The 144,179-nt window shown below is 38.3% G+C and overlaps 1 pseudogene across 1 annotated transcript; it reads left to right on the top strand.

Moving 5' to 3' along the window:
• Window positions 1-110,867: 110,867 nt before the first annotated feature.
• LOC143635852 (ankyrin repeat domain-containing protein 2B-like) lies at window positions 110,868-114,479 on the top strand (annotated as a pseudogene). Its single transcript, XR_013154135.1, has 8 exons — window positions 110,868-110,910; window positions 111,327-111,445; window positions 111,536-111,742; window positions 111,842-111,990; window positions 112,076-112,241; window positions 112,404-112,496; window positions 112,636-112,776; window positions 114,242-114,479. The product of XR_013154135.1 is annotated as an ankyrin repeat domain-containing protein 2B-like (transcript).
• The last annotated feature ends 29,700 nt before the right edge of the window (window positions 114,480-144,179 follow it).

Here is a 144,179-nt window from a genome sequence, read left to right as displayed (position 1 = left end):
ATTTTTAGCCTATGCTGCTTCCAAGAACATCAGAGTATTTCAACTAGATGTAAAATCCACTTTCTTATATGGAGAAATAGAAGAGGAGGTGTATGTCACTCAACCCCCTGGTTTTGCGGACCCTGAGTATCTTAATAAAGTATACAAACTGAACAAGGCTCTATATGGACTACTTCAAGCTCCAAGAGCTTAGTATGATGAGTTGTCAACCCACCTACTTGTAAATGGATTTCATAGGGGAGCCATTGATAAGACCATTTTCTACAAGAAAAGAGGAAGATATTTACTTCTGCTTCAAGTTTATGTTGATAATATCATCTTTGGGTCTACTAATGAACATATGTGTTTGAAGTTTGAGGAAGTGATGAAGTTTAAGTACTGCATGAGCTTAATGGGAGAAATGAATTTCTTATGATATTGCAAGTTCAACAAAAGAAGATGAACAAGTTCAAATTTCAAAGACTTGAAGACTGCTTCTACTCCAATGGACACCCATGAGAAGATGATAGCTGATGAAAAGGGGGAGCCTGTTGATGAACATGAATATAGAGCTAAGATTGGATCTTTATGTACCTGACTGATTCAAGGCCTGTGATGTGTGTCTAATGAGTACTTCTTTTTACGGGACTCACAACTAAGATTTAAATTTAAAACGGATATTCCTAATAACACCACACACAACCGACAAGTGTACGATCGCAAGTAGCATAGACCTAAGAAGTCCGAGTATCGAACACAAGGACACGTGAAAATGCCTATGATCACTAAACCCTAGACAAGACCCTCCTAAGAATAACGTTTTTTTAATTGATTGGTAATAATTAAACTACTTGACCTAAATTACTTTGACTAAATTAATCAACACGTCTACGTCTCGATGTGTAGGTCAAGGTACAATACCTCGACTGTCTGATCAGCTACTGGCTCGCCTATGTACTGCTTCAACCTGTGACCGTTCACCTTAAATTTCACATTCTTATCTTGTTCCTCAATAGTGCCATACGGGAATACCTTAGTGACTGTGAACGGTCCCGATCATTGGGATTTCAACTTTCCCAGGAATAACCTCAACCAGATCCTCACACTTGAACTGCTTATTACCCTTCAACTTTTTATCGTGCAGTTCCTTGTTCGCTCCTTATATCTAAACGGCTGTGCATACACGTGATCCTGCAAGTTCTCTAACTCATGCAGCTGGTGGAAACGAGTACGTTTCATGGCAGACAAATGAAGATTAACCATATGGAGGGCCCATGAAGCACGGTGTTCCAACTCGACAGGTAGATGACATGTCTTCCCATAAATCATCTGAAACGGTGTGGAATCGGTCAGAGTCTTGTAGGCTGTATGGAAGGCCCACAAAGCATCATCCAATTTATCGAACAAATCCCGACGATTAGAACAAACTATTTTCTCAAGAATACGTTTGATTCCCCGATTACTCACTTCCACCTGCGTACTAGTCAGTGGGTGCTAGGCGGTCGCAAGCCAATGTGTGACCCCATAGCGCTGCAACGCCTTCTCCATCTGCGCAATACGGAAGTGAATACCTCAATCACTGATCAAGGATTTCGGGACACCAAAACAAGAAAAAAGACTCTTAAGAAACCAGGCTACAACTCGGTCATAAGTCGTGGGTAAAGCCTTGGCCTCAACCCACATTGAAACATAATCAACGGCCACGAGTATGTATTTGTTCCCACACGAAGATGGAAACGGTCCCATGAAATCAATGCCCCACATATCGAAAACTTCACAAACCTGAATAGCATTTTGGGGCATTTCGTTTCGCGATGAGATCGACACGCTGGAAACGATCACAACTCCTCACAAATGCATGCGCGTCCTTAAAAATCGAAGGTCAATAAACACCAGAATTAAACACTTACTTCGCAATCAAACTCGCACCGTGGTTACCTCCTATCGTTCCTACATGGCAATGGCTCAGAATATGCCATCCCTCCTTAGCATCTACACACCTCCTAATCAACTAATCAACACCAATACAGAAAAGATACGGGTCATCCCATAGGTAGAACTTAACATCAGCAAAGAAGTTCTTCTTTTGCTGGTAAGGCATCTTCTAGAGATACCCATCCGCAGATAGTTCGCGAGGTCATCGAACCATGGAAAACCCTCCTCCTGCGTTGTAACAAACATTAGGCTCTCTTTCGGAAAACGGTAATCGATCCTGACCCCTAAATCACCAAACTTCAGTCCCACTAGACACGAAGATGATCGGCCGCTACATACTCGGCCTCTTTTTTTCACGGATCTCAATATTAAACTCTTGAAGCAAAAGGATCCTTCAAATAAGACGAGCATATCATCCTGCTTGCTGAAGAGATATCGAATAGCAGCATGATCGGTGTACACAATCGTTTGGACAGAACTAGATAGGACCTAAATTTATTGAAAGTAAACACCATAGCTAAAAGCTCTTTCTCAGTGGTGGTATATCTCTCTTGTGCACCATTTAAGGTCCGGCTAGCCTAGTAAATCGGATGGAAGTGTTTTTCATTCCGCTGTCTAATACCTGCTCCGACTACGAAGTCGCTCGTGTCACACATCAACTCGAATGGTAACGAGCATTCGGGAGCAATCATGATCGGGGTGTTAACGAGTTTGTCTTTCAAAATATCAAACGCCTCGATACACTGCTCAGAAAAAAACGAATGGAACATCCTTCTCCAGATGTTTGGTTATGGGTCTCGCGATCTTCGAAAAATCTTTAATGAAGAAGCGGTAGAGCCCGGCACAACCTAGAAAACTTCGGATGGATCTCACAGAAGTGGGCGGTGGAAGACTAGAAATTTTCTCGACCTTTGCTCGGTCAACCTCTATCCCCGCACTCGAAATTCGATGCCCCAGAACAATGCCCTCGCGTACAATGAAATGACACTTCTCCCGGTTAAGGACTAGGTTGGTGTCAACACAGCGGGACATCATCCACTCAAGATTAGAAATTCAATGACCAAAGATACTCCTAAATAAAGAAAAATCATCCATGGACACCTCCATGGAGTCCTCGATCATGTCGTGGAAAATAGCCACCATACATCTGAAATGTGGCTGGATCGTTACAAAAACCGAACGGAATACGTTTATAGGCAAACGTTCCGTAAGGACAGGTAAAAGTGGTCTTATCCTGGTCATCAGGATCTATTGGAACTTGGAAATACCTGGAGAAACCATTTAAGAGGCAGTAGTATTGTTGACCTGCCAAACACTCCAACATCTTATCAATGAATGGTAAAGGAAAATGTTCTTTCCTGGTGGCATCATTTAGTCTGCGGTAGTCGATGCAGACTCTCTATCCAGTCACAGTCCTAGTGGAAATGAGCTCGTTCTTCTCATTGGTGACGACAGTCATGCCACCCTTTTTAGGAACCACTTGAACTGGACTCACCCAAGCACTATCAGAAATGGAGAAAATGATCACCGCATCAAGGAGTTTAATGATCTCCTTCTTCACAACCTCCTGCATCTTCGAATTAAGCCGCCTTTGCGGCTGAACGACAGTTTTGAAATTATCCTCCATGAGGATTTATGTGTGCAAACGAAGGGTTGATACACTTAATATCGATAATCTTCCATGCAATCACCTCTTTGTGCTCTCGTAGCACCTTCAACAACTTCTCCTTCTCAACCTCCATCAAAGCAGATGCACTAATAACCAGCAGCTTCCTCTCTTCATTTAAAAACGCACACTCCATATGGGCAGGCAAATCCTTAAGCTCTAAGGAAGAAGAAGGACTCCCGACGGAAGGTCGGTCCATCGGATCGTCTCGCACGATCTCAGCAGACACGCCAAACTCAGGGCCACGTGACATAGTGTCGTCATCCAAGGACTGATCGGTCATGGCAACCATCTCAATCTCTGGGATCTCCCTATCGAGAATCTGGGTGTCAGAGGCAAATCCTTCACAGATCTCGCTGAAAAACTCCCCAACATGTTCCATGATGGTCTCGATGAAGTATAAGGAGTCTTCAGCAGACTTGGGATGTTTCAGTGTTTGTCGAATGTCAAAGGTGGCGTTCTCATCCCCGACTCTCAAAATCAACTTACCCTCGAAAACGTCGATCAACGCTTGTGAAGTGGCAAGGAATGGTAAGCCTAGAATAAGCGGGACACTATCATCATCGTTCATATCCAAGATGACAAAGTCCACCTGGAAGATGAACTTTTCGACACGAACGAGCATGTTTTTGACCATCCCTCGGGGGTATTTTACAGAACGATCAGCAAGCTGGATACTCATCCGGGTAGGCCTCGGATCACCTAAACCCAACTTGCGATACACGGAATATGACATGAGATTGATACTGGCACCAAGATCCGCCAGTGCATAAAATACCCTATCATCACTCAAGATGCAGGGAAACGTGAAACTCCCAGGATTGGACATCTTTTCTGGTAACTTTCTCTGCAAGATTGAATAGCAACTAGCACTCAATAGGATGGAAGAGACCTCAGCTAACTTCTCTTTTTCGAAAGAATATCCTTAAGGAACTTCGCATATTTTGGCATTTGAGTCAGTTCCTCAAAGAATTGAATGTTCAGGTGAAGCTTCTTTAAAAGAACAATAAATTTGGAGTTCTGCTCCTCTTTTTTATCCCTGCGGAGTCTCCCGGGGTATGGAACTCTAGGTTTATAGACTCTCTCTGTTGTGCTGGGTAACTGCTGGTTTTCGGCTTGTGCGGTCCTAGGCTGCACCTCTAGTGCTCCTTAGCCGGCGGAGACTCCATCTAAATCTCCTCATCCACCTGCTCCTCTCCATTAACCGCAGACTCCTCAATGACTCCTCTAGTCACCTCCTGAATAACGGTCTCGTTGTGTGCCCCTGCACCGCTTGCGAATCCCTTTAGGTTCTGCTCGGTATTGATCGGAAGTGTTCCTGGCGACCTCTCTTTTAGACAACTTTCTATTTGGCGTGAGGTATAAGAATCACTCAAAAATAAACCGAATACAACTAATTAGATAGTAGTAAGTGGGTGTCGAACATATAGAGTTTGTGGAAAATGTGTTACTATGTAGCTTTGTAATGTGACTAAATTAAATTAAACTAAATTGCATAAAGGTAAATTCAAAGATTTGGTTGGTTGATTTGATTAACAAAAAGATCTGAAAATGAATAACAAGTTTTAACTGATTCAATAAAAAGAATGCTCTCTCCCGATTTCAGGTTTCCAATATTGATAATGTTAACTTTTACTTTTCGGATGAAGTACATAGACATAGTTCGTGATTATGTGTTTGATTGTGATAAAAGAGGACAAAGTACTTGGATTGTAAAAATGCAATATTGTCACTCGATAATCAGTTTAATATAGCCAACCCTAATACCCTTCCAATATATTCCGATTGCCTACGACACCAAGAACTGATAGTCAAGAACACGAATTACACTATAATAACAATTAATAATCAAACTCACAATCACCATAGCAATATAATAAAAAGATCAAACTCCTATTCCATAAATAACATAAACAATTAAGAATCATTCAATGGAAAACCTTACAATTCGGGTGACAAAAAACGAATTTAGACACACATAATTCGGTTCATCATCACATCAATTAGAATATGCATATGAATCCCAAACACCAAATCAATGATTGCATTCACAAAACTATTGTTGTTGGACTCCAAATTCGCCTCTAGGTCATTCTCCAATGTTGGATATTTGAAAGGACTTGGAAAAACAACAAATTAAACACAAAGTTCGGCAGTTACATTTTCCTGACCGTGGCCCACGGTGCCCACCATGGGCCACGGTGGTCGACAAGGTGGACCAAAACCCCACTGTATGGTGGGTTCTTGTTTGCTATGATTAGTTGGACCGTGGGCCACGGTCCAGACCGTGGGCCACCGTCCAGACCGTGGGCCACAATGGTCTTCAGCCACAAACTTAATTTTTTTCATATATTTTAGCTTTCTTGACTTGCTGGTTCCTTCGGTTTTCTCTTTTTGCTCCATAGATGCTTCGGAACCTCCTTTATACCTGCAAATAACCACACAAAAGTAGTTATCTAGTTCCATGAAATTAACACTTATTACATAGATTTTTATATCGTAAAACTCACTTACGAGTCATACTCCGATGCACCCGCGACATTCCCACACTTAACCATTGCTTGCCCCCAAGAAACACCTCAACAACATTTTATTCATTTTTAACTTATAACCACCAAACATAACAACAATTTCGGTTCAGTCAAGGTCCCAAGTCATACCCTATTCCCTCTCTTCTATCGGTTTGAACTAGTATACTTGATGTTCTATTTAAACCATAGAATTCTTACCAAACCTAACATGCTTTCGGTTTTTACCCATACGTAATAGACCTTTACACATTAAACCTCTTCATGGTGATCATTCACACATTTTCACATATAACTAATTCTCCTAGCATACGCTTGTACAATCATCAAATCTCCACCTATATAGATGCTTTGACACAAATGCAAATCAAGAGGACTTAAAACGGGTTATAACGGGGCTAGGTGTAAGGGTATGGAATGAAATATTTAAAGTAGCTCAAATGACCTGATCCGTCTTATTACAAACAAAATAAGTAAACAATGAAATAAGAAACTATATACATAACCAACTTCTCTTTTTTTTATTATTTTCATTTTTTTAACTACATAATACTTTGAACTTAGCATCTCTAACACAACTTTATTTATATTTTTTTAAAGAATAATAAGAATAATGCTTATACATCCTATTGATGAATACTAAAACAAATACAAATACAAAGAAACCTACTAAGCCGGATCGTCTTGCAATTTTACATCAGGGTTGATTGAATAAAAAGAATAAGTCAAAAATTGTTTTCTAAGGGAACCAAACCCCCCCCCCCCCCGGCCCTCTCGTTATCCACGCTTATATATGTAATGTATGAGGCCCAACCACCAAAACCCACACTTGCACTCATCCAAACGAGGCTTTAACCTAATTGCCTCTATCACTTTTGCACTCATACCAAGCTAAGGTCTTGAAATGCACTAATTACACAAGTTCTATCGGAGAATATCAACTTTCTCACCAATCTTTACTTTCTCAATGCGCAAGTGTAAACGAACATGTTATGCAGGTTATTGCACCAAGAGCATGCTAACCTTGATTAGAATACTACATAGCTTACTTTTTAAAAAAACTAGGCAAACATGTCATCTAGGGAACTGTGACCATGAAAAGGGACCAAAACCTTACCCCGACATCTTACCACTTTCCGGTGTCTTTTAAATTTTAAATATTTTTCTAATTTTTCATCTTTTTCATCTTTTTTTTTTTTAACAAAAATTCCCTCATCCCCACACTTGGGATACATTGTCCCCAATGTATGGTTTTGAGAAAATGAAAACAAACAAACTACTACTTAAAAACACCCTTCTTTCTTCACAACCCACAACACTTGATCATAAGTGCTTCATCCTCCTCCCATCCACCCAAAAATAATTAAAACAAAAGATAAAAAACTATAAAAAAATATACAAAACAATTTTCACCTGACATGATGAGACTCAATCAGTTGTAAGGCGGTCGGGGCAGCCTGAAGATGGACGTCATGAAATCCGAAAATTCACCAAAATTAAACGCCCTGTCACCGCCGCTACTAAATTCACCTAATGGTGGTGGTGGTGCCATTGGCATTATTGGAAAAACCTACATTGAGTGATGAAGAGGTGGTTCAACATAGCTTACAGAACTGTCATACGGTGGTAGGGTCGTGTAATCCACAATTGGTGGATCCGGTACAACTGGTTCACCCGCATGCCATTGATCATGCATTCTTCTGTTCCTGTCATCCATATACCGCATGTTCATTTTGTGCTCCCGCCTGTAAGCTTGAGCATGGTTCCATATCTCCAATCTATCATGTCTCTCCTTCTCAGCTCGCTCAGCATAAACCCCCATGAATGTTTGATGGTCGAATAAGGCACGAGACACTTCTGACCAATTTCCGTATGATGAAGGTCTATGCCTTTGTACCACCTCATTCATTGACCCCCCCCCCCCCCGTGTTGGGAACTACCACCACCTACCTCCATGTACTCTGGTTCACCCATATCCTCCACTTCTTCCACTTGTTCATCCACATCTGCTTCTACATTTTCTCTCAACACCCTCCAACTCATATTATCACGCACTAGCTGATGATGTCTATCACTTTGAGTATATATCTATCCCGGAAGATCCTTCAACTTGAATTATTTAAACACTTTAGTCATCCCCACAGATCCTCATTAATCACACCATGAGACTTCAATAGCGAGGTGATTTGTCGACAATGTGGTAATAACTTCCGCTTGTTGCTCTTGCGACTGATCCAAATATTGTGCATGACTAAATAGCGGAAAGAGATGAGTGGTTTCCCGCACATTAACGCATACAAAACGTGAATATCACTATTCCTCACAATTGAAATGTCCCACCGACGGGGCACCACATTAGACAAACAAATCGTCATCAACAACTTTGCTTCAATCTTCACGTCATTTCTCTTAATCAGTGGGTTCAAACCCCGAACCCCTTTTAGAACCTTTTCCAACATGTTGTGCCATTGTGGATGTTTGTCGGGGCATTCAAAAAAATCTTTTACCGCTGAGTACACATACAAGTTAGTCGGCTTGCTATCAAATAGGGCAATCTGATTAAGTGTGTCAAAAGACATCATAACTTCACGTCCACCCACCATTCCGATCAGTTTCATGTCGTAACCTTTCATATACGTGGGATATCTCAACATTGACATCCATTCCTCAATCTCCCTATCATACAACTTATTAATTTCTCCATCAGAACACTTAAGAGCTGCTTACCAACCTAACGCTTCAAATTTATCAAATAACCCAAACGCCTGAAAACCGGAATCAGTTATCTCTTTTTCATATATATCCCTCAATCCTATTCTACAAAGTGCTCATTTTTTCTTTGAACAATTCCAGTTGCCAATCTAACGCGTATGTTGACAACACCTCACCCCTCCAACTGGGGTTTTTCAGTTGGTACATGCAATCTTGCTTGTTCTTCATGCATTCTCTGTCTTTTTGCTTGGGCTGATCGGCCACTAGAAGATGAGGCCTTCCCTTTTCCTTTGTCCGAAGTTCTACCCATCTACACACTAATTTACCCCAAACATACCATGTTAATTCAACATACACATCTCCACACTTGGTTGTTAATATGGTTGTGGATATTCAACCATTTGTCAATTTACCAAAATCTCGATATTCGCTTCATCACATGATTTTTAATTTTCAATGTACAAACCATAAGTTTAAGCACTTATCCATTATCCACAACCACAATGTATAACCATTATACAACTTAACCAAACAAGCAAGTGGGTATAGTTCAAATCAATACTACCTTAACAATTGTTTTCAATGTATACAAGTAAATTGAAAAAGAACACACCTTGGATGTTTAGTGAGATGAAAACTAATTCTTTCTTCACAAAACGGTAAAAACCCCCAAATTTTCTTAAGAAATTTGTCACCCCAGTGCTCAAAAATTGGATTAATACTTAAAAATTAGTGGAATTAGACTTGATATTTTAATGTCACACCCTCAAAATCCACTATCGTAGTTTTACCGTCAGAGGGTGTGAACTAACAGGATCATAGTCATTAGTTATATCAAACACCATTATTAAAGTCCTTTAAAAGCAACCAAAGACATACAAGTCTGAAGTAAACGCGGAAGCGTAAATAGTAAAAGTGATTTTTTGCGTCACACAGGACGACTTAAAGCAACAATTATCATGATAAATTTAAAAGTAATTTAAATCATAAGAGTATAGTGCATGCATGTCCTAACCCACTCGCCCACCTCGGCTACCTGAGATAAACAAACTAAAAGTGTCAACACATGGTTGGCGAGTTCACAGGTTTAAGTAAATTAAGCGTTCCGTTTTAGCGTTACCAGATAGAGTTATGTCAATATATATCAATACGTAGCTAACCTATCAAATAAGTATAACTAAGTGTTCGACACCGAAGCTGACTGATTATACGTTTGCCTTGCCATCATGTCAACCAGGACCACGGTAATGTGTTGGCCAAAATTACACCCACTCGACCTATAGTCGAGTTTAGAGTTGGGTGGGGTTTGTCAAACTCTGTAGTACTACTCAACACTGACTCGCTATTAACCAATATTAACTGGTTAGATTGTTCAGAAGGAAGTAGTTGGTTTGTTGCCACTTAGCCATACAAGTGATATATATAGAATAAACAAAATCTAAAGCGTTTGGATATGTTATCTCCCCCTAATAAAAATGTTAAGTAGTAGCCTTTTTAACATGCTTTTATGATTCTGTTCAGCATCAGTTTTCACAAACTTCAACAAACTACTAACCTATGAACAATCACGTATACAACCCTCTAGACCCATAATCCATCAACCATGCATCTCGATTACACTTTTCATGTAGATTTAGGGTTTACTCAAAAATTCAATTTCAAAGAAACACGTGATTAACAATCAATAACAATACAACTAGTCAACAATTCACTAGTGTTCATCAACAACACAACAATAAACCCTAACTCATCAATTATCAATAACTTTAACATTTAGAGTTTATAATTAATATGCTAAATGATGCAAATAATCGATAGAATGGACTAGATAGAGTGTTTAAATTACCTAGTTAGCACCTTGGATCTTCAAACAACTTGTAAAAATATCTTCTGGTATGCTATCACAAGAATCAAAACAACACAGTAGGTACACAGCAGTCATTATCATGCGCAACAAAAAGTTCTTGACTAGTCCCATTACATAGCAAATACAATTAATGCAAGGACAATTGAGTTAGATTCCACACTCAACTTATTAACTTCCAGAAGTGGAATCAACGTAATTGGTCTTTTCGTTTGTGAGATATACTATCAGCAAAACAGCCTATAAGAAAGATTCCCGAATCAGAACTGTACAACCAATTTATAAATTAATGAAAAGTGACTTCCACAAGTCCAAAAATTACAAACTTTGATTCTTTAGAAAATATACTCGACCTACTACATCATAGAATCAATAATCTCTTCTAAACATATATTAACATCAAGTTACAGCCTTTTTAACATGCATTTATGATTCTGTCCAGCATCAGTTTTCCCCAAACTTCAACAAACTACTAACCTATGAACAATCATGCATACAACCCTCTAGACCCATAATCCATCAACCATGCATCTCAATTACACTTTTCATGTAGATTTAGGGTTTACTCAAAAATTCAATTTCAAAGAAACACGTGATTAACAATCAATAACAATACAACTAGTCAACAATTCACTAGTTTTCATCAACAACACAACAATAAACCCTAACTCATAAATTATCAATAACTTTAACATTTAGAGTTTATAATTAATATGCTAAATGATGCAAATAATCGATAGATTGGACTAGATAGAGTGTTTAATTTACCTAGTTAGCACCTTGGATCTTCAAACAACTTGTAAAAATATCTTCTATGTATGTGTGTATTTTTTTTTGCCGATCACAAAAAGGGGGGGGGGCTGCCGTCGCAAGGGGAGGGGGGGGGGAAGGGGAATAGGGTTGGGTTATTAGTTTGTTTAAATAATTAACCATGTTACTCTTTGCACCCTAAACTTCTAGTTAATGTAATTTTAAGGCAAATTCGTTTAGTTCTATGATATAATGTTACACACCAATCATGTATTCACCTATAACATAACACGTATTTATTTCAAGTACTTGTTTATATTATTTATTGTTTGCTCACCAACGGTTTGAGTCGACTCATGTGTGGTTCGGTGAAACTCCGAAAGACTACTTGTGTAATTATTGTCACGTATCGTTTAAACTCTAATTAAATGCAATGACGAATGCGTTAACTGGAATGACATAGTTCATGTGATCTTGAGTTCGAATTAACAGAGTTCGGGTTAAAGTAGTTAACCTGAAGTTGACGAGTGTCACATCATTCCCTTGTTGAAAGAATTTTCTTCCAGAAAATTTGTGTCATGTCGCGATGGCTGCCTGAAAAAGGAAAAAATTTAAAGTTTGTCACAATTAATCCTCGTGAAAATCCAATCCAAATAGGGTTAAGAATCTTGGAAATTGATGGATATATGAGAAAGTTATCGTGAAGAGAGTTAGGGTTTGTAGAGAGGGTTGATAGAGAAGATGAATATGAGTTGGTGAAATTGAAAGTAAATAACGAAAGTAGGTGTAATTTGTGGTGTAGAATGGTATTAAAATATAATTTTTTCTCTTTTATTTTTCCTAAAACTGCCCCCCTTGACCCATGCCGACCGCACCGTGGGCACGGTGCACACCATGGTCCACGGTGCCTGTTATTCTTCCCGACTGCCTGCTTTAGACCATGGCCCACGGTTCACACCGTGTGCCACGGTCAAATTGTCTCAAAAAAAACAGACCACACCATACCGTGGTGTGGTCTGCCACCGAAAAGCACGGTTCATTTATCGTGGGCCACGGTCTCCACCGTGGTCCACGGATTTCCAATACGTACATACATATATATATATATATATATATATATATATATATATATATATATATATATATATATATATTATCATAAGAGGGAACCAAAACAAGACCAAAAACTTACTTTAACATAAAACATAAAATTGTTATAAAAATTAACCTACCCCCCCCCCTCGCATGAAAAACCCGAGTTTTCCTCAAGACGTTAAGGAAATTAATAAAACTTTCCCACACTCTAAGGAGATAAATGTAATTTTTAAAACCAAATTTCAGTAAAAAACTAAAATAAATTATACAACATACGTGGACCTTTACGAAGTGGAAACATCATGTGAGCTTAGGAAGAAACTCACCTTGTCATCTTCAAGCATATTAACATCTTTACCTTCTAATTATGGTTTGAAGCGATGTCAATTAACAACTTGTCTAACTTGATTTTGCATATCTTCAATCTCAACATCACCAAACCACTCTACTCTTGTGATGACATAAGGACCCATCCACTTGCATTTTAGCTTCCCGGTAAACAATTTGAGTCTCGAATTGCACAACCATACATTTTGCCCAATTTCAAATGTTATCTTCCTTATCTTAGTATCATGTACCCTTTTTAGTTTTTCTTTATAAGCCGCGGCACATTCATACGCTTCATCCCTAATTTCCTCCAATTCACTCAATTTCCACTTCCTCAACTCACCGGCTTCATGATAATCCATATTAACACTCTTAATTGCCCATAATGCCCGGTGAGACAGCTCCGTTGTCAAATGACAACTCTTTCCATACAACAGCCGATAAGGGGTGGAACCAATCGGTGTCTTCTATGCGGTTAGATTTGCCCATAACCGTTTTCATACACCAGCCTATCCACCCGAACCGGTTTCATCAAAATTTCCTTAATTTGGCAATTGGAAACTTCAACTTGGCCACTCGTTTGAGGGTCGTAAGGTGTTGCAATTCGATGATTAAAACCATAACATTTTAACAACTTACCAAACGATTCTTAAAGTGCGATCCACCATCACTTGTAATTACTCTTGGGATACCAAATCTTTAGAAAATGTTGGATTGTACAAATTTACACACCACGGACTGATAATTAGTTCTTGTTGCATCCGCTTCATCTCATTTCGATACGTAAACAACCGCAACAAGAATGTATAAATACCAACACGAGTTCAGAAATGTGCCCATGAAAGCTATGCCCCAAACATCAAAATGTCAGCTACCAAAATGGGTTGTAAGGGCATTGCATTACTTTTTGATATGCCCCCCATTCGTTGACAATTTAGGCAATGTCGGGAATATTCATTAGCATCTTAAAAAAGTGTTGGCCAATAAAACCCGCATGTAAGTACTTTATACCCTGTTTTATAGCCATTAAAATGGCCCCCATAAGTTGACGAATGAGAATGTGTCAAAATCTCTTGTACTTCATTCTCGGGTACACACCTTCTAAGAACTTGATCCGCTTCAACCTTAAAAAGGTCTAGTTCATCCCATATGTACTGCTTGACTTGGGCCATGAATTGTTGTCTACATTTATTTGACCAATGTTCCGGAATCGCTCCCGTGGCTAAATAATTAACATAGTGGGAATACCAAGGCGTGGTTGAATCGGCAAGCAACTGTTCATCCAAAAACTTTTAATTTATCTCCATCGGATCATCAACACCTTCAAGTGGAATCCGAGACAAGTGATCCGCCATTAAATTCTCACAACATTTCTTGTCCGGTATTTCAAGATCAAACTCTTGTAAAAATAACACCCATCAAATCAAACGTGGTTATGCGTCTTTCTTCAACATTCAATATCGAACCGCGCTATGATCCGAATACACCACAACTTTGGTTCGCAAAATATACGACCGAAATTTGTCGAAGGCATACACCACCGCAAGTACCTCTTTTTCCGTAATGGTGTAATTCAATTGCGCCTAGAATAAATTTTTGCTTGCATAATAAATCACCACTGGCTTTTTAACCACTCTTTGACCCAAGACTACTCCAATCGTGCTATCGCTTGCATCACACATGATTTCAAACAGATTTGACCAATCTGGTGATGGTAAAATGGGTGCTTGCACTAACTTGTCCTTTAAATTGTCAAAACCTTTCAAACATTCATCAGTAAACTCAAAGGGGACATCCTTCCATAACAGATTACATAATGGTTTTGAAATTACACTAAAACCCTTAATGAATCTCCTATAGAATCCGGAATGTGTCAAAATGATCTCACCCCTTTGACATTTTTTGGGGGGTGGCAAAGATAATTACTTTAATTTTTGCTTGATCAACCTCCATTCCCCTACTTGAAACCACATGACCTAACACAATGCCCTCTTGCACCATGAAGTGACTTTTCTCAGCACCACGTTTGTCTCAACACATCATTTTAAAACCCGATGATAAATCAGTTTTATATTTCTTACCACTTCTCAATACAATAACATGGATAATAGGAACATTATGAGAAGAGCTATGAGACGGATTTAACTTTGTGTTGTTTGGCAATTGACCCTTTTTTTCTTCAAGTCCGACACTTTAGTTTCAAGTTGACCATTTGAGTGGTCAATGATTGAATGGCTTTGTCGCGGACCTCATCCTTTTGCATGCGAATTTCATCAAGTTGATTTCTTCTTTGCATGTCTTGTTGCAACATTTTGAGCATCCCATAAATTCATTTCCACTTGATGAACTTTGACCCGCGGACCCACTTTGACCACCACCCCCTTGACCTTGAAACCCTTGATTATTCCGGCCATGAAAATAACTTTAATTGTTATATTTTGGTGAGGAACACAATTTCCTTGATTCCCTTGGAAATTCGGGTTGGATTGAGTGGCCGGATTTCCATATCGAAAATTTGGATGATTTCTCAACCCGAGGATGTAAGTGTTTGAGTTCATATTATAATTTCAACCACCTCCCCCCTTGAAGTGCATTCACCTCCTTCACTTTTACTTCTGCCACCGTACACACTTCCGATGCATGACCCAACTCATTACAATTAGTATAAACATCGAATACTTGATTAGTGGTGTGAACCCCTCCATCTTCGATAGCAAGTACTTGTGGTCTTCCTATTGTCGGCCTTGCTCTTCTTCCGGTTTGGGCATTTCTCTTTGATATGACAGCCATTTGCTCCAAATATGCCCAATCATCTTGTTCATAATTAGTACCAAATATACCATTTATGATTGACCTCAAATCTCATTCATCTTCCATACTCAACCCCTCATGAAACACATTCAACAATTCCCAAAGAGAAATACCATGGTGAGGACAATTCTTGATCATCATGTTAAACCTCTAAAATGCTTCATGAAACATTTCACTCGATTGTTGTTGGAAACTTCTGAAACTCCTTCTAGCATCATTGGAATTTTGGGCCGTGTAAAATTCTTCCAAAAATCTTTGTTGCATCTCGGCCCAAGTATAAATGGATGCTGAAGGAAAGTGTAAAACTATCTATTTGCCTTGTCTTCAAAAGAAAATTGAAATAAGACCAACTTAACCTCATCCGATGTAAAACCTTGACCCCCAATCGTGTTGCAAATAGAGTCATATGTCTCCAAGTGAAAGTAAGGTTCTTCCGTTGCTAAACCCTTATACTTTGGTAGAATTTGGAGGGAATTGGTTCTCACCTCAAATGTCCTTCCTTGTTGATTATCGGTCGAAAATGAGCTTCAATCCCCCTTACCATCTCTCTTGTATGCCTTATTGGTACCCTCATTGGTACTCTTGGTTGACCAATTTTCCTATAAACTAGCCTTAGAGGTGCAAATTGTTGAAATTGTGGTTAGGGCATTTGTTTTTTAGATTGTTGCCCTTGTGGTTGCACTTGTTTTGGAGCTTGTTGTTGTTGAATAACCATTGGCGGTTGAACTTGTTGTTGAACAACCGGTAGTGGTTATCTATTAATTTCTTGCACCAGTTCCGTTTGTTGCCCTTGAGCATAGGCAAAGTTTTCTTGATTCACCCTTTGACTCCATCACCCCCCGTGTAGTAGCATTCTACTTCATACCCCTCAAACTCCCCGTCAAACCCATCACCATAACCATCACCTTGTGTTCTTGAATATTGCTTGAGAGATGGTGGTAGATATTGGTAACTTGATTGTGGTTGTTTAAAGGTTGGTTGTTAGTTTTGTTGAGATGATGATGCACCAAAGGTAGAAAAAAGATTGAAATAGGTGGCAATGTTGATGATATTGAGTAAGTGAGTTGAGTGTTCATAGGCTTGGTTGTGTAGGTTTGTTTTAGTTCACTAGTTGAAGTAGGTATGGTAGTAGAAAATGGTGGCGGTGGAATTGGTGGAGGTGTAGCTGGCAGTGTTTGCCCCGAAGCAGGAATTGGTGAATCCATGGTGTTGCTTAATGTAGTTAGAGAACCAAGAAGCTTGTTCTCCCTAAGTAACACTCGGTTTCTTCTAATAGTCCATTCAATCTTGGGATCAAAGACTAGTGGTGATGACCTGTTAGAGCCTCTAGTATGCATACACCTGTAAGTACCTGCACACTAACACAACCAGCATAAACCCGAAAAGAACAAACAAATCTACAAAAGCTAACACACGTTGCGCACTACTCCCCGGCAACGGTGACAAAATTTAGCTTGAGGTCGAAGACTCACTCAAAAATAAAACAAATACAACTAATTAGATGACAGTAAGTGGGTGTTGAACACAAAGTGTTTGTGGAAAATGTGTTACTAAGTAGCTTTGTAATTTGACTATATTAAATTAAACTAAATTGCATTAAAATTAAATTCCAAGATTTGGTTGGTTGATTTGATTAACAAAAAGAACTGAAAACGAATAACAAGTTTTAATTGATTCAATAAAAAGAATGCTCTCTCCCGATTTCAGGTTTCCAAGATTGATAATGTTAACTTTTACTTTTGGGATGAACTACATAGACATAGCTCGTGATTATGCGTTTGATTGTGATAAAAAAGGACAAAGTACTTGGATTGTAAAAACGCAAGGTTGTCACTCGATAATCAGTTTTATATAGCCACCCTAATTCCCTTCCAATAAATCCTGATTGCCTACGGCACCAAGAACTGATAGTCAAGAACACGAATTACACTATACTAACAAATACTAATCAAACTCACAATCACCATAGCAATATAATCAAAAGAACAAACTACTATCCCACAAATAACTTAAACAATTAACAATCATTTAATGGAAAACCTTACAATTTGGGAGAGAACACAAAGGAATTTACCCACACATAATTCAGTTCTTCATCACATCAATTTGAATATGCATATTAATCAATGATTGCAATCACCAAACTGTTGTTCTTGGACTTCAAATTTACCACTAGGTCACTCTCCAGTGTTGGATATATGAAAGGACTTGGAAAAACGGCATAATGGACACAAAGTTCTGCAGCTACATTTTCCGGACCGTGGCCCACGATGGTCACCACAGTGGACCAGAACCCCACGGTACGATGGGTTCTGGTATGCTATGATCAGTTAGATCGTGGCCCACGATCCAGACCATGGGCCATGGTGGTCTTCAGCCACAAACTACATTTTTCACATATTTTTGCTTTCTTGACTTGCCGTTTCCTTAAGTTTTCTCCTTGTGCTCCATAGATGCTCCGGAACCTCCTTTTTACCTGCAAATAACCACACAATAGTAGTTATCTAGTTCCATGAAAGTAACACTTATTACATATATTTTTGTATCGCTTAAGCTAACTTACGGGTCATACTCCGATGCACCCGTCACTATTTGCAGGTTCCCAGCTGGATCTACACAGGAGTATCTCGTAACACGAGGGTGCGGAATCCCCTACGTATACGATACGAGTGTTTACATGAGTAATACGTAAATAACGCAAAACACGTAAACATGATGACTACTTGTTATTACGATGCAAAGAACCAAAAACACCAAAACAAGTGTCACATTTACCTGCAAAACCAAACTGTCAAGAAGTGTGTCAGAAAAAGGCCGAAGTTAGGTTTAAATATCATGGCAACTTCGCCTAACATCCTAGGCGAAGTTGTCCTTAAATTCGCCACATTACAAGTTCGCTAACCACATAACCAAACCTAACACATTCATCAAAACATAAGAACAATGTAACGATTACAAACACAATAGACACGAGATACATGAACTACTGGCATCATGCACCAACAGACTCCCCCTTGGTAGTAGCTTCATATCTCTAACACCTTTGTTGTGTCTTGTAATCCAAAATGCACGTATTCTCCGTCTTCAAGCATGAACACCCTGTCTCACACAAACTAAGACCACCCTTTGGTATTTCTTCGCTTTGTCTTTCCAAGAAGGGATGTAAAAGATCTTCTTATCATTGAGTACCTGCAAATCAGCTTGAGACAAGTTAGCCAAGTGCATCGGATCATACACTTTCAAGATCTCCTGGTCATCTTGATCTTCCATCATTGCTTCGGCAGTCTAACAGTCAATATACCACCACTTGAGATCCTTCAACACATCTTGAGGCATAATCTTCATTGGAACCTCTTTCAAACATCGAATCGGCTTGTACTTCATCACCATCCAGGGCTTGCCATCAGCCTGCATTCCCCGTTCCATATCTTCAATCAACTTCCCCTTTTGAGGCTTTAACAGTTCAAACTTTTTCTCCTTAACAACTTCCTTCCACACTATCTTTCCAACCCATCTAGCAAAATCGTCATCACTTCTATTAATCAACCTTAACCGAGCCAAATCCTTCACTTCAAACTTAGGCAAGGTATTGAGCGATTTCAACCTCTTAGCAAAGTACTGAATCCCATCATATCTTTTCACCACAAATAACTTTAACTGATCATCATATAACCAACAGATAATACCTTTCTTTGACTCAGAATATCCCTTGATATTATAACTTTTCTTGAACATTGTAGGTACCACTGTCTTCTTTGTTTTGAAAAACCACTGAGCACATCCTTCTTTCCACCTTGGCTGTTCCTCCCACTCAGAGTCACCCGAAACATTATCACATTGACCCAAACTTTCTTGACCAGCACTAGGAATGTCATGCTATCTCACCTTCCTCTAAACCACTATCGATCTCAATTTGTTCACCAATTTTCTCAATCTCAATCATAGACAGCACATCATCACGCATATCATCCTCATTATCGATCACCACGGTCTCACCACCTGCACTACCCGATTGAGCTATAGACTCCCCCTGAGATGTGGAAGCCCCAAGAGTTTGTTCAGTTTTTGGCAGCTCACCACCTACATCTTTCAATGCATTGGGATCATCATCTATGTTTATTTCTTTTTTGTTCTCAACTCGTCACCTTTGAAACTAGACTTCCCCTAAGATGCCAAGAACTTTTTCACGGCATCAAAAAGCTTCCCATGCTCGACAATAAGTGCGGTCTGAAGCTGATTCTCGGCCCCCAGACATTGGATAGCCTGAGTTTGAATAACATTCACTCTTGACTGCTCAGCAACCACCCTTTCAAGGGCCGCAATCCTCTCAGAATCCGACAAGGTAGTGTCAAAATCAAAAGAAATGTGAGAAGTATCCTGAGCATATGGCGGTGGAATGCCCAAGCTTACTGAAATATCGGATGTAGACGATGCAATAACTGTAGGTGAGACTGAGACAGATACCCAAGCGGTATCCACCAGTGTGGACTCAACAAACATAGCAACCACCTCTGATGGAGTAACATAAGGAGGTGGTAAAGAAACAATCGCTGGAGTAGACACCTGTACCGTAGAGGGTGCAATAGACGGTGCTGAAAAAGCCACCGAGGGAGCACTAGATATCACTAGTATTGGATCAGTTGTGGAAGAAGGCAGTATAGTCATACCAGATAACTGTGGAGGGGCAAAGTGAACAACACTCGAGCTTTCACCAGCTCTAGCCTTCTTTGATCTACGAACTAAGGCATACATCTCCTCCTCATAATCTGATTCACTGTCATCCGAGTCTTTCTTTCTTTTTCCTTGTATGCTTTCTTGAGCAGCTAGAACCCTCTGAGCTTCAATAGCATCATCAATGAAAGAATCAGATAACGTCTCCTCAGAATCCTCCACTGAGGCAATAGATGGACCCGCAGATCTATCAACCAGAGAAACATGTACACCATAAACATCGACTATAGAAGCTTGAAATTCAACAGGATCAACCGTAGCCATATCAAATAAACCTTGCCCTCCAAAGGCATCCTCAAGATCAACCTGTTCGGCGGGAGCTACATCTGGATTAACAATAGGAGCTTCTTGAACCACATGTGGTAGTTGAATCACATGGGGGTGGTTGAGGAATGTTGACTTGTAGCAGAGCAGGATCTTAAAAATCATCACCCGGTAGAGCAACATAAGCGAGGTTCACAAGATACCCCAAATAAATCTGTGTGCCTCGGACGAAATTCAGGCTTGCTTCGTGCACTAGATGACTTACATTGCGTAAAAATCCTCTTTCTTATACTTTCCACATAAGAGATAGGGAGACATTGTGGTAGATTGGGGGCGACATGATTGAGAATCATCTGTAAGAATCTGGGATACATTAAGAAACATTCACGTGCCACTGCTCGTATATGACGATCGATCTCATAGAACACCATCTGACTGAAACTATACGGCTTAATATAAGTCAATGCGATTATCGCAGACTGCATCGTCGCACCCATGCCATCGGATCCGGCCTTGCACCCAGACATGCACAAAATCAACACGTGCATTAAGAAACGCCACTGGTCTAAGAGAAATCCCTTTCTACGTTGTAAGTCATCCAAAGGACCCAAACATCCCATACGAAGAAAGGCTCCGTTTCTGAAAGTAGCAGAATACTCTATAGGATCCTGAGTGGTTTCAACCCTGAACTGTAGAGCTTCCCTGATCTGATTAGCTGAGAACTGTACCACTTGTCGATTGACTATTGCACGCATAACTGGAGGTTCAACACGACAGTTGTATTCAACTGTTCGCCAAAAGTCTTCAATATTTGGAAGAGATTTCGGCAGAGTAGTGGTGATAGCATGAAAGATACGCGAACGAATGAGAAACGAGATGATCTCATTAAAACCCTCAGTTCCACAACTATCCGGATCCAAAGTAACATACATGCTGTGACCCGGAAAGAACTGTCTCTTATCACCATCTCCTTCATCACCATATGTACCACCCGCACCTGCTACAGCAACCATATCTGCAAATCAAACGAGCTAAGTTAGACATATATTGAACATAGTTGGTAACTTCGCTTAACATGGAAGTAGCGAAGTTAGTGGTTTGGCGAAGTTGTGACCAAAGTTTTAAAGCCACGAAGTTAGTGAGAAAGCGAAGTTAGATATAACTTCGCTTGTTAGGCAACTTCGCTTTATGATAACTTCGCTGCGTACACAGAGCCGAACATCAGATCTTTTTCAGTGGAAAATACAAACGATCAGAGACCGAAAACAGGTAGGTGAATGTGCGATCAAGATTACGGATGTCCATATATCACCAAAACAAACACAAACCAATGAGTATTTGTGTTTTTATGGTTTTTCAAGAAAACTGATTAAAATCTGACATTGTGGAACTGATTAACAAATACAAAGTATAAATTATGAATCGAAATAGGCCAATGAACCTTATCAGAAGACGAAAATCAGATTACAAGAAGGAAGATTCAGAGCACAAGTTCGCCGAGGGTTTAAGAAAAAAATAGTTTGACCAATTTTGACCTAATTCTGCCTTTTATACTTTCTGAAAAAACCCAGAGGCGAAGTTATATTAACTTCGCCTGTTTGATAACTTCGCCACAGCGAACTTAGTGTTAAACCAATTTGAAAAGAAAAAAGATCAAAACGAGTAACCCAAGCTTTATTTTAAACACAAGAAAATAAAGTAATACAAAACAATATTAATATAAAAAGACGGGATCAAATTTCAGTCTTTCAGAATACCCTTCATGTTTACGAAAAGATCTGAATAGGAATCATACTGATTAAGAGGTTGTCACAAGGATTCATGTTCAGCGTTATTAGAACATAGAGTAACAGGTTGCAGGCAGGTATGAAACTTAGCATGGTTTTAATTGCTTCTGTGATACGGATTAGGTTCAATTAGGCTCAAAATTTAGATGGACATCACTTAAGGAATTGTGATGCCTCCTATCTATTCTCAAAGCGTATTTCGCTTTCCCAAGATCACCCCGACTTCACTTCGACCTGTAGTGTCTGATCGAACAATGTACATTTGAGTCATTTTACAATCCTTTTACATAGCTTTCACAAGACTTAGTTGGTGCCTTATCCTTGTTGTTTTTTGACTTGATGAATTACAAAGGCAATAGGACATATATATATATATAGATATATATATATATATATATATATATAGCCTGTGAGTGTTTTGATCCCGGTAAATATTGTGTTCTCTTATTGCAGTGATCCAGATTCGGGACTTGCAGGTTTTCGTTACGGTTCTACTTAATATATATATATATATATATATATTAAGTAGAACCGTAACGAAAACCTGCAAGTCCCGAATCTGGATCACTGCAATAAGAGAACACAATATTTACCGGGATCAAGACACTCACAGGCTCGTGTATGACTGGGTAATCACTTTTCTGCCTATCATTCTGAAAGATATATGTGGAGACATGCACGAATTAAAATGACTCTCCACAGTAAATCGAGCAGATTTAATTTGTATCACGTTAACTTTTACGCACCATGGTAAGCTACCGTACCAAACAATGACTGTCCTAAAGTCTTTTAAGACTAATAACTTCACCCGTTAGGCACACAAAATCAGTTTGTCTATCATATTCCAAATGTTGGACCAATTTTCAATTTAACACCAATTTAGGAGCTTCGTAGAAGCTTTTGACTGAAAAAGTATATCACTTCCCAAAAACATTTATATTCAGATGCCCCCATAATTTCTAAGTCTTCATGTAAATTGCTATCCTAAAAATCCAGTGGATTAGAAGGACCAACCACATATGAATATGTGTCCCTCCGACTAAGTATAATCGACATAATTTCAGCGAAGGAATAAAAACTCATCATAAACCACCCCAGTTGCTTTCAGTTATTAGGTTAATGGCTATCCTTTGAGTCTACAAGTAGATGCAAGGACCAAACATATTCAAGAATATGTCCTTCAAACTTCAACTCGGGATTGATCATCCCATTTTGCTCAATAAAGTTTTGAAAACGCCGGTCAAACGCTTTTGTAAAAAGATCAGCAAAGTTTTCCAGTGAATCAACCTTTTAAAGCAAGATTAATTTCTTCTCAGCACAATCCCGTATAAAATGATGAGGAATGTCAATATGTTTTGTTTTACCATGTTTAACGAGATTGTTAGTTACTGAAATAGCTGCAGTATTATCAATGCAAATAGGAGTTTGAGTGAAATTCAGACCATAATCTCGCATTTGTTGTTGTATCCATAAAACCTGGGAGCAGCAGTTTGATGCTGCCATGTATTCTCCTTCGCATGTGGATATGGCTACAGAGGTCTGCTTCTTGCACTGCCAAGACACCAATCTTCCTCCAAGAAACTGACAGCCACCAGTTGTTGACTTCCTGTTCTGACTGCATCCTCCATAATCAGAGTCAGTGTATGCTACCAGATCCAGTTCTCCTCCTTTTGGATACCAGAGACCCAACTTAGGCTTTACTTTAAGATACCGCAAAATCCTCTTCAATCCCTTCATGTGCGATTCCTTTGGGTTAGCCTGAAAACGAGCACAAAGACAAACTGCAAACATAATGTCAGGTCTAGAAGCAATTAAATACATCAAAGAACCTATAATAGCCTGATACTGAGTGTATCCACATCTTCATCACTTTCAAAGTCAGCACCTAGTTTGTGGTTAACACAGATTGGAAGTGTCAAACGGGGTGCTTACTTCCATCTTAAAATGCTAAAGCACATCGTCAACATATCTAGTTTGGTGAATGAACATTCCATCCTTCTTCTGATCTACCTGTAACCCAAAAAAGAAAGTTATTTTCACCCATGGCGCTCATCTCAAACCTTTTCTTCATAACCGCTTCAAACTCCTGACACATAGAAATTTTTGAGGCTGCAAAGATGATATCGTCCACATAAACCTGGACGAGAAGAAAATCATTCCCATTCAGTTTTACAAAAAGGGTATTGTCGATCTTTCCTCTCACAAAACCATTTTCCAGCAAATAGTCAGACAGAGTTGCATACCAAGCTCGTGGAGCCTAATGTAGACCATATAGAGCTTTACTGAGCTTGTACACATGATCCGGAAAGTCTGGGTCAAGAAAATCCAGAGGTTGCTCAACATATACCACTTCATCAACCTTGCCATTTAGGAACGCACTTTTCACATCAAGCTGAAACACCTTCATCTCTTTGTGTGTAGCAATGGCCAAGAAAAGACGAATTGCCTGTAGTGTTTCCACAAGAGCAAACAATTCATTGTAGTCGATTCCTTCTTGTTGGTTAAATCCTTTGACTACTAACCTTGCCTTGTTACGGACGATTACCCCTTTCTAATCTCTTTTGCATTTGAATACCCACTTCGTACCGATAACTTTCACAACTTGCGGCTTTTAAACTAACTGCCAAACATCCATCTTGTTAAACTGAGCCAGTTCTTCCTGCATGGCTTCTACCCATGTGTCACACCACAACCTACGGCGGAAATGCCGGGGCGTGAACTGATTGTCACAGCTCTCAAGGTTACTATCATGCACCATTATAAGTTTCAATATCTATTTAACAATTTCAAATAAAACAATTACAGATAAGTACATCAAGTATAACGAAATTACAACAATGATTAATTAAGTTTGTATCCTAAAAAGCATCTCTACGTGATCTTCACTTGCTAAACAACCAAGCTAATAACCTGCAAATGCGTATAAAATATATTTTTTCAACAACACATTTTGAGTGAGTAAAACACCAGTTTAAGACACAAAATTAATAGTATATATAATATATAAAGAAATATGCAAACTGTTCATGTGAGATAAACAGTTAAACCATAGCACATACACAAACAATCAATCATAAAGAAAGGGCTAAACCGTTGCCATGCGAATGGACATTGGTTACCAAAAATGAGGTGTCGGTGAAACCATTTTCAATGCGTCAGACGTCGGCCACTACGACGGTCGTATGATCATACTAGACTGAGAATATGTTGGACCTTTCTGAATGCGATTCAAGTAAAGCAAGTAAGCAAATAGTAAGTTAGGCATAAACTGATATACACACAAGGATTAAACAGTTTCGACTTTGAATACTAGATAATAGATAAATATGATACGATACGCATATGTCCCCAAAAAGGTTAAAAATAAGTAAAAAGGGGAGTGATTACTCACCTGATCGGGTTGTGACACTCGTCAATTTCAGGTTAACTCCGTTAATTCAAAAACAAGTCAACCAAGAGTTGCGCGTCACAGAAAATCCTCACTAGCGTTCTAAAACAAGAATGAGATTTTCTAAGTGTTGGAACTAATATTGAGTCTCTAGACTCGGCACATAATACTTATACATGAGATACGTTTCGTGTTTCGTTTGTGAATTGTGTGTGACTCAACAAACACATTGGTGATACGTTACATGTGTGAACAACTACTTACGTATCAAGTATTAATATTGTATATTACTAGAAATTATTCCCCACAAGGGCAATTTAGTCAAAATCATGGCAATTGTCTAACAAGTACGTTTCATGTATTTTCGCATAATTCAGCAGCTAGTTTTATCAAGACAGATTTCTACTTGAAAGATTACTCTATTCAACAAATCACAACATATCGATTAATTCACCAAAAATCGTAACAAAAGCACACATGAGTTAGGTTTCCAGAACTATTTTTATTGTATTTTTATTCCACATAGTTTACTCACAAAGACCAAAACATTACAGTAAACTCACAGCAGTCAAAATCATGCGCAACAGAATGATATTTGTTATTCCCGTTAAATGGTAATTCCAATTAATGCAAGACCAATTGGGTTAGGCTCTTAACTCAACATGTTATCCTCCAGAAGTGGAACCAACCCATTTGGTTTTGTAGTTTATGAGATATGATAATTACAAAACAGCCTAACAGCAGACCTCACAATTCAGACTTGCACTTCAGTTTTGTAAAATAATAAATGTTAACTTTTACATGTCCAAAAATTACAAACTTGGACTTTCTAGAAACTAGACTCAACCTAGTACACTCTAATGTTAATAATTTCGACCAATTACCAAATTAACATTCAGTTACAGTTGTCTAAACATAACATACAATCTGCCCAGTACCAGTTTTGACCTTTGATCACATTTAAATCGTTTGAGCAACCAAAACACCTCTAAATCAGGCGTGATTGGGTTTTCTGAAAACTAGACTCAGAGTACTACCTTTTAGACTCATAAATAGTCCAGTTTGGTTTTATATTTAACAAGTTACACCTCTTTCAAGTTTAACTATCCCTGCTGTCAAAAATCAGCAAGCACACACAACCGTCTAGCATGCATCCTAAGCATACGTCATATCCCCAAACATGCAATAAACATAATTATCCATAGAAATCAATAGTAAACCCTCTAGGTTTACGAACAATCAATGATCTAACAATCATTCACCATTCAACATCACACATGATCATTTAAATCAATAACCGAAGCATAATCAAGCATCATCTAATCAAAACAAAGCATATGAACACTTAACATATGATATTAGAAAATTAGGGTTTATGTTTATACCTTAAAAACGCAGAAGCAACCAAGAGGAAAGTGAGGGAAGACTAGAAACAAGTGCGGGATGCTTCGATTATGAAAAACAAGGCCAAAACGGAAGTGATATGGTGGTGGTGATGGCAGCCGTCGCAAGGGGGGGTGAGGGAGGGCCGATCGGGTTTGAGGAGGGAGGGAGGGGGTTTGGGTTTTTATTATTAATTAATAATAATTATATTACACAATGGCCCCTCAACTTTTAGTTATTACCTTTCTAGCAAAAAGTAGCTTTTTGCATCTTGAGTTAATGTTCTACACAATATTATCAAATAACACATAAGCCTAACACATAATTATCAAATAATTATTGTTTTGATGTTTGTCGTTTATTCACCAATGGTTTGCGTCAACTCGTTTGCGTTTCGGTGCAATCCCGAAAGACTACATGTGTAGTGATTGTCAAACGTCATTTAAAACCCTGGTTTAAATGTAATGAGATGTGCGTTATAGATCAAGTGATCTTAAGTTTGAATTGACGGAGTTTGAATTAACGGAGTTACCCTGAAATTGACGAGTGTCACATCATTCCCATGTTGAAAGAATTTTTGTCCCGAAAATTTGAGTCAAGTCGCGATGCGTGTCTGAAAAAGCAAGAAAAGTTTTCAGTTTGTCATATCATCCCCTAGTAGAAAGAAATTTCATCCCGAAATTTTATTCATATCTCTGGTGATTTCTGACGGTTTGACGGCTTTCGCGGTTTTCGGTGTTTGGTCAACCCTTCAAAAAGGTGAGGATACTTTTTCATCATTTGGTCCTCGCGTTCCCACGTGAACTCCGGTCCACGTCTCGAGTTCCAACGAACCTTAACGATTGGAATTTTGCTGTGCCTGAGTGTTTTGGTTTCCCAATCCAAAACTTCGACTGGTTCTTCTATGAAGCATAGCTATTCATCAACCTGCAACTCGTCCAAAGGAACTGCTTGGGTTTCATCGGAAAGGCATTTCTTCAAATTGGATACATGGAATACATTGTACGCTACTGAGTTCCGTTGGTAGATCCAGTCGTTACGCCACCGGACCAATGCGCTCAGTTATCCGGTAGGGGCCAACGTATCGTGGATTGAGTTTGTTTCGCTTTCCGAAGCGAACTACACCTTTCCAAGGTGACACTTTGAGTAATACTTGGTCGTTCATTTGAAATTCAAGAGGCTTTCGGCGCTTGTCGGCGTAACTCTTTTGGCGATCTCGTGCTGCTTCCATACGGTTGCGGATTTGAACAATCTTTTCAGTGGTTTCAAGTACTAATTCGGGACCGGTGATTTGGCTATCACCCACCTCTGCCCAGCAAAGAGGCGATCGACACTTCCGTCCGTACAACGCTTCAAACGGCGCTGCTTTAATACTTGCGTGATAACTATTATTATACGAAAACTCTACCAAAGGTAAGTGAGGTTCCCAACTTTTTCTGAAATCCAACACGCATTCACGCAACATGTCTTCCAAGGTCTGAATGGTGCGCTCACTTTGCCCATCCGTCTGAGGATGGTATGCTGTGCTCATATCAAGGCGGGTGCCTAGTGCACTCTGTAGTGACTTCCAAAAGTGCGAAGTGAAACGGGAATCTCGATCAGATATGATTGAGACAGGCACTCCATGTCTAGACACTACTTCTTTCATATAGATGCGAGTCAGTCTTTCCATTTTGTCCGATTCCTTGATTGCTAAGAAGTGTGCAGACTTAGTCAACCGGTCAACGATCATCCAGATGGTATCGCATCCCGTCGGTGTTTTGGGTAATCCCGTGATGAAATCCATGGAAATGTGTTCCCATTTCCACGTTGGAAGTTCCGGTTGCTGTAGCAGACCAGATGGTTTCTGATATTCTATTTTGACTCTTGCACAAGTCAAGCATTTGCTCACGTAGGTGGTAATGTCGGCTTTCATGTTTGGCCACCAGTAAAGTGCCTTTAGGTCATGGTACATTTTATCTGAGCCAGGGTGGATGGAATATCGAGACTTGTGTGCTTCGTCCATCACTAGAGTTCTCAACTCTCCGTATCGACGGACCCAAATCCAGTTTTCGAAATATTGGACCCCGTCCGATTTGGTTTCAAGTTGCTTGTTCATGCCCCGCATAAGTTCTGATGGGAGATTATCGTCGTTCAAGGCTTCGAGTTGCGCATCGCGAATCTGATCGGGTAAGTTGGCGTGAATCGTGAGTTGTAATGCTCCCACTCGTCTAGGTCTATCGGTTTCTTTTCTGCTGAGAGCATCGGCCACTACATTGGCCTTGCCAGGGTGGTACTTGATGGCACAGTCATAATCCTTAAGTAGCTCGACCCAACGATGCTGTCGCATGTTAAGCTCCTTCTGATCGTAGATATGCTGGAGGCTCTTGTGGTCGGTATAAATGGTAAACTTGGTACCGTACAAGTAATGCCTCCATATCTTAAGAGCAAACACCACAGCTCCGAGTTTCAGGTCATGGGTCGTGTAGTTCTTCTCGTGGATCCGTAGTTGTCGAGAGCCATCGGCTATAACTTTCTCGAGTTGCATCAACACGCAACCAAGACCCTGTATCGATGCATCACAGTGCACTTCAAAGTGTTCTGTTCCCTCGGGGAGGGCTATGATTGGGGCGCAACAGAGTTTGGTTTTCAACAGTTGGAAAGCAGATTCCTGCGCATCACCCCAATTGTACTTAGTACCCTTGTGTGTCAATGTGGTGAGGGGTTGAGCAATCTTTGAAAATCCCTCGATGAAACGTCGGTAGTAACTAGCCAGTCCTAGGAATTATCGCACCTCAGTCGGAGTCTTAGGTGCTTCCCAGTTTTTGATGGCCTCTACCTTGCCGGGATCGACATGGATACCATTCTCATTGATCACATGTCCTAGGAAGTGAATCTCGCGAAGCCAAAATTTGCATTTCGAGAGTTTAGCGTATAATTGTTCCTTCTTTAGCAATTCCAGGATTAACCTCAAGTGTTCTTCATGGTCGGTCTTGTTCTTGGAGTAAACGAGGATATCATCAATGAAAACAATCACAAAATTGTCGAGGTACGCTTTGCATACTCTGTTCATGAGATCCATAAATATAGCTGGTGCGTTGGTTAAGCCAAAAGGCATAACCGAAAACTCATAGTGACCGTACTGAGTTCTGATTGCCGTTTTTGAAATGTCTTCTTCGCGCACTCTTAATTGATGGTAACCAGATCTCAAATCTATCTTCGAGTAGTAACTTGATCATTGAAGCTGGTCGAACAGATCATCAATTCGGGGTAGGGGATAACGGTTCTTGACCGTATCCTTGTTCAGCTCCTGGTAATCGATGCACATGCGGAAAGTCCCATCTTTCTTTCGAACAAATAAGACAGGGGCTCCCCATGGTGATGAGCTGGGTCGGATAAAACCTTTATCCAACAAGTCTTATAGTTGAGTGGACAACTCCTGAAGCTCCGTCGGTGAGAGCCGATACGGGGCTCGTGCTATGGGTGCAGCACCAGGGGCTAATTCGATTTGGAAGTCAACTTGTCAAATAGGTGGGAGTCCAAGAAAATCCTCCGGGAAGACTTCCGGAAAATCTCGCACAATCAGTATGTCTTCGATTCGCTTCTCCTCTGCGGGTTTCTCGACAATATGAGCTAAAATCTCCAGATGACCCTTTCGTAAATATTTATGCGCCTTCATGAGGGTGATGACGCTTGTAGTCATGCCGTTCTTCTCGCCCTGTATCGAGATGATTTCGCCGGAAGAGGTAGTGATATGGACTACCTTGTCGTGATATATAATCTCAGCTCTATTCTCGGATAGCCAGTCCATGCCGACAACGACATCGAAATTACCAAGCGTAAAGGGTATAAGGTCGATATCGAAGGTATGACCTAACAGTTTCAACTTACATCCCGCTAGTACATGAGTTGTTTCTATAGACTTACCGTCAGCTAATTCAATAGGAAACTTAGCATCTAACGGGGTTGGAGTTGAGTCTAAGAGTTTACTAAATGCTTTCGATATGTTTTTGAATTCTTCGCAAACAGTGAGTTTCACGTTCCCCTTTTACTCTTTTAAACGCTTTTTTTAATTTTTGTTTCATGGAGTTTCTTCCTTATTCATATAGTCCCTTATTTCAAAATAAGAAAAAATGATTTAACCACAATAACTGCCTCAAGTACTATTTTTACCCAAGGCTTTGCTACTTCGGGTCTTTTAAATGAAATACACAAACCCACAATATTAGTACCTGCTTACTTGGGTGAGATAACATACTCCAAAACGCTTTAGATTTTGTTATTAGTTATATATCACTTGTAAAGGCTAAGTGGCAAGCGAACCAACTAAAGTCCTTCGTAACATCGAACCGTTTAATATTTGGATAATAGCGAGTCACTGTTGAGTAGTACTACTGGGTTTGACAAACCCCACCCAACGCTAAACTCGACTGGAGGTCGAGTGGGTGTAATCTTGGCTAACACATTTTCCATGGTCATGGTAGACATGGTGGCAAGGCAATTGATAAACAGTCAGCTTCGGTGTCGAACACTTAGTAATACTTGTTTTATAGGCTAGCTACCTATAGATATATAATTGATTTAACATTATCTGGTAACGCAAACGCAAACGCAAAACGCAAACGCAAACGCTTTATTTATATAAACTTGTGAACTCACCAACCCCGTGTTGACACTTTTAGTATGTTATTCTCAGGTAGTCGAGGCGGGCGCGCAGTATAGGAACATGCATTACATTGAACTCTATCGTTTTTGCAAATTTGTTTTTAAACTGTCATTAATTGGGTTTTAAGTCGTCATGCGTGACGCAACACTTGGTTTACGAATTTACGCTTCCGCACTTATTTACACTCAAATGTTTCGTGGTTTGAGAACTTTACTTATGGTTTGATTATAACTAATGATTCCGATCCTGTTAGTTCACACCCTCTGATGGTAAAACTCCGTTAGTGGATTTTGAGGGTGTGACACGGGTGAACGAAATATAAATGATGATGATGATGATGCGAGAGAGAGATAAGTCTTTTGGTATATACCGTCTAGGATTACTAGTTAAATATAATATAAATTAATTATAAGAGATATAATACGATTTAATGAATTAAGATTTCGATGTGATTCGAGTTAAGTATTGTGATTAGAATGTTTGTTAATTGATCGAGGGATTTCTTCAATAATTATTATTGTAAAGATTAATATTACTGTTTATCATACATTTAAAAGATGATTAATTATTATCATTTATAAAATACTATTGGTTATTCTTAATAAAATATAAAATTCATTTACTTAAATAAGCTTAAAGAATTAAGATATACGATATGCTTACAATAATAATATCTAAATATATATATAAATTAAATAAAATAATTAGATAAATATAACTTGAAACATACTTATAATTATCTAATCGAACAAATAATTAATTAATTATAAATAAATAATATAGTATGTATTAAGATCTAAAATAAATGTTTTGTTTAATTCTTTTAACGAAAATCTAACTTAATAGATATAATTAATACGTTTAAAATATGTCGAATATAATTTGTGTTTAAAGAATGATACATATATATAAGAATTTGGTAAAATCGATTAACGACGAGAAACATCAATAATGATGTTCGGGTTTTAATAAAGAAAGTTCGATTTCTTATTAATATATATACACTTATATATATACACACACACACACCAATAATCCATAACAAGGGTTATTTGTCGAGAACGTAAAACTCAAAGGTGTCGGTTTGATAAAAAAAAATGTTTAGTTTATATTTAATATAGATTATAATTATTATATAAATCATTTGACAAAAGAAAAACTAAATGCATAACCAAATTTGACCAAAACCGACCACTTCCGGATTCGAACCCGGACAGGTGGCCGGCACAGCCCTTCAATAAATGCGCACAACCAACAGGCCAAGCGGCCGTGATGTTTGGAACACGAAAACAAAAACTTTTATGTTATAGCATTTCAAACCCAAATCAATTGATAAAACCCTAGATGATTCAATTGATCAAATCGTTAATTGATTGTTTAATTGATGTTAGGGCTAATAATCAGTGACTGAAGACGAACCAGTTATATAAAAGAATTACCAGTAACGATGAGGTATGATGGAGAACGACGGGTTGGGACGACGGCTCAAGAACATGAACGAACAGGCAAGTTAGGATCATTCTTCACACAATTAATGTTAGGGCTTTGATTCGCGATGTCCATAAGGCAGCGCATACAAGATTAATTGCAGTTTCGTGAATGCTAAGTCGTATTTTGCTAAAAAGGTAATGACGGTGCCTAAAATAACGAAATCGAAATCGTTTTTGATTATAATCCATAATTAGGTTGTCGGTGTGAGCTGTTTATGTATTGTCAACGATTTAAAGCGATCAATTCTAGATATACAACGAGGATTACGGCACAAGGCATTAAAAGGGTCACGGGTTAAACATAATACGGTTTACGGGTATGATTTTGAGGTTGGGTTATATTATAATATATTGTTTAATTTAACTTGCAGATTGGTCCTTGTAATTTTAGTGTGGATGCATAAGAGGTTAGAACTATAGTTTAGGATGTAATTTGTATATAAACCAAAGTTAAAATAATAAATAAAGATGAAAAATATAAGGTAAATAGGTATTTATTTTATTTATTAAATTATCCGAAATGAAAACGGGTCAGATATCGATTAACTATTAATATATGGAAAAACCGAGTTGTTACAGTCTCCCCTACTTTAGGGAATTTCGTCCCGAAATTTAAAAACACTATAACAAAGCCATTAAAATTTTTAGGAAAGGAAAATTTTAAATATAATTTTTAAAATTAGTCATAATACAGAATTTTGAATAGTCAAAGCAACGCTCTAAATGCAAATCCGATAAGGGCACTTATATATAGGATGTACCAGCGGCGTATCCACCATGTCCTTATATTCTCTGCATTTGTACCGTTACTCCAACTACTTCTGATTCCATATTATGACACACAATTTCACGCATTATGATTTCCATGGGAGGAATTTGATAATTATGTAGGCCTCCATAATTACGAAGCATTTGAAGGACAAGATCTTTAGTGAAAACAAGAATTTTAATATATTTTGGTTATAAATAAGAAATACTCATAGTGTAATATATTGCTAAAAAAAGTGAGTTGAATCCTTGGGCTGGTTAAATAAAACATTAAAGTTTCTAAAACGTCTTTTGATATAAATTTTGAAAGTTTGAAAAGGAAAGGATTCCTTAGGGCTAAAAGTGAAACGAATTGGGATGAATGAGGCCAAGAGATAAATTAAGAGTACAATATTATAAGAAGTTGTCTTTTGTAATGATATATCTTATTGTATAAGCTTAAGCACTTAAAAGTATTAAATTATTAAAATTGAATTTGTTAAATTCCAAAAATCGATTAGAGATTTGAGATAATGTACGATCGAGAAAAAAATATATGTTTAGATAAAAAAAATGGCAAAAACATTTTATTTGATAAACTTAGTTATGATTGATTTGATTTATTTGATTTAAAATAACTTGATTAATTAAATCAATAAAAATTTGATTAATTGAAGTTGATTAAATTGAGATATTTTGATTAAGTTGCAAAGTAGGGTTTAATAAAATAAGTTTGGAAATTTTTGAGCTTGATGATTGAATTGAGAACACACAATGGCGTAGGTGATTAGGATTTCCATAATTGTAGCAAGTATAGGTAGGAGGATACAAAATTTGAGCAAACGTCGTAGCATGGGTTTTAGAAATTGAAGGCATATACCGTTGTGGAACGTCTCGTGGTACGAGGCAAGTGATTACATTGGGTACAAAGCGATATGAGGATTGAATTGAATAGTGATAGTGGAAAGTGAAGCATGACGAGTGAATTTTGAAGTAAGATTTCCTGTTTGAGACACTAAGATTTTGGTTGAGATTGATTGTTAATTTGATAAACAACATATAGTTGATGTTTTAAGCTTGCGCTTGTTATTGTTGTTGTTATGAGAATGAGTAGGGGTAAATGAGTTAAAGTTACCAACAATTAGTTTAATAAACAAGATTCAAATGATTTTATTTATGTTTTGGAAATTGAGTTTATATTTTTAGAGATCGCAGGAGCTATCTTCTTGACTAAACATGTGGTCATGAGGCGGTTATAGAAAATAAATAACTGATGTTTGATGTTGATAAAACATTCTATGATTAATAAGGATGTGATTTAATGAGAAGATTGGATAGTTGTGTAGATTTCATATAAGTTATTGTGTAAACCGAAACTTAAATATGTTAAGCTAGTGTTTATTCATAACTTAAGGATAAGTTATAATCTAAGTTGAAAATCGATGAGTTAATTTGATGAGTGAATGAGTTTTATCAAAGCTTGATATGTTTTAACAGATTAAAATTTGAGGTTAAGTACTTGAAATATGTTTAATAGTTTATGTATATGTTACCATGAGTATAAGAAAGCCATTTGATTATTAAATTGTGCAATAATATTATTTAAATTACTAGATTTTTGATAATATAATACCGTGATAAGGTGAAAATGTGAAACCCAATAGAGTGTAAATTGTTTTGATTGGCTCGTGATAACCGAGTCTCGATGAATGAAGAATTTGTATCCGATCATGAGAATAAAAAAATGTTTTGAGCATATGAATAGTTCGAATCAATAGATCTTGATTCCAAAAGTGATTTAATAAGTAAATAATTGAGTAACTGAATAATATAATAATTAAATAACAAAATCAAATCATAAATCGTTTCGTATAAAATCAAATAAACAAATAACGATTGTTCTTCGATGTGTTGGGTTTCCCATGAGCTTTCCATGGCATTTTGTTTCCCCAAGTTATTAGCATACCAAAACCAAAACAAATGGGTGAGTTGGCCTCCCATCAGCGTTACATGGCAATTTGAATGGCCCAACTTAATTAACGAATTTAATGTATCAATTAAGTTAGTCGGCCCATGAGCGTTACATGGCGATTTGACCGACCAAACTAAATAACGAGTAAACGAAATCAAGCATAAGTAGTTGAAACATCTCGTGTATCACCACAAATGATAATGTTCCAACAAAATATCGCAAATATAACAAATTGTGCAAATCTACAGTTGGCGTGTCCATGGCGTTCCATGGGTTTTACACCCGACTAGACATTTTAAAACAATAAAACACATTAAAGGGTGTAACCGTTTAGCCGATTACGTCAAACGATTAAAGTGTCGGTCGCATGACAATTTCCACAATGGCGGGGAACCTTGTCACTCTCCCTAGTTTTAAGTGAAAAAGAGCAAAAACAAAGCTAAGAAATTCTCAAGAAAATTTCCGACATAAAAGACAATCTAATAAAATTAAATAAAATGAGGTTGAGGCATAGCCTCGGAGTTATAAAATATTTAGAGAATGAGACATAGTCTCGGATTAATAAAATATTTTGAGAGTGAAGCATAGCTTCGGAGTTGTATGTGTGTGCATGACAATAAAATAAACAATTAACTAAGCAGTTAAATAATATCTCATCTAGCAAGCAATTACGTAAGCTGTAAACAATCAAATAGAACACATTAGGTAAACAAATAAGCACGTATGGGGTTCCTAAACATGTTACTAAGGCACCAATAATGACCTATCTTAAACCTTCGGCTCTGATACCAATCTGTCACACCCCAACCTACGGCGGAAATGCCGGGCGTGAACTGATTATCACAGATCTCAAGGTTACTATCATGCACCATTATAAGTTTCAATATCTATTTAATAATTTCAAATAAAACAATTACAGTTAAGTACATCAAGTATAACGAAATTACAACAATGATTAATTAAGTTTGTATCCTAAAAAGCATCTCTACGTGATCTTCACTTGCTAAACAACCAAGCTGATAACCTGCAAATGCGTATAAAATATATTTTTGTCAACAACACATGTTGAGTGAGTAAAACACCAGTTTAAGACACAACGGTAATAGTATATATAATATATAAAGAAATATGCAAACTGTTCCTGTGAGATAAACAGTTAAACCATAGAACATACACAAACAAAATTATAAAGAAATGGCTAAACCGTTGCCATGCGAATGGGCATTGGTTACAAAAAATGAGGTGTCGATGAAACCATTGTTAATGTGTCGGATGCCGGCCACTACGACGGTCATACGATCATACTAGACTGAGAATATGTTGGACCTCTCCGAATGCGATTCAAGTAAAGCAAGTAAGCAAATAGCAAGTTAGGCATAAACGGATATACACACAAGGATTAAACAGTTGCGATTTTGAATACTAGATAATAGATAAATATGATACAATACGCATATGTCCCCAAAAAGGTTAAAAATAAGTAAAAAAGGGAGTGATTACTCACCTGATCGGATGAACGAAATATAAATGATGATGATGATGATGATGCGAGAGAGAGATAAGTCTTTCGGGATATACCGTCTATGATTCCTAGTTAAATATTATATAAAATAATTGTTGGTACATGATGTCAGTAGTTCAGTGTCTAGTGTCTGTAATCGAGTTAGTTGGATTTGTATTTGGATGTAAGCGAAGTTCTCACAAGTTCGCTGATATAGGCGAACTTGTGGACCAAGCGAAGTTAGGGACAACTTCGCCTAAACATGCTAGGCGAAGTTGTCGTGTTATATAAACTGCTAGGTTACGGCTAGATCAAGAGACGAGTTAGAGTTTTAGTTAACGAGTTATTCAGTTTGTGTAATCGGTGATCAGTGAATCACGTGTTTCCAGTTACAATACAACGTGTCTTTGTTTATTGTAACGTGTGTTTGATCGTGTTAACGTGTATCGTCTTCTACGCTCGTAACGTCTTACGTAGGGATTCCGCACCTACGTAGAACGAGATATTCCGTGTAGATCCGGCTGGCAACCTACAATTGGTATCAGAGCTTTTGCTCGTGATTGTGTGGTTCGAGATTATCACGCGGGTGTAGAAATCATTCTGTTCGACTATTCGCGGGACGAGTTTACCGAGTTTTTGTGTCCTACTCACCTCCCACCATCAAAAACAACCCATTACACCTTCGCATACCTCGCAAAACGTCAAAATCAAACCTGCAAAATCATCGTGTTCATCAGGCGAAGTTGCCGCTACTGTTTGTAGGGTTTAGGCGAAGATATAAGGTTAAGCGAAGTTATCCACAACTTCGCCTACCTCACAAGTTCGCTTATCTCAAGCGAAGTTATCGACAACTTCGCCTACCTCACAACTTCGCCAAATCAGGCGAATTTAAAAAGGAGAGCGAAGTTAAGAATTCAAGCGAAGTTAAGACTTAAGCGAAGTTATCCACAACTTCGCCTACAGTACTGTTAAGGATAAAATTTTTATTATTTCGGGTTTCTTTGTGTTTTCGTTTCGTAAAAGATGACTTCGATAAATATTACGGAACTGGTAAAGATGGAAGTGGAAGCGGGTTCAGCTACTAAGGCACCGAAGATGCTAAAGGGTACCGATTTCGTGGCTTGGAAGGATCGGTTTGAGCAGTATGTTAAATACCAAGATGCTAAGATGTGGGTGTGCATTCAAGATGGATACATTCCACCAACTGCTTTGTATGAGGGTCCTGAACAGATTAAGAAATACAACAAGATGGAAGAGGAAGAAAAGAAGATGTATGAGGCTGAAAGCAAAGCTCATGCTGCGATTACAATGGCTCTTCCACAAGAGATTCTTCACACCTTCAGGAAGTATAAAACCGCTAGAGAGCTATGGGAAGCACTTGAAAACCGATTTGAAGGTAATGTGGGGATACGTGCATCCAAGATTAAACTACTCAAAACCCAATTCTCGGTGTTCAAGTATTTGAAGAATGAATCACTTGATGATATCATCACGAGATATTATCACCTGATGACCGAACTCAGCAATTATTCCATTGCTTACAAAGAAGAGGAGATCGTGGAAAAACTCCTTGATGCTCTCCCACCGAAATGGGAGATGTACACTGTCTTGATGAGAGAAGACAAAGAGTTTGCCGACTATGACTTGGAAACAGCAGTCAACAAACTACGAACTTTTGAACTTAACATGGTTCGAAAAGAGACACCAACTGATCAGGTTCAGGATCCGGGAATGTATGGTGCAAAAGTTAACTCAAGTTTAAGTTCGAAGTCTGAATCATCTGCTTACTACTCTAAGGGAGACTCGGGCGCTAACTCAACACATGAAGGTCATGTAACTCTCAACATGGATGGTGATGTGTGTTTTGTAGCTGGTTGTACAAATGCTTCTAAACCTCAAACAACCAAGGGTAGTTTCTCTTCAAGTGTTCCTAACAACAACTACTCAAAGATGCCCATGAGTGTTAAATCTGCTGAACAGCAGTTTGCTCTCTATGAATCTTTCATTGCTTCGTACGAAAATTACATTAAAGGCAAGATTGTTGATCCTGCAACTTTAGACGAAGACTATGATCAGATCGATGCTGATGATCTGGAAGAGATGGATCTGCAGTGGCAGATGGCGATGATTGTGAGAAGGGTTAAAAGGTTTATGAAGAAGACTGGTAGAAAGTTTGTTGGTGAAAGACCAGGTTTTGATAAGTCAAAGGTTCGCTGTTACAACTGTCAACAGAATGGCCACTTTGCTAAAGAATGCACAAATGACAGAGTTGAACATAGTCAGAACAGGTCTACACAACAGAGTGGTGGAAGTAGTGAGAATAGGGCGATGATATCCAGTCAGAACGGGGAATACAATTGGAATCTGCATGTTGAGGAAGTGTTCGAACAGGCCAATTTGGCGAACATCGAAACTGCAGAAAGTGAGAAACTAACTGGAGAAAATCAAGCTTACATGGCAGACGTGACAGATCAGCTCTCCGAGGTAAGTACCAAACTCCCTTGTACGAAATGTGAAAATCTGTCTGAACAATTGAAAACAATAACTGATCAGTTTGTTAGTTTAGATGCTCAATTTAAAACGTTAAAAGAAGATCATCATTATACTAAAGCTGGAGAAAATAGTTACAAGGTAAAAACAAAAGCCAGTGAGAAAGATATCAGAAGTCTTAAAGCCAGTCTAGCTGAAAAAAATACAAGTAGAAGTGTTAGAAGAGAAAACCAAACTAATAGCTGAAAGGGATAAACAGATAGCTGATCACCAGGTGAAAGTGGTGGAACTTAACAGAAAGTTTGAGCAATTTAGAAATTCCTCTGCTATACTTGATCACCTCGTAAGTGATCAACGTTCCCCAGTTAAAAGGGGAGGAATTGGATATAATGAAGTTCCACCACCTTATAATCATAACTACACTTATGATCCTAGTAATCAGAAATCCGTTGATGTTGAAATTGGCCAGACAGTTCCGGTTAAGGTTACGATTAAAGATCCAGAAGTTAGTAAAGGCGAAACGAGTAAGCCTGTTTCTAATGTTAAGATTTCTGTTCCTAGTCCTGTCTCATCAAATTCGGACAAGTCATCCGAGTCGAGTGAGACAAAAGAAGAGGCAGTGTTACCAAAACGTGGAGAGGAACATAAACCAACTGAAAAGAATTCTCCACTAAACCCGTATATCCCACCATATGTTAGACAAACGGGCAGTAATGCAGCCTCAACATCTAAAACAACTATTGATACAAAAGTTGAACACAGGAGTTGTTTCAGATGCAATCAATTAGGACACCTGATTGCTGATTGCCCTCTGAAGCAGAGATTCAGAGGTATGAGGCCTTCAAAAACTGAGAATAGAACTAACGGTAATTACTATAATTGTAAAAATGAAAATTCATCAAAGTTCAGATATTGGACTAATCCATGTTTTCAAAGAAATCGATCTCAGTTTTTCCCTGTTAACAACCAAACCATTAGTAATAATTCATTTAATTCACGAAGGTTTGGATGGCCTCGTAGTCAATCTACAAGAAGGTATCCTTTTAGGACTTACAGATATCATACTAATACTAACTTTGGACAGCCAAAGTACGGGATGTATCGACCCAAGGTCTTGGGTCCCCAGATTTTAATCCTCTGCTTTAATCGTGCAGGAACAGTTGAACAGGGCTGCAAACAATCTATGGGTTGTGGATAGCGGCTGTTCCCGACACATGACGGGTAACAAGAATTTGTTACACGAATGGAAACCTGTTCAGGGAGGAAGAGTGAGTTTTGCTGGAGAGAGTGGTGGAAGGATTACTGGAATTGGGACGGTGACTAATGGTAAAATGACGTTAGAGAAAGTGAATTTCGTTGAAGAACTGAAGCATAATCTGCTGAGTGTATCGCAGATCTGTGACAAAGATTACACTGTGCACTTTACCAAGAATGAAGCGATCGTACTGTATCCTGGTTTCAAGATACCAGAAGATTGGATAGTAAAGAAGGCTCCAAGGGAAAAGAATACATATATTATGGACATGAGGTCGACTGAGATGGCAACAGAAGAATCGTGTCTTCTGTCAAAAGCAACTGAATCGGAGTCCGAGTTATGGCATCGAAGAATGGGGCATATTCATCTTCGGAAAATGAACTACATTGTCAAGAATGGGCTGGTGCTGGGTGTTCCCTTGAAGAACTTCAACTTTGAAGACCAATGCTTATCGTGCAAAAATGGAAAGCAACACAAGAAATCCCATCACACCAAGAAGGTTAATTCAATAGTCAGTACCCTAGACCTACTTCACATGGATCTCTTCGGTCCCGTGAATGTAAAAAGCCTAGGTGGAACATCATACTGTTTGGTGATAACTAATGATTTCTCTCGATATTCTTGGGTGAAGTCAAAGGATGAAACGGTTCAGATGGTAATAAATTTGATTACCAAGGTTGAGAATATTATGGGGAAAAAGGTTAAATACATCAGGAGTGACAATGGGACAGAGTTCAAAAACTATCAGATGGAGATCTTCTGCTTACAGAAAGGGATAGACCACCAGTACAGCGCCCCGTATACTCCGCAACAAAATGAGGTGGCTGAGAGGAAGAACAGAACGTTAATTGAAGGAGCAAGAACCATGCTGGCTGATTCGAAACTTCCTGTGGTGTTCTGGGCTGAAGCTGTTGCAACAGCCTGTTATATCTTTAATAGAGTGTTAACTGTTAAAAGATTGAATAAAACATGTTATGAACTTATGCATGGGAGAAAGCCTAACTTGAGTGGTCTCGAACCATTCGGGTCCCCGTGTTCGATATTAAAGACGAACTCAAAATTTGGTGAAATAGCCGACGAAGGTATTTTAGTCGGATATGTTGTTGGGACTCCCAACAGACGAGTCTTTAATACATCGACCAGCAAGGTTGAGGTGGTGTGTAACACTGATATCACAAGTTACAAATCACCAAAACCAAGCACGGGACGCGCTGGGGCTTTCGACTATGATAGGCTTTTTAAATCTTTTAACATGCCTTACTTGGATTGTGCAGAAGTTGATGAGAGAATTGCTACGAAGATGCTTTATGATGAGGAAGACAATTATGTGCCACGACCGCAGTACGATGAATGTCAGCCTTCCTCGTCAAATGCTGTTCATACCCCTGCTGCCTCTACAGAAGAGGAATTCTTCAATCCGTTTCACTCTCAACAACAATCACCCATTGATGAGCTACCTTCGAACCTGGAAGACAATCTGCAAGTCAGTTCGGTTCCGACTACGAGAGTTCACAAAAATCACCCTTTGGAGAACGTGATAGGTGATCTGTCCGACGGTGTACAAGCAAGACAAAGCTTGAATGAGCACACCTGTGTTTACACAAGCATTAAAGATACAGGCATCATTAACGAATGCTTGTACACCTGCTTCATCAGCCAGATTGAACCAAAGAACTATCAAATGGCTCTCAAGGACAGCTCGTGGGTTGAAGCCATGCAAGAAGAGTTAGCCCAGTTCAAGAAGATGGAGGTATGGAATTTGGTTGCAAAACCGAAAAATGTGCATGCGATTGGCACAAAATGGGTTTTCAAATGCAAGAGAGATGAAAAAGGGATAATTATCAGGAACAAGGCGAGGCTGGTTGTAAAGGGTTTTAATCAGCAAGAGGGGATCGACTACAATGAAGTGTTTGCTCCTGTGGCGAGATTGGAAGCGATTCGTTTGTTTTTGGCATTTGCTGCTCACAAGGAGATGAAGGTGTTCCAGTTAGATGTGAAGAGTGCGTTTCTTAACGGTAAAGTCGATGAGGTTGTGTACGTTGAGCAACCTCCGGGTTTTCCTGACCCAGACTTTCCTGATCACGTGTACAAGCTAAGTAAAGCACTGTATGGGCTACATCAGGCCCCTCGTGCCTGGTACTCAACTCTATCCGATTACTTGCTTGAGAATGAATTTGAAAGGGGAAAGATCGATAGCACACTGTTCTTTAAGAGAAAAGGAAACGACTTTCTTCTGGTGCAAGTCTACGTGGACGACATCATCTTTGCTGCATCAAAAGTCGCCATGTGTCAGGAATTTGAAGCCGTCATGAAAAAGAGGTTTGAAATAAGTGCTATGGGTGAACTAACTTTCTTTTTAGGACTGCAGGTTGATCAGAAGAAAGATGGGATGTTCATTCATCAAACTAAATATGTCCATGACGTTCTCAAACGCTTCAAGATGGAGGACAGCACTCCATTTGATACTCCAGTTTGCGTCAACCATAAACTGGGTGCTGATTCAGATAGCGATGCAGACGTGGACCCCACCCAATATCGGGCAATCATAGGTTCTTTAATGTACTTAACTGCTTCAAGACCTGATATTATGTTTGAAGTTTGTCTTTGTGCTCGCTTTCAGGCAAACCCAAAGGAATCTCACTTGAAGGGTGTAAAGAGGATATTGCGATATCTCAAAGGCAAGCCTAAGCTAGGGTTGTGGTACACGAAAAGAGGAGACTTGGAGTTAGTCGCCTACACAGATTCTGATTATGGAGGATGCAATCAGAATCGGAAGTCAACAACAGGTGGATGTCAGTTTCTTGGAGGCAGATTAGTGTCATGGCAGTGCAAGAAGCAGACCTCAGTCGCCATTTCTACCTGTGAAGCAGAATACATGGCAGCATCGAACTGCTGCTCCCAGGTTCTTTGGATACAACAGCAATTGCGCGATTATGGTCTGAATTTCACTCATACTCCTATTTGCATAGATAACACTGCTGCTATCTCAGTAACTGTAACACCCCGTAACCGCAGCGGAAACGTACACGGGGTGCAACAGACACATCTGATATCAACAGCATTGCTTATAGAGAAAACACCACTACATTAATTTAAACGAATTACATTGTTCCGAGTTTCGTTACTATCTAGGTGTTATCACATAAGTTTTACCGATAGTACATTAACATATTTAATGCAAAATTTAGATCCTTAATCTTCCACAAATAGCACACATCATCAAGCACGTATCACTCATTCCAATTTGGGGGTACCTAGAAAGCATGGAAAGAAAAACGGGTCAACTACGAATAGTTGGTGAGTTTCACAGATTTAAATAAACATTGACAATTTATTATAATAAATCATATATTAGCGATGTAATTATGCTGAGCCCACAAGTGAAACCTCTGACTATCACACACAATCCCCGTGGCATATCCCCCGCCCACGGACCCGTGACATATCCCCCGTCCACGGAACTGCCCAAAACCACTATGTCTAACATTACATAGCAAAATATATATAACACCCAAAATAGACATGTGCAACTGGCTGGGAAACATCAGCAACTCCATGCCGAACCAGTTGGGTTTGTCAGACCAATAGTACTATTCACACTCTACCGGCTTTTAGCTAATCACTCGTGTTGCGGGGCCTTACAATGTTAGCAACTCAGATAATTACCATCTTAGTACATTTCCGTACGATTCCCTTACAATAGAACATATATAAATACATTCATTTCCATGCGATCAGCATGTACTTAAACATTTTGATATAAACATGCTTTCCGCCCCGGGAAAATATTTAAAACAGTTCAGTAAAAGGGGGCTCGTGAAACTCACCTTTTTGGTGAGCAGAGATGTAATACTGGCACGGCTACCTGTCCGGATCTGTAATACGATCCCTAAGTCGTTACTACACAATTTCTATTAATATAACTTAAATTCGTGTTAACCGGTACGTCCGGGGACACTGTTAACCCAGTACCGCACACGATCCGGGGACAATGTTAACCCCGATACACTTCTCAGGACTTAGATTGTGATATCACTTAGAGTTCTTTAGTCAAAACTACCATTAGTTTATTTTCTCGTTTTGCGTGCCTAGCACGGTTATTCGTCTTTATGTTTTCAAAAATGAGTTTGGCCACATACGACCCGAAAATAGTTGTTATTGATATTTTAATTAAAGTGGTGAAATTAGAGCTCGGTTTAGACACCCCGTTTGGCCGCGGGGCCCGTTTCCGTCTTTAATATACCGGAAAGGACTAAATCGGGTACAATTACCCAAATCATCCGAATTACTTTCGGATGATTTATTTTTACTTGATTTACTCAGTTTCATGAAAATAGTCCATTTTTAGGGTTTTTATACACCAGTCAGCTCGCTTAGGCGAACTTTGCCGGTTTACGCGTTTTAAGCTTTAAAAGTTTGTTTTTATGTTCAGTTTAGCACAAATAATTATCCGTTTAGTCTCGGATCTTGGAATTTTGCACAAATCAGTTTTTGACAGTAAGGAGTTTTATAAAAATATTTCCAGAATTAATTTTTATATTTAACATTTATTTATCTATTTTTAAACGTCATTTAAACACCAAATATGTCGAAAATACCAAACGACCTTAGAAAAATCCCGAATTTTTCTGGGATGACTCCTGCCATCCACATAGTTCCCAGTAATTTTTACAGAACCAAAAACTCATTTTTCATCCTATTTTTACCAAAACCGAGCTAGAAAACCCTAGATCTCGTTTTACCGAAAAGCCTACTTAGACTTCTCCAATGGACCTGAAATTTTGTGTGTGACTTTTATATGTTATAAAAAGCTAATCTGAATTTTTCCAGAATTTTTCAAGATGTTTAGCTATTTTTCACCATTTTTAGCCAAAACCAAGCATTAAATTCACCAAATATTCATCATTTATCCAAAAATTACCAAATTTTCACAGATCTCATATTTTCATGTGTAGATCATCTGTGTGAAATTTCATGACTCAACTCTAAGTCTACCACAATCTGTCCAAATCTTACAAATCATACGAAAAACCGAACTTCCTTGTGTTTCTAGCTTTAGATCGCAAAGATCTTGCTTTCTAGCCTTTGCTAGCAACTAGATACAACACCTACAAGCACAAAAACACCACACCAAGCAAGTTATACCCACAATCAAGCCATTTCTTTCATGGTTTCGGTTAAGACATCGAAACAAAGATTTTAACCATAAAATTCGTTTTTGACTCTTTTAACTCCTTTCTTGGACCAAGATCCCTTGTATAACTTGTATACATCACTTGATCATGCAAGAATCGGTTTCATCTCGGGTTTTCACCCATTTTTCACTTGAAACCTCATTTTCTCATGATTTGGAATTAAAAAGCAAGATCAAACCATAATAACATGTTTATACCTTGTGGATCTTCTTAAAAATCAAAGGTTTTTGGTTGAATGAGTGAAGGATGAAGAGAAATGTGGAGTTGTGATTTTAGAAAAAAGAAAATGAAGTGTGTGTGTGTGTGTGATCATGGACCGATCGGTCCTAGTAAAGTGTGGGGTGGGGCCCACATCTTCAACCTTGGCCACACATTCGGATTGTGTAATCCGGATAATGTTGTGGATAATCTGGTTCAGTTCGTTTTTCGGTTAAACGTTTAATTCCGCTCAAAACGAGGCCAAAACGGTCGTTTTTCGGCTTAAAATTTAAATTTATATAAAACCGATTTAAAAACCTTAAAAACTTAAACCATGACATTTATTGACTTAACACATCATATTGTCGGTAATTGTGCATCTTTTTCGGCTTGATCGATCGTCTCTTGCTTGGTTTGATGTTAAAGGTTTCGTTTATCGTACCGACGTACTAATAAATCGAAATCCTTTTTCTGTGCTATAATTCACTTATCCCGAAGCTTTAATACTTCGTACACATCACTAAACATTATATATTTCGTCTATAATGTAATCCCCGATTCGTTCGGGTTTCAATAATCGTTCATCGATTAATCGTAATTTCAATACGACTAGCTGTATATTCGAGTATAATTCGTACTGTGAATCTTATATACTCGTATAAACACATTATAATTCATATATTCAATATTGAATAACACGTAAATAGTATATTCCGGCTAGGGTATACCTGAATTTGCGGGAATCGTTACATTCTCCCCCCGTTACAAAAATTTCGTCCTCGAAATTTTACGCATCAACTACTTCCTTTTGCGGAAATAGGTGGGGATATTTCTTCCGAAATTCATCCTTTCGTTCCCATGTATATTCTGGGCCTCGTAGCGAGTTCCATCTAACTTTGACCAACGAGATCTTATTGTGTCTAAGTTGTTTGATTTTCCCGTCTACTATTTCTATGGGCTCCTCTACAATGTTGAGCTTATCATTTATTTGGACACCCTCTAAAGGTAACACCGATGTCTCATCCGACAGACACCTTTTCAAGTTCGACACGTGAAACACGTTGTGAACTGCACTCAGTTCATCAGGCAGTTCTAATCGGTATGCTACAGGACCGATTTTTGCAGTAATGTCGAATGGTCCAATGTATCTAGGGGCTAACTTCCCCGCCTTTCCAAATCTGACTACTCCTTTCCAAGGTGATACTTTCAAATACACTTTATCACCTTTCTCAAATGATAACGGTTTTCTACGAGTATCGGCATAACTCTTCTGCCAATCCCGTGAGGCCTTTAGATTGTTCTTAATTTCAAGGATTTTGCTGGTCGTTTCCTGGACCAGATCTGATCTAATAACCTGTGTGTCGCCCACCTCAGTCCAGCAGAGTGGTGATCGGCACTTCCGTCCATACAATGCTTCGTAAGGTGCTGCCTTTATACTGCTATGGTAACTGTTATTATAGGAAAATTCAACAAGTGGGAGATGTTGATCCCAATTTCCCTTAAAATCCAGTACGCATGCACGAAGAAAATCCTCCAGGGTTTGAATGGTTCTCTCAGACTGACCATCGGTCTGAGGGTGGTAAGCTGTGCTTAGATTAATACGCGTTCCCAGCGCTTCTTGTACAGCTTGCTAAAGATTGGAGGTGAAATGGCTATCTTGGTCGGAGATGATTGAGATGGGTATCCCATGACGAGACACAATTTCATTTATATAAATCTGCGCAAGTCTCTCGGTGTTATAATTATTTCTAATCGGAATAAAATGTGCCGATTTGGTTAATCGATCCACGACTACCCAAATTGCATCATGTCCTCGGGACGTCTTGGGGAGATGTGTCACAAAATCCATCGTGATATGCTCCCACTTCCATTCAGGAATTTCCGGTTGTTGTAACATTCCCGAAGGTTTCGGGTGCTCCGCCTTAACCCTCGCACACGTCGTACACTTGCTGACGTATGTGGCTATATCCTTTTTCATACCCGGCCACCAGTAGAACTCCTTCACATCCTTGTACATCTTATCCGATCCCGGATGTATAGAATATTTTGATTTATGCGCTTCGTCCATGATTAATTCACGAAGGTCATGGAGGGTCGGGATCCAAATCCGATTTTTGAAATAGAGAATTTCGTCCACGCGCTGTTCGAAATTCTTCTCGTTACCATAAAGTCCCTCTTTTACCAATTGTTCCTCTTTCAACGCCTCGCGTTGAGCGACTCGAACCTGGTCCGAAAGGTTCGACTGGACTATCATTTCCAGTGCTCGCACTCGCAATGGCTTAACCCGATCCCTCCTACTCAGGGCATCGGCTACGACGTTAGCCTTGCCGGGGTGATAACGGATGTCACAGTCATAGTCGCTTAACAACTCGACCCATCTTCGTTGTCTCATATTCAGTTCTTTCTGATCGAATATGTGTTGCAAACTTTTATGATCGGTGAAGATGGTGCACTTTGTACCATACAGATAATGTCTCCAGATTTTAAGTGCGAAGATAACTGCTCCCAGTTCTAAGTCATGAGTAGTGTAATTTTTCTCGTGTATTTTTAACTGTCGAGAAGCATAGGCTATGACCTTATTATTTTGCATCAACACGCATCCTAACCCTTTCCGGGGTGCGTCACAATACACGACAAAACCATCGTCTCCGTCGGGGAGACTTAAAATCGGCGCTTGGCACAATCTTTGTTTTAGCGTTTGAAACGCCGTTTCCTGCTCTTCACCCCATTCATACTTTCGATCTTTTTGGGTCAGAAGGGTTAAAGGTTGGGCAATGCTGGAAAAGTTCTCTATAAATCGACGATAATATCCAGCTAAGCCTAAGAATTGGCGGATTTCCTTTGGCGATTTAGGCGCTTGCCAATTCTTAACTGCTTCAACCTTACTTGGATCAACGTGTATTCCTTGGTGGTTTATAACGTGACCAAGGAATTGCACTTCTTGTAACCAGAAGTTACACTTGGAGAATTTTGCAAACAACTTCTCCTGATTTAGAAGCTCTAAGATTAATCTTAAGTGTTGTTCGTGCTCTTCTTTACTCTTCGAGTATATCAAAATATCGTCAATAAACACGATGACGAATTTATCGAGGTAGGGTTTACAGACTCGATTCATGAGATCCATGAACACTGCTGGCGCATTTGTTAGCCCGAAAGGCATAACTAAGAACTCGTAATTGCCGTAGCGAGTCCGGAATGCGGTTTTTGGGATGTCCTCCTCCTGAATTCTAACCTGATGGTATCCCGATCTAAGATCTATTTTTGAGAAGTAGCTCGCACCTTGTAGTTGGTCGAACAGATCATCGATTCGGGGGAGAGGATACCTATTTTTGATTGTCAACTTGTTCAATTCTCTGTAATCAATGCACATTCTAAGGCTCCCGTCCTTCTTTTTCACGAATAGTACAGGTGCACCCCACGGGGAATAACTGGGACGTATAAATCCTTTATCCAACAATTCCTGCAATTGGTTGGATAATTCTTGCATCTCGGATGGTGCAAGTCGGTAGGGCGCCTTAGCAACAGTGCCAGCTTGAGGTAATAAGTCGATTCTGAATTCGACCTGTCGGGTTGGTGGTAATCCAGGAAGTTCCTCTGGGAAAACTTGTGGAAATTCACGTACCACTGGGATATCGTCCACCCGTTTTTCCTCAGGATCCGTGGCCGTCAAGCTCGCTAGATACGCCACGCATCCCTGGCGTATATATTTTAACGCCTTGAGGTGGGATATAAATGGTATCATTGTGCCTGACTTCTCTCCTTGCACTAACACCTCTTCTTATTACACCCGGATCTTGACGATTTTCGTTTCACAGTTTATTTCTACCTTGTTACGTGCTAACCAATCCATTCCCACTATCACGTCAAAACTACCCAACTCTACCGGTAACAAGTCAATCGGAAGGGATTGATCGTTCAGAATAAAAGGGCAATTCCGAAATATCTGATTAACTATCATGGTTTTACCGTTAGCTACTTCCACAGTATAAGGTTCTATGGTTTCACCAATTGGAAGGTTTGCTATCGACAGGAATTTAACGGAAACAAAACTTCTATCGGCGCCTGTATCAAATAATACAGAAGCGTAATGATCAGAGACGAGGAATGTACCTGTCACTACGCTGGGGTCCTGGCGTGCTTCGTTCGCCCCCATCACGAATGCTCGGCCTCGCGCCGGATTGGACGACGATGCCTGACCCGCGGTTTGCCGCCCATTTCCTCCCTGGTTCAGCTTCGGACAGTTTCTCTTGAAGTGATCTGTGCTGCCACATTCAAAGCAAGCACGGCTAGTGGTCATCATTTGGTTTCCTTGTGGGTTTTGTTGTCGGGTTGGTTGGGTCCTAAATGGCTGCGCACGGATAGGTTGCGGTTGTCGGTTCAGATTGTTCAGGGTTATCCTACAACTCGGTGCGTAGTGCCCATTCCTGCCACACCGGTGGCACACTAACTCCTTGCACACGCCACCATGCTGGCAACCGCATTTCCCACATTTAGGGAACGTCCCTTTCTGCGATTCCTGCCTTCCGCCTGAACTAGTCATGGTGTAGTTCTGGGCAGCGGGCCTAGCACGTTTACTTTGCTGCTTCTCCCGGATCCTATTGTCATACGTACCTCGCTTTCCCCCAGCAGACTCTCCTGCCACCTTCAGTGACCCACTCCTCACGAAATCGTATGTGACGATACCAGCTTGCGTCACCACACTCTCAAACGTCTGGTGTCCCCCAGAGTTGACTATACTCCTTACTAGTGGAGTTAGTCCCCATATATAACGCTCAACCCTCTTTGACTCTGGGGTGACCAACCATGGCACTAATCGCGACAATTCATTAAATCGGTTTGTATAACCTAAGTGATCTGCCCCCTGCATCTCCAGGTTCCACAATTCGTTTTCTAACTTTTGAAGTTCGTTTTTCGGGCAGAAATGTTCCAGTACGAGAGCCTTGAGCTCTGTCCAGGTCATGCGGTTTGTTGCCGCCTGACCGCGAGTCTGCACTATGGTGTTCCACCATGTCAAGGCATGGTCCGTGAACGTGCAGGTAGCATACTTAACAAAGTAATCCTCAGGGCAGTTGCTGATGTTCACAACAGCCTCTATTTTCTCAATCCACTTAACCAACCCATTGGGTCCCTCACATCCGCTAAATTCTAGGGGTTTGCACAACATAAAGTCTTTGATCGAACATCCCCTGGATGCAGGAATCGGTTCAGTACGGTTCGTCTCTACAGTAGGTATAGGGCCATTACTGTCTGTAACGACCACCCTAGGCGATGCGTCATTACTCGGAATCGTGTTATCATTCTGTGGAGGATTAACATTTTGTTCCCCGTCATTATTGGTGGTCGTTTGATTGCTCGGAGGGGTTGGATTGGTCGAATTGTTAATACTGGCGGCGATGCGCGATACTATATCCGGTATCGCCGCCTCTAACTGTTGAGCAATCAAACGGCTCACGTCCACTTCCGACAATTGGGCTGAACGTTTTGGTGCCATTCTACACAACATCAAGAAAATATATATAATTAATACAAGTTCCAATCATAAAACACAACAAACATTCCATTCATTAATAAACATTAGTACATATTACATCCATGTCAGTTCACATACTTTCCTGTCATCATTACATAAGTTAAGTTTTCATACAAAGGGCCTATGTCGGCATCATCTCGACATAACCCGCAATGGGTCAGTGCTTGAATGATACCCAAAAGTATCTATAATGATATACCCCAAAAGAGACCCCCCCCTAAGGGCCAGTGGTTGTATTATAACAACCCAAGATTCACTCTATGTTAGCATCACCACTAACTGCTTACACAGAGTATCAAAAAGCGGCCCCTGTCTACTCCCGTCCTAACACAACTAAACACGGTGGTATACCAAACCCACCAACACCGCCACCAACACCACCATCACAGCCAGCATAACCCGGATCCGCGTCTCCATCCGGCCGATCATCCACTGGGAGTATGAGTACTCCCTCTTCAGCTGCGAAATCGCATACTGGTGGTCCAGTATGCAGTCCCCTAGGTACATCCGCCTCTGTACCCCCACCGTCAAGGCGGCGGAGTGCTCATTCACCTGTTCGGTGAGCACTCGTAGCCACGCCGCCGCGTCCCTCTCCTGCCTAGGGAGACCCCACCCAGGTGGAGTCACAGGCTCGGGCTGGGAGCGGGAGGACTCGCCCCTGCGGGTAGCAGGTCTGGGTGGGGGCGAGGTAGGTGGGACCTGCGGAACACTGATCCGCGCCGTGAGGCGGGGTCCGAATCCGGGAGGGATAGGGACGGCCTATGGTGCGGGTGGGGTCGGAGATTTAGCAATCCTGGCAGGGGAGGACTGGCTAGAGCTCCTAACACTAGCCTCGCTAGGCTCAGAGCTGGATGATATGGGGAGGCTCCCAGAGTTCCCGGAGCTGACTTCCTCCGGGTCCTCCTCCATCGATACACTAGGTGTTCTTGACATTCTAACCTGCACACAAGTTAACAAACATATAGTTTTTTTTTTTTTTTTTTTTTTTTTTTTTTTTTTTTCAGAGTGTAAATCGTAATCAGATTAATATACACTTACTTATACAACTTGACCACACACAATATTATCATATATTTGCACATATGTTGCCAATTTTACCTATTAAAGTCCCCCGTGACTTCCCCTGAATTCCCTCGTGCGGACAAGTCTGTTATTATGTTCCGGACCATAATAACTCACTTGTCCATCCAAGTTCATCCAGACCTCGTCACAATAAATTATTAGTTGATATTCAGATCCTATATTTTGTTGAGCTACTGGTTATATTTTAGTTATCTTTTAAAGACATCCTAATTCTTTATAACCAATGGCTCTGATACCAAGTTTTGTAACACCCCGTAACCGCAGCGGAAACGTACACGGGGTTCAACAGACACATCTGATATCAACAGCATTGCTTATAGAGAAAACACCAGTACATTAATTTAAACGAATTACATTGTTCCGAGTTTCGTTACTATCTAGGTGTTATCACATAACTTTTACCGATAGTACATTAACATATTTAATGCAAAATTTAGATCCTTAATCTTCCACAAATATCACACATCATCAAGCACGTATCACTCATTCCAATTTGGGGGTACCTGGAAAGCATGGAAAGAAAAACGGGTCAACTACGAATAGTTGGTGAGTTTCACAGATTTAAATAAACATTGACAATTTATTATAATAAATCATATATTAGCGATGTAATTATGCTGAGCCCACAAGTGAAACCTCTGACTATCACACACAATCCCCGTGGCATATCCCCCGCCCACGGATCCGTGACATATCCCCCGTCCACGGAACTGCCCCAAACCGCTATGTCTAACATTACATAGCAAAATATATATAACACCCAAAATAGACATGTGCAACTGGCTGGGAAACATCAGCAACTCCATGCCGGACCAGTTGGGTTTGTCAGACCAATAGTACTATTCACACTCTACCGGCTTTTAGCTAATCACTCGTGTTGCGGGGCCTTACAATGTTAGCAACTCAGACAATTACCATTTTAGTACATTTTCGTACGATTCCCGTACAATAGAACATATATAAATACATTCATTTCCATGCGATCAGCATGTACTTAAACATTTTGATATAAACATGCTTTCCGCCCCGGGAAAATATTTAAACAGTTCAGTAAAAGGGGGCTCGTGAAACTCACCTTTTTGGTGAGCAGAGATGTAATACTGGCACGGCTACCTGTCCGGATCTGTAATACGATCCCTAAGTCGTTACTACACAATTTCTATTAATATAACTTAAATTCGTGTTAACCGGTACGTCCGGGGACACTGTTAACCCAGTACCGTACACGATCCGGGGACAATGTTAACCCCGATACACTTCTCAGGACTTAGATTGTGATATCACTTAGAGTTCTTTAGTCAAAACTACCATTAGTTTGTTTTCTCGTTTTGCGTGCCTAGCACGGTTATTTGTCTTTATGTTTTCAAAAATGAGTTTGGCCACATACGACCCGAAAATAGTTGTTATTGATATTTTAATTAAAGTGGTGAAATTAGAGCTCGGTTTAGACACTCCGTTTGGCCGCGGGGCCCGTTTCCGTCTTTAATATACCGGAAAGGACTAAATCGGGTACAATTACCCAAATCATCCGAATTACTTTCGGATGATTTATTTTTACTTGATTTACTCAGTTTCATGAAAATAGTCCATTTTTTGAGTTTTTATACACCAGTCAGCTCGCTTAGGCGAACTTTGCCGGTTTACGCGTTTTAAGCTTTAAAAGTTTGTTTTTATGTTCTGTTTAGCACAAATAATTATCCGTTTAGTCTCGGATCTTGAAATTTTGCACAAATCAGTTTTTGACAGTAAGGAATTTTATAAAAATATTTCCAGAATTAATTTTTATATTTAACATTTATTTATCTATTTTTAAACGTCATTTAAACACCAAATATGTCGAAAATACCAAACGACCTTAGAAAAATCCCAAATTTTTCTGGGATGACTCCTGCTATCCACATAGTTCCCAGTAAAATTTACAGAACCAAAAACTAATTTTTCATGCTATTTTCACCAAAACCGAGCTAGAAAACCCTAGAACTCGTTTTACCGAAAAGCCTACTTAGACTTCTCCAATGGACCTGAAATTTTGTGTGTGACTTTTATATGTTATAAAATGCTTATCTGAATTTTTCCAGAATTTTTCATGATTTTTAGCTATAATTCACCATTTTTAGCCAAAACCGAGCATTAAATTCACCAAATATTCATCCTTTATCCAAAAATTACCAAAATTTCACAGATCTCATATTTTCATGTGTAGATCATCTCTGTGAAATTTCATGACTCAAATCTAAGTCTACCACAATCTGTCCAAATCTTACAAATCATACAAAAAACCGAACTACCTTGTGTTTCTAGCTTTAGATCGCAAAGATCTTGCTTTCTAGCCTTTGCTAGCAACTAGATACAACACCTACAAGCACAACAACACCACACCAAGCAAGTTATACCCACAATCAAGCCATTTCTTTCATGGTTTCGGTTAAGACATCAAAACAAAGATTTTAACCGTAAAATTCGTTTTTGACTCTTTTAACTCCTTTCTTGGACCAAGATCCCTTGTATAACTTGTATACATCACTTGATCATGCAAGAATCGGTTTCATCTCGGGTTTTCACCCATTTTTCACTTGAAACCTCATTTTCTCATGATTTGGAATTAAAAAGCAAGATCAAACCATAATAACATGTTTATACCTTGTGGATCTTCTTAAAAATCAAAGGTTTTTGGTTGAATGAGTGAAGGATGGAGAGAAATGTGGAGTTGTGATTTTAGAAAAAAGAAAATGAAGTGTGTGTGTGTGTGAGCATGGACCGATCGGTCCTAGTAAGGTGTGGGGTGGGGCCCACATCTTCAACCTTGGCCACACATTCGGATTGTGTAATCCGGATAATGTTGTGGATAATCTGGTTCAGTTCGTTTTTCGGTTAAACGTTTAATTCCGCTCAAAACGAGGCCAAAACGGTCGTTTTTCGGCTTAAAATTTAAATTTATATAAAACCGATTTAAAAACCTTAAAAACTTAAACCATGACATTTATTGACTTAACACATCATATTGTCGGTAATTGTGGTTCTTTTTTGGCTTGATCGATCGTCTCTTGCTTGGTTTGATGTTAAAGGTTTCGTTTATCGTACCGACGTACTAATAAATCGAAATCCTTTTTCTGTGCTATAATTCACTTATCCCGAAGCTTTAATACTTCGTACACATCACTAAACATTATATATTTCGTCTATAATGTAATCCCCGATTCGTTCGGGTGTCAATAATCGTTCATCGATTAATCGTAATTTCAATACGACTAGCTGTATATTCGAGTATAATTCGTACTGTGAATCTTATATACTCGTATAAACACATTATAATTCATATATTCAGTATTGAATAACACGTAAATAGTATATTCCGGCTAGGGTATACCTGAATTTGCCGGAATCGTTACAGTAACTAACAATCCCGTCAAGCATAGCAAAACTAAACACATTGACATCCGTCATCATTTTATACGGGATTGGGCTGAGAAAAAATTGATTGTGCTCGAAAAGGTTGATACGTTAGATAATTTTGCTGACTTGTTTACTAAAGCGTTTGACAAAACTCGTTTTCAAAACCTTGTCGAGCTGAATGGGACGATCAATCCCGAGTAACCGTGTTTTTTTGTCTTTGTTTAAAAAAAAAAAAAAACGTCACTATCGCTTAGAATTATGTCGGTTGCCTCAGTTTGAAGGACATATCATCGGATATGTTTGGTCCTCATTTCTACTTGTAGAATATAAGGATAGCCATTAACCAGATGACTGAAAGTGATCGGGGCGGTTTATGATGTGTTTTTAATTCTTTCGCTGAAAATTAGTCGTTCATACTTAGTTAGAGGGACACATACTTGTATGTGGTCGGTCCAGCTGATCCATTGGATCTTCAGGATAGCCGTTTACCAGAAAACTTCGACTTGATCGGGGCGATAGAAGTTAAATTTTTTATGGGAGATGAAATTATTTTTCAAGTCTACTACTTCGTAAGAAGTTCCTTTACTATGTTTAACAGAAAATTGATCCAACCTTGGAAAGTGATAGATAAACTGATTCTGTGTGCTTAACAAGTGAAGTTATTAGGCCTAAAAGACTTTAGAACAGTCATTGTATGTCATGGTAGCTTTTTATGGTGCGTAAAAGTAGAAGTGATACTAACTAAATCTCCTCGATTTTACGTGGAAACTCCTTAAGAGTTGTGTATGTCTCCGCATATATCTTTCCGAATGATAGGCAGAAAAGCGATTACCCGGTCATACACGAGCCCGTGAGTGTTCTGATTCCCGTGAAGATAGCGTGTCAAGAAACTGCAGTGATCCAGATTCGGGACTTGCAGTTGCTTACTACTCTGAAGTTGTGTAAATACTTAAAAAAAAAATGTGTGTTATTGAGACATTCTAGAGTTCATAATGTTAATTCTTCTCAATCAAGATGTAAGAAAGAGAACGGGAAGAAGAGTCTAAAGATCGAAGAGTACTTACTATTTAGTCAGACACTACGGGTCGAGGTCAACTCGGGGTGACTTAGAGAAAGCCAAATACGCTTTGAGAATAGATAGGAGACATCACAATCTCTGAAGTGTTGCCCATTTAAGTTTTGAGCTTAATTGAACCTAACCCGTATCACAGAAGCAATGAAAACCATTCTAAGTTATTTACCTGCTTACAACCTATTTCTTTATGTCATAATACAGCTGAACATGGATCTGTGTGACAGTCACTTAATTAGTATGATTCCTGTTCGGATCTTTTCTAAAACATGGTAGTCCCTGTCAAGACTGAAATTTGATCCCGTGTACTTTATTTTAAATTTTTTTCTACTTATGTAGTTGTATGATTTAATACCTGGTTACTTGGTCTTGATCGTATCATTTAACGCTTTAAAGGATGTTTTAAAACTTATTTGCAAATTGTTCAAATTATAGGGGTTTGTTTTGTAAAGTTTAATACCGGCGAACTTATCCATAACTTCGCCTGCAATAGGCGAAGTTATCCATAACTTCGCCTGTATAACTTTGACTCTATATAAAGATATTCTTTGGTCAAACGAATTATTATTTTTCAAAACAACCAGCGAACTTATATCCCAATAACCCTAAGCGAAGATATCTCGATCAATCTGTGTTTTCATTCTCATTTTCTAATCCGAGTTATAGGTGTGTAGTGTCGATTTAATAGTATATTCACTGTCATTGATGTAAATCAAAGGTCGTTTCGACCCGTTTCGTGACCTCGGTCTTTCGAAACCTCACCACCCCGATTTTCAAACTTGTTATTACGTGGTCGTAATCAACTTAATCGTCTAAATCGTCATAAAATCATGTTTTATGGAGTCCGCAATCTCCAAATTGACCCAATTCACCTCGTTCGAAAGTCTAACTGTTGCCGATTCATATTCAGGCGAACTTACAGTTTAGGCGAAGTTATTCTTAACTTCGCCTGAGGTTTAACTTTGCCTGATAATTATTTATGTAACAGTATATGAGGCAAAGTTGTGGTTAGGCGAAGTTATCATTAACTTCGCCTTGCCCTTTTTATTTAACATTTATTACGCGAAGTTCAAGTTGAGGCGAAGTTGTTCCCAACTTCGCCCCACCTCTAACTTCGCCTATACAGAATAAATCATACCTTCGCTCATGGTAACAGGCGAACTTGTGATTTTCCTCGACGATTCTCTAACTTAGACTGTTTGTTGCAGAAATGGCAGCTGTTGCTGGAGCAGGTGGTGCAGGTGGTGATGAAGGTGGAGACAACAACCGACAGTTTTTCCCGGGGTATAACATGTACATCACATTGGACCCGGATGCGAGTGGTGTCGATGATTTCCGCGAGATCATCACATTTCTACTTCGCTCGCGTATATTCCACGCTATTACCACAACACTGCCTATATCTTTGCCAAACATTGAAGATTTCTGGCAGACAGTGGAATATGATTGTCGAGTCGAGCCCCCGGTTATGCGTGCAATGGTTAACAATCAGATAGTTCAGTTCTCGTCTGAACAGATCAGGGTGGCTTTACAGTTTGGGGATGAAACGCGAGACGATCCTACAAACTTTGTAGCTCCATTCAGAGATGGTGCGTTTCTGAGGATGGGATATTCTGGTCCTTTGGGGGATACTCCGAGACGCAAGGGGTTCTTGCTAGACCAGTGGCGCTTTCTCATGCACGTGCTGATCGTGTGTATGTCGGGGAGAAAGGCTGGTACAGATGGAATGGGCGCGACCATGCAGTCGGCGATGACTGCACTGACATACAATAAGCGTTACAGCTTTAGTCAGATGGTATTCTACGAGATAGATCGTCAAAGACGAGCGGTGGCGCGTGAGAGATTTCTGATGTATCCAAGATTCCTACAAATAATCTTGAATCACGTCGCTCCCACGTTACCTCAGCGCCGCCCAATAAGATATGTGGAAAGTGTCAGCAAGAGGATCTTCGCTCAGTGCAGATCATCGAGTGCAAGAAGCAAGCCTGAGCTCCGTCCTCGACATACTCCATTATTCGGGTACTTAATCAACCCAGAGTATGTTCCAGCTCGAGGTGACGAGTTTCGGGATCCTCAACCACAACAGGCTGGAGCACCTCAACCACCTGAGGTACAACAAGCTATACCTGCTGCTCCTGTTGTGTCACCGGAGGAAAATGTAGACCTTGATGAAGCGTTTGGCGGTCAAGGATTTTTTGATATGGAAAGTGTTGATCCTGAAGAAAATGTACAGGTCTCGGTAGCCCGGGTTTCTAGTGTGAATGTGGCTGAAGCGAGACGAATTTTGGTAACACAAGAACGGATTCATGGGAAGAGGAAGAGAGCCGATGATGACAGTAAGTCAGACTTTGAGGAAGAAGTACATCAGTTGGTTCGTAGATCGAGAAGGGAACGAACAGGTGCAGGTTTGGGAGCTGGTGAGAGCTCAAGGGTGGTTCGTTTCACTCCACCCGCACTGTCCGGTATGACTATAGTCCCTACATCGTTGCCTGTTACAGGGACAAACGCCCCGGACGTTCCCGTGGTGGCTACTTCATCCTCGTTTGGCATCCCACCCACTACATTCCAACTTTCGGCTCCGGAGATTGTATCTTTGCCACCTCCAACTCTTACTCCAACGGAGGTCATGGCAAGATTTATTGAGTCGACAGTTGTAGCTACTGCAGGGTTGTCAGTTACGATACCACCTGCGGTTACGTTTACGCCTACTTCTGAGGTCCCGGTTACATTGGAAATCCCTCCTCAGTACACTCAAGATATATCACATCTGAGGTTTGATTTCGATGCAACCTTATCCGACTCGGAACGAATAGTAGCGCTTGAAAGGGTCGTGGCAGAACAATCAAGGGTAAATCTTATCCAGACCCATGCTATTCAGCGCCTCGTTGCAGAGAATCAGATACAGTCGTCCCTGCTGATCGAACATGGAAAAAAAATTGATGCTTTGAAACAGTTCTTGGCATCTCAGGGGGAGACGAGCTGTAAGGGTGATGAGTTGAAGACTAAGAAGCGTAATGATCGAGACGATGATCCCAATGCATCGAAACGTGCAGGTGGAGAGTTGCCAAGAACTGAACAAGCTCTTGGGACTTCCATATCTCAGGGGGAGTCAACAAGTGCAGCTGGCGGTTCAGGGGGTGATGATGTGGTGGTCGTGGATGCTGAGATGATGGATGATGATGTTATAGGTGATGATGATGTGTTACCGGTTGAAGAGATAGAGAAGATTGGTGCTGAGATTGTCATTGATAGTGAGATTGAAGAAGGAGAAATTGTAGAGGAGAACATTGAGCACGAGATTCCGGAAGTTGATAAGGCAGATATAGGTCAAGATATGGGAAGCGATGAGACGGAATGGGAGGAGCAGCCAAGATGGAAAGAAGGCTACGCTCAGTGGTTCGTAAAGACTAAGAAACCGGCGGTCCCTACTATGTTCAAGAAAAGTTACAACATCAGGGGTTATGTTGAATCGAAAAAGGGGATCATATGCTGGTTATATGATGAGTAGTTGAGGCTCTTTGTGATTAAAAGGTATGATGGGGTTCAGTATTTCAAGAGGCTGTTGAGATCGTTGAATACATTGCCTGAGTGTGAAGTGAAGGACTTAGCCAGATTGGGGTTGACAAACATGAGTGATGATAACATGGCTAGGGTCATTGGAAAGATTGTTTGGAAGGAAAGTATAAAGGAGAAAAAGTTCGAGCTGTTGAAACCACAGAAAGGAAAACTTATTGAAGATAAAGATAGAGGAATGAGAGCAGATGGCAAGCCTTGGATGATCATGAAGTATAAGCCGATCCGGTGTCTAAAAGAAGTGCCGATGAAACAAATGCCCAAGGATGTGCTCAAGGATCTGAAGTGGTGGTACGTTGATTGTGAAACAGCTGAAGCAGTAATGGAGGATGAAGATGAACAAGAGCTGTTGAGAGTGTATGATCCAATGCACTTGGTGAATTTGTCTCAAGCTGATCTGCAGGTGCTGAATGAGAAGAAAATATTTTATATTCCTGCTTGGAAAGAAGAAGCGAAGAAATATCAAAGAGTTGTTTCGGTTTGTGTACGAGAAGGAGTTCATGCTTGAAGATGAAAGATACAAGATTGTTGAAGATTACAAGACACGTGCTTGAAGATAGAGATATGAAGCTACTGCCAAGGGGGAGTCTGTTGGTACATGATGTCAGTAGTTCAGTGTCTAGTGTCTGTAATCGAGTTAGTTGGATTTGTATTTGGATGTAAGCGAAGTTCTCACAAGTTCGCTGATATAGGCGAACTTGTGGAACAAGCGAAGTTAGGGACAACTTCGCCTAAACATGCTAGGCGAAGTTGTCGTGTTATATAAACTGCTAGGTTACGGCTAGATCAAGAGAGGAGTTAGAGTTTTAGTTAACGAGTTATTCAGTTTGTGTAATCGATGATCAGTGAATCACGTGTTTCCAGTTGCAATACAACGTGTCTTTGTTTATTGTAACGTGTGTTTGATCGTGTTAACGTGTATCGTCTTCTACGCTCGTAATGTCTTACGTAGGGATTCCGCACCTACGTAGAACGAGATATTCCGTGTAGATCCGGCTGGGAACCTACAATAATTATAAGAGATATAATACGATTTAATAAATTAAGATTTCGATGTGATTCGAGTTAAATATTGTGATTAGAATGTTTGTTAATTGATCGATGGATTTCTTCAATAATTATTATTGTAAAGATTAATATTATTGTTTATCATACATTTAAAAGATGATTAATTATTATCATTTATAAAATACTATTGGTTATTTTTATAATATATAAATATCATTTACTTAAATAACCTTAAAGAATTAAGATATACGATATGCTTATAATAATAATATCTAAATAAATACATAAATTAAATAAAATAATTTGATAAATATAACTTGAAACATACTTATAATTATCTGATCGAACAAATAATTATTTAATTATAAATAAATAAATATAATATGTATTAAGATCTAAAATAAATGCTTTGTTTAATTCTTTTAACAAAAATCTAACTTAATAGATATAATTAATACGTTTAAAATATGTCGAATATATTTTTTGTTTAATGAATGATACATATATATAAGAATTTGGTAAAATCGGTTAACGACGAGAAACATCAATAATGATGTTCGGGTTTTAATAAAGAAAGTTCGTTTTATTATTAATATATATATACTTATATATATACACACACACACCAATAATCATTTAACAAAATGATTATTTAACAAGGGTTATTTGTCGAGAACGTAAAACTCAAAGGTGTCGGTTTGATAAAAAAATGTTTAGTTTATATTTAATATAGATTATAATTATTATATAAATCATTTAACAAAAGAAAGAAAAAAGTAAAACTAAATGCATAACCAAATTTGACCAAAACCGGCCACTGCCGGATTCGAACCCGGGCAGGTGGCCGACACAGCCCTTCAATACACGCGCACAACCAACAGGCTAAGCAGCCGTGATGTTTGGAACACGAAAACAAAAACTTTTATGTTACAGCATCTCAAACCCAAATCAATTGATAAAACCCTAGATGATTCAATTGATCAAATCGTTAATGGATTGTTTAATTGATGTTAGGGCTAATAATCAGTGACTGAAGACGAACCAGTTATATAAAAGAATTACCAGTAACAATGAGGTATTGATGGAGAACGACGGGTTGGGACGACGGCTCAAGAACATGAACGAACAGGCAATCTAGGATCATTCTTCACACAATTAATGTTAGGGATTTGATTCGCGATGTCCATAAGACAGCGCATACAAGATTAATTGCAGTTTCATGAAGCCTAAGTTGTATTTTGCTAAAAAGGTAATGACGGTGCCTAAAATAACGAAATCGAAATCGTTTTTGATTATAATCCATAATTAGGTTGTCAGTTTGAGCTGTTTATGTATTGTCAACGATTTAAAGTGATAAATTCCAAATATACAACGAGGATTACGGCACAAGGCATTAAACGGGTCACGGGTTAAACATAATACGGTTTACGGGTATGATTTTGTGGTTGGGTTATACTATAATATATTGTTTAATTAAACTTGCAGATTGGTCCTTGTAATTTAAGTGTGGATGCATAAGAGGTTAGAACTATTGTTTAGGGTGTAATTTGTATATAAACTAAAGTTAAAATAATAAATAAAGATGAAAAATATAAGGTAAATAGTTATTTATTTTATTTATTAAATTATCTGAAACGAAAAAGGGTCGGATATCGATTAACTATTAATATATGGAAAAACCCGAGTTGTTACAGTCTCCCCTACTTTAGGGCTTTCTACCATGCATTAATTCATAAAAAGTTTTATTTAATCTTTTAACAGTTAAAACACGATTAAGGATATAGCAGGCCGTGGCAACAGCCTCAGCCCAGAACACCACTTGAAGTTTAGCATCTGCCAGCATAGTCCTGGCGCCTTCGATTAGAGTTCAATTCTTCATTTCAGCGACTCCATTTTGTTGCGGAGTATATGGTGCGTTAAACTGATGTTCAATCCCTTTCTGCAAACAAAACATCTTCATTTAATAGTTCTTGAACTCTGTGTCGTTGTCGCTTCTGATGAACTTGACCTTTCCCCCAACAATATTTTCCACTTTGGTAATCAAGTTAATTACCAACTGCACTGTTTCATATTTAGTTTTCAGATAATAAAGCCATGAGTAACGTGAGTAATCATCAGTCACAACCAAGCAATATGACGTTCCACCCAGGCTTCTAACATTTATGGGACCAAACAGATCCATGTGAAGCAAATCCGAAGGGTTGACAATTGAGTTAACCAGTTTGGAGTGATGTGATTTCTTGTGCTGCTTTCCTTTCTTGCATGACACACGTTGATCTTCAAAGTTTAAATTCATTAAAGGAACCCCAAGTATCAGCCCATTCTTGACAATGTAGTTCGTCTTTCGTAGATGGATATGACCCATCCTTCGGTGCCACAATTCCGACTCAGACTCTGTTGCTTTTGACAAGAGACATGATTCTACTGTCGCCTTCTCGGTTGATCTCATGTCCATCACATATGTATTCTTCTCTCTTGGAGCTTTCATCACAACCCAGGTTTCGGGAATCTTGAAACCAGGATAAAGCACGAGTGCCTCATCCTTTGTAAAGTGCACAGTATATTCTTTGTCACAGATCTGCGATACACTCAGAAGATTATACTTTAACTCTTCCACGAAATTGACCTCTTCCAACTTGATTCTCCCATTAGTAACAGTACTGATTCCAGTAATCTTTCCTCCACTTTCTCCCGCAAAACTAACCCTTTCTCCCTGAACATATTTCCAATCACGTAACAATTTCTTGTTACCTGTCATGTGCCGGGAACAGCCAATGTCGACAACCCACATGTTGTTCACAGCCCTGTTCCACTATTCCTTCATAGTTAAAGAAAAGTATTAAAAAGGAGGGACCCAAGAGCTGCTGGTCTTGGGTTGATCAAACCTGTTAAACGGCATCCAACTCCTTAGTTGCCTAAAGTTCCTTTGAGGAAAGTTTCTATTTGACCTGAATGGAAGATTTCTAGAAAACTTATTATGAGGCCATCCAGACATCCTTGAGTTTCTAGCATTAATGGATTCAAAATTACCCGTTCTATGATTAACTGAAAAAAAAACGAGGTTGGTTTCTTTGAAATCTTGAATTTGTCCAACGATTAAAGTTGGATGCGTTAGAATTCTTACCAGCACCAGGTTTAAAGTTCGTTTTATTCTCAGTTTTAGTCGGCCTCATATTTTTAAATTTCTTCCTTTTCAGAGGACAGTTATTGACTAAGTCTCCTATCTTGTTACATCTAAAACACTCCTGTTTGGACAATTGGTGTCCATCCGAACATCCGTTTCGGGAGTTGCAGCAGAAGATGAGGATGTGTTACTGACAGGTTGTCTTATATAGGGGGGAACAAATGGGTTTAACGAAGATTTCTTTTCACCAAAAGCATAATTCCCCCCCCCCCCCGTTTGAGATCCACAGCGTCATCATCTATCTTGACATAGTCAACGGACTTTTTAGAACTTGAGCCTTGACTTGCGACAGGAGAAGTTATCTGAACCGATTCGTTTATATTACCGTCAGTATTGTTTTTCTGGATTTTAGCGGGTATCACATTGACTTTCATGTTACCCGTTACAGTCTGATCAGTTTCGACACTATCAGATGGCTGATTACAGGGATTATAAGTGTAATTGTTATTAAAAGGTGGTGTAACTTCATTGTAGCCAATTCCCCCTTTATTGATATGGGAACGTTGAACACTTAGCGCATGATCAAGCATCATTGAAGAATTCCTAAATTGTTCAAGTTTCCTATTAAATTCCACCACTTTTACTTGGTAATCAGCTAAAAGTTTATCCTTTTCAGCTATAAGTTTAGTCTTTTCTTCCACAACTTTATAGCTTAGATCAATGACTTGTATTTTCTCAGCTAGAGTGGCCTTAAGGCTTCTTATGTCTTTTTCACTAGCTTTTATTTTTACCGAGTAACTATTTTCCTTAATTTTAGAATAGTGATGTTCCTCTTTCAACGTTTTTAATTCTTTATCCAAAGTAACATACTGATCAGTTAAAAAGTTCAATTGTTCAGAAAATTTCTCACATTGTTCACACTGAGATTCCGAACATACCTCTGAGAGCTGGTCATTCACTTCTGCCATGTATGCTTGATCCTCCATTGGTTCCTTGTCACATCTTCCCGTCACAATATTCACCAGATTCGTTTGTTCAATCACCTCTTCAACTTTGATGTTCCAATTATACCCACCATTCTGTTGAGACACCATTGCTTTTCCTTCAGTAACATTTCCGTTCCCATTCTGTTGAGTAGTCCTGTTCTGACTCCCTTCAACTCTTTCGTTTGTACACTCTCTTGCAAAGTGTCCATTTTGTTGACAGTTGTAGCAACGAACCTTTGACTTATCAAATCCCAATCTCTCTCCCACGAACTTTCTTCCAGTCTTTTCATAAATCATTTTACCCTTCTTACTATCATTGCCATTTGCCACTGCAGATCCATTTCTTCCATGTCATCAGCATCTATCTGATCATAGTCTTCATCCAAGTTTGCAGGGTCAACTATCTTCCCTTTGATGTAATTCTCGTAAGACGCGATGAAAGAGGCATAAAGAGCAAATTGTTCTTTAGCAAATTTTACACTCATAGGCATCTTTGAGTAATTTACACTCGAAGAACTAGTGGAAGAGTTACCGACTATGGGTTGAGCTTTTGAAGAACTACTTCCACCAGCTACAAAGCATGTATCTCCGTCCATATTCATCACCACTTTACCATCTTGAGTAGAGTTTAATTCACCACTAGAGTAATAAGCAGCCGATTCTGATTTAGAGCTTGAATTGGAGATCCTTTTGCACCATACATTCCCGGATCCTGAACCTGATCAGTAGGAGTCTCTTTTCTTATCATATTAAGCTCAAAATTACGTAACTTGTTGACCACCATTTCCGAATCAAAGGTCTCAAACTCTTTATCTTCTCGCATCAAAACTGTGTATATCTCCCATTTTTGTGGAAGAGCATCCAGAAGTTTTTCTACAATTTCACCCTCCGTGTACTCTATGGAGTAGTTGTTCAATTCTTTCATCAAGTGATAATATCTTGTGATGATGTCAACAAGTGATTCATTCTTAAAGCACTTGAACACCGAGAATTGAGTTTTCAACAATTTGGACTTTAAGTTTCGAATTCCCACGTTTCCTTCAAAGCGGTTTTCTAATGCTTCCCACAATTCTCTAGCGGACTTGTACTTTCTAAACGTGTGTAGAATATCTTGAGGTAGTGCCATGGTTATTGCTGCCAGTGCCTTACATTCGGCCTCATACATCTTCTTTTCATCATCTTCCATCTTATTATACTTTTTAAGTTGCTCCCTACCTTCAAACATGGTTGTTGGAGGGATATACCCATCTTAAATACATACCCACATCTTGGCATCTTGATATTTCATGTACTGCTCAAATCTGTCTTTCCATGCAACAAAATCAGTGCCTTTAAGTAACTTTGGAGCTTTAGTCACTGAGCTCGCTTCAAATTCAATCATCACCAGTTCAGTGATGTTTATCGAAGTCATCTTTAACCGAAACGAAATCTGAAATTAAACCAAAAAGTATTATTTGAACAGTAGTTAGCGAAGTTAATATAACTTCGCTCACACACTAACTTCGCTTATGGTGAAATTATAAGCTAAATTCATTAAGGGACAACTTCGCTGTCGCTAAACTTCGCTGACTCTTAACTTCGCAGACTCTTAACTTCGCTGACTCTTAACTTCGCCAAGCTATATATCTTCGCCGAACCGTAGTTTCACTTGACGGCAACTTCGCTGGACGATCTGCTATGATATGTTAGGCTGAATCTTTGATTATGAAGGCTGTAAGAGTAATAGTGTATGCGATTAGGAGGTAACTGATGAGAAACGGACAAGAGAACGATGTTATTACGTATAACTATTCCGCGAAAATTCTAACGAAATAATCTTAACACTCGTGTGATAATCCTGAACTACACAATCACGATCAAAAGCTTTGATACCACTTGTAAATCCCCGGGAATCCTCCTAGACTCGTTTATGGTGTTACATACGAAGAACATGAATAAACACAAACATACACACGAATGGGATAACACATATCTGCAGATCTCTTTATATATTAATCAAACACGTTACATACTGAAAGAAAAAACATATTACGGCCGACCCGAGGTGAGCTCTACCTCAGGTCTGCCCATGTGACTCTCTATATCTGTTTCTCTCTATGCAACTAAACAACTGAACAATTGAACTATTAACTAGAAACCCTAAACATAACACACATATATATAGATAAACAAACTCGCCGGCTTGGGCTTGGGCCTATGGTGAAGTTGTTCTAACTTCACCAATAGGTGAAGTTGTCCTAACTTCACCTATGGCGAAGTTGGCTCCGTCCACAACTTCTCCCTAGCTAGTCGGAATTGCATAGCGACGGTTACAAAATGCACCAACATCTTCTATAATATTATAGGTATTTATATCTATTAAAAAATCCTTCAATCAATTTCTGAGATTGAGCAGATTTACCATGTCAATTGGACTCCTACACGTTTAAGGGCAAAATAGTTAACAACATTGACTAATCGATTTCTTTATATTCTGGTCAAAATTAGCTTTCAGGACAGAAGACTTTTATGTTTATTTTAATATTTTGAGTGTACTGACCAGACCCCGACTCTCGACTCGTTGTTCAGATTTTGGTCAGTACCAGCTCGCTTATTTATTAAAAATCTCATAACCGGAGTTCTATACATCCATTTGGATTGATTCCAGCGGCTATGTTCTCATTTTTCACTCTAATTTTATTTTTCATAAGTCTCAGGTCTGTTTGGATCATAATACTTGTTGTGATAACCTTGCTCGTTTATTTTATCTCGCGGTTTACTCGCTTAATCGTCAAGGTGAGCAATCACTCCCCTATTTTACTCTTTTCAAATCCTTTTGGGAAATTTATGCATATCAAATCTATTTTTGATACTAAATATATATCATACTAGAAAATTTTGATTATTATGTTGTTGATCAATTAAATGTTTATTTGCTAAGTGCATACCTGCTTATCTGTTTAATTCTAGCAAGTCGTGATTCTAGCAAGTCTTAATTCTAGCAAGTCATGATGCTAGCAAGTCGTCATAGTAGCCATATCCCGTTTGTGAGGCATGGTCAACTGAAACCAGTTATTTGTTTTCATTTAATTGTTGATACTCATGATATTGATTTGCAGCTTTTATCTCATATTATGTTTATTGTCGAAAACTGGTGATTTTATCACTCAACCTCGTGTTGACAAAGTGTATATATATATATATATACGCACATTGCATGTTATTATTTGGTATGAAGTAAAGAGTGAAGGTCACATAGATTGGCTTTAGGTTATATTAAAAAGACAGCTAGGTTGATTTATTTGTTCTTGGATTTTTTGAAGCATATTGAGACGATGTGTATTTGATTGAATTTAAATAAATAAATTAGATATTGTCATATTCAAATTGTATGATTGTACATTGTGAGCTGTGAGCTATCAGTTTGTGTCACCGACATTTCTGCCTTAGGTTGGGGTGTGACAGATTGGTATCAGAGCCGAAGGTTGTAAGATAGGTCGTTAGAGGTGCACTAGTAACATGATCAGGACCTCATACGTGCTTACTTTACAATCTAATGTGTCTATTTGTATGTGTTTACAGCTTACTTATTTAAATATTTATTTACTTATTTTATCACACATGCACACAAACTCCGAGGCTATGCATCATTCACAAAAGATTTTTTTTTAATTTGGTAGATTGTTTTTATTTTGGAAAATTCCTTAAGAATTCCATTGTTTTGTTTTTACTCTTGCGCCTTAAAGCATGGTGGTATGACAAGTTCCACTACTGGAAGGGGGAAAGTACTGTGAGTTGGGTCTTGGCAAAACGGTTCCGAGAACCCAAGGTAAGACACTATTCCTTACCTGGAGGATAACCCGGCCACAGTACTCGAGCTTATAAGCCAAAGCGGAACAATTGTCATACAACCGGAAATTTAAGCGGTCAGCGTAGCCGTCTAAACAGTTACATTCCTTATTTTCAAACTGAATTCGTGGTGGTTCGTGGCTAAATTCGGAATTCCAAATATTGTATTTTTGTTATTTTAAAACTGTTTAGTGGGGTGAAAAATCCATGAGAAAACCCATAGGCACCCCAACTATCCATTTCTCAACCCTTTTTAATACATATGTTTTCGTTGGAGTCAAATCATACGTGGTGATTCATGGGATGCTCCAACTAACCACATTAAGTTCGTTAATTCTTTAATTCGTTATTTAGTTTGGTCAATTAAAATGGCATGTAACGCTCATGGGCCGACCAACTCAATTTTCTTGTTAATTCGTTGATTAGTTGGGCCATTTTAAATGTCATGGAACGCTTATGGGAGGCCCAACCCATAAATTGATGTTATCTTATTAAGCTGGGCTAATAAAATGTCATGGAAAGCTTATTGGAAGCCCAACTCACAAAGTTATTTTAGTACGCTAACAAGTTGGGAAAATAAAATGTCATGGAAGGCTCCTGGGAAGCCCATCTCACTAAAGAAAATTCGTTTATTCATGTACTCGATTTCATTTAAATCAAAATTTTATGATTTGACTTATTCACTTACTTCAAAATATGTTAATTCTCATGATCCGACGCAAATCATTCGTTTATAAAGACAAGGTTATCACAAGTTATTTAAATAGTTAACATTTTATTATTTAAATGGTTTTGTCGTATTCATTTTATCATATTTTCAAAGTATCAAACACATATAAAATTTTCACCCTCAAATTTTAATTTTTTACATTTTAGTTTTTCATGTTTTGGTTAATCTCGTGTTACTTCTCTTTTTTTCAACTTACCCTTCACCTTATAAATCTTTATATTTTGTCCTCGTAGAACGTCTTCTCTAAGAAACCATCGCCAATCATTTGGTTCTCATGACTGCCGTATGGCCGCTTGTATATCCAATGAGATAACTGTTGCGCTCCTTAGAAAAATAACCCAAATTCAAAACATCAATGCAACCAGTCCAACCTTGTCCACTGACCTCTCTGCTGGTAACTACAAACCATTCACCTTCACTCACCCTCACAAAAAGAAACGCAAGAACCCTGCTGCAACCAAACCTACCCAACCGCAAGCCTCTTCAATCTTTCCGAACAAGAAACCATATAAGGGACCACATCCCATCTGCAATACTTGCAATCTTCACCACCCGTTCAACTTCAGATGTTGTCTTTGCACCAATTGCAACTGTTATGGTCACTTTGCTACTACTTGTTGTCAGACCCTTGGTGCACCAACTTCCCCACAACGATTTGAGACTCCCATTTCTCGAAACTGTATTGTGTCGTCTTCTCAACCCGGTGTTGTAACTATGTGTGTCTGCTACCATTGTGGAAACCCGAGCCATCTACACAACATGTGTCCTCGTCGTGCTTATCTTCATCAAATCCAAGCCATGCCAAATCCAACTTCCTAGTTTACCCAAGATATTATGGAACAAATCATTCAAGATGCTCAAGTTCCAAGGTTTCGAGTCATGCATAATTAGGGATTCAAGCTACTAGAAGACTTTCGTCGCTCGTCGCATTCTGTCTTATTTAAATTGATTTTTGCATTGTATCGACTCTTTAAGAATTTTTTGGATTGATGTTTTTTGAATCATTGAAGTACTAGTTATTTATTCTCATTGCATTTCTATTTTTGTTTTCTATGTCTCTCGGGTAAAGTTTATCTTATCTCCTAAAGTAGATGTCTATTCTCTGATTCTTAATCGTCCTGATAAATTTATCTTCTAATCTTATTCAAAAATTTTAAATCAAAGAATTTTAATTATCAAATTTAGAAAAAAAAATATTATGTTTATCAAAGGGTTGTTATACAAAATTCACTATTTTAAATAACCAAACTATAAATTTGGTTTATTTAAAATATGTCTCACTTAAAACTCATTCACCTAAAAGATTTATATTTTACCGTTGAAATTATATTTTCAAATATTTTGTAAACTCACACGATGGGACGAATCATGTGAACCATCTGACGGTAAAAGTACTTATGGTTTGGAATATATTTATTAAAGTCCTCGCATGGAAATCATGGTATGTGCGATTGTGTGTCATAATATATAACCAAAAGTAGTTTGGGGTAACAATACAAATGAAAAGATGATAAGGACATGGTGGATACGCCCCTGGTACATCCTATATATAAGTGTCCTTATCGGATTTTCACTTGAAGCGTTGTTTCAGCCACTCGAAGTTCCATGTTATGTTAAAAATTTTATATTTAAAATGTTTTTTTCATAAAAATTTAATTATTTTAGCACTATTTTTGTTATAGTTTTCTCTAATTCCCTGACGAAATTCCCAAAAGTATGGGACACAACAACATTTCGGATCTTTGATATTTGTGTTCGTATTTGTTTACCCGATTCGAGAATGTAATTTAGGTATTTCGAATTAATAAGCATTTGTATTTATTAGTATTTAACTTGGTTTAACTAATTTTGTGTTTTAATAACTTTTAAACTTGTCAAACAATGCTTAGAAATCTTTAAAATTGCTTAAAATGGCTAAACAAATGCACTTTTGGAACTTCAGGGACTAATTTTGCCAAAATTTCCTATTTTCTACTAAATTAATGAAACTTAAGCTCTAAGATACGTAAATTAATGTTTAAATTTTAAAACAACCCAATTCGTTTTCTTGTTGTACAAGCTCAATTCTTGTTAGTTATTATACCCAATTTTCTCATTAATAGCTTATTTCGTTTCCTAATCGAGTGGATTACTTCATAAATACATTATAACTCTCAATATTTAATCAAAACACATCTCTAAACCCTAAAAAGTACTGACTTCCAGCCATCCTCATCATATCCCACGAAATTTCCATTCCCCATCATCATATTCTTCAGTTTTTAATCAATTTCATTCAAAACTAGTTGAGTTTGGTGTCCAAGACCTCGTTGGCCACGAATTTCTCTTAGTTCTAATCCTCATTTGGGTACGTTGTCTTCTTCGACATTTTAGGCTTTTATCTTTTCTAAAAACGTACTCAATCAATTTCTGAGATTGAGGGGATTTACCATGTCAACTGGACTCCGACCCGTTTAAGGGCAAAATAGTCAACAAGATTGACTAATCAATTTCTCTATCTTCTGTTCAAAATTAGCTTTCGGGCCAGAAAACTTTTACATTTATTTTTAGATTTTGAGTGTACTAACCAAAACCACCCGACTCACTGTTCGTATTCTGGTCAGTACCAGCTCGCTTATTTATTAAAAATCTCATAACCGAAGTTCTATACATCCGTTTGGATTGATTCCTGCGGCTATGTTCTCGGGTTTTACTCTAATTTTATTTTGTATAAGTCTTGGGTTTTTTTGGACCACAATACTTGTCGCGATAACCTTGCTCATTTATTTTATCTCTCAGTTTACTCGCTTAATCGTCAAGGTGAGCAATCACTACCCTATTTTACTGTTTTCAAATACTTTTGGGGTCTTTATGCGTATCAAACAAAAATTTCATACAACATATATTCCATACTAGCTAATTATAATTATTATGTTGTTGATCAATTAAATGTTTATTTTCTAATTGCATACCTGCTTATCTGTTTAATTCTAGCAGGTCGTGATTCTAGCAAGTCTTGATTCTAGCAAGTCGTCATAGTAGCCATAGTCTGTTTGTGAGGCATGGTCAACTGACACCAGTTATTTTTTTCATTTAATTGTTGATACTTATGATATTGATTTGCAATTTTTATCTCATATTATGTTTAATGTCAAAAACTGGTGATTTTCTCACTCAACCTCGTGTTGACAAAGTATATATATTTTCACGCATATTACAGGTTATTCTTTGGTTTAAAGTGAAGATTAAAGGTCACATAGATTGGCTTTAGTTTATATTTAAAAAAAGATAGTTTGATTTATTTTTTTTTTTTTTTGGATTTATTTGTAACAAATTGAGACGATGTGTATTTGATTAAATTTAAATAAATAAATTAGATGTTGTCGTATTTAAATTGTATGAGCTATGAGCAATCAGTTCGTGGTCCAGCATTTCCTCCTTAGGTTGGGGTGTGGCAGGAAAAGGCCTACAACGTGGAAGTAAAAACTCCACTTATGAGTGACCCTAAATTGTGTCTGCCTGAGTATGTTGATGTTTATTTTGCAGAATGTATGGATAGTTCTGAATGTGATAGTGCAGTGTGTGAGAATGTGGTGAGAAATGTGTTTGATGAGTCAAAAAATATTGAAAATGTTGAGATTGTGAATGCAATTTGATAAGTTTTATATTGAATACAGAGCATCAAATCATTAATCGTTTATATTAAATAATAAATTCAAGTCGACAAAGAAAAATAGTGAGTAATTGAAGCATTTTCGGGCGAATTATAATGTTTTAAGTTACTTGTTTGGTCTTATCCAAATTCCAAGAGGCGGGTGGAGTGAAGACCTTGGCACAAGACCATTATAAATAGATGATTAGGACATGTGTTGCATTTTATGTGTTTTTTATTGTAAATTATTCAATTAATGAAATCATACTACTACATCTATCTATTTGTGTTTCGATTACAATTGTTCAACCAATTATTGATTTTTATTCGAATCAAACTCTCCACATCCATCCATATTATATTTCAAGAGTGAATGCAAGTTACGATTCAATCCTAAATCCGAGCTCATTTATCACCGTTTCACACGCTTCCGCATCGGGGCTCGGATCTCACAATTGGTATCAGAGCGGGTTACTAAATCGTTCAGACTAACCACTGAAATAGATTCAATTCGCTCTTGAATCCGCAATGGACATTAAACTTTGAAGTTCATTGAAGTTTTTTTAGGGTTTTTGCATGGATTTGGATGAAATTTGATGATTAGAAGATAACTTATGTGAATTGATGTTTAAGTCGATGATTAGTTCGGAGATTCGGCATCAATTTCAAGTTTATATGTTTAGATTCATCCAGATATACAAATTCCGGTTCGTTTGAGGTCAAATTCGTTTATATTTGATGTTTTAGATATGAGTGGTTGATGAAATTGATGATAGAATGATGATTTCTTGATGATTTGGATTGATTTTGTGGTTCAATTTTGTATATTAAATGCTTAATTTCACAAGGAGATAATATTCACCAGAGATTGTTAGCAACACACGAGCAGTTGGAGTATTAACGAACAGGTAAGGCATTGTTCTGTGTTCAAACTGATATACAGGCTTCTATGTTTTTATTTCTCAAACACTTCTGATGCAGATACTGCAAGGGCAGCATGGTAAATTTTGTGCTACTAGTACATGTCTGATGTTATGTATCTGAAGGATTATTGCACAAGTGTTGACGGCATTCTAATAAATACACCATCGGCAGTTCAGTAATTTTATCTGGTATAAACCGTTCTGCAACAACGTTGTTGATGCACATGTTAATAAAGGTCTGCAGGGGATTTTCATTTAGTTGTAGCTGGTAAAAGTGTTAATGGTGTTATCTGTTGCTGGTGCACTCTTTTGTGAAAGGGCATAAGTGTAATTTGTTACTGTTTATGAACCGTTGCTGCATATTTGGACCCAAACAACATGTGTTCGTTCAAGGGCCAAATGGTACTTGATATTGTAGCTGGAACAATGGTCAGAATGAATAAATTGGTTAAGTTTTTCAACCCTATATACTTTAGAGTTAGAATTTTTTTAATATCATAGAAACATCCAAACGATTTACAATGAAGTGGAAGGTAAGCGGGCAACAAGCTCCGTCGCAACCCCCCTTTTGGATAGCAAACCCAATCCTACTAAAAACAAAGTTTCGATTCTTATGGGCCGATACGTTACAAGTTAGAATACTTAGCTGCTAATCCAAAATCGTACAAGTTGTGTATTGCTGATGCAAGTTTTTTTCAGGGGTATTTCATACATTTTGCAGCTGGTATAAGTAATTTTGTTGTTGTTCCAAGAAAATTGCAGGGGTATTTTGGTAATTTATTGCAGAAACAAGGTTTTTATGCAAAAAAAAAATCATAACATTGATGACTCGAGCACATAGTTTATTTACCCGAGTACTTATTTTTGTCCTAAGTACTTCAATTTTATTTCCGAGTACTTGTTTCTTTTCAAGAATACTCACGAGGACTTGCATATTGGTCACGAGTAGTTAAAATGTTGAGAATTTTGGCGAAGTCCCTAGCTACTCATGAAGGAATTAAATGGAAGTGGTTACGAGTACTTATTTTGGGCTCGATTACTTAAGATATTTTCTAAGTATTTTAAGTTTTCGTGAAGCATTTGGTAATGAGTAGTTGTTCTTAATGAAAATTTGGCTAAGTAGCCTATCTACTCATGAAGGGACTTCAAGATTTATTCACGAGTACTTAAAGTTGGTGGAAATTGTCTAAGTATATTAAGGGCATGTTTGGGATTGAGTTTGAAAAATTCTTATTGGCTTTTTCAAAAAGTCATTTTAAAAAGCCGTGATTTAATGCTTTTGAAAAACTGCTTTTTAACCATCTAAAAAGTCAAGATTTGTATCATCGTCAAACATATTTTAACTTATTGGCTTTTTGAAAACACCAATAAGCTAATAAGAATTTTTCAAACTCAATACCAAAATGCTCTGAGTTTTTGAAAACAAATTAAGTGTTCGTGGTCAAAACGCAGGTGTTCGAAAGAAATTTTTGGGATATTTTGAGGCTGTTGACTTTCTAAAGTCAAACAGGCCAAAATGGAAAAATGATTTTGACATTTTGATCACATGTTTCCCAAGTATGAGTGACCGTTAGGAAGTGATTTTTCCGATCAACTCGGTAGGTGGCTGTGTCGGGTCAACAAGGGGCATTTTGGTCATTTTTGAAGATATTTGAGCAAAAATTGGGTAAAATTCATAAAAAATTCACGACTTCAACATGATGCTTACAAGATCAAGATGGTTGTTTTATCCCATTTATTTCAAGAGTTGACCAAGTCAAATGTCAACTATTAGCCACAAAAGTATCATTTTAATTCGTTTATTTCGAATTTTATCAACAATTCTTGATTGGGATGGCCAAGATTGTTTGGATTGAAAACTTTTATATTTTCCCCGCATTTGATTTGAAGACACGCTCGTTTATGATGTTGCAACAAAATTGGGGGAGAATTTTATGGAATTTCTTTGCAATCTTTGGTCGAATCAAGTGGAACTCATTCAAAAGAAAATTTTGAGTTTATTTCCTGTTGTGGTTTCAGATTGAATAAAAGTTGATTATTGTAGTTCGAAGCCTCGTATTATGCCCATACATTTGTATCCGTTTTTTAGATAAGTTGCTAAACCGTGTAAAAAAGGGAGATGCTTATTGTGGTGGGAAAATTTCAATGAAATGCATCGGGTTATGAGATGATCGTGAAAGTGATTCGATGGAATCGGTCTAAGTTAGATATTGTTGGGTTTTATATTGTAGAATGAGAATCTAATCATTACTCGATTATATTAAATATTAAATGCAAGTCGACAAAGTACAATAACGAGTAATTGAAGCATTTTTCGGGTGAATTATTATGTTTTATGTTATTTGTTTAGCCTTATCCAAAAGATGGATGGAGTGAAGATCATGGCACAAGACCACTACAAATAGATGATTAGGTCACATGTTTCATTTGATGTGTTTTATTGAGAGTCTCCCCCGGGGGGGAGAGAGCTCTCCCCGGGTGGCTGAGCGTTTATGATTTTGTATGTATGTATGTATGTATGAATGTTCTTCATGTATATTTTTTCAGTTAATCAGATCATACTACTACATCTATCTATGTCTTTAGATTACAATTGTTCATCAATATATTGATTGTTATTCAAATCAAACTCGCCACATCCGTCCATATTATCTTTCAAGAGTGAATGCAAGTTACAATTAGATCCTAGATCCGAGTTTGTTTATCACTGTTTCATACACTTTTGCACCGGGCCCAATTTATGTCAACATAGAAATGTTAATTTGTATGAATTAAGAATGAAAGATGCCATTTCCAGAAGTGGTGCATCTTTTGTTTCAAGAGCTACATAGAATGAATCAAGATTATGGCATAGGAAATCATGTCATGTAAACTTCAAGAATGTGTACAAACTAGTTAAGGGTGAACATGTAATTGGTTTACTTACCAAAGAGTTTCAAATTGAAGGCAAATGTTCCTCGTGCTTCAACTGGAAATAACATAAATCATCTCACAAGACTAAGCTTAGGCTAAGGGTAATAAGGCTTGAATGAGCCCCAAGTGATCCAATCAAAACCCGACACGTAGGCGATGACATGGCCCTGGATCAAGCCCCTCAACCAAACCCCAGAGGGTGTAGTAGTCCAGGTGATCATGTGCTTGATACAGTTTTTTATTTATTTTTTATTTGTTATTATGCACACAATTATAAATTAAAATACGTCATTAAAACATAAATAAAAAGGAAAATAAAAAGGAAAACAATAAGAAAAATAAAAAGGAAAATAAAAAATACATATAAATAGAGTTTTTATTTTTTTTGTTGTTAATTCCTTCCGAATACGTTCTTTTTGTTCCTCCATTAGCGCATGATCGTATGGTGGTAGGTGGCTAAAGTCTTTGGCTAGAAATGCCAAACTCTTGAAACGGTTTCTTTTGTGTCGAGCTTCACCAATCGAGAGGAGGCCACTTGACAATTCCTTAATTTCTTTTTATAGTCGTCGTTAACAACCGTTTTTTCCCACGATCCCTACCCGGAGGGTGGCTACAACCTTGGTCTTTCAAATGACCTTCGGACAAGTTTTGGTCGAAGTCAATTTGATTCTCCGACCCGCTCGAAGAGACGTATGTGCCGGACGCACTAGTTTTTGTACGTTTTGCCCCATGGCCCATGTCCTCCGCCCATAGTTCAATCCATTTCGAGCACTTTATTAACACCTCCCACAAGTAGCCCTCGTCAAACGTCTTCACCACCTCGTACCTCCTCATCACCTCTTGTTTCCATTCATCACAAGTGAATTGGTAAACCACGAGATCATCGGACCCACTCGGCCGTATTCGGTTAGCATTGCGGTTATGTATGTTGGTAAACAACCCTACTTATTTACAAGTATCGGTCGACCGACCCGATATCATATTTTCGGTACGAGCCCTACTCCTCACTTGATCATAAAAACATTCCCGAACCTTGGCCCAAAAAACTCGAGCTCTTTGAAAGTCAGCTACAAAATAAATAACAAAAAATGTAATAAGTACACACAAAACTTAAAAGATATATTAAACAACAAAATTCACGAAATCATTTACCCGCATTCCGATCTTGGGATATTTCAATCCAAGCTTTCGCCAACGCAAGTTTCTCTTCTTTAGACCACGGAGTAGACTTCCGCTTCTCCGGTGCCGAAGGACCATCCGCTTCGCCGGATTTTTCCCTTCTTTTTGTGGGATCGTTTTGCTGGCTTCTCCAGTTCCGGCTCCGGTTGTGTTTCCGGGACCGAATAAACGGATTATGACATACCCATGAACGCTTGAAACGATTCGTCATCCATATAGTCCAATCCCTCGGGAAATTGAGTGTTGTTGATGTTGATATTACCGTAACCCGAGCCCGACATGGTTTTTAACTTGAGAGATTCTTAAATTATTAGAGAGAAATGTAGTGATAATGGTGTGTTATTGTTATACAATGGGGTAGTTATTTATAATGGGTTTGTAAAAAAAACATTTAAATAGCCAACGGCTATTTTATTTAAATATTATTTAATACCCTCCAACGGCTAGTTTATGCCCCGCGGTCCCAGCCACGGGGCTCTCCCGCGCCCAGGCTCACTTGAGGGGTGTAGCGGTGTTCGCGAGCCACCTCACCAACCACCGTGACCGCGCCCCTCCAACCGTCCCCATTACCCACAGTCTTATAAACTCATATGATCATGTGCTTGAGATGCTTCACATGGATCATTTTGGTCCTGTGAGTGTTCCAATTATTGGAAAGAAGCTTTATTATCTTGTAATCATTAATGATTTTTCAAAATTCACATGGGTATATCTTCTTACAAGTAAAGATGAAACTGGTGAGTTGATCAAGGGATGTGTTGCAAGAATTGAAAACCAAATAGAAAAGAGGATCAAGGTTATGAGAAATGATAATGTAACTGAGTTCAAAAATGGAGTTATGTTTGAATTTTGCAATGAAAAGGGGATTTTGCAATGGTTTAGTGCCCCTAGAACTATTGAACAAAATGGCGTTACTGAGAGAAGAAAAAGAACTTTGACTGAAGCAGCAAGAAGCATGACTGATGATGCTAACCTACCTGCCTCTTTCTGGGTTGAAGCTATCAACACAACTTGATATATTCAAAATAGGGTACTTCTAAACAAGCATCATAACAAAACTCCCTATGAGATTTTGTTCAAAAGGAAGCTCTGCATTAAGTTCTTCAAGCTTTTTGGCTGCACATGTTCTCTTTTGAACACTAAAGACTATTTGAACAAGTTTCAAGCTAAATCTTTAGAATGCTTCTCTGTTGGATATTCTTCTCACTCCATGGCATATAAAGTTTATGTGAAAGATCATCTAAGTGTGATAGAATCATTTGACATTTTATTCAATAATAATTATATCAACAATGGTGGCTGGTTATTTAATCTTGAGAAGCTCATCAAATCAGTCAAGACATATCCTGAAGACATTGATCCAAGTGCTTATCAGAAATAATTTCCTAAAGCAACTCAAGAAATCAAGTTGGATCAGGAAAAAATTTGGTCCAAGGTCATTGATTTGGAATATGAATTTGTTAAGAAGAAGGAAGGTAATCTTGAAAATGATGATGTACCTATTGATAACTGTGTGCCAAATCCAAACAATCTAAATGAAGTTCATGTTCAAGATAATCCTGATTTTACTGCTGCTATTAATGAACCCATTGTCAACATTGACACTTCTACAAGTTCATTAAGTTTGGATCATTCAAATGAACAACCAGATTTTAACACTACCAATTTAAATCATGAAAGCATTACAGGAACAATTATGCAAACTGTTGTGCATAGAGATCATCCACTAGAAAACATCATCGGTGATCTACATATATTTGTTACCAAAAGTGGATCTGAAACTGCAAATATATGTTTGTTCTCTTACTTTCTATACCAAATTGAGCCTAGAAATGTTGAGCAACCTCTGAAAGACAACAATTGGGTAGAAGCAATGCAAGAAGAACTTGCACAATTTAGAGATCTAAAGGTCTTGGAACTTGTAGACATACCAAGAGGAAAGTATGCAATTGGCACAAATTGGGTTTTTAGAAACAAAAGAGATGAAAGAGGCATAGTCATTAAGAATAAGGCAAGAATGGTTGCCTTAGGATGTTTACAATAAGAGGGTATAGACTTTGAAGAGGTTTTTGCACATGTGGCTAGACTTGAAGCCATTATGATTGTTTTTGGCATATGTTGCATCAAGAAATATAAGGGTTTATCAGTTGGATATCAAATCTGCATTAATCAATGAAGAGACATATTAGGAGGTGTATGTCAGTCAACCTCCATGGTTTCAAGATTATGAGTATCCAGACAAAGTGTATAAGCTTAGAAAAGTTCTATATGGATTACATAAATCTCCAAGGGCTTGATATGATGAGTTGTCAAATCATCTGCTTGACAATGGTTTCTATAGAGGAGCTATTAACAAGACCTTGTTCTACAAGATGAAGGGAAAAGACTTGTTAATTCTTCAAGTATATGTGGATGACATCACTTTCGATCAACTGATGATAGAATGTATAATGAGTTTGAGTCTGTCATGAAGTTAAAGTACATTATGAGCTCTATGGGTGAGATGAATTTCTTTCTTGGACTGCAAGTACAACAGAAGGATGATGGTATCTTCATTAATTAATCGAAGTATGTCAAGGAGATTTAATCAAAATTCAAGTATGAATATGTGAACATTGTTTCTACCCTAATGGATACACATGAAAATATGGTAGCTGTTGAAAAGGGGGAGTCAGTTTATCAACATGTATACAGAGCAAAGATTGGATCTTTGATACTTGACAACATCCATACCTGACATCATGTTTGATGTGTGTGTGTGTGTGTGTGCAAGATTTAAATAAAATCCAAAAATCTTCCATATGTTGGCAGTCAAGAGAAAATTCAGATATTTGAACGGCAAGCCAAACTTGGGGATTTGGTATCCAAAGAACTGTTCATTTGATCTTATTGCATTCACGGACAGTGACTATGATGGCTGCAACTTAAGTAGGAAATCCACAATAGGTCGATGTCAATTCCTTGGGAACAGACTTGTATCTTGGCAGTGCAAGAAGAAACCTGATGCATGTATAATGATGCTCTCACAACTAAGCTATAAATTTATTAAACGAAAATCCTAAATAAACCACACAAAACCGGCAAGTGTACCGATCACTAATAGTATAGTACTAAGGAAGTCTGAGTATCGAACACAAGGACACGTGAAAACGTATTTAATACTTAACCCTAAATAAGACTCACCTAAGAATAATATATTTTTTAAATGATTTTTATATTATTAATTATTGAACCTAACTTACTATAACTTAAAAGACTTAAATTAAGAAAACTAGACGAAACTGTGAAAATAAGATTTATCAATGGGAAAAACGTCTAACTAGGTAAGAATCCTATTGAAGGTATAGTAAGCTAATGGATTGTAGAATCTCACGACACCGGTTCCTAAGGATGACACAACTAAGGTTCACTCAGGAAGCTAGATTACCTCTCGGTCTCACTAACAAACCCTAACTAACCCTTAATTGATTTTAAGAACTAACCGGGTGACGAATTGTTAAAGTGCTCTAATGTCGACTCTCCTCTCGGTCTCACCGACACACTACCCTAATGGAGACGAATACTACGCAACCAATGATAGAGGAACAATTTATTTCAACTTAAACTAGGTCAACTAATCGCTCACAATCCCAAACCCGACAAGAACCGAACCCGCTCTCGCGCGATCCTAATCCTAACAAGTAAAAGCTGTGAGACGAGTTTACTTCCTATCACCTCTCGGTCTCTAAGGTGTCTACCCGCTGATTATATTCAATTAATACACTCACTTAAACCCTATGGTTGTACTTCCCGCAAACAAACCCTAAACACCAAGTAATGAGTTCTAACAAGCAACAATCAATCAAAATGTATTCAATTAATCAAAGCAAGAGGTAAAAGAGTGTGATTAACAAATTCACAGCCACTAAAAACAACCTAATTCAATGTTAAAACAAACTTTGCATTAACAATTCAAGTCATGATCATCAACAATCCAAACTACTTACTAAAACCTAACAATAATCATCTAACCTAGGTAGAACTAACAAGTTTAGCTACACATAACTTTTGGACAGCAGCAAATACTTAAGTTAAACATCATAAAACTCAACATAAACATAAGTAAACTCATTCAAGAATCAAGAACAATCAAACACAAGTTAATCTTTAAGTTACTTGCAAAACAATCCAACATAAAATATCAATTCAACTAGTTATGAATCTTGAACAAAAACACAAAGTTTATGAATGAATTACTTAGTATTAGAGCTGAGTTTCTTGATGAATATTATCCCTAGCAGCTGTACCAAGTTATCCCGAGCCTCCTTCTTCCTTTCCTAGCTGCCAATAACCCCACAAAAAAGATTTTTCTTCTCTTCCTTTGCTGTCCACAGTTGCGATGGGCAGTATGTTGCCCAAGATGTTGATTTATATTTGTTATAGATTGTTTGTTGTTTTTGTTACTTCTCACGTGGGAAACACTTCCCACCACACAAATTATGTGTTTCCTTAAAGGAAACACAAATCACAAAACTCTTAGCCGACCAAACTATACCAAACTCAACAAAACTTAATTCTTTCTTTCTGCCTGCTGATTTGCGATCGGAACTAGGGTTTTAATTTTTTAAGTTATATTATATATTAAGACATGTAAGGCTTTCTCTAGCGGGCTTGGGTCGGGCTTTCAGTTTTGGTCTTGTTAACTTGATCATAAAGGCCTCCAATATCTTCAAAAACCCGAACCTTTTCCCTTTTAAAACTCGTCACCTACACAAAATAATAAACTTTGTAAGATCATATAAAAACAAGTCATAATTATTATTTATTATACGATTAAGCACTTAAAACATGATAAAAATGATAGGATTAGTAAGTGTGTTTTACAACACATCAAAAACCACTGTATCCATTTCAACTACTGAATCTAAGTACATTGTTGCATATGCTTGTTGTGCACAGATTCTATCTATTCAAAATCAGATGTTGGATCATGGTATGAATTTCCTACACACTCCTATTTGTATTGACAATATTGCAGCTATGTTCATTGTTAAAAATATTGTATATCACTCTAGGACTAAGCACATTAATATCAACAACATTTTATCAGAGATTTTAATGAGTAGAAGTGTTAAAAAACATCCGAATCCGAATTATCCGAAATTCCGAACCCGAAATATCCTAAAATCCGTATATCCGAATTTTCAGACAATTTGGGATTCGAGTAGTATTTTTCAAAATTTCGGTTAATTCGTATATCAAAATATTCAAAATATATTTTTAAAAACTTAATTTTAAATATTAATTATGATATTTCTCGCTCTGTTATCTCTTAAAGTACTACCCTAGATCCAAAATCTACATGCAACTTATCATCCTACCACCACCTCATCGTCTCCTATCACAGCCAAGCCCTAAATTCAGATGCCCCACACTTCACCATATCTCGCGAAATTAGCCGCCACAGCCTTGTTATTCCAACAACAAACCTGGACCACCATCACCTCATCAGATCTGAAATGGACATGGAGTTGGAATGTATATCTACGGATAAATAGGGTTTCAGTCCTGCGGTGGTGGTTTCAGGGTTTGGCTTTCATTTGAAATGGAGATGGAAATTGTGATGGCGTACGACATTGCATTATGGATGGCGTTAGATAGTTGCGGTCAAGATACGTGAATTTGCAATGTTTTAATAGTTTGATACAAGATTGATTCATATTTCTAAAATTTATTTTTTAATGAATATAAATTTGTGTTTTTTTTAGATTTCATATATTTGTTTCACTATCCGAAATTTTCGGATATTCGAAACTCTAGATATCCGAATTTGAGCACCACTGGTAATGATAAAGGACTAACAGAAATGAAAAGGGTTGAGACCAGTGATAATCTTGTTGATTTATTCACTAAGTCACTGGACAATACTGAACACCACCGGATATCCAACTTTTTCTTGTTGATAAATGACAATACCATAGGGCCTTAGGAATGATAAACTTTGATAAAACTGATTAGGGATGTGTGCTTATGAGCTTCCGACTTTATCTTGTTGATAAAGGACAATACCAGATTCAATTTACTATTAAGGGCCTTAGGAATGATAAACTTTGATAAAACTGATTAGGGATGTGTGCTTATGAGCTTCCTGATAAATCAATCCTTACTTGTGTGCATTCTATGTGTGACTTTATGCATATATCTTTAACGGAAATATAAAAAGATTTTCAGCCTTTTGTTTTGAGTCAATTATGAAAAAGTTAAAAACATTTTTTCTTTATTTTAGTCAATTATATGTTTTTGGTTATCACTTACAGAAAAACAAACAAAAATATATAAAATGTTCAAAATGTTTTGATGGATATAAAAAGCTTGTGGTGTATGCACATGAAAAATGATATTGATCATTCAATTCAATGCTTTGAAAAAGAAAAAAATATATTTATTCGAAATTGATCCAACATGTTTGAGAAATGATAGTAGATTGAATATCTGATCCGAGCAAATGGAAAATTAAGCTCAAAAGACTATAGGTTTCAGTCATTGATGTATTTTTTAGCTTTACCTGATGTGTAAAAGTTGAAATGATATAAACATAAACAAGCTGTTGAGTTTAAGTGGGTAACACATTTTGAAAGGTTATGTATGTTTCTTGATACATCTCTCCAAATGATAGGCAGAACTGTAATTATTCAGTCATACACAAGTCTGTTAGTGTTTGGTCTTTCAAAATGAAATATTTAAAATTTTTGGCAGTTAAAAAGTACTTAAAAGTTTTAAATTAAACAAAAATGTTGATGAAAGCCAAACTTAAGGGGTTAAAGTTAGAAAAACTCAATGTGGGGCTATAATTCTGTCAAGAACTAAGTCCTAAACACCATGTATGAAGGCATGTAAGACCGAACTACGTGGCTAGTAAGTCCAGTGTTCAACCTTTAAGTTTTAAAATTATAAATATGTCTTCAAGTTGTTTAACAAAATTCTGCATTACATGTTTTGACCAAACATTAGGGGTTGAAATCAAGTTGGGGCGATCTAAAGAAAGCTAAATAAGCTTTGAGAATAGATAAAAGGCTAGTCAATATGATCACAAGTTGTGATCTTTCCAAAAATAAGTTAAATTGTTTAACAATTGAATTATGATCTCATTTCACCAAAATGTATAAGCTTTTCATCCCCAAGTGTCAAATCTTATGTTATTTAAGTCAATAATAAGGCTCATAATGTTCTAATATGTTTATGTGCCTAAAACTGTTAAAAATTTGCATATTTTGCTTATCGAGCATGATTTACTTTACATTCAAGCATCAAAGTATTCATCAAGCATTATTTAAGTATTTCGAGAAAAGGTGTTCTATACTCGAGCATAAATTTGACTTTTTGTTGTTCAAGCACGATAAACTTTGCTTATGAGCAAGGTGTTAGAAATTTGCACATACTTTATTTATTAATTGATGTGAGCATGCTTTGTGTATTTTAGTTTATTCTAAGTCATTTATATCGGGGACTTTACTATTCAAGAGCAAGATAGCTTGCTTGGAATCTAATACTTAGCATTTTTGCTTGTGATTTGCTTATCGAGCATCCTTGTATCTCCAAGCATGCTAGCTTTATTTTATATTTAGTTTGTTTTCTTAACTTAAGTTAGATTGAGTCTGCTTGATATAATTTCCCGAGCAAGCTTTGCTTTCTTGTGATCTTGATTTCAAACATACTTTATTTTAATCTTGCTTGGAATTATTCTCAAGAATGGTTATTATTTGATATTTTTGGTAGTTCATTTATTTTGAAATTTTGCTTGTACTAAACGACAAAATACTTGAAACCAAGCATATAGACAAAACCATAAAGTATAAAAGGTGGGCTTAAACATATTTGCCAAACACTTTTCCCTCTCTCTACACATTTCGTCTGCGCGTGCCCTAAAATCTCAAAGTACTTTCTCAATCTACACTTGTTGTTTACTTTCATTGATTCCGACTTGGTTAGTCATTTTTACTATGATTTCCGACACCTTTTATCTAGATTTAGGGTTTCAATTTTGATTTTTACTTACCGGTTTGTGTTTTTCAATTGTCTAGGATACAGGTTACTGGAAGACATAATCTTTCTCTCATCTTTAATTTTTATTGTTAATTACTCCATTTCATATATTAATTCATATTTGCATGTTGATTTCTATTTACAAAATATCATGGCCTATAAATTCGAAAATAGGCACAATATGTGTCTTTGTTAGAAGTAACTGCTGAAAATCAAGAGTTGTTCCAGATGATCATATGGCTGCAATTATCAAATCTAAACTTTGTTCTCACAGCCAATTCCACCAATGACAGAAAAACTATTAATGACTTCCAGTCCACAGCGGAATACATTAAAGACTTCCAGTCCACAGCGGAATACATTAAAGACATTAATGGGGAAATAATTGAAGCAACTATTCAGAGCAGAGAGATAAAGAACACTAAAGCCATGATAAGAACAAGATTACAACTCAATGATGGCCATCCAGAATAGTTATTGTATTCTTAAAGGCACTTAATGAGAAATTTCCAAGAGACTATGGGTTACCAAGGCATCATTCATGAAGGACGGTTAAAAAAGGGGATGTTTCCTTTACATTTCAGGTTTCTAATTCATCATATTATACAAAGCATGCCATTTAGAAGAAGTAGCTGGGCCTTGATGAGTAAGGAGATTGCATCTGCAATAGTTGCAGTTGCATACAGACAGCCATTTAGTTTCTCAAAGATGATATTTTGAGGGATGAAGTCCAATGCTCTAAAAGGGATAAGTTTGTAGTTTATCTCAGGTTCTTGCAGATCATTATTGATGCTGAGCTTCCATACATAGCAAGATTGGGTGAGGTTCTACACCTTCAAAACCCCAATGTCTATAGAAAAATCAAGAGCTTGGCTCCCACAAGCAACTTCAATCATTAAGTTGAATATGATGGACTACCATGGCTGATGGATCCAAAATTAATTATTATGTAGGTCTCTGCGCCTCTTGAGCCAGAGGTTGTGGATGATAGTGATGAGTCAAAAAGTGATGATAGTGATTCTGATAGTGAAGATGGAGATTCTGGTGATTTGGGTGGAAATATAGAAGTGGAAAATCTTAAAGAGGTTATTAAGTACATAGTGCACGATGTTACTGAACTAGAGCATGTTATTACTCCTCCCCAATCTCCTATATAAGAAGAAGTTGTTACCCCAGTTCGATCTCCTTTGCATGAATAATTTTATTTTTCTCTTATTCATTCTCCAGTTCATGAGCTAATTCAAGAACCAACACCAGTTCAAGCACAAGCTTTTCATGAGAGAGACACTGTCTCTCCGCCTCAAGTTGAATAGGAGAATTTATATCCCCATGCTAAAACCTATTCTGAAATGTAAGCAAGGATTCTAATGCTTCAAATGGAGAATTGAAAATTAAAGGATGTAAATGAAGACTTACACACTAGACTAGCAGCGGCCCTAGCTGAGATTGAAAACCTGAAGTTACATGGTGTAGAGGTTTAGAAGACCTCAGATGCACCAAAAAAGAAGGAGAGTAAGTCTGCTATGGACCTTATTGGTGAATTCTATAGCGAGTCTAGTGATGATGATAATAAGGCTGCTGATGTTGTCGATAATATTGTGTTTGAGTTTGATCATAATAATGAAAATGATGTAGATGAAATTCTTAATTCTGTAGAGACAAAAGCCATGAGATAGGTTATATGGATGAGGAGTTAAGGGACTTATATAAAGATGTTGACAGTCTAAAAGTGAAAAGAGAACTAACTGTCCGAGCCTACTAAGCCTAATCCACGGTTTGAAAGTGAAAAGGAAGATGAAGAAGCCTTAAAAAGAAGAAAAGCTAAGGGTAAAGCCCCTATGACTAAAAAGAATCCAGAAGAAGTTATTATGCCATTTGTACCTACATCAGGGTATAAATTCCTTGATGTAGATGAATTCGAAACAAGAACAAGAGAAGTAATGAAGAAAATATTAAAGAAAATGAAAGATAAAGAGCTATTGTACTTCTTTTGACAAAAAAAAAAGAGTTGGATGAACAAAGAGTTTTTCTTGAACAAGCCAACTTGGCTAGGAAGTTGAGACTTGAAGCTGAAGTGATGGGTGAAGAAGAGATCCCACAGGAGGTGATAGAATCTTTGATAGATTCAAAAAAGGGAGAAAAGAGAAAGTTTGTTGAAGAGTTTGAGTATGAACAAAGGGAGTGGCAAGGGGAGATGGTACATTATGCAATAAAGAAAAGAGAACTAAAATGTCCGAGCCTACTAAGCCTACTTCCATAACACCAGTGACTGAACCTGAAAAGGAACCATCACCAGCAGCATAAAGTATTCATTGTTAGTACATGAAATGTGACAAGTGCCGAGAGTTAAACCGACATGTCGTTTAGTTTTAGTAATTAGGTCTTGATAAGTGTTTAGAATATTATATGTCTTGGTAATTAGTAATAGAGGCTCATTCGTTATACCATACAATGCATGGGATATGAATGGGACATGCATATGTAACAACTATAAAAATAGGGCTATTTTGTTTTTTAAGCATTTTAGTCTTTAACATGCGGCCCGTTCGTCGGTTTGAACGAATTAACGAGTTTAGGCTTGTAACGGGCCCTTTTTCTAAATCCATTTATCCTTTATTCTTTTATTATTATATTTAATCATTTTAACTTATAAGTTTCTGTTTCGAAACCATACATTTATATATTCAATTTTTGAGAAGTAACTCATTTCCATAAATGCCCTTTCGTTATGTTTTTAACAAAAACTCACTTTTAGTCATATAGCATGTTATGACCTGTTATAATAAATAAAAATAGATTGTTTTGAAATTTCATGGGTTTGGAAAGGTTGTTCATGGTTGCATTTTCACTAACGGGCCCGGTTTTGGCCCGTTTAGGTTCTAGTCCGGTTTAAAAATTTATGTTTCATGAAATACAGTTTCGGGTCAAATTATAATTCTTCAAAATGTTCTATTTAGGGCTGCAAAAGATGTTATAATATTACTTAAGTTGCAGGACTCGTTTCTTAGTTAAACGAGTTACCAAGGTGTTCGTTTTAATGCATATCTTCATCTCCCCAAAAATCTCCTGCAACTTGATTTAATCCCTTTCAACTCCAATCATAAGACAAACATGCAATATTCAGCAAAATTCATTCTCTTCTCCCCTATTGAAGAAACTGAAGTTACAGCCAAGAACAAGAGAATCGGGTACCGTAATTTTCTTTGATCAGTCTCTATTCAATGCGATTGTAATCCTTCCTCTAATTCCATTGTTTGTATAAAAATCCGACCCTAATATACCCACTGCTGCTCATGAATTTCTTCCAAGAAACTGATGGACTACTCTCTGTGAACCCTTAAATCGCCTAAGGTATCCACACTCGTGTATTTAGCAATCTATTAAGCTTGTCCAATATTTACATATATATATATATATATATATAAAATAGTTGGTGATTTCTATAAACATAACAATATACTAAAATATTACAAGACATTATAATATCTTCAAATCTCCAAAAATCCCTATACCCTATCAAAACAATCGACATCCTCTGCCTCTATTCTTCATCGATCATTCTCTGTCCCAATCAGTTTCGCAAAGGGGCCATTTTCCTAAGTCCCCGTTTTCTTCATATTTTATAACTTATATTTGTCAATTTTAACTTAAAAGTTTCTGTTCTTATATTTTATAAAACCTTTTGTTCGGTTCGCGTCGGTTTATCCATAAGCCGCATTTAATAAACTATCCTTGGTAAATGAAGGTGTTACGAGTTATAAAAATACTATATATCATTATTATAAGATGTTTTAAGTATATTTTCTGGAAAAATGTGTATTTTATATTTTTGAAATAAATAAGACTTATATATGCTGGTTCATTGTCGGTTTTAAGCGGTTTTAAGCGAAACAAGCGTCTAGGTTCGTAAGCGAGTTTCTTATCCTAAAGTCCTAAACATCTATAACTTGTTTTTATTCAAAAAAATCATATATGTTTCTTTTTGATAAAGTATTTGTATGTAAACACAATTTACGGATATAACCCACCCAAGTTTTGTTCCAAAAATACCCTTTTAGCTATATAACCAACATAAACTCAGGTTTTGATCATCAAATCAGTTATGCTCTGCTATAATATAATAAAACAAGTTGTAATGTTATATCTTGGTTCATAAAACGACTAGGGCTTCGGTTAATGTTGCTGGTTGGGTATTTGTAGGCATGGGTTCCATCCGCTGAAATCCCCAACGAATGGCATTTATTCGCTTACATCCTAACTATCTACTTAATTAATGGCACGTAAGCCAACACACCAAGCGTATGGCCTACAAAACTCATCGCACACTTACACATCAAACGTATGGACAAAACATATTCATTCGCCTACAGGCCATGCGAATGGCATTTCCATAATTACAAAATCAAACCCTAAAACTATTACATTTGAGCAAAGCATATTACAAAGACCAAGACGACACATTAACTCACTAACAATTATGAAGGTGAAATTACTAATGAAATACAGATCCAGATCTTCCCCCAAACACTCCAAAAACCAGGTCCAACTAGTAGTTGCCTAAGCCTCCACCAATGAGAATGCTACAAGATAAATTCCAATATTTTCATCAATTCTAGCAACTGTAAAATCTGCTCTAGAAAGGGCCCTTTAATAAAATGCCCAACAAGACCCAGTAGATCTCTACCACCAAGCTTAAACCCTTCCTTTAGTGCACCAAAGCAAATATATATTCTCATGAACTGCCTTGTGGGACTACTAGGGTTGCAACAAGGTTTTAACATCTAGTTTCACTATTGTACCTGGATTAGATCTAACAAGATCTTTAGTGTAATCCCTTAGATTCCCATATTGAGCCTTAAAGTCTCCGGGTACCTTCTTTTCAACCATGTTCTTAGCCATACGCATATGATATGGGGTAATTTGCACCTGATATTTCATTGTCAATTCTTCTGCCAGATTTCTTGGCTTAGTGGTTAATTGTAACATTTCACATGAATAGAAAATAAAAGAATCCAATTACAATTTAATTGCTTTTAATGGTTAGTTCAATTTCCCTGGCCAACCAATTTATGATGCATAAGCTCACATCTCTTGTTTGCAGACAAGTGTGCTCCTTAAAGTATGTTTTGACAGTCCAACTACCCTTATTTCTAACATGTGATATGTTTAAAATCCAAGGGCATGCTAGTTCCTGGTCCTTCTTTTTAGGTGTAGATTTTACAATTTTTCTCTTTGATGTATCCACTTTCTTGGTTCCACTTGAAGATGCTACAGATCTATCCTTGGAAGTCCCAACTTTTTTTGTCCCGTCCTTTGTACTCTCACACCTAACGTGGCTTGGGTCCACACCTAAACAAATCACCTTATATCTAAGATTATCATTTAGCTTAACATGTAATTTTCTTCTTGAGTCAATTGCATATTGTTTGACCAACCACTTTATGAAATTGTTATATGTAAAAGTTTGGCCAATGTAAAAGGGGGAATTCACATATTGTGTACCTTAATTTTTTCTTCCTACTTAACCTAAGAGTTTGTTGCAATGGTGTCTCATCACCACTAATACTATCAAACTCCTCTAAATCAACCTAATTTAAATTTTCATCTCCAACATCTTCTTCATTTTCATCACTTATGTCAAAGTCCACAACAACCCTAAATTCATCCATAGCTACATTCACATCTATATCATCATCTAAGTAATTTTCATCTATTATGTAATTAGAATCTGCACTCTCATCACCCCTCTCTTCCCTACCAACATCACCCCTCCCTTTACTACCAACATCAGCCCTCTCCTCACAACCAACATCATCCCCCTTATCACCCCCATTATATGACCCCTCATTACTCCAATCATCATCCCCCATATCACCCCCATCGCCTAACCTTTCAACAGCCTTCTCAACAATACTCTCATCACTACTAAATTGATAATCATCTCATCCAACATTCAAATCTTCAACATTCCCACTCTAACATCATTGTTTCCCTTTCTAACATTTAGTTTTTTCCTAGGATGTGTTTTGAAATGTTTAATATATACCTAAATAACTCTAGTATTTTGAATATGTTCAAGCATTTCAATAACATCCCTATCACTACCCAATGGTCTTTAACCAATATCTAAGTCTACTTCATGGACTAATGGTATGCTACGACATCTCCTTCTAAATAACCTAGTTATTCTACCATAGTATTTAGACTAGTCACTAAAAAAATACTCAAAATGCATCTTATCAATAAAGTCAACATGACCAAATTGTATCTTCTGCCTCCTGGAGCATTGTTAATTTTGCCATCATGGTGAACTTCTAGTGTAAACTGGTATCATTTGTTTGCTGTAAATTCAATGTAAAATAACATATTAGGATTGAAGAAAAAGATTAAACAACAAGATGGTTGAACAATAATTTGATTTAACTAAACATATTCAATAGCGTGTTCGAAGTTTGAAGATTCATGTCGAACAACCCACAATTTAGCCATATTTGGGGAACCAATGACCAGATTGCTAAATTGTTTGAAGATTCAATGATCGATGAAAATGTTGTAAAAGTAGGGTTCCAAGGCCGAGTACTCGCTACAATGTATGTCACCGAGGAGAGTTTCTTCAGCTCTGCCTAGTTACTAAGAATTGATCAAAGGTGGTCAACCACAACCAGAATCACATCTAGTCAGTCAACTTGGCCCGATTTTGACTTAAAAAATAAAACATCATTCAAATTTCTATAATATTAAAAATGTCGCTTTTTTAGTTAACAATTAGCAAATATTTTAGTATTTAAAAATGTGTCTCTCTTATGTAGATTGATATTCACTTATTTTGTTATAAATATTAGTATACTTATAATATTTGACATATATATAATATAAAACAAATATTTTTTTATATTTACCAATTCCGAGTACACCCAACTCCCGAGTTGGTCGCATAGGGTCCGCCTAATGACTTTTGCAACCTTGGATCGATCGATGAGCGATGGTTAGGAACTATGAGAATCGATTAGCAGTGTTAAGAATTTTGATAATTAGGGATGGTTAGGGCTTACGAAGGAATAAAAAGGGGGAAGACCAGGAGAGAAAAAAGAAAAGAAAGTAAACAAATAATAATGAAATGACCCAAATATTCCTTCTGGCAGACGTGTTCTCTTGCAGCTTCAAGGGTAGTATTTTGTTGTTTACAATATGCTTCACGGTCCTTAGCAGCCACAACTTGTCAGCATCCTTGAGTTTCCACTTAGCAGTATTGGCTTCTAAGCGATACTCCTCGGCCTCCTTCTTCGATTCTTCAACCCCATTCTCCATGTTTCCCTACCCCCCCCCCCCATGGTCATCCATTCCTGGTATATTTCTTTCTTAGATGACACGGCAAGCTCAAATCTAGGACGTCCGCACTGGTGTGCTTGCTCCACAGGAGGAATACTTTGGCTTAGAAATTTGTGGCAAACATCATTATCAGAAAATCGAGAGCCTTGTACCAAAGACCAATGCGGGCAGTGGATCCGTGAATCTTCTTACGGATTTGGACGCCCAAAGAATTCCTCTGAATCTCTTCCTTCTTGAACGTTTGGAGATGAATGCAGAGGTTCCTTGGCTAAATTATTAGAACCCTCCTCACTTTCAAGAAAGATAGGTGAAGAGCGTGGAGAAATGAGTGGTTATTCTTGATCGTGGACTTGCAGGTCAGGATAGGAAACATTTCCTTTATCAATAGGGCCTTGATCATATGTTTTTCCTTTGCAAGGAGAAAAGTCAACAGCTTGCACTATCTTAAGTGGCGGAGAAAGTTCTCATATTGGAAGGATCTAAAAATACATAATATACAATTAAATTTCCAAAAAAAGTATGGAAGAGATTGTGTAGGTTCCCAGCCGGATCTACACAGGAATATCTCGTAACACGAGGGTGCGGAATCCCCACGTAATACGATACGAGTGTAAGATATATAATACGTTGAGACGATACACAAACACACGTTACAATACTAATAAACACGTTGTATTGCAACTCTTCAACACATGATCTCGAATATCACTTACACGTACTGCCCTTCCAAAACCTTTTCCTAAACAAGCCGATGTTAGGCATATATAGGCCTCGACAACTTCGCCTAACAGACTAGGCGAAGTTGTCTTAACTTCGCTTGTCCACAAGTTCGCTTACATCAGGCAAACTTGTGTGACACCATATCTAAAACCAAAACAAACAATCTAACACGATTACAGACACATACAAAACACTAAATACTGAACTACTGACATTATGCACCAACAGACTCCCCCTTGGCAGTAGCTTCATATCTCTATCTTCAATCTCGTGTCTAGTAATCCCAAAATCTCGTGTCAGCCGTCTTCAAGCATGAACGCCCTGTCTGACACACACAGAGACCACCCTCTGGTATTTCTTGGCTTCATCTTTCCACGCAGGAATATATAATATCTTTTTATCGTTTAGCACCTGCAAGTCAGCTTGAGACAAATTTACCAAGTGCATGGGATCATACACTCTCAGAATCTCTTGTTCGTCTTCATCTTCCATAACCGCTTCAGCTGTTTGGCTATCAACATACCACCACATTAGATTCTTTAAGACATCCTTGGGCATTATCTTCATCGCGCTTCTTTTAAACACCGAACCGGCTTATATTTCATCACCATCCAAGATTTTCCATCAGCTCGCATTCCTCTTTCCTTATCTTCAACCAGCTTCCCTTTCTGCGGCTTTAACAATTCAAACTTCTTCTCTTTCACACTTTCTTTCCACACAATCTTCCCAATTATTCTGGCCATATTATCATCACTTCTATTAATCAACCCCAATTTTGCCAAATCCTTCACCTCACACTCAGGCAAGGTATTGAGAGATCTCAACATCCTCTTAAAATACTGAATCCCATCAAAGCGTTTAATCACTAATAATCTCAACTGCTCATCATGCAGCCAACATATAATACCCTTCTTCGACTCAGCATACCCTTTGATATTGTATCTTTTCTTGAACATGGATGGAACCGCTGGCTTCTTTGTCTTTTCAAACCACTGAGCGTAGCCTTCTTTCCATCTCGGCTGCTCTTCCCACTCAGACTCATCCGTCACATTCATATCTTGACTCACATATACTTTGTCAACGCCTGGAATATCATGTTCTACACTGTCATCCAAAATCTCACCCTCTTCAGTCTCACTATCGATCACAATCTGTTCACCTATCTTTTCAATCTCTTCAACAGGTAACACTTCGTCATCACCCACATCATCATCACCTAACGTTTCCTCATCATCCACAACCACAACATCTTCACCACCTGATCCACCTGCTGTACCAGTTGACTCCCCCTGAGATGTGGAAGTCCCAAGAGTTTGTTCAGTTCTTGGCAACTCACCACCTGCACCTTTCGATGCATTGGGATCATCGTCTCTATCATGACTTTTCTTTGCTCTTAACTCATCGCCCTTGCAGCTCGTCTTTCCCTGAGATGCTAAGAACTGCTTTAGAGCATCAAAAAGTTTACCGTGTTCAACAAGGAGGGACGATTGGATTTGATTTTTTGCTACAAGGCGCTGGATAGCTTGTGTCTGGATTAGATTTATTCTCGACTGTTCAACAACCACCCTTTCAAGAGCCGCTATCCTTTCAGAATCAGGCAAGGTAGCATCAAAATCAAAGCGCATCTGAGAAACGTCTTGAGCATAAGGTGGAGGTATTCCCAAACTGAAAGGAATACCAGAAGCAGGCTGAATAGTAACCGCGGGTGGTATTGTGACAGATAACCCCGCAGTAGCTACCAACGTCGACTCAACAAATCTTGCAACAACCTCCGATGGAGTAAGAGTAGGAGGTGGCATGGAAACTATCTCCGGAGCTGAAAACTGAAACGTGGTTGGTGGAATACCAAAGGATGATGATGTCACCACGGGAACACTGGAGGTGATCGGTACTGTTACAGTCATCGAAGCCGGAACCATGGTCATACCAGATAACGAGGGTGGAGAGAAACGAACCACCCTTGAGCTTTCACCAGCTCCCGAACCCTCACCAGTTCTGGCCCTCTTTTATCGACGTATCAACCGGTCTAACTCCTCCTCGAAGTTAGATTCACTGTCATCTGATTCTTTCTTTCTCTTACTGTGTATTCTTTCTTGTGTGACCAGAATCTGTCGTGCTTCAGCGATATCGTCAGCGGAGGAGTCAGAGTCGGTTCTCTCAGAATCTGCTACAGACGTAGCGACCATCGAAACATTCACACCAGATGCCTCAGCTTCTGGTGCTTGAACCTCTGCAGCTGGATCAATCTGCTCCATATCAAAGAACCCTTGGCCACCAAAAGCAGCTTCAAGATCTACCTGTTCCTCTGGAGCTACAACAGGATCAGCAGGCAAAGCTTGCTGTACCACCGGTGGTGGTTGAGGAACATCAGCCTGTTGAGGTGTCGGGTCCCGAAATTCATCTCCAAAAGGAGCAAGATAGGAAGGGTTCACCAAATAACCAAACAATGGAGTGTGCCGCGGACGAAGCTCTGGTTTGCTACGTGCGCTTGACGACCAACATTGCGCAAAGATCCTCTTACTTACACTCTCAACATAATGGATGGGACGTCGTTGAGGTAGTGTAGGTGCTACATGATTCAAAATCATTTGTAAGAATCTGGGTTACATTAAAAATCTTTCACGAGCGACCGCGCGTCTCTGACGATCGATTTCATAAAACACTATCTGACTGAAGCTGTAGGGCTTGTTGTAAGTCAGGGCTGTCATAGCAGACTGCATCGTTGCCCCCATACCGTCATTACTAGCTTTACGACCTGACATGTACACAATCATCACATGCATCAGAAAACGCCACTGATCCAGCAAGAATCCCTTTCGCCTTTGAGTGTCACCCAAAGGACCCGAATAGCCCATACGTAAAAATGCACCATCTCTGAATGGAGCTGAAAAATCTGTAGGATCATCTGTAGTTTCAGTCCCGAACTGCAAGGCGACTCTGATCTGATCTGCTGAGAACTGCACCTCCTGATTGTTCACTGTGGCGCGCATAACCGGAGGCTCAACTCTACAGTCATATTCTACCGTTTGCCAGAAATCTTTTATATTCGGTAGAGAAATGGGGAGAATTGTAGCGATGGCATGAAAATTTTGTGAGCGAACGAGGAAGGAGATGATCTCGCGAAAATCATCGATACCACTGGCATCCGGATCCAAAGTAATGTACATGTTGTGACCCGGAAAGAACTGTCGGTTGTTGTCACCACCTTCGTCACCACCAGCACCACCAGCTCCTGCTACAGCAGCCATATCTGTACAACAAACGGTCTAAGTTAGAACATCGATAAAGCAGATCATAACTTCGCCTGTTACCATGAGCGAAGTTATGATAACATCTTATTTGCAGGCGAAGTTATCCATATGGCGAAGTTGAGTGCAACTTCGCCTTAACCCTAACTTCGCCTGAGAACAACCAGGCTAATTAATTAATTAAACATGAGCAGGCGAAGGTAAAACTAAGGCGAAATTGAATATAACTTCGCCTAATCCTTAACTTCACCCCTGAACAAACCAGACTTAATGAATTACAAGCTTGAGCAGGCGAAGTTAGACCTAGGGCGAAGTTGAGAACAACTTCGCCTAAACCCTAACTTCGCTTGAATATGAACCGGCATACACAGAGGTCCGATCATGGTTTTGTGTGGTGTATTTGAGAATGAAAAGATGTTTCTTTCGAGATCTAGAAGATCAAATTAGTTACAAACATGTTATAACCAGAACGTTTATCGAGTGTTTGAAAGTTAGCACACACTATGTCACAAATCGAATCACCAAGTCCTCTGATTAACACCATTAGTATGAATTACATGTTATACCAATCCAACACACCTTTAACACGGATTGGAAGCAGAAAATAACGAGGTTCGATTCGAGTTTTAAGTTCACCGAGGGTTAGAAGATGATAAGTTCGCCGGAGTGTTTGAAAAGTTTAAGTGTTTGCCCAAGAAGACACCTTATATAGGGTTGAAAATACTCAGGCGAAGTTAAGGTTAACTTCGCTTACCCTTAACTTCGCCCCTGCACAACTTCGCCTACTATTAAGTTCGCCTAAAGTGTACTCGGAAGCAAAGTGTGCTCGGAAAACAAGGTGTACTCAGAAAACAAAGTGTGCTCGGAAGTAAAGTCTACTCGGAAAGCAAAACACTTGTATTTTCCAATTTTTAACTAGCACAAAGTGTACCCGGAAGCACTTTCCTAGCACAAAGTGTACCCGGAAGCACTTTCCTAGCACAAAGTGTACCTGGAAATCAAAACACTTGTGATTTTTCAATTTTCAACTAGCACAAAGTGTGCTCGGAAGTAAAGTTTACTCGGAAAGCAAAACACTTGTATTTTTCAATTTTTAACTAGCACAAAGTGTACCCGGAAGCACTTTCCAAGCACAAAGTGTACCCGGAAATCAAAACACTTGTGATTTTTCAATTTTCAACTAGCACAAAGTGTGGTCGGAAGTACAAGTGTGCTCGGATTACTTAGTGCTCGGAAACAAAGTGTGCTCGGATTCCTTAGTGCTTTTTCATTTTCTTTCACATAACACCAAGCATGCTCGGGAGCAAAAGTGTGCTCGGGAGCAAAAGTGTGCTCGGTAGCAAGGGTGTGCTCTGGAGTACTTGTGATTTTTCATGTTCTTTCACTTAACACCAAGCATGCTCGGGAGCAAAAGTGTGCTCGGGAGCAAAAGTGTGCTCGGGAGCAAGGGTGTGCTCGGGAGTACTTGTGATTTTTCATGTTCTTTCACTTAACACCAAGCATGCTCGGGAGCAAAAGTGTGCTCGGGAGCAAAAGTGTGCTCGGTAGCAAGGGTGTGCTCGGGGGTACTTGTGATTTTTCATTTTCTTTCACTTAACACCAAGCATGGACAACTTCGCCTCTTTACCTTAACACAAGTTCGCCTAACTTAATTTACAAAACAGGACCTTATAAATTTGATCAAAGTGCAACTGTCTTTTAAAATTCTCCGCTAAAGATTTAAACTTTACGATCAAAGAACCAAGTAACCAAGTTTTAAACCACAAAACAAAATATGCAAAGAAAATTTTAGTAATTAAATAAACGGGATCAAATTTCAGTCTAGACGGGGACCAGCATGTTTTAGAAAAGATCCGAACAGGAATCATACTAATTAAGTGGCTATCACATAGATCCATGTTCAGCGGTATTATGACATAAGGAAACAGGTTGTAAGCTGGTATAAAACTTAGTATGGTTTTCATCGCTTCTGTGATACGGATTAGGTTCAGTTAAGCTCAAAATTTAGATGGACATCACATGAGAGATTGTGATGCCTCCTATCTATTCTCAAAGCGTATTTGGCTTTCCCCAAGTCACCCCGAGTTGACCTCGACCCGTAGTGTCTGATTAAACAGTAAGTACATATCGATCTTTAGAGTCTTCTTCCTGGTCTCTTTAATGTTAATAAAGACATTAACACAGCTTGATCTTTTAGACAACTGCAAGTCCTGAATCTGGATCACTGCAGGTACTTGACACTATCTTCTCGGGAATCAGAACACTCACGGGCTCGTGTATGACTGGATAATCACTTTTTTGCCTATCATTTGGAAAGATGTATATGGAGACATGCACAACACAAAATGATTCTCCACATTAAATCGAGGAGATTTAGTTTGTATCACTTCTACTTTTACGCACCATATAAAGCTACCATAACTTACAATGGCTGTTCTAGAGTCTTTTAGGCTTAATAACTTCACTAGTTAAGCACACAGAATTAGTTTTTCTATCACTTTCCAAGGTTGGATAAATTTTCTTTTAAACATTGTATTGAAACTTCTTACGAAGTTATAGACTTGAAGAATTATATCATCTCCCACAAAAAAAATTTTAAATTCTATCGCCCCGATCAAGTCAAAGTCTTCAGGTAAACGGCTATCCTAAAGATCCAATGGATCAGCTGGACCGACCACATACAAGTATGTGTCCTTCTAACTAAGTATGAACGACTATTTTTCAGCGAAAGAATAAAAACCCATCATAAACCGCCCTGGTCACTTTCAGTCATCTGGTTAATGGCTATCCTCATAATCTACTAGTAGAAGTAAGGACCAAACATATCCGAGGATGTGTCCTTCAAACTGAAGCAACCGACTTAATTCTAAGCGGTAGTGATTTTTATTTTTTTTTTAATAAAAACGAAAAACAAGGTTACTCTGGATTGATCATCCCATTTAGCTCAACCAGATTTTGAAAACGGGATCGGTCAAACGCTTTAGTAAAAAGATCGGCGAAATTATCCAACGAATCAACCTTTTCAAGCACAATTAATTTCTTCTCAGCACAATCCCGTATAAAATGATGACGAATGTCAATATGTTTAGTTTTGCTGTGTTTGATGGGATTGTTAGTTACTGAGATTGCAGCAGTGTTATCAATGCAAATAGGAGTTTGAGTGAAATCAGACCGTAATCGCGCAATTGCTGTTGTATCCAAAGAACCTGGGAGCAGCAGTTCGATGCTGCCATGTACTCTGCTTCACAGGTGGAAATGGCTACCGAGGTCTGATTTTTGCACTGCCACGACACCAATCTTCCTCCCAGAAACTGACATCCACCGGTTGTTGACTTCCTGTTCTGATTGCAACCTCCATTGTCAGAATCTGTGTAAGAGACCAAATCCAGTTCTCCCCCTTTCGTGTACCACAATCCCAACTTAGGCTTGCCTTTGAGATACCGCAATATTTTCTTCACTCCCTTAATGTGAGATTCCTTCGGGCTTGCCTGAAAACGAGCACAAAGACAAACTGCAAACATAATATCAGGTCTAGATGCAGTTAAATACATTAAAGAACCTATGATTGCTCGATATTGGGTGGGGTCCACGTCTTCATCACTGTCAGAATCAGCACCCAATTTGTAGTTGACGCAAACTGGAGTATCAAATGGGGTGCTATCTTCCATCTTGAAGCGTTTGAGGACATCATGGACATATTTTGTTTGATGAATAAACATCCCATCTTTCTTCTGATCAACCTGCAATCCCAAAAAGAAAGTTAATTCGCCCATGGCGCTCATTTCAAACCTATTTTTCATGACTGCTTCAAATTCCTGACACATGGTGACTTTTGATGCAGCAAAAATGATGTCGTCCACATAGACTTGAACTAGTAGAAGATCTCCCCCTTTTCTCTTGACAAACAACGTGCTATCGATCTTTCCTCTTTCGAACCCATTCTCAAGCAAATAATCGGACAAGGTTGCGTACCAGGCACGAGGTGCCTGATGTAGCCCATATAAAGCTTTACTCAGTTTGTACACATGATCAGGGAAATCAGTGTCAGGGAATCCCGGAGGTTTTTCAACATACACCACCTCATCGACTTTACCATTAAGAAAGGCACTTTTCACATCTAACTGGAACACCTTCATCTCTTTGTGTGCAGCAAATGCCAAGAATAGTCGAATTGCCTCCAATCTTGCCACAGGAGCAAACACTTCATTGTAGTCGATTCCTTCTTGCTGATTAAACCCTTTTACTACCAGCCTTGCCTTGTTCCGTATGATTATCCCTTTCTCATCTCTCTTACATTTAAAAACCCACTTTTTACCAATAGCATTTACATTCTTTGGTTTTTCAACTAATTTCCATACTTCCATCTTCTCGAACTGTGCTAACTCTTCTTGCATGGCTCCGACCCACGAGCTATCCTTTAGAGCCATTTAATAGTTCTTCGGTTCAATCTGGCTGATGAAGCAGGTGTACAAGCATTCATTTATGATACCCGTGTCTTTGATGCTTGCGTAAACACATGTGTGTTCATCCAAACTTCTTCTTGTTTGAACACCGTCAGACAGATTACCTATTACATTCTCCAAAGGGTGATTTTTGTTTGCAGTAGTCTGAACCGGACCAACTTCCAGATTGTTTTCTAAATTCGAAGAGAGTTCTTCTTCAGTAGAGCAAAATGGGTTGTAGAATTCTTCTTCAGTAGAGGCAGAAGGAGTATCAACGGCACTTGACGAGGAAGGTTGACTTTTATCGTATCGCGGACGTTGCACAAAATTTTCTTCCTCGTCATACAAAATCTGTGAAGCAATTTTCTCATCAACTTCTGCAAAATCCAAGTAAGGTATATTAAAAGATTTGAACAGTTTATCATAGTCGAAAGCTTCAGCGGGTCCCATGCTAGGTTTTGGTGATTTGTAACTCGTGATGTCAGTGTTACATACCACCTTAACCTTGTTGTTCGATAAATTAAAGACTCTTCTGTTGGGTGTCCCAACAACATATCCGACTAAAATACCTTCGTCGGCTTTCTCACCAAATTTTGAGTTTGTCTTTAATATCGTACATAGGGACCCGAAAGGTTCGAGACCATTCAAGTTTGGCTTTCTACCATGCATGAGTTTATAACAAGTTTTATTTAATCTTTTAACAGTTGAAACACGATTAAGGATATAACAGGCTGTGGCAATAGCTTCAGCCCCGAACACCACGGGAAGTTTAGAATCAGCCAGCATGGTTCTGGCTCCTTCAATTAGCGTTCTATTCTTCCTCTTAGCCACCCCATTTTGTTGCGGAGTATACGGGGCGCTGTACTAATGGTCTATCCCTTTCTGTAAGAAGAACATCTCCATCTGGTAGTTCTTGAACTCTGTACCATTATCACTCCTGATGTACTTAACCTTTCTCCCAACAATATTTTCAACCTTGGTAATCAAGTTAATTACCAACTGAACCGTCTCATCTTTTGCCTTCAGAAAGTATACCCAAGAGTATCGAGAGTAATCATCGGTTACTACCAAGCAGTATGACGTTCCACATAGACTCTTTACATTCACGGGACCAAAGAGATCCATGTGAAATAGGTATAGGGTGCTGACAATTGAGTTAACCTTCTTGGAGTGATGAGGTTTTTTGTGTTGCTTTCCCTTCTTGCACGATAAGCATTGATCTTCAAAGTTAAAATTCTTTAAGGGAACACCAAGCACCAGCCCATTCTTTACAATGTAATTCATTTTGCGAAGATGTATATGACCCATTCTTCGATGCCATAACTCTAACTCAGACTCAGTTGCCTTTGACAGAAGACATGATTCTTCTGTTGTCATCTCAGTTGACCTCATATCCATTACATACGTATTCTTTTCTCTTGGAGCTCTCATTACCACCCATGCCTCTGGTATCTTGAAACCAGGATAAAGGATGATTGCCTCGTTTTTAGTAAAATGCACCGTGTATTCTTTGTCACAAATCTGAGATACACTCAGCAAGTTATGCTTCAATTCTTCTACAAAATTCACCTTCCCTAACTTCATTTTTCCATTTGTCACAGTTCCAATACCACTGATTCTACCTCCACTATCTCCAGCGAAACTAACCCTACCACCTTGAACAGGTTTCCAGTCACGTAACAAATTCTTGTTACCAGTCATGTGCCTGGAACATCCACTGTCCACAACCCACAGATTGTTTACAGCCCTGTTCGACTGTTCCTGCACAATTAAAGAAAAAGATTAAAATCTGGGGACCTAAGACCTACTGGTCTTGGGTCGGTTAAATCTGTTGACTGGCATCCTGTACTTTGGTTGCCCAAAGTCAGTTTGAGGATGATTTCTGTAAGTTCTGAAAGGAAACCTTCTTGAGGATTGACTATGAGGCCATCCAAACCTTAGTGAATTAACTGAATTATAATTGTTGGTTTGGTAGTTAACTGAGGAAAAATGAGACCGATTTCTTTGAAATCTTGGATTAGTCCAATGTCTGAAATTTTGTGATTTCGCATTCTTACCAGTATAATAATTACTCTTTGTTTTATTCTGTGTTTTCGGAGGCCTCATACCTCTAAGGTTTCTCTGGTTTAGAGAACAATCAGCAATAAGGTGTCCTACTTGATTGCATCTGAAACAACTTATGTTTTCAACTTTCGTCTCAACAGTAGTTGCAAATGTCGAGGTTGCATTACTGCCTGTTTGTCGAACATATGGTGGGACAAACGGATTTAGTGAAGGTTTCTTTTCATCGGATTTAGGCTTATATTCCTCCCCACGTTTTAGTAACACTACCTCTTCTTTTATCTCACCCGATTCGGATGACTTGTCCGAATTTGATGAGACAGAGCTAGAAACAGAAACCTCAACAGTGGAAATTGGCTTACTCGTTTCGCTTTTATTAACTTCAGGTTCTTTAGTCAAAATTTTGACTGGAACTGTCTGACTAATCTCAATATCAGCAGATTTCTGATTACTAGGATTATAGGTATAGTTATTGTTATACGGTGGTGGAACTTCAGAAAATCCAATTCCCCCTTTGTTAACCGGGGAACGTTGAACACTTATGATGTGATCTAGCATAGCTGATAAATTTCTAAATTGTTCAATTTTTCTGTTTAGTTCCACCACTTTTACCTGGTAATCAGCTATCTGTTTATCTCTTTCAGCAATTAGTTTGGTTTTTTCTTCTAGCACTTCATAACTAAGATCAATTACTTGTATTTTATCAGCTAGACTGGCTTTAAGACTTCTGATATCCTTTTCACTAGCTTTTATTTTTACCGAGTAACTGTTTTCTCTAGTTTAAGTGTAGTGATGATCTTCTTTTAACGTTTTAAATTGTGCATCCAAACTAATAAACTGATCAGTTACTGTTTTCAATTGTTCAGGCAGATTTTCACATTGTATACAATGAAGTTCAGAACTTACCTCAGAGAACTGATCGTTCACTTCTGCCATATGTGCTTGATTTTCTCCCGTCTCCCTCTCACTTCCTCCAGTTTCGATGTTTACCAAATTTGCCCGTTCGAACACTTCCTCAACCTGTATATTCCAGTTGTATCCACCATTCTGTCTAGATACCATAGCCCTATTCTCACTACCACCCCCATTCTGTTGTGCAGGACTGTTCTGACTTCGTTCTACTCTCTCATTTGTACATTCCTTAGCAAAATGATCATTTTGTTGACAGTTGTAACATCGTACCTTTGATTTATCAAACTCTGGTCTTTCCCCAACGAACTTTCTACCCGTTTTCTTCATGAATCTCTTTACCCTTCTTACTATCATAGCCATTTGCCACTGCAGATCCATCTCTTCCAAATCATCAGCATCGATCTGATCATAGTCTTCATCCAACGTTGCAGGGTTGACTATTTTACCTTTGATGTAGTTCTCATAAGATGCAATGAAGGATGCATAGAGAGAAAACTGTTGTTCAGCTGATTTAACACTCATGGGCATCTGAGAGTAGTTGTAGCTCGGAACATTTGACGAGAAATTACCAGTTGTGGCTTGAGGTTTTGAAGGGTTACTACCTCCAGCTACGAAACATATGTCGCCATCCATATTGAGAGTCATATGACCATCTCGAGTTGAGTCTGAGTTTGATTCTCCCTTTGTGTAGTAGGCAGTGGATTCTGATTTTGAACTTGAACATGGAGCGACTTTCGCACCATACATTCCCGGATCCTGAACCTGATCAGTTGGTGTCTCCTTCCGAACCATGTTAAGTTCAAAATTTCGTAACTTATTCACTGCTGTTTCCAAATCAATATTGGCAAAGTCTTTATCCTCTCGCATCAAAACCGTGTACATTTCCCATTTCGGTGGAAGAGCATCAAGGAGTTTCTCTACTATCTCTTCTTCCTTGTATTAAATGGAGTAATTACTAAGTTCGGTCATCAAGTGATAATATCTGGTGATGATATCGTCAAGTGATTCATTTTTCAAATACTTGAATACAGAGAATTGGGTTTTTAGTAGCTTTGTCTTGGAAGCACGTATCCCCACATTACATTCATATCTATTTTCTAGAGCTTCCCATAGCTCTCTAGCGGTTTTGTACTTCTTGAAAGTATGAAGAATCTCTTGTGGAAGAGCCATTGTTATTGCTGCATGAGCTTTACTTTCTGCCTCATACATTTTCTTTTCCTCCACTTCCATCTTACTGTACTTCTTAATTTGATCACGACCTTCGAACAAGGATGTTGGTGGAATGTATCCATCTTGAATACAAACCCACATCTTAGCGTCTTGATACTTCACGTACTGTTCAAACCGATCTTTCCATGCAACGAAATCGGTACCCTTAAGCATTTTTGGAGCCTTAGTAGCTGAGCCGGCTTCAACCACCATTTTTACCAGTTCTGTAATGTTTATTGAAGTCATAGTTGAAAGAAACACGACTCGAAATAACAAGAAAGTATTTAATATTTAAACAGTGACCAGACAGCGAAGTTATGACAACTTCGCTTGTTAACTTCGCCTGATCCTAACTACGCTTATACTCAACTTCGCTTGTACTCAACTTCGCTTAAATTCCTAACTTCGCTGCTTACAATTTCACCTTCTCTATAACTTCGCCTTCTCTATAACTTCGCCTTCTCTTAACTTCGCCTTCTCTTAACTTCGCCTAAACCCTACAAACAGTGACGACAACTTCGCCTGATGAACAAAAGGTTTTTGCAGGTTTTAATTGGACGTATTGCGAGATATGCGAAGGTGTAATGGGTTATATTTGATGGTGGGAGATGGGTAAGACACAAAAACTAGGTATTTCAACGTAAACTCGTTCCGCGAATAGTCGAACGGAACAATCTTAACACCCGTGTGATAATCCCGAACCACACAATCACGAGCAAACGCTCTGATACCAATTGTAGGTTCCCAGCCGGATCTACACAGGAGTATCTCGTAACACGAGGGTGCAGAATCCCCACGTAATACGATACGAGCGTAAGATATATAATACGTTGAGACGATACACAAATACACGTTACAATACTAATAAACACGTTGTATTGCAACTCTTCAACACGTGATCTCGAATATCACTTACACGTACTGCCCTTCCAAAACCTTTTCCTAAACAAGCCGAAGTTAGGCATATATAGGCCTCGACAACTTCGCCTAACAGACTAGGCGAAGTTGTCTTAACTTCGCTTGTCCACAAGTTCGCTTACATCAGGCGAACTTGTGTGACACCATATCTAAAACAAAAACAAACAATCTAACACGATTACAGACACATACAAAACACTAAATACTGAACTACTGACATTATGCACCAACACATTGGAAATTTAATAACACCTTGCATAGCTTTGGAAGCGACACTTTGAATCCTATCACTAAGGTACATCTTCTTGGCTTTCTTGGCGGCTGAAGAATTAGTAGGATTCTTTGTTTCAGGTGCAGGTTCTTTCTCTGCGTGTACCTGAGCATCAAGATCAATGGTCTCGTGTTCAAATGCGGGTTGCTCATCATCACAGGTAAAAGCACCAGGGTTGGCTTAACTACCACCTGCAGCCTTGTTTGAAGCAGAACAATGTTTCCTTTTGCGGGCTAGATCTGTAATGACACGCACAAAACTCTCAAAATCAGTAGTATCTACAAATGTCCCTTATTCACGGGGTGATGACTCTTCACTAGATGTAAGCAGTATAATCACCTTGTCGGAAGTAAGGGCAGTCAAAGGACGAGGGTTTAAAATATCCTCACCTTTTGCATACATGGCCTCAGAAACCACAACATCTGGGCGAACGACACTAGGGAACAAAACGTTGTCCCGGGTCTGGTCAAGTATGGGCAACACCTTGGGATCACGTGGGCGGCGTTCCTTGAGACCCGGAACACGATCTAAAAGGGCACACACGATCGACCCCTCGCCTATAACAATGAAAGAAGTTATAAGAACAGAATGATGAAATAATAATATCTATGAAAATACTTACTTTCATCACGCTTTTGGTAAAAACGTTCTTCATTAAGGAACGACCATACACGACTCATCCCAACACGCACCATGACACCCTCATTGATAGCCTGCATCGGGGTCGAAATGCGGGTCATGCTGAGAAACCAGGGAAGATTAGCATATGGCACAAATGTCAGATCTGACAGTTTTTCATTGTGGGGGTGGCTGACCATCTGGATTGGAATGACGTCCTCACGAATCCAAAAGAGTTTTGTTCACCATTCATAGGCGTTTCGTGGTGGTTCTGTATCTATAGCCCCTTGCTTGTAGTTGCACATTTATAGCATCCTCCACGACCAGGCATTTTGTAAAATACTGAAAATTTGTCTACCGTGGGCACGAGGTTGTGAGCACGGCAGCAAATATCAAAAATGCCGGATCCACATAAGCCCGGACGGATACATATGTGAAAGATGGATTTCATTCCCTGTTAATGTATTCCCCAAAATTTTGGTAATAAGGAAGGTTTATTAGCATTAGATCCAGGTGCGGGAAACTCCGTTCCCATTCCGGAGCAAGGCCGTAGACATTCACGAAAATCCCTCTCTTTCCGGTTAATTGCGACCCAATCAATTGAGGGAGAACTTTTCTTCTCACCAGCCATTAGAAAATCAGCAAGAAACTGATTACAGCGAGCTATGATGGTTAATATTGGGTTTATAATGGGAAATTTGCAATTTTTTTAATTATGGAAGTCTAAAAGATGAAGAGAGAAAGAAGATGAAAAAGAGATAGAAAAATGACGATTAAGAGACATTTATTTATACTCATCGCAATTAATGCGATGGGACACGTGCAAAAGAAAGAGAAATAAGAGGTCCACTAAATCAACGACACGTCAGGCAGGAAAGCTGAAAAAGGGGGAAAGTACAGTCTACACGGCCGTCAACAATGCATCGTCCTGACGTTTCCAGCCCTATCACATCCTCTCCTAACGCTTATCCTAATATTGAAAATAAAGCGTATCCAAGAAGCTACCCGCCTTCAATAGCATCTATTAAAGACTCTAAGTCCAAAATTCCACCTGCATAACTTGGGGGTAGTTGGAAAAACCGAACCACATATACTAAAATTTAAATAAATTTCTTTTATGTGTGTTTGTTTTATAAATAAATAAATATGGTTTATTATCCAGCCCAAAAGATGAGGCCGAGAGCGTTCATGAAATCAACATCCAGGATTACCCTGGGCCCAGTCAGTCCGTCCTTGTTTCGTGTGCGCCTCTTTCAACCCAACACAACACAACCAAACCATCGTTTCACTTCTCTTGTGTTGTCTCACCACCAAATCTCCTCCTTCCCTCATGTCTCGGGTAAGTAAATCAATCTCATATTCCTTCCTTCTTTTTGTTATCTGTTTAACTTAATTTTACTTCTTTTATCTTTTTTATTCTACAAACTTATCATTTTGCAGGCCAACGACAAGCTTCCCCAACCCAACCCTACCGGTGCGTTATTATTATTATATAAATTGATGATGGGTCTGGTGGGATAATTTATACAAGTTTGATCGATGATTGAGCTATAATGTTAACTTTTAACAATTTCTTAAGTGCTACAGCTTTTTTGTAAAGGTTTTAGTCGCTATTAAGTTGGAGTAAAGTAAAAGGAGGACATTGAAATTAGATTTTTATGATTATGATTGTATATTATCGGATAATAATATTTGTACAGTTTTTTTGCAATTGTTATCCTCCTCATAGCTGAAAGTTCCTAGTTTTTTTAATTGAAATCATAAAGATGAGTTATAAACATTTGTAACTTTGGTAATAATATTGGAATGTTTTTGTAAAGATTTGAGTTTTTTAGGCTATCATGTTTGTGTGTTTCTATAAATCAAGATGGTTATGTAAAATCCATGTAGCAGAAACATCTGTGAAGAAATCATCCTCTGAATCAACCTCTGCAGATGCTCCACCGTCCATGCCAGCTGGATTTCCCGGAAATCCTTTTGACTTCTCATCTATGGCTGGTCTACTTAATGTACATATATATATATTCCTCTTTTATCGTCATTATTATTTACACACACTTGTCTATCTATTTACACGCATGCCACTCGTTGACTTGCAGGACCCAAGTGTGAAGGAATTAGCCGAACAAATTGCAAAGGATCCGTCATTCAACCAAATGGCAGAGCAACTTCAGAAGACCTTTCAAGGTGGTGAAGGTGGTATCCCACAATTTGATACGCAACAATATTATACCACTATGCAACAAGTTATGCAAAACCCTCAGTTCATGAGCATGGCTGAACGCCTCGGTAGCGCCTTATTGCAGGTATGTGTTTACCTTTTATTAGTTGACTGTTTTATATCTCGGATTTTATGTAACATGCTATAAATAACTGATACCATTTGAATTGTTTATATGTTGCAGGATCCATCAATGTCTCAAATGCTCGAGAGTTTATCAAATCCTGCTCAAAAGGATCAGCTTGAAGAACGGATGGCTCGTATCAAAGAAGATCCATCCTTGAAACATATTTTGGAAGAGATAGAAACCGGTGGTCCAACCGCAATGATGAAGTATGATTTTTTAGAAGAGATAAAAACGTATTTTGCATCTTTGAAAGTTTTTAACTGTTTAATAATTTGTGTTTAATTTTTTTAGGTATTGGAATGATAAAGATGTTCTGCAAAAGCTGGGTGAAGCAATGGGTCTCCCGGTTACAGGAGACCCTACTGCTTTTGCTGGAAACTCAGGTGATGGTGAAGCTGAAGAAGTAAACGAAGATGAGTCTATTGTTCATCAAACTGCTAGTGTCGGTGATGTGGAGGTAAACTATCTTCAAAACCATTTTGATACTTAGTTACAAACAATGTATTTAAACAGATAGCTGTTTACTTATTTTTACTGTCAAAGGAACTGCTTCATGTCCAGCCTTTATAAGTTTTATATTGAAATATGTTATTTCCAATGTTTTCTTAAAAATAATTAGGGTTTGAAGAAGGCATTAGAGTCTGGTGCTGATAAAGATGAAGAAGATGCAGAGGGAAGGACAGCATTGCATTTTGCATGTGGATATGGGGAGGTAATATATTCATATGATTTGGATATGAGTAAAATAATATTATTAAAAAATTACAAGGGATTCTAATTTTGAAATAAACCTTTACATTTTGACCAGTTTTTAAAATTTATCGAACTGACTCGGGTTAATGTTTGGGCAGGTGAAATGTGCTCAAGTGCTTCTTGAAGCTGGAGCAAAGGTTGATGCTTTAGATAAGAATAAGAACACAGCCCTCCATTATGCTTGCTGGTTATGGTAGGAAAGAGTGTGTTGCTCTTTTGCTCGATAATGGTGCTGCCGTGTAAGTTTATTATCCATCACCACGTTATTATTATATAGGTTTTATTTCATGTGGATCCTCCTCTGGTTCCACTTGCACCTTGTGCTGTGAAAGTTCCATTTTTAATGCTAGAATGGTCAGATTTAGAGCGTATGTTGCGTCTTAAACTGGATTTGGCCATTTACATGAAACACTTTTTTTTCAGAATTTTAAATTTATTAAAAAAGTTATCGTGTCAAGATTACAACCAAAAGTAGGGGCGTAAATTAACAAGTTTGAATAAGCGCGAGCTCTGTACTTTTAACATAAGATATCAAAAGCTTGACTGTAGGGGTGTAAACGAGCTGAGTCGTGCTGACCTCGGTTTGATCAAGCTCGCCTTGTTTAAACTTACGAGAGCTTGAGCTCAAGAGTCGGTTTTTTTAGCTTTATTTCTGAAGCTTGAGCTTGGCTCGTGGGTAGTTTTTCAAACTCATCTCAGCTTGGCTCGGTTTGTTATTGTTTATTAAATAACTTATATACATATATATTTTAATTATAATTTTTATGTATAACAATAATTATAAAACTAAATATTTTATATATTACATAAAATTTTCAAATATTTTCGCTCATTTAGGCTTTGAAGTCAGCTTGAGCTCGGTAAGTGATGCTCGGGCTTGGTTTAATTATAATTTTTGTGTAATAATAGTTATTAACTTGTTATATAACTAAATATTTTATATATTAAATAAAATTTTACAAATATTCTGCTTGTTTAGGCTTTTGGGCCACTTGAGGCGATAAGTGAAGCTTGGGTTTGGGCTCGTTTATCAAAAAACAACCTTATGTTTAGGCCCGAGCTCGTTTAAGCTCGGTTCAGCTTTTAGTGAGCCGATATCGAGTAGTTCACGAGTGCTTTGGCTCGTTTGGACTTCTAAGCTTGAGCTTGGCTTATTTCAAGTTCTATATTTTAAAGCTCAACCTCGGCGCGTGAATAGTGTTACAACCTCAAGCTTGGCTCATTTATTGTAACTGTTTTTTATTTGTACATAATGATTTATCTTTTTAATATTAATTATATACGTGAATAACTTTTATGAAATAATATATTTTATAAATGTTACTATATTTGTATTGATGATAATCTTGTTAAGGATTGTGAGCCTTATTAAGCTTGATATATGAATTTGGGCTTGAGCTTGATTTAAGCTTGCTAAAGGTTCACTTGATTTGAGCTTTTAGCAAGTCGATCTTGAATAGCTCACGGGTGGCTCGACGGGTTTACACTCCTAGTCAAAAAGGTAGTAGGTATAATTTCCGAGTGGAGACAAGCAACTGATAGAATTCAAAATCCGTTTCACTTATAGCTATTGGCACGGCTCTTTAGAGATTTAACACCTTATTTAATCCATTCATAAGCAAACTAAAAATTACTTCTAGATTATGTGTTCCTTTTTGGTGTTAATTTTGGATTTATTTTTTTGTTTTTGTCGGGTTTGCTCAGAACACTACAAAACATGGATGGCAAGACGCCTATTGAAGTTGCAAAACTGAACAACCAGAACGACGTATTGAAGCTGTTAGAAAAGGACGCGTTTCTGTAAGCTTGAGGTTGTTTTTGGTTAGCGTAATGTTTGTGTTAAAAGGAATTGGTTTGCTTCCCATCCTAACTTATGTTATTATGTCTTGTGGTATTTTTGGGTCAAGTTTGATGTTTGACCTCTTCGATTGTGTGATAATTATTTATAGAGTATAACGCGCAAACTGTATATCTTTCTTGTTTTCAGTCACTTGAGTTGCTTCTTATTTGTTTGTTTATTTTTGCAATGATAGTAAAGGGTTATTCTGATTCACTATACAGTTGATTTTAAGCAGAAAATTTAGAGCAGCGTGTCCGTGCGAATCGGTTTTCTTTGTGAGACATAGTTCTTAGGTTTATTACAATTCCAGACCTAAACCTTTGGTCAACAAAAAAGTCAGAATTGGTTTATAATCTGTTTCGGTTTGGGTTAAAACTGTTTTAAGATCTGTTTTTGGTCGTTTTTTTATGAGTCTGGGCCGATTTTGGTTCGGTTAAGTCAGTTTCAATGAAGATGATTACAAACTGGTCTCAACCTACGGTTTCTATCGGTCCCAAATTGGTTTGGATTGTATGTAGTTTTGATTTGGTTAACCGATTTCAATGTGTATCTCTAGTTACATATCATAAAAAGTATAATAAAAATAATTTTTATTAAATATATAAAATTCAAAAACACAAATTTCGTTTGCTAACCCTATATTATTTCAAACTAGTAAGAGGACCCTCGCGTTGCCTATGTCTACTGGCTGCATATAGTAGTAAAATTTTCTCTTTCTACCATTTCTAGCCTCTATTTCTCTCCTCCAACAGAATTTTCTTCTCCAAAACTTTTGATTCTCTTATCAATGGTTGGTTTTCTTCTCCGAATTACTTGATTCTCTTATCGATGGCTGTAGGTTTTAAAATTTTCAAGTTATAAAGTTCTCCTTTTCACTTGCCTTAAAAATAACTGATTTTGATTAATAATATAAAAGCTTGAAAATGGTGCAATGACTTTAGCAATAGTTTTCACAGCTAATCAAATCAAAAAGTCAACCAAAGTTGACCCAATTTTATATCTAGTAACTGAGTCTTTAAGAGAATAAAAAACAATAATTTCCATCCGTGGTTGCTAATTTACGCCTAATAACTATAATGTTATTTATGGTACAACTTTGCGATTTAAAGTTCAACATAATTCTCATGATAAACAGATACTCCTGCATAATTTTGAAATGTTGATATGTTGGATGTAAATAAGTAAATAGTTGAAGAAACAAAGAGATCAAACTTACTACATTTCATCCAAGTAAAAGCTCGAGTAGTCTCCATTAAAAGCACCAGATTAAGATGAAACACGCAGCACTAAACTTACTAATCCATAAATTTCTACGGGCCTACTTGATTTCTGTTTTGTATCCATTCATAGCTGCTAACTGAGAACGACTCATATGCGTGCTAACTAAATAATGATTTGTATGATCTTGAATCACGTATAAGGAGGCCTTTTTGTCTAATGACCCTGCCATGGGTCCAAATTGGGCAACAATAGTTGAGTAATGTTCATTCGATTCATTTACAGGCTAGGTGATGTGTTGGATATGTTACCCAACTCACTTGACCAACCAATATTGCACCACTAAACATTTAGCTGCAACATATTATTAATAAAAATAATAATAAACCAAGAATAAAGAGGCGGACCCATACTCAATTTTGATTGTATTTGTTGGACTGAAAACACAACCTTAGACTGTCGAGATTCATTCTAATTAACATAAAAGAAAGTAGCATCTGGTCGAGTTCCGTCCCTTAATAGATGCAAATTCACAAACAGAGAAACACAATAAATAAATAAAACAAAGTTTTAAAATTCGTGAGGTTTTGTTGTTTAGTGGTTATATGAAATTACCTTTTAATTAAATTTCAATCTTGGTCGATTCTTTGCTGGACATGCCTGTAGCGCCATAAAAGAAAACTTTAGTTAAAAATTTGCAGCGTTATAAAGTCACTTGCCAATACACAAAAGCATGATGCTTACCTTAGAGTTTGGTGCCTCTTCAAGTGAGCATTATGCTTTCGTAATGACAATCGTCTGCTTGAGTTAAAAATCTGGTATGTTGAATAAAGCCTAAAATTCTTGGGAACTGGGGAATGCCTTAGACAGGCAAAGCACATGTCTATGTTTGTGTTGCAAAAATTCACATAGAAACAAAAGGATGTATTATAGAGGTATGGTACCAAAAAGACCCAAAAACCCTTAAGTACTACCCGCGGGTCAACTAAGAGCTTCTCACAAGTCACCCGCGGGACATACGGATCATCCGCTTAATCGTCTAAGGAAGAAACATCCACATGACGTATGCGGAAGCATCCTGGCATCCTCAAAAGTCATCCGCAAGACGGAGTACCCGTCCGCACAAAATTACCGGGAGGCAATGCCTCAGGACAACTGTCATTAACTAATTACATTCCAGAAGATTTACCAAGATGCTTTCTTGGGCAATACGTGACCTCTCGGCCAGTTAATAAAGGACACCTGCAAGACCGTTATAACCGTGCACATAGCCAGGGCTATTCATTATCCTATCGCGTGAGGACGCGTGTCCAGGTTGTTATACATGCACATGCGACGTAAAACTGAACATATCATTTGAGGACACGTGTCCAGACGGTTACGAGAGCATCTTCTGAAAAGGACAGCTGGCCCAATCACCTTCCCACATCCCTCGGCTATAAATACCCTCTCAATCTCCATGAGGTATTCATTCACTTTCATTGTACTTACTCTAAATACTTTAGTACTTTCTCTCTTAAGAACTGTACTGATTCTCACGCCGGAGGGTGGTTACAGGAAGACCCTCCCTCTTGTCCTTCCCGTAACGAGACTCAAGGTGTCTGTTTTGCAGGTTTCGGTCATTGGACTTTGGGAAGTTTTACTCATATTGTATTGGTTGTTATCGTATCCTACCCTGTGGATTCATTGGATTCATGACCCGTTTAGGGGATCGGATCTGTGTTTCTTCATTGGCTCCATCCGTTTTGGTGTTAGAAATGCATACGTTTTCGTTGGTTTTTTGGTTCGTTCAATATGAGTAAACTTCCTGAGGGGCCGACGAGAACTCCTGCACCTACTTCACGTGTTACTAATACGGAAGCGCCTGAAGGTTTTGCTTCAAGTGTTTTTGCACGTATCACATTTCCTGGTTCACGAACCACCGATACAACATCGGGTGGTCGTACCCTCGAGTGTGTCACAGCACCAACTGGGCCAACCCCCACCAATTTGGGACGTGTTACAGCACCAGAAGGTTCCAATCTGGGTGACCTTGGACGAATTATGGGAGAAACTCGCCGTACCCAATCAGCATTAGGTTTGGAGGACGATTCAGGCGATTCTGATGTGGCGAGAACTTATAGGCATAATTCCAGATCTAGGGGACCACTGACTCCAGAGGAGTGGCTCCGCATACAGCAAGAGAGTTTGGCAGCTTAATATGAGCGTAGAGTGCGCAACGAACGTTTTCATGCCCGCACTCTGACTTATGAAGAATCTCCCCGGAGATCTCTTTCTCATCCACCAACAATGAGAGGAAGTCAGATCCGTTATAGTCAACAAACAGAACAAGAGCTTGGTGAAATACGAAGGTTGCGCCCTCGTCATCGTATGGACATGCGGATGCCATCTTACGTAGACGAGTTTGACAGTTATGATTCAAATTATCACCCAGGAGACTTCAGTTTTTACATTGGTGACGGCAGGATGCGTCCGCGGGAAAGAAGTATTCGCCCGCTGGATGTAGTCCGCCACACTGAATATCATAGTGATGCGGAATAGGATTTCACTAAACCGTATCGCCCAGCAGGTTTTGCTGAGAAATCGAAGTTTATAACAAGCATCGCTACAACACCTTTTCTTGTCAATGCTAAAATACCTACATCGGTGGGTAAATATAATGGAATGACTGATCCAAGTGATCATCTTCAAAACTTTGTGGCGGTAGGTGGTGTTAGCTGATGGACGCTCCCCTATTGGTGTCACATGTTCGCATTGACACTAACAGGGGCAACACGGGAATGGTTTGAAAAGTTACCTGATGGTCAAATTTGCAGCTGGGATAATTTGGTGAAAACATTTTCTCAACAGTTTAGCCAGCAAAAGAAGCATACTCGTGACCAGTCAGAAATTTTGAACGTTCTCCGCCGTGATAACGAATCCGTGGAAGATTTTATTATTCTGTGACCTATGACCAATTTCCCATCAACGTAACCGTTAAGTGGAAATTGGGACTATGAACATGTATGTGTACATAGTTACCTAATAGAAACCGTATTTTTATTTTATTTCTACATTTTACTATCGGTGACCGGTTCTCTCCAAACGAATTCGTTTACTTAGAACCGGGACTGTGTCCCATATACATGCCGAGTTTATGTTATGATATATTGTTTTGTTTATTCGTGTACTTCTCTTTCACTCGATGTTTTATTTAAACCGTTTTGTTGTTCTTGATTTCATTAATCTGGAACAAATGATTTATTTTGATTTCTAAATTTTAACTGTTTACTTTGATAAACTCAAGGTTACTACTAGAATATTTCTTTTCACAAACTTAATAGGTTTTAATATTTTAATATTAAAATTTCGTTTATCCACTTCATTTCAAGTTATTATCAATTTACATGTTGGTAAGATATAATTGTCAATTCATCTCAACGTTGCCATTGGTCACGTCGATGTTTTATTGGAAATTTTCATTTGTTAAAGATCATGATATTTTGATACTTAAAAGTTTCGTTTATCTAAGCTATTCTCGAACCCAATGCGTTATCAATTTACATGTTCATACTTCGTTGGTTAAATTCTACGTTTACTCACCACGTTATTCTCGACCACATTATTTCAATTACATGTTACGATGTTCATAATTCTGAATGCTTCATTCTTTAACTTCATTACCTCCTTTATTTCGTTTTTAAGACCGTTTACTTGGTTTAGACTCGATGATTTTATTTACTTGACTTAGTGTTTTCGCGTTGTCCTTAGTCTGAATGGTCTATCAATATGTTTTGGTAATGGTTATTCTTGAAATTCATCATTTTTCTTTATTTTCAACATTATATATGAGAATTTTTATTATTTATCTAAGGTCTATGTCTTAAACCACACAATAGAGCAAGTTATATGGACCATCCGACGATAGAGGTAATTATGGGTCGACACGTAATTATCAAAGTCCTCGCATGGAAAATATAATAAGTCCGGTTGTGTGAAATAACTCGGTACGTGGAATGATTTTTGGGAACGAGACAAATACAATATGATAAGGGCATGGTGGATACGCCGCTGGTACATCCTATATATAAGTGTCCTTGTCATATTTCCTATTTGTGGCGTTCTTTCGGGTCATTCGAAGATCGGCGTTATTTTATTTTAATATATAAAACTATTAAAACTTCACACAACTCCGTATATTAGTTGTTCTCTTTTAAAGAAAAATTAATTTCGGGACGAAATTTTCAAAAGTTGTAAGTTCTGTAACATTCATTACTTTTCAAACCCGAAAACCCGATCCATTTTAAACTTTTCGTTTTTATTTATAAACATACATAAATATATATTTTAAATTTCGTTTTATGTATTTTATAATGTATTCGCTAAACCGACCCGTTTCGTCGTTTCAATGAATTTGTAATTTTAGTTCATTGATTTAATAATAATTACGATGTTTTATAGTCATTCCTCGTTCATTTTCGTTTTCATGTTATTCATAAACGAAACTTTAAGCTTTAAAGTGTTTATTTAATCGAGATACATACTAGTCGGGAATAATATAAAAATAATTTAAAATCATTAACTTTTTATTTCATTTATGTTACATTTAAAAGTGAAAGGTTCAATTTGTAAATTAAGTTAATATTATGATTCAAAAAAACTTAAAAGTATAAGGACTAATAGTGTAAATCTAATTTAAATTTATAATATAATAATACTAATATACCATCAGCCCCACTGCATGTCTCACGTTTTTCCGGCGACACCTCCGGCCGCCGTAAACGGCGCCGGAGTAGTGTATTACATCAATTTATTAACGGTTTGACTCGTTTAAATGCCTTAATCAACAAATAACAAAACGTATAATGACTAATCAATATATTTCACCGCGTATTACACCCCGGATTTCATGTTTTTTGACCGTAACCGCCGCGAGATCACCAGATTTATTTAAACAAGAACTAAACGACCCACGCCCCAATTAGCACTATAAATACGACCCTAGGCTTCGTCAAAACTCGCTCACACTTTCATTTATATATAAAACACTCTATAGAGCTTCTAACTTATTCGGCGAAACCCGTTTTCCGGCGAGGCTTGGTTCTCCCTCATTCCGACACCAATTAGAGGTAATGATTATATGTTTTTGATTTGTTTTTAGCCAATTAATAAAACCCCTAACACAGCTCGGCCAAACATTAATTCAATATGGAGAATTGGATCTGGGGTTTGTATGAGGAAGATGAAGAACATGAACTGTTTTATTTAAATTATTTTTCAGCTAGCATTAACAAAAGAAAAGATGGTCCACTGGTTGATACATCTTTGTTTGGCCACAAGGACCCGGGTTCTAATCCGGGTCAGGTCGTTTTTGTCTTTTATTTTCTTTTTAAACATTTTTCTATTATATATCAAACCAAATAAAATTTATAAAAATTATTTAAATCAAATAAAATTATATTAAGTTAAACAAAATTAGTTATAAAATCTATTAATCATTTTGACACCTAACAACCAATCTTTCAAGCTTGTTTAAACACGTTTAATATATATATATATATATATATATTGTTTTTTTTCGTTAAACTTTATAACCCGTTAACACCTTTGTTTTCAAAATAAAATAGTACCACCAATATTTCCATAACCCTTATAATATTCAAACTTGATATCAATCTCAAAATCTAAACTAATATAAATACATAATTTATTAACAATTCGTTAAAATTCGTTAAGACTTAACAATAATATTAAATTATCAAAACGACATAAAACGATAAAATATACATTTAAATACTTCTAATCCCCGACAATCGATTTATTTACTTTTATTAGTTGTTAGTTAATAATTGATTTTGTACTTTTAACTCTAGTTCGTGACGTTCAATTGCTTCGGTTTCATTTACACACTTTTGGTTTTACTTCAAATTTGTCTTCAACTTCAAGGTGAATTTCTCACACCCCTTTTTAACGCTTTTACACATTTTGGGGGTAGCATATATATCCTATCAACATTACAATTTTGTTTTCTTATTATTTACAAACTACAATTCGTTACATGAACTTGTGTGTTTATTTGCTTACTTGCTCAAAGATTACGTGCTCATGGTTTCCTCATTAAGTATGATCATACGCCCCCTTATGCACTCAGGACCTCGATGTTATGAGTGGAATAGGGACCCCCGATCTTAGTACGTTGGTTGTTACCAACGGAAAAGACACTTACTTGCGCTATTATCCGAGTATGTTGGTGCACAATCCCAACGGGAAAGGACCTTACTTGCTCATTTACACTTTTTCATGGAATTATATGGTTTTTATGTACATATATCAAAACTTGTGTGAACTCACCAACTATTCATATAGTTGACATTATTTTATATATATGCTACAGGTACATCTATTCGAAGTTAACACATGAAGAAGACATTAGAACTTAGGGTATATCAAAAAATGGCTAAGTTGTGAAATTGTTCTTGTAATTTTCCATGTATTTCTTGTTACAAACTTGTGTACTTGATGATTAAATCAATTAATGATAATATTGTCACTTAATAGTGTCACATGTGTTTTGGGCAATCCGTACGTCATACTCAGGCGTTTCCACTTTAGCCGGGGTGTTACATGCATGCACCCTACCAGACCACCGCAACCATCACCTAGGGTTTCGAAATCGAACCCGGCAACAGTTGGCTGTCAATCAAAGATGAATCGGAGCCTACCTGACCACACTCGAAGGTGAATCAGACCCACCGATGCACAACATCACTGCCATCACCACAGACGGTGACATTAGATGCGTATGCGGTGGTACCCGTGTGAGCGATTCCACGACACTGGTGGTGTGAGGTGGGCTTGGAGCCAAAGAACGGTGGTGGTGGCATGCATTAGAGAGAGTGTCCCACAATGTACATAAGCCAATCAGAAGGAGATGCGGTGGATTACACGTGGTGTGGAGAAGCGGTGAATTGCATGTGGTGTGGTATACATATTTTGTTGCAGGATGTACAACTGTTGATGCACAATATCTCCCAATATTGTATATTTATAAATAGCTTATAAGAGTTAAAATCTTGTTCTAAAATTGTTTAAAATCTCAAGTTGATATAATGGCGATTTGAAAACAAAACTCAGGTACGAAAGTTCGGTCTTTTCTAGAATCTTATATATGGGTTCTTTTTTATGAATCTTATATACGGGTTCTTCGTGTAACCAATTTTTTTTATGCTTTGTAGTCTTGTAAGTTACGTTGTTCTGAAATCTGGTATGTGTTGTAGTTATTTTTGTTATTTGTTGAGCTTTAACTTTTATAGAATTGTATGGGATTTACAAATAGTGAGATCTTCAATGTACAACAACGCTCTCTTTGGAAGTACATTGATTGAAAATTGAAAAAAAAAAGCAAAGGAACCTACTGGTCAAAGGTCAGAGCTTTTTAATGAAATGTTTATAAACAGTTTTAGTATTTTTTTTAGGTAGCATGACGAGAGATTTCTAAAGGAACTAATATTATAAGCTGAGGGAACTGGAGAGCCTATTGAAAAATAATTATTAAGATTAAAATAATTGGTACTTTATAAGTTGTAAGCCATATGTTAGCGGGTTTAGGTTTACTGAATGTGATAACTATGTTGTAGCCCATATGTTAACGGGTCTGGGCATTGGAACTAGGCTGTAACCCATATGTTAACGGGGCTGGGGATGGGTGCAACTTTCAGATGGTCTTTAAGGAGAGAAACTATGGGGGTAAGGTATCAAACACACCATACAAATAATAAGTCAAAGGGAGAAACCCGCAGAAAGAGTATCATCCAAGAAGGGACACATGTCTACAGCGGAGGAAATACTTGTAGCAATGAGAAATAATATAACAACGGAAGTCTCACCATTGAGAGACACGTGGCAAAAAACCACTGCTTAATAGCCCTGGCATATGTATGGACGCATGATGGACCAATAGGAATGAGTCAGTGTGATACTTGCATCAATAAGAGAGAATATAATACGCCAAGTTGTCCAACCAATCAGGAGGGAGTATCATGCTCAGCCATGAGAATGGAAGCTTCCATTGAGTGGGATAGCTGGCCATACCTTTCTCCCCTTCGGCTATAAATACAGAACAAGGTATACGGTAAAAGGATTCTACCCTCTCTGAATTATCAAGATATATTCTTACCACTTTCCATACTGATCCCACGCCGGATGGTGGTTACGAGAAGACCCCATATTCCCATTCTTGTAACGAGCTCACGGTGTTTAGTTTTACAGGTTATATCATTTGTTGGAACTCGTAACTGTCCGTAGTAATATCATCATTAAATATTAAACTAACCTTTGAAGGTCAGTTTAGATATTAATCCATTCCTGGGTGAGATATTAGGTTAAACCATATCGGGTTTGACTTGGTGTTTCTTCATTGGCGCCATCCGTGTCGGCTAGAACTGAAAAATCAGTAATCAAGAGTTATGAGTTTCAGCAGACCTACCCCAACGATACCCCAATCTTCCAACCGTGCAGGGCCAACTTAGATGGCCCCCCCGGAAGGAAGCTTGAGGAAAAAAGAAGATTTTATTGAAATCAAATGTCCTCAACAAGAAGCATCGTTCCATTTCGTGGAAGCCCGTTTCAGCGGTCAGAAAAGTCCCTTCGTAGCAGAATACGAAGAGGAAGACACAGTAATGTGGCTAAAGAAGGAACAAGAAAGAATCAGCAGAGAGTTCGGGAGGAAGTTCAAACAACATGCGAGAAGACATGCGAAGGGAATCACCCCGCGAACCATTGCCTTCTCAGGAGATGAAGTAGAGTCATCAGATGACGAGAGACACCCTCGTCGCCGCGAAAACGAAAGGCCAAGAAGCCACAGAGACCACCACCACCTCCGCCGCCACTACCGCCACCACTACCACCGACACAGCTGCCGCTACCATCGTCATCGTGACCACCACAACCATTGTCACCGCCGAGCCTGACCATCACCGCCACCACCACTGTCGCTGCTGACCACCACCACTGTCGCTTCCTGACCACCACCATCGTTGTCGCCACCCTGCCATCTCCATGATTACTATCGCCATCATTCCCATTCCATTCCCCCATCAATCAATTACCTCCAACCAAACATGCCCTTATTGTTACTATTTGTCTTAGGTAGCGTTTATATGAAGAAATGACATGAGAAATGTAATGACTTATTGTGAGGGAATGAAAAAGTGGTGTTTGGTTGTTCATTGGAATGGAATCAACGATTACATATGGAATCTCATTCCATCAAAATCATTCATTCTCACCTTTTTTTTTTAATTTCATTCCTCTTTCATCATACTTTCTCAACAACACCACCTAGCAATAACCACCACCACCACCTGACCACCACGCCCATCACCTAACAACCACCGCCACCGCCACCACGTAACTGCCACCGTCATTACCATCACCACCATCGCCACCCGCCACCACCAGCGCTACCATTGCTACCACCCACCACACTATTGTCACCGCCATCGCCTGACCACCACTGTTACCACCATTGTCGTTACCTAACTACCACCACCAATACCATGGCCATCACCACCTGACAAGCAGTGCAGTAACATTCGTCAATTTTCGGACGCGAAAACCCGACTCGTTTAATTTTATTTATTTATTTGATTATAGTTGTAAGATTGAACAAAACAACCCTTAGCCAACTTTGATTAACTCTTGTACCCCCAACTAAAGATAAAGGACCTAATTGCAAATTAACAAAAAAAAATAAACTTTTCCCTCCTATTTCTCTCCCAACGTCGGCAGCCATACCCCCCCCCCCCCCACACCATTTCTTGGACCTTAATTTACGGACTAATTGGCGAAATTAATGTTACCATATCACTAACATACCTTAATCGCTTCCTACAGACACGCTATACATGGTAAATAACAACGAATTGACAGCTAATTTGAATAATAACGAACCGCGGCTATCCTAGGTCGTTTACACTATAAATACACGCATATAATGCAATTAAACCTTACCACACCATCTCTACAGCCTCACGAACCAAAGCCCTAACTCAATTTTATCATACGAAGTCGTCTATATCGGATTTAATATCAAGCTTGAGTTGTAAAACCCACTTGGCCGATCACCCTCAATCCTCTATTGTTTTAGGTAATTATTACATGCTTTTGGTTCGCTTTCAATCGAATAACATAAACCCTGTTTCAATTTTAACGAACATAAACCCATTAATCGAATTGGGATTCTAGGGCTTGGTTGGGAAAAAGATGAACTGATTTAAAACTGATATATATTAAATGTTTCAGAGTTGTAAAAGAGTTAGGCGCTGGCCTGATGGCCAACGCATGTTACCCTAAAGTCCAAACCGGCCTGGGGCGCGGGTTCGAATCCTCCAGGCCCGGTTTTGATGTTTTTTAATTGTTACTATTATTTTTATTTACTTTTAATCAAAGATTTTGATATTACTACATGCACATATACTTAAATACGCATTTCCTTCATAAAACGAACTCCGGATTTAATGTTTCGTTTTTTTAATATACATATATATGTATATATACATCGTACATATAACAATGATAATAACAATAATTTCTTTTCTTTTTACTAATCGCTTAAACGAGACGTATTCTATTAACGCCCAAACTAAATTATCTCGTATCTTTCCGTCAATATCTTATTGTATATAATATTTATTTTATCTATTAAAATCAACAACAACAATACTAATAATAATAATAATAATAATAATAATAACAATAATAATGATAATGACATAAATGATAATAATCACAACAACCATAATAAATATGACACTAAGACTAAAAACCCTATCAAATCCCATATCCGTCATATGCCTTGTTATTATATCTTTAATCTTAAATAATGATATTGATATTAACTAGGAATATTTGTCGGTGAACCTCGAGGAGCTTGACCGTCTTCCATCCTAGCCTTTTTCTTTTATTATCTCATCATCGTTTATCCTACGCTATAAGGTGAGTTTACATATCCCCCCTTTTCCATCTTTTATATTTTGGGGGTAGCATGTATATTTTATTTTACTCATTTTTATTTCACATCTATTCAAAACACAATTCAATATAAGTTTATGTGTGATCATTGCATGCTCTATGATAATGCTCTATGTTCTTAATTGTTTATTTTATGTTTGGTGGTTGGTATCTCATCCTCATCTATCCTCATCTAGTATGATCATACATTTACCCAAGTATGTTGATTTCGTATCAATAAGAACGGGTCCACATCTATTTAGTTGTTTACATTTTCATAAGAATTGCATTACTCATCATTTACATATGAATTGTGATTTATCTATATATATATATATATATATAACTAAAACTTATGTATTCTCACCAACATTCGTGTTCACAAACTCTATTTTTGCTACAGGTACAAGTAATTTACATTGATCAAGATTGAAAATATTAGTTTTTTCCTTAGGATATTTATCCAAACAATAAATATGATGTAATTGTTTTGATTATTATAATTGTGTACTTGTTTGATATTATTGAATTAAATAATTATTGTCGCTTTAATTAGTGTCTTTTGAGCTACTGTCCAATCAATACGTTACGCCCGGCACGTTCTGCTTTTGGTCGGGGTGTGACAAGTGCTACCATCGCCATCCTCACCACCATCACCATTGCCGCTGCCGCCACTGCACCTGCCGCTTGACTACCGTCGCCTCCTCCACCACTATTGTCGTCGCCTACGACACCACCATTATCGTCACCTCCGCCAACACCATTGTCGTCGACGGAGCTACCACCACCTTTTTTATTTTGGTAAAAAAATTTATTTTGAGATAAGAGTATTTTTATCATTACTTATCATTTCTGTTAAACCTTTTTTTTTATACCATACAACATAAATTAATAATTTATTTAATCCTCATAGGTTAACCAAACAAGTCAAAATAACGACAATGATTGATTTCATTATATTGTACTTATATTCCTTCTCCCATTTCATCCACCATCTATTCCATTACCCCAGTGTATCGAGCTAAGAACATCCTAACTTACGCTCATGCATATTCTGCTATTGTTCGGGTGTGACAATTTTATTATGGAATCATATACTTTTGTGTCACACCCCAACCTACGGCGGAAATTCCGGAGCGCGAACTGATTGTCACAGCTCTCAAGGTTACTATCAAGCAACATTATTTAAATGACAATATCTATTATTTAAGTTAAGTTTTCAAATAAATAAAATACATAATCCAAAATCATACAACAATACAACTTATATCACAAATGATCTTGATTAATTATTTTCTAACTTAATTCTTCACTAAGTCTTCACCAACCTGCATTAAATTCCTACGATAATCTACATATGCGTATAAAATAGAATTTTGTCAACAACACATGTTGAGTGAGCAACACACCAGTTTAAATGTACATATAGTATATATAAAAATAAGTAATTGCAATAAGTCATATGAGAATAACAAATTAACCAAATGAGCAAGTATAACTGAGATGTCGAGAAGCGCAAAGGCTATAACGACTGGCGTATGATCATACTAGACTGAGATTATGTTGGACCACTTCGAATGCGAAAGCATACAAAGAAAATAAGTACATAAACAAGTAAGGTATAAGTTGTTAACACATAAGACAAAGTTGCAGTTTTTGAGTATAAGTATATATAAGAAATATAATTTACGCATATGTCCCCAAAACATGGAAAACAAGTAAAATAGGGGAATGTGGTACTACCTTAGCAATAATCAAGAGATAAGCGAATGCGGTAAGAACGGTAGTAAAATAGAGTTACGCTCTTCGGAAGTTATCGACGAGATATCCTAAGTAATAATAGTTGTGGAATAAATATGAGTTGAATGAAAAGTATAAAACTAAATAGAGGTTCGGGATTTGATGATCGAGTCTAATCTTACAAAGGCTATTTATTCCATTATTTCATTACATATATCATCATCAAGTTTTATCGTAAATAATATAATTTAATTATATAAATGCCTAAAAATACTTAATATTTATAAGACTTTTGAACAAATCATATAAAGAGATTTTTTTTAAATGAGCATTTTAAACCAAAAATACGTTTTGTATATTTATGTTTATTTTTATTATCAGTATAGATATATTTTTAAATAAATATCGTAAATGATAAATAGTAATAATATTTATATACAATATGAACTTTTATAAAAACTTAAACTATATTTTTAAAATATTTATTAACAAGATCATATTAAATATATATTTTCGATAAAAACTCTTTTTATATATTAAAACTTTCATTAATTTAAAAATCTTTTACATATGCATATTTATATATAAATGTATATATCACACACACACACACAAATATATATATATATATGATGTTTAACCAAAGTTCCAAAAATATGAGCGATTTATATATCGGTTTTAATAGTATAATTATTATTAACTATATTAAATCCTAAAAACTTTTAGTTTAAAACAAAAATAATTAAAAATAATAATAATCTGCCATGGCCGGGACTCGAACCCGCGCCATGGCCAGCTCACTGAATTAGCAAAAACACAACCAACTGAGCTGGTTGCATCAGTAGATTAAACACCAGACATAAACTTTATAATTATCAGACCATACCACCCTTCTATGAACATAAACCCTAGTTTCATCAATCCGGTAATTCGTTAACAATTGATCCAATTCACATTAGGGCTTTTGAAAAGCAAGCAAAAATGAACCCAAACATATAATATATTACCTTAAACAACGATCTGGGGTGGGTTAATTGCTCAGAACAGTTGCCGTCCAAAGGTGTTGATAAACGAACAGGTGAACGACCAAAATAATCCAATTAAATAAGGGTCTTCGGTCGGCGATGGTTAGGTGATTATGTCTGGTGGATTAGTTGAATTACAAACATCGTTTATATGTACAACGAGTTAGGGAGGGTCGGCTACAAGGAGAAACGAACAACCAAACAAACAGCTATGATAATATAATTAGTTAGAGGGTTATTGTCGGCGAGGTTATAAATACCGTATCCAGTAAATTAATTGGAATATAACCAGCGATTTCGTGATCAATAGGCAAATAGGGTTGTCGGTTTGGATAAAAAGGAAAGACGGATCAATAATTGATATTATTAACTCAATTAGATCGTTGATTTAGGCCGAAAATGATATAATTACGAGATACACAGGATCAATTGCAACTTTTAAATAAATATTGTGGCCCAAGTTAGCAAGATTTGAATTCGGGTTCAAGAAAACTAATATGGGTCGGGTTTGGAAAATGAGTATCCAGTTTATCATATGGTTTATAATAATATTTTTAGTTTGGACCTTGAAGTTTGAATATTCGACACAATTGAGATAAAATTAAAAGAAACAATTAAATATGAATAAAATAATCAATTTGTTAAACGCGATATTTTTGTAAAATGACCCAAACACCGAAATGGGTCAGGTTTATAAGTTTCGAAAAGACCGAGTTGTTACATTTTGGGTTATTTTTTGAGTTGAAGTTTCATTTACATTTATATATAAATACAAGAAAACAGTTCAATTGTGTGTACCATTTTTTGGCCCAATACGGTACAAGATAAAAATTTGGTACCATAAAACATGTTGAATCCTACAATACCACCTAAGTTTCACCATGAACTACCCTTATACTATCCAAAGTGGTGATGCCACATTTCAGTCACTATACATAATTTTAAATTATAACAATAAGTTAAATAATGGTGGCTGGTGATGACCGTCGTTCGAGTCATGCAAAAACCTAAATAACCTAAGTAGATAGGGTAAATAAGGTATCGTATCCACCAGGATTATGTGGTAAATGTAATTCATGTACAGACTTAATATTATGAAGTTGGTTTTTAGTGCTAATCACACAAGCAATTAAAGTGAATTTAGAGAACTAAGTAACAAGCAAGTAAACGAGTTTCAATCAATTAACAAAGCAAATCACACCCGGGAATTCAAGTAAGCAGCATACAGTTATCTCATGCAACCTAACAGATTAATTATTAACGATTAACTACAGACTGATCAATCAGACAAAACCTTAGACATCAACAATCACTTTACACACAACACTGGTTATCAAACAATCCTTTCCAGTGTAACTCAGTTAAGGGCAATTGTATGTATTATTGTATTCAATCAAACCAAACAATCATATGATCAATTATCTAGCAACTGGTAACAAATCGTTCAGACTAACGTAAACCTAAACCGATTGAATACGCAGAAATACCGAACATCAATAATCATATATCAATCATCAATAATCATATAATAATGTTCTTAATCACATGAGAAAAACTATAAAGATTACAAACTATACATCCCAGGTGCGATTCTAGGAGATTAGCCGGGCCTTGACATCATTAGATCTTCAATACGGATGATATGAATCATGTGTGAGGTCTTGACACAAGCTAGGATGGTGAAAATCGCCTCTTGGAGCTGCTGGAAATCGCCTTCGGTCATCAAAAAAGAGTTAGGGTTCTTTTTGATGAAAAGTTTGATATAAACCTAATTTTTTCGTCTGCACCCCCCATCGCGTTAAGCGATGGGGTCTTCACTGGTCCATCGCGTATCACGATGGACCAGAAAGCCAACATTAGTTTTAAATCCCATCGCGATACACGATGGGTCCTCAAGAAAGCCCATCGCGTATCGCGATGGGTCTTGTCTCCAGCAAACTTTATTATCTTGTCTCGTTTCGCGTGATGGACATCCCGGGTCTTCATTCCATGCCACAACAGTTCAAATTGAGTACTTTAATGCCTGTGACCTGAAATCCAATAATGCACGTATGAAGTATCGAAGTTCCTAAAATAAACGATTAAAACTAAATAATAACCGAACTATAACATATACAATTTAATCAACCATCACATCCCCACACTTATCTTTTTCTTGCCCTAAAGCAAACTCTAAAGCAAACATCAACCTCCATAATAGGTATGTAGATTATCGCCATTAATACTAGTAAGGTTTAAGTTCATACCAAGTTTCCCAGACTGACACGTTCTAGATTGACATCCCACAAATACGGTTAAGTGCTATAATAAAAACAGTAGGGCCGCCCAGACAAGTGTACTTTGTTTCTGGTTAAGGCACACATACTCATACCCCTCATAATATAATAACTATCCTCTCGGTTTAATATCTGGACTAGGAAAAGATGTGCTAGTATCACTCTACTCTCAATATCACTCAAACACAGGTATCCATCCATAAAACTGTTTTGAGACAAATGCAAATGAAGAGGACTTAACGAGGCTAGGTGTAAGGGTGTGGAAGGGAAATTTTTAAGTAGCTCAAACGATCCGACCCGGCTTATTACAAAACATCTAAATAAACAAAACTAACATACATACTGAATTCACACTTTTTTTACACAAACGAACTACTAATTACGTAACTGAATATAAACAGACATCTTTTTTTAAGCATGATAAGCGTGTTGCTTAGTACTGAAAAAACTAAAATTACGAAAACAAATACAAAGAACCTATTAAGTCGGATCGTCTCATAACATAATATCAGGGTTACTCAAATGAAAAAAGGGCCCAAGAAATGTTTTCTAAGGGAACTAAACCCCCGCCCGTCTCATTACCCACGCTCATATGTATAATGTATGAGGCCCAACCCCCAGTACCCACACTCTAGCTCATCCAGACGAGGCTTAACCTAATTACCTCTATCACTTTTGCATTTTGCCAACTACGATCCCGTAATCCATGAACATCGATGAAAGCACTCAAATGAGATGTGTGTACTATATATTATATGTGTATTCTATATATGTGGTCAACTCACACACGTACCGGAGGAATAAGGTTGTCGATATAAACATGTGTACCTGTCCCCATGACTCGTTATCCCCGCCTAAACGACCTCATTTTCAACTTCTCGTTTAGAAAACATTTGTGAGTAAGACTATCGAGAAGCTGAAAACCAACCATGAACAGAAACCTATAACTTGGAAATAATGGCAATAATTAACATTTAACAACTTTGGTTTCTGAACACTCTTCGAGGTACTATCGGGTTAAAATTTTAAATTTCCCTTATCCCCACACTTGAGATTTACATTGTCCTCAATGTTGAAATAGGTAAATAATTAAAAAACATTTGAGGGACGGGGTTGATATTAACTTTTTGACTGTTAAGAAATTTAAAAACTCGGGGCTCAAATGTGATGGTTCCACTAGCAGTTATACAATTACACTTTTAACATTTAAACTACGAAAACAAAATAAATTATGAAACTGAAATCACCTGATATCAACGAGACAGGAAGAGGACCAATCGGCTCGCGAACTCTCATAAACACTCGTATATTCTCGTCTAAACCAATTACCAAACTGACAATTAAACCTGCAAAATCTCGAGACGTGTAGAAGCAAGCTTCTCACAAGTGTAAGACATAGGTCTTTTAAGAGTTATGAAAATGATTTTCAGTTAATTTTATTAAAACACTTACCGAGCCAAATTAAGTCGTTTCATAATAAATTTAGTTAAACAAATTAAAACTTTAAAAGAACTAACTCATTTTCGTTGGAAACACGATTGCATTTAGCATATGCAACAAGCCCTGTAAACCTCCCGGTAGCCCGGGAGGACGAGTGGGGTCTCGTGAGGGTTTATAGTGAACTACACCCACAAAGTTCGGTTACAACAAAATATTCAAATAAATCAAGCACACCAGTGACCAAAAGATATATAAACATAGACACCCAACCAGTTACCCAAACAATATTCCCAAGAATATAATATTAATATAATACAGACCATGAGAATAAAAACAAAATAAAGTAATATGTAACCAAAAGACTACTGTTCAGGCGGATCGTCATCTGCATCATCCCGCGGATCCACTGGCTGCTCCTCTGTGATAGTCAATGAGTCTGGGAGTGGTACCTGCAAAGCAGTAAATAATAATAAAAAATAATCATCATAACGGCCCCGCTATGCCATCTGCTCCTGCTGCATCACCAACTGCTGCTGATAAATCATAGCCAATGTGACAGGCCGTTGCGGCTGCTGCTGTGATGATGATGAGGATGATGCCTCTCTCGGTGGATGTTGCTTCTAAGGGCGCTCAATGCGCGAGATCCGAATGTGCTGACGATGAGTAGGAATCCCCCTCTGCATAGCCACATAAGCTGCACTACCTGCTGGTGGCGGTATCTGTGGTTCCTGTCTGACCGGAATGAGCCTCGATGGGTCGTCCATCTCACAAATCCTGGCTCTCTGAGCTTCCGCCAAATCAAACGTCACTATGGGCGGTCCAGGGGTGAAGTATGCAGCCGGATATCTGTCAAAAACCCCCAGACTGCTCGCAATCCGCGTAATATATGGCCCCAAGGATAACTGGGCCATCGCCCCCTGTAAACTCCGGCCTCTGCCGAATGATGTGAGGAACAGCATCGCAATGTTGGCCTCCCTGCTAGTGATGATAGACAGGAGGCACAACAAATCGAGGTTGCTACACTTATCGCGGCCCGAATGACGGCCAACGATAGTGTAAGCAACAATGTGGTGTAAGTAGCGGTGGACGAGGTCCCGAATAGAGGATGCTACTACCGCACTATAGTGGGCCCCGCCAAAACTGAGCCAGATCAGGCTCAGTGAGCCAAAACTGTCGGTCCTGCTGCTAATGCGTCATATAACCGCGAAAGCTCTATAAGAACGCGGGAGTCTGAACATACTCCTGCGTGTAGAAGCTCTTAGCCACAGCGAAATCAGGGACCGACATCTCATACACGTGTCGTCCAAGTGAGAATGACACGGCATGCGGCTCGTCGAAATCGGGGGCGGTGTATGAGAACGTCGAGTAAAACTAGCGTGTGAGCTCGACATATGATATCGAGTCACACTCAAGTACTGCCCTCCACCGTCCCGACATCAATCCCTGGATTCTGGTCTCCGCCTCCAACGTACCCAACAAACTCCAATCAAACGTCCTCATACCCAATAGCTGTATACCTCTAATGCGCATATACCTGGCGTACTCCTCGGACGTAATCGAAAATCTGAGCACCTGATGCTGCGTGCGGCGTCCATCACCCATGATATCTGCTCGCTCAACGCCAGGAATATTCGGTACCTCCTCACCATCCTACCGTATGGTGCGGGGCCCAGTCCTCTGTCTCTTGCGCCGTGAAGATGCTGGTGCATCAGACATACCTTAAAAATCAAACATGTAAGTTAGATATGTCAACGGTCAATGTGGCGACGACCGTATAGAACTTTGGTCGCGGTCGTCCCACTTAATAAAATAATATTAATATAATATAAAAATAATAAAATAAAATAAATAAACACGAAAAATTCGGGGACATCCTGCGCGTGTTTCTCAAAACCAGATTATCCCGCCCGAATAAATATTGGGCGGGTAATCAATTTCAATTTAAAACTCCCAATTCTAACTAGCAAGGTATTCCCGAGACTCAACTAAAAAAACAACAAAACCAAACAGAACAAACCACTGACTCGAACAAACGAGACACACGACAGACTGTCTCGATTAAAGCGCAACCAAAACAAACCAATGAACTCTCGGTTAAAACAATATGACGCGTCAGGTTTAGGATATAACATATTCTTAAATCAAGTTCACAAATATATCTTTTAATGATTTTAGCACTTTGAACTCAAAACCGACACGTCACAATGTTTACATTTAACGAGATCCGACAATTATAATTAACAATCAACGAAACCACTAACCCCGATTAACCCGTCAACCCAAATAACAAACGACTAATCAAACCGACTGTAACCCAAACCAAATCGATAATAGCCCTGCAATCAAAATATCGAAACTACCGATAATAACCGCCCACAACAATTCACATAACTTAACGAACAATGTCCTTTAAAATTCCGACATAATTTAATAATATGAAACACGTACCTCAATGTCGGTTATAGACTCAATACGAAGAACGTGACTGGACGACGGATCCGGAGTGATAACAACGGTGTACGGTGATGGTGGGAGTGGTGAAGGAAGGTGTGTCGGTGACGGTGGTGGATAGGGTGGACTGCGGGGGTGTAGATGGACGGCATTGGTGGTGGTTGTGAGTCGTGAAGATGGTGATTGTGGTGATGGTGGGACGGCGACGAAAGAAGGTGGTAGATAATGGTGGTAGGTGTGTAGTGGTGACGGTTGTGTTATAGTGGCGACGGTGGTTGGTTGATTGTGGAGGTGACGATGTTTGGTGATGGTGGTTGTTGGAGTGGCTGGTGGACGGAGATAGTGATTGGGGAGGTGAGAGGTATGGTGACAGGTCGCCGGAGAAGAAAGGGAAAGAGGAGAGGTTGAACGGAGAAGAAGATGGGGAAGAAGAAGAAGAAGGGTTATTAATATAAAGAGAAATCGGGTCAACCACGACCCATCGCGATACGCGATGGGTCAAATGGGTGTCGATCGCGTATTGCCACCCAAATTAAGTTCAATTAGGGTTTTGACCCCATCGCGATACGCGATGGGGTGTTTGTGACATCATCGCGTATCGCGATGACGTCACAAGACGCCTGATGCCTTCCTTCATCGCTGTACGCGATGGAGGTAATAACAAGCCCATCGCGTATCGCGATGGGCTCTATCAACAGAATCAATATTTTTCAAAAATGCACTTTTTGGCATCCCGGCATCACCCTGAACACGTTCCAAACTCAAAAGACTTTTACGTACTTGGAAAGATGTGTAATTTGACCAATGCTTACCACACTTCTAAAACATCCAACTCTTCATCAAGCTTCCCCACACCTGGCGTTTGCTGCACAAAACTCGAGACGACAATAAGTACAAGACTCAATAAAATGAAAAAAAAACTAGACAGACACTTACAAACCCCGGGTTGCCTCCCGTAAGCGCTGAATTTAAAGTCTACAGCTCGACAGTGCCTCAAACTCAATTGCATTCATAAACCGGTGAAGTAGGGAAATTCACCGATTCCTCCTCCATCTCGTGTATGTATTTCATCTCCAAATATTGCTTCAGTCTATAGCCAATTTTCCCGACTCTTACAATCAATCATCAAAGTCTTCAATCTCGTACTGACCATGATTCCCGACTCTTACAATCGAATACAGGCCTATCCACTTACTTTTCAACTTACCCGGGAAGAGCTTCATCCTTGTGTTGTACAACCACACTCGTTGACCAACTTCAAAATTCTTCAACCGGATGTTAGCATCGTGAAATTTCTTCATCTTTGACTTGTAAGCGGACATGCAATCGTATGCCTCGTCTCTAAACTCCTCGATCTCGCACAAAGCCAATTTTCTCGCCTTACCTGCATCATCATAATCCATATTAACCTGTTTAGTGGCCTAAAACGCTCTTTGTGCAATTTCAACCGGTAAATGGAAATCCTTTCCATACACAAGTCTATACGGAGTGATTCCAATTGGCGTTTTATATGCTGTTCGGTAAGTCCATAGAGCATCGATCAACTTAGTTTACCAATTCTTTCGGTCCGCCCAAACGGATTTCTGTAAAATCTGTTTTATTTGCATATTGGACACCTCAATTTGTCAACTCGTCTGTGGATAGTAAGGAGTTGCTATCCTATGATCAACACCATATCGTTTAAGCAATTTCTCAAACTTAAAATTCTTAAAATGAGATCCCCCATCACTTATGATGGTTCGGGGGACTCCAAATCTTGAAAAAATATTACTTTGAACAAAATTGCAAACGACTACGTGATCATTTGTCCTAGTGGCTATCGCTTCAACCCATTTAGAAACGTAATCGACGGCTACTAGGATACACAAATTACCGTGTGAATTCGGAAACAGGCCCATGAAATCGATCCTACAAACATCAAAAATGTCAACTACTAGGATCGGGTTCAAGGACATCTCGTCCCTCTTAAAAATTCTCTCGAGTTGTTGACACTTTAAACAATGTGTCGCGAACTTGTGATCATCCTTAAACAATGATGGCCAAAAGAAACCACTCGTTAGAATTTTTCGAGCGGTTTTCTGGCCACTAAAATGACCACCACACGCAGACGAATGTGCGTGTTCCAACACCGATCTGACATCCTCCTCGGGTATGCATCATCCGATCATCTGATCTGCACCAATCTTAAACAAGTCTGGATCATCCCAAATGTACTGTATAGCTTGGGAAATCAACTGTTTCTTCTTTCTCCTTTGCCAATGCTACGGTAGGTTACCTGAAACTTTAAAATTAACAATATGAGCAAACCAGGGATTTTGTGAGACTGCTAAGATGTGCTCATCCGGGAAGGATTAATGGGCCCTTCTGTGTTCCCATCTTCAACTATAATCCGGGACAAGTGATCTGCAACAACGTTTTCGCTTCCTTTCTTTTCCCGAATCTCTAGATCAAATTCCTGTAGTAGCAAAACCCATCTGATGAGCCTCGGTTTTGCATCCTTCTTATCCATGAGGTACCTAACTGCAGAGTGGTCAGAATAAATTATTACTTTACTTCCCCAAATATATGACCTGAATTTATCTAGAGCATATACTACTCCTAGTAACTCTTTCTCAGTTGTTGTGTAATTTAATTGAGCATCCGAGAGAGTTTTACTTGCATAGTATATGGCAACGGGTTTCTTGTCAACCCGTTGACCCAAAACAGCCCCGACCGCATAATCACTTGCATCACACATTATTTCAAAAGGTAAACTCCAATCGGGTGATTGCAAAATCGGGGCTTCAACTAATTTCAATTTCATAATGTCAAAGGCCTTAGCACATTCATCATTAAAGTCAAACGGGGCATCCTTAAGTAATAAATTACATAAGGGTTTGGTAATATCACTAAAACCCTTAATAAACCGTCTATTAAACCCGGCATGCCCCAGAAATGATCTAATGCCTTTGACATTGGTGGGATGAGTTAGAGTAGAAATGACTTGAACCTTAGCCCGGTCCACCTCGATCCGACGACTCGACACAACATGGCCCAATACATTCCCTCTTGGACCATAAAATGGCTCTTTTCCCAACTAAGAACCAAATTCGTTTCAACACATCTTTTCAAAACTCTTTCGAGTTGATTTAAGTATGACTCAAAAGATGTGCCAAAAATCTAAAAATCATCCATAAAGATTTCTAAAGACTCCCCCACCATATCTGAAAAGATACTCATCATGCACCTCTGAAAGGTGGCGGGGCGTTACATAGCCCGACTGGTATTCGCCTAAACTCGAATGTGCCATACGGGCACGTAAACGTTGTCTTCTCCTAATCTTCAGGATGAATAGCTATCTGGTTATACCCGGAATAACCATCTAAAAAGAAATAAAATTTCTGACCATATAGCTTTTCAAAAATTTGATCGATAAACGGAAGCGGAAAGTGAACTTTCGATGTGTCGCGTTCAATTTCGATAATCAATACAAATGCGCCACCCGGTTACCGGCCGGGTGGCGACCTCGTTACCTGAGTCGTCCTTGACGACTTGGATGCTCGCCTTATTCAGTACTGTCTGTGTCGGGATCACCCACGTGCTGTCTCAGATAGCAAAAATAATCCCAATATCCAACTATTTCAGCACTTCTTTCTTCACCACTTCTCTCATATTCGGGTTCAACCTCCGCTGAGCATTGTGTGCAGGTTTGACAGCCGGATTTGTTAAAATTTTGGGAATCACAATTGAGGGACTGATTCCCTTCAAATCCGCTACCGTCCACTCGATTGCTTCCTTATGCTCAACCAGCACCGCCATCAAAGCATTTTCCTGTTCAAATGATAAGTTAGAAGCTATAATAACAGGCAATGTATTATTCTTACCAAGAAAAGAATATTTTAAATGCTTTGGGAGCACTTTCAGCTCGACTTTCGGTGCTTCCAGCATTGATGGTTTCAACCTGCTATCAATCTTCTAGAGAAGCGGTTCCACCTGAACTGACCATGGTGGGCGGTCTCCTCGCACATCTACGATATCCATCTGTTTCTCCTCATCTTCCAGCAACTTGTCTGTTTCCACCTGTAACCTGTCAAACAAAAAACACGTCTCCGTTGTGCCATCCGTGCTGACGACAGAGTCGTATAGCGGTACGCACTCAATAATGACATCGGCCATGAAGCACTCGTCATCGACCGGAGAATTATCTCCACGTGTGAAAACATTAATCCTCAGCTTACGGTTACCAAATGCCATGTCAATGGTACCATTTCTACAATTAATGTTGGCATTTGAGGTAGCCAAAAATGGTCTACCGAGGATAACCGTAGGCTGTTTGGTTCTTTCACCCGAAACATAATCATGAACCAAAAAATCAACTGGAAAATAAAAGTCTTCCACCTTGACGATAACGTCAGTCAATATTCCTCGGGGAAGTTTCGGTGTCTGGTCAGCCAAGACAACCGTGGTGGCAGCCGCTCGAAGCGGGCCAAAGTCATACTGATCGTACAGACTTCCCCGGAGAATACTGATGCTAGCTCCAAGATCTAGAAGCGCACGAGTCATTTTAAAATCACCCCCTTGAATGAGTATAACGGGTGTTCCGGGATCTTGTAGCTTGGGTGGAAGGGCACCCGAAAGAATTGCACTCACATTATCAGTAAAATCAATTTGTTTAGGAATATTATGACTCCTTTTCTGTGTGCACAACTCTTTCAAGTACTTAGCATAGGCGGGAATTTGTTATATGACATCTAAAAGAGGAATGTTAATTTTTACTTGTTTAAACGTTTCCACATTTTCTAGTTGCGGGCCTCATTTTGATGCCATCTTCACCTTCGATGGCGCAAACAAAGCATCGAATAGGGAATGGTTTTCACCTTCTCCTTGTTCTTAGAGTTGTTGGTGTCATCCTTCGAAACCGATTTATTATTTTTAGTTTCATTTTTATTAGATTAACTTACTTTTACCGGCTCGTCATCACTGACGGGATTTTAATCAATCTCTTCCACCACCCCCTCAACCAATGGTGGTGGAATTCAAACTTTATTATCATACTTTTTACCACTACGTAAAATACTTACCTGGTTAACGTGCTTTTTCGAACTCGAGCTGAAGTGGTTCGGGTTTACCGTGGTGTCGCTCGGGAGTTGGCCCGCGTTCTTCTATAACTTTGCCATGTCTGCAGCGAGCTGACCGATCTGCTTCATCATTGCCTCTGACGACTTATCCCGTAACTCGAACTGTTGTTTCGTTTCAGCTTTATGATCAGTCACGACTTTCAATAACGGATCCAACTTTGAGTGCACTGACTCATCCGAATTCTCCGAAGACCCTTTCAGCTGATTCTGGTTATACGAACCCTGCTGCTGCTGATAACCGCCTTGTCGGTAATTACCCTGCGACCTGTTCTGGCTCGTTCCCTGAAAGTTCGGGTCCAACTGAGAAGACGCGTTCCCGTAGCGAAAGTTGGGGTGATTCCTCAGGGCCGGGTGATATGTGTTTGAATTGAACCCTTGGCCTTTAGAATCCCCGTAAGCATAGTTAACCTCTTCAGTATCATCCTCCTCGTCATCATAAAACTCGGGGCAATTTTCTGCCTTATGCCCGAGTTCACCACAATCATCACAAACCGGGAATTTAACTCCAACTTTCCCGACTTCTTTCTTCTTACCCTTTCTATACCCAGCCAGTTCACGTTCTAACTAAGTAATTCTTTCATGTTCACTCGTGACTGAATTAACTGACCTGGAGGAATTACCACGTCTCTGTCTCTCCGCTGCGGCTTCTGATTTTGAGTCTTCACACATAAACTCCAAAAAATCCCAATCATCCTCCTCAGGATGATTCAGCAACTAACCATTACACGAGGCCTTAAGATGCTTTCGGTCCTTGTATGTCAAACCATCAACAAAACTCTTTACCAGTTCCCACAGTTCGATTTGGTGATATGGGCATTTTCTGATCATATTTTTATACCTGGTAAAGGCTTCATGGAATAATTCACCAGAAAACTGTGAAAAGTTGCGAATTTCCGAACGGTCCTCGCTAGTCTTCGACTGCGAATAAAACTCGTTTAGAAACAATTGCTGCATCTCGGCCCAATTTCTGATACTGTGCATCGGCAGCGAATTAAACCAGAGTTTTGCTTTGTCTTTTAGGGAAAACTGAAATAATCGCAACCGGACCTCATCCTGATCAAACGTACCATCACCAATAGACCCGCAAATAGCCAAAAAATCGGTCAAGTGAGAATACGGGTCCTCCGAAGCCATCCCGTGGAAATGAGGAACAATGTTGATGTAAGATGGCCGGGACTTAAAAGATTGCTGTCCCGGCACACGTTCCTGTGGGACCAATGGGAATGCTCCATCTGAGATAGCCGGTCTGAACCGACAGTTAACACATTGAACCGGGGCCATATAATTCCTCTTGAGCCCCCCGGGGTTCGCCAAACCGCCCCGGTTAACCTGAATACCACGAATTCTTTCGGGATGTTCTGCCCGATTCACCCTGTCTCGACCTCTTTCGTTTCTGTTAACTGCTTCAGCCCGTCTTCGATTAACTGGCTCTTCTACCTCTTCATCCCCATTATCATCACCCACTTCTTCCGATTCCACAACCTCATTCTCTGGCTCAACCGTCCGATTTCTCCTAACCCACCGATCTACCTCGTTCTCAATCTCAAAACCCTCGTAACTATTGTTATTTCCCCCCTCTTCTTCATCTTCTGTTAGAATACTCGGTTGAACATTATCGATATCTATCCGAACTCTGCGGCTGGGGTTATTATTTGGAACTGATGGTCCGGCTTGGTCAAAGTTAAGGTTTAGGTTTCGGTTTCGGTTTCGAGTTCTGGAAGCACGAGCTGAGTGATTTTGGTCATTTTGGTTATTGAAGTTTGGTGGGTCAGGTTTGTTATCTGGGTGAAACGCATTATTTTGTGGGAGTGGGTCTTGGTTTTGGTTCCGGTTCTGGTTCGGGTTTTCGTTTTGGTTATGGTTCTGGTTAGGGTTCTGATCTTCCATCTCTAAATTTCTGTTCTGAACTCGGTTCTGCCGAGCTAACCTCTCGATTTCGGGCTCGAAAATTAACTGTGACTGTCGGCCCTAGTGGCGGGTGCGCATACACCTGTTATCTGCACAACTAACACATCCAGCGTAAAATAAAGAAAAATAAAATTTAAACTAAAAACTGAAAATCAAAGCTAAAATTAAAACTAAAATAAACACAAAAAAATCAATTAACACAAAACACACTAAGCTCACAAACTCCCCGGCAACGGCGCCATTTTGATGACCGTCGTTCGAGTCATGCAAAAACCTAAATAACCTAAGTAGATAGTGTAAATAAGGTATCGTATCCACCAGGAGTATGTGGTCAATGTAATTCGTGTACAGATATAATATTATGAAGTAACTGGTTTTTAGTGTTGATCACACAAGCAAATAAAGTGAATTTAGAGAACTAAGTAACAAGCAAGTAAACGAATTACAAAGAATTAACAAAGCAAATCACACTCGGGAATTCAAGTAAGCAACGTACAGTTATCTCATGCAACCTAACATATTAATTATTAACTATTAACTATAGACTGATCAATCAGACAAAACCTTAGACATCAACAATCACTTTACACACGACACTGGTTATCAATAAATCCTTGCTAGTGTGACTCAGTTAAGGGCAATTGTATGTTTTATCGTATTCAATCTAACCAAACAATCATATGATCAATTATCTAGCAACTGGTAACAAATCGTTCAGACTAACCTAAACCTAAATCGATTGAATACGCAGAAATACCAAACATCAATAATCATATATCAATCATCAATAATCATATAAGAATGTTCTTAATCACATGAGAAAAACTATAAAGATTACAAACTATACATTCGGGTGCGATTTTAGGAGATTAGCCGAGCCTTGACATCGTTAGATCTTCAATACGGATGATATGGATCATGTGTGAGGTCTTGGCACGAGCTAGGATGGTGAAAATCGCCTCTTGGAGCTGCTGGAAATCGCCTTCGGTCTTCAAAAACGAGTTAGGGTTCTTTTTGATCAAAAGTTTGATATAAACCTAATTTTCCCATCTGCAACCCCCATCGCGATACGCGATGGGGTCTTCACTGGTCAATCGCGTATCGCGATTGGCCAGAAAGTCAACATCAGTTTTAAATCCCATCGCGATACGCGATGGGTTCTCAAGCAAGTCCATCGCGTATCGCGATGGGTCTTGTCACCAGCAAACTTTATTATCTTTTCTTGTTTCGCGTGCTGGACATCCCAGGTCTTCATTCCGTGCCACAACAGGTCCAAATTGAGTACTTTAATGCCTGTGACCTGAAATCCAATAGTGCACGTATGAAGTATCGAAGTTTCTAATATAGACGATTAAAACTAAATAATAACCGAACTAAAACATATACAATTTAACCAACCATCACATCCCCACACTTATCTTTTGCTTGCCCTCAAGTAAACTCTAAAGCAAACATCAACCTCCATCATAGGTATGTTTATTATCACCATTAATACTAGTAAGGTTTAAGTTCATACCAAGTTTCCCAGACTGACATTTTCTAGATTGACATCCCACAAATACAGTTAAGTACTATAAAAAAACAGTAGGGCCGCCCAGACAAGTGTACTTTGTTTCCGGTTAAGGCACACATACTCAT

This window comes from Bidens hawaiensis, unplaced genomic scaffold (genome assembly GCF_021521415.1).
Source record: "Bidens hawaiensis isolate Kalapana, Puna unplaced genomic scaffold, B.hawaiensis_p1.1 tig00000536_1, whole genome shotgun sequence".
NCBI classification, from domain to species: domain Eukaryota; kingdom Viridiplantae; phylum Streptophyta; class Magnoliopsida; order Asterales; family Asteraceae; genus Bidens; species Bidens hawaiensis.
The sequence above is the reverse complement of the archived record's forward strand: the minus strand, read 5'-3'. Positions and strand labels throughout refer to the sequence as shown.